The sequence below is a fragment of the Manihot esculenta genome, chromosome 8 (assembly GCF_001659605.2).
Source record: "Manihot esculenta cultivar AM560-2 chromosome 8, M.esculenta_v8, whole genome shotgun sequence".
Lineage (NCBI taxonomy): Eukaryota > Viridiplantae > Streptophyta > Magnoliopsida > Malpighiales > Euphorbiaceae > Manihot > Manihot esculenta.
Window position 1 is genome coordinate 38881453 of NC_035168.2, and position 140853 is coordinate 39022305.

Sequence of the window (140853 nt, forward strand, 5' to 3'; positions counted from 1 at the left end):
ATTTTCTCCATTATTTGTCATAGGTGTCACAGAAGTCCCATCAAATGGTTCCTGGATTCCAATGTATTGCTCAGAGGACTTTGGAATTCCATCAAGATGAATGCCAAATGGGCTTTTATAGCATGATGTAGGAAGGCAATACTGCAAGTTATTGCTACCCATACCCCAGTTATGGCCTTCCTACCTGCTGCATTATTGCGCTGTAACACAGTAAGAAATAGAGCTTTTACTCAAATCAGGGTTGGGGGAAAATATTTGGGAAATAGGGAGTTAGAGAAAAATATTTACGAAAAGAGGGTTAGGAGAATGTCTCTTCAATAGAAGCTTGTTCAACAATTTAACCCGCTAACAAGAAACATAGATTGATTGACTCGTCAATTGATGAATCAGTAAAGGGGTGCAGAAAATCTAAATATCGAACACAGCTAACTCACCACAGAATCTAAGTATCGAACAAAGCTAACTCACCATCACCCATCTACATGGAGCTGGTGTTTACTTAGGACCCACTTTATTTGATAATGATACTTTCCAACAAGCATTTGACTCACCCTGATTTGCAAAATTTTTTTCCTCTATGAATCCCAAATTACTTTACCCCACTACCCTGAATCTAAAATTTTCTCATAGGAAATAGGTAGTTATGTCAACCAACATATTTTTCCAAGATCACTTGATTTGGCATTTGACTCCAAGTTATCTCTTGCTTGGCTTGAAGTGTTCGTGAAGTAGCTTTCCCTTCTGAGTCCCTAATCCTTTGCCCCGCCTGAAACGGTTCTTTTGGCTAAGTCCAACTAGCCCGATGTAGAATTCGAGGGAGCTCAAAGATTGTCTTTGATGCTTCCTTCTACCTCACCCTCCCACTGAAATTGGACCAGTTATAGCTGATGTTCAGTCTCTTAGTTGCAGTTTTGTTCAGGCCCAACTGAGATGGCTCGGCCAGAACTTTTAGGATGCAATTTCTCGCTTCCCTTTAATGAACATGAACCTTATCTCTTGGGGCCAAAAAAAAAAAAAACTATATCATAGACGCTCATTTAATTCTTCACAAACTAATGTAACAACGAAGGTTAATCTGCATGACATGAATATAAACCTCAAACATCATAATAACGCCTCATTTTCACAATATTGAGATCTACATCCAAAGAATAATAATAATAATGACAAGGATATGAATTGTATTTATTAACAGCAAAGCATAGCTTTGCTCCAAGCAAATTGGCACCAGAAAGTCTTGTATTTTCCAGATGCTAAGTAAACATTAGATATAGTTAAGATATCTAAAGTAGATGTAGCATTTAATGTAGATAGACCAAAATCTCAATTAAAAAAGGGGGGAAGAAAAAAAAAAAAGAACCCCCAGGTGGACTTTGTGCAGATGAACAACCTTCAAGTACGAAAATACCAAGAAATACTGCACAAATATCAGTCCACTTAATGCAATCAAGGGATTCAAAGTTGTACAAAATTTGTGCAAACATATCACTGCAGTGACTTAACAAGGATAAAAACTAAATATTTTTTCCAAACTCCAGATGGGAGTAAATGGTAATCTAATTTGGTTGACAACAACACTAATATTTATCATGGTACACAGTTCGAGTATGTTCTAACTTATTGATATTTCTTGCTCGATATTAATGCTATCTTTAACATTTACAAACATCTTTTTAAATTCACACGTTTATCATGTATGTCATGCATACTTAAATGTCTTGGCATTAGAGGATAAAGCTAGTAGAGTGAAAATCTAAAACATGAATGGCCACTGTAGAAGCATATAATTTCAGGTATCTGACTGGTGTGACAAATGCAAGGACTGTTCCATAGTTGACAGGCCAATAATTGGAGAAAAAAACTGCATATTTAATGTCAAATCCAATAAAATTTTAATAAACTGACTGTATTATGAAGATTGACTTCGTCAACAATGAAGAAGTACTACCCATTTGTCTGTTATCCCCAGCACATGTGATAAAGCTAAACCTACCTGGAATTTCGTACCCTGAAGGTTGGCATGTGAGAAGAACACAGTTTTAAACATGCACAGCTGAAGTCAACAAATGAAAGGTCCTGCGTGCAGTAAACCACACATAATATGAAACAATCAATGTCATGTTGTAGGAAATGTAATAAATATGAATAAACTAGCATTATTTGTCATTCTCTTGTTTCCAATAGCAGATCCTGCAGTAGTTCAAAATCACAGAAGATAGCTGTCGGTAGCAATCCTTGGATTAGAGTTCTACTGCAACAGAAATTAAGAGAAGAAGATATATATAGAGAGAGGAAGAATATAGAGAGAAAGAAGAAACAGAGAGATAGAAGAGAATATTAAGAGAGAATATCTGGTTGTATTGGTTCTGGAATGAATCTACAGTACATGTATTTTCCTTTTTGTTCCCACAGTAATTGCTCTTAACTAACATTTACATTTCCCTCCAAAACTAACAACCAGATAACTAATTCTTTATTCCCTCAAAAACTGCTTCTTTCTCGACCTTCCAGAATCTTCTGCCTTTTTCTTCCACTTCCTTCTCTTGTATGTGATAATGGCATGCAGTCACAATTGTCCATTGACACAACTGGAACTTTCTTCATAAACAAAATTCCATCAAGAAAATACAGATATATGCATTCTCAACTGCAAAAAAACTGACATCCTAGAGAATAAATATGAGAGGGCTTCTATAACAAAAGCTTCTGTCTTGATAATATATGTTCATGTAAATTCAGTATCTAGTTCACCTTCCTTCCTCGAATTCAAAACTGAATTAATTCCCTCAATGAACCCCTGATACATACAAACAAACAAACACACAAAGGATACATAGGGTCATCAAAAGATATGACAGTTATTTCATGCACATCAAGAAGTGCCATCTTAGATAATTGTCGCCACAAAAATGAAAGCATGCATCCAAAGCACCGAAAAAGTGGGGTACTTAACCACATAAAAGTAGCCGATAGTGTTCGGCCTCCTCATAAGCTCTTAATATTCAGCTTTGTTAAGTGCCGGAACCACTATGACTAAAATGCTTTTTGTCCCTATCAAGACATATCCCTGCAACAACTCAACATAATAAAAAATTAGAACATAAATCTTCAATTAACATTCTCCCATGAATTATTATCAAAGCAAATGCGTTGCTTCATTTGATGCAATGGATGTGGATGGCATGGAGAGGTATGGAGGAGGGAAGGGGTGTAAGTTGTTTCCCTTATTTTATTAGAAAATCCTGAAAGGTTAACAGATTTGGTAGCATTTCTTTTTATTCCAAATCTACCAATATCTTTCAGTCAAAAAGTGGAAAACAATGGAAATCACACTTTTACTTCCTTATTCTCAACAAAACAAATGGGGGCACTAATTCCATTTTCCTTATAAGTACCTTCTTCGTACAACTCCATGAATGCATCCCAGCTACAAAATTAATTGCTATTCTCCATGACAGAATTGTTGCTTGCGACAAACAAAAAAAGAAAAGAAAAGAAAAGAAAATAGAGGGAGTTGCTGAGAAGGCCATCTCATTAAATTTAATAAGTAGAAGATCAAACATGTCAAGAAGCAAAAAAGAAAAAGAAAATATTTGAAATGCGCTCATCTTCCTCAAATAAATTTGGGCATGAGTTAATACCTTCTCATGGTCCTCGCACAATGTATGCCGACCATTGAACATCACAGCAAGGACTGAATCAGGTTTACGCTGCGTCAAAGTACCAACAGTTGTGCAAAAATTTTTCCCTCCTGAAAAATACACACACCATAAATCAGTTGCAACAACTGAGAGCATTAAGTGAAGTAGAACTAAATATTAAAAGGCAACTAATAACTATTCACTTACTACCCTTCATTACTTAAACGTTCTTGAAATTCAGTGGAGACCACCAAAATTTCAAATTTCAACTCTTTGTATGGCAGCCGAGAAAATGGAGGGAAAATAAATTAAACCGCATCGAGCAAACTGTGAAAACTTATATAATTGAAGAGCAGGATTAATTACTCGCATCACGTCAAAACTAAAACGATAACCAAAATTAGTATTCCTCTTTTTGCTTTTCGACCACATAAATACAATGTAAAATAGGGTTCAACTGCTTACGAAATAAGGATCAAATTACATTGTTTACATATAGGATTCCAAACAAGGAGTTCACTTGAGAGAGAGATGACCGATCGATGAGAAGATAAATTGTTGTTCTCCCTTCCCTCTGGGAGTTAGGATTTTTGTTTTTTTTGTGGGTCTCCAGTGTGGAGTTTTCTCTTAGTCTCCATTTTTCACGAGTCAATTTTTGTATTTTTGTGGGCTTTAAAGAGAGACGTTTATAACAGTCGCCTCATTCGAAGTCGTTTTTTGGAGCCTTATATGATGGTCGGTTGGGTTCTTTGGCCTTTCTTCCACCTATAACTGTAGAAGCTCCGGTGATTCAGTTGGTTCCTTTTGGTTACTGATAAGCGTTATGCAACTTTAAATCTTCGCCGACGATAGAGCTAGTTACGTTTTTGTGGACGTATATAGGCAGCTAGATATTATTCTGTTAAGTAATAATTTTAAAAGTATTATTTAGTATTTTAATCCAATTAAAATATTAATATTTAATGATTAAAAAAATAAAGGGTAAACTGTAATTTAGTCCCTGTGATTTAGTGAAATACAAACTTTCGTCCCTCTGTTTTAAAAAACCTTCAATTTAGTCACTATAATTTTTAAAAACTATACAATTGGTCCCTTCCGTTAGATTTTCAGTTAAATCACTATTAATTTTAGTTAAAAAGACTAAAATACCCGATCTCCTCCTTCCCGATCTTCTTCTTCTTCTTCTTCTTCTTCTTCTTCTTCTTCTTCTTCTTCTTCTTCTTCTTCTTCTTCTTCTTCGACGATGATGTGGTCAGTTTGCTAGGGATCTTTATCCGCATACCAATAGAAAAAAATGAAAATTGCAAAGAAACCTCGAGAAAAATTCCAATTTCCGAGCTTTTACCATCAGGGTAATGCTAAAAAGCGCCTGCAAATAATGAGTATTAGCATTACACAAAAATGAAAAGAAGAAATTAGGGAAGAAATTGAATAATTACTAATTAAAGAACTGAAAAATAAGGGCGATAGAAAATAAGAAGCTTATAATGATAAGCAAAAAGAGGTACCTAGAAATCAGAAAAACAGTACGAGAAAATGAGTTTCTCTGAGGAGGAGAAGCTCACATCATTGCTGTGTGGCGTGCGCCTGTTCGTGCTTTGGATTTGTCAGCAGTAGAAGCAGCGTCCTCGCGAGACAGAGTACTCGCAATCCATTTATTTCAGTATGTAATCAGTAGTTAGCCAAATTTTTAAATTTTTAAGAAGAAGATCGGAAAGAAGATCGGGAAGGAGAAGAAGAAGAAGATCGGGAAGGAGAATAAGAAGAAGAGGAGGAAAAGGAAGGAGAGAGAATGTGTATTTTAGTCTTTTAATTAAAATTAACGGTGATTTAACTGAAAATCTAACGGGAGGGACCAATTGTATAGTTTTTAAAAATCACAGTGACTAAATTGAAGGTTTTTTAAAACAGAGGGACGAAAGTTTGTATTTCACTAAATCAGAGGGACTAAATTACAATTTACCCAAAAATAAATTATAAAAAATTATTTATTTTGATCATCCACTACTTAAATAACAATTAATCATCAAAAACTTATATTGATAGTCCTATAGTTAGGTGTTCATTTTATAATCTCGATGAAAAATATTAGTGGCAGTTATTTTTCAAATGATGAATAATTTTATATGAAAAAATGATTTTTCTTAGTATTTATCAATCTTAATAAAGTGTTTATGTATTTATCAATATTTTAATATATTTTTTATAAAATAGTTCAATAATAATATTTATGTGAAACTTATTTATACTGAATATTTATTAAAATATAATATATTTAATATTATACTATATTCATTTAAAATATGGAATGAGTTATTTTCGTATTCAAATTATATAATAAAATTATAATAAATTGTGATATTAATTTCATCTATAAAAAAATAAATTTAATTATCATAATAATTAATATTAAAACGATACGAGACTTACGCTTTTATAATCGATCAAATCTTTTATAACGTAAAAATTACCATTAAATAATAATATTTGACAGATTTTCATTAGATTTATATTCGTAATTAGCTGATATCAGTTAAATTTTTAAAAATTTTATCAATTAACTATATAAAATATATATTTTTATACATTTTTTTAAATTTAATTAATTTACTTACATTCCTCATCTCTCATAATTTATGGATTTAAGTATCGATATTACTTCAATTTTTTTTTTTACATGACGATTAATTTAGATAATTTTCTAACACATCAAAATTTATTATTATATAAAATAAAAATAAAATTATATTTGCTTTTAATCTAAAATTTAAATTTAAAATAATTAATATAAATGTTTGATTTTTTTTTTCATCGAGGAAATAATAATATGAAGTCTACATTATATTTCGATGCTTCGGTGTTGAGTCATACATTAAAATTCCTCTCAATTTATTAATAAAATATATTATTTAAATACATATATTTATTTTTGTTTTGACCAGAAGGAAACGAATGTCGCGGGTCACGCTTTCCATTCTTCAAATGTACCTGACTCACACGTGCTTCTCATCCTTGTCACGTGACAAATATCCTCAATTGCCCCCTCAACCTATTTATTTTCGCATTTCCTCAGACAAACACACTCCCTCCTCCCTCTGTTAAAACCACAACTGGCGTCTCTAAAACTAAAACTAAAACCCTATCCCTAAACCTAAACCCCTTTGCTCCTTCCTACACACAGACGCCATGAGCGAAGATTCCATGAACATCGATCAAACTTCGAAGAGCCCCGCCGAACCCCAAATTTTACAAACCCTAAACACAGGCCCTTTATCGGCCTCATTATCCAGTCTCTCTGGCTCGTCCCGCACGATCCCTTCAAACAAAGATTTTCATTTTTACTACAACTTCGATGACTTCAAGCTCCCTGTCCAACAAATTGCTGCGAAATCGCAATCCCTGCTTGAATCAATTGGCTCTTCCAATCGCATTTTCAAAGAAAAACTTAATTTTCCTGGAGATGTTGATATTGATGACGCTTACGATTGGCTTGTTAACGTTAATGATGAGATCTTGGAGCGTTTCGACGCGTCAATCGATGAATTTCAGAGTATCAGAAAGAAGGAAGAGGAAACTGGTAAGGTATCGGGGATGGATACAGATAGCGGATTTCAGTTGGTGTATGGGAAGAAAAAGAAGGGGTTAGTGAGCTTGAGGAGTGGCTCGGCGAGTGATTCAGTGTGTGATTCTGGAGTGAAGGTAGCTGATATGAAGGCAAAGGCAGTGAAAGCAAAGGTCCCTTTTCATATACCTACAATAAAGAAGCCTCAAGATGAGTATAATATATTGGTGAATAATTCGAACCAGCCATTTGAGCATGTTTGGCTGCAGAGACGTGAAGATGGGTTGGGGTTCGTTCATCCTCTGGTTAGTTATTTATAACATTTGGGTCCTTTTAAGCTTTGGTACAAGTTAATTGGTCTAATTGAAATGATGGACTTGTGCACTAAGTTTACCAGTTAATGAATCTATGAATTTTGTTTCTTGGTGGTTGATCTTTGGCTTTGCCTTAGAATATCAAGGAGAAGTCTGTGGTAGGTTGGTTGGTTTATTAGTCTCATTGCATCTTTGAGGGTTTATGACATTGAGCTTGTGAATACCTGAAGAATTACTCTTTTGATGAATGGCCAAGGGAGGTGGTTTATTTGAGCTGTAACATAAGAAGCAGTCTTCTTCATACACCTCCTTTTACACACATGCACACAGCGTAATTGCTATTTTACTAACTTTTGTGGCTACCAGCTCTATGCGAAATCAGTGTGGTTACCATATCAAATTGAATTACCTGAGACACTTACATCAGTTATGGTCAGCAGTTGCCGCTAGTCAACTATCAATCAGAATAGATATTCATGTGTTCTAATATATGTGAAGTGTAAACTGCTTCATTGGTATATTATTGTGATTTATTATTTATCAACTCTTGTTTCATATGTTTTAAATGTTATACTTTCTCTTTGGTTATATAGTTGTCAATAGGATTTGTCTTACCTTCACGAAGTGATTTGCGATTAAGTTCTGAATTTATTGTTTGTTCATTCAACTTAAGCAACTTTGTGCTCATCTCTTGCTGTATCAGTTCTGTTTATGCTTCCCTGAAGGGAGGAAAAGATGCATAATTTTTTCTAATTGCTGTTATTTGATGTATGCAGGAAAAGCTCTCTGTTTTGGATTTTGTGGATAGAATTGCTGGGAACCTTGATCCTACGTCACCACCCCCCTTGGAGTGTACCCCATTCAAGCTCGTGGAAGAAGTCAAAGATCTGAAGGAGCTGGCAGCTAAATTGCGTGGTGTAAATGAATTTGCGGTAAAATTCATCAAATTTAATTGACGCGCTTAATTTTATTAATTTCTGTTTCTTTTTGATATGCGACCACTTTCATTAATTATTAGCAGCATTATATTCCTTGAATTGGATATTTCTTTTTCTGTTTATATCTTTGAGGTTATCCATGTTAAATTGTCTAGGTTGATCTGGAACATAATCAGTATCGCTCTTTCCAAGGATTGACATGCTTGATGCAAATTTCTACCAGAACTGAGGATTTTATTATTGATACTTTAAAGCTTCGAATACATGTTGGTCCATACCTGAGGGAAGTTTTCAAGGATCCCACCAAGAAAAAGGTTTGTCTCTCGAGTATTTGCATTTTTTATTTTGTGAAAGGTTTCTTCTTATGTGTAACAGCATTTAATTTGATTAGGTCATGCATGGAGCAGATCGAGATGTTGTATGGCTTCAACGGGACTTTGGCATATACATCTGCAATCTGTTTGACACTGGACAGGTTCTTTTCTTTGAAAATTATTGGTGCTATCAACAATGTGATTCTAATAGAATCTTGTTGGTTATTTTGTAGTTTTTCGGGCATCTTATGCTTGCTATCCAGTCTCTTATGCACTCATCCATATAATGCTTGGTCTGAAAAAGAAGTAGTTATTTGATACTTTGCGTACATGAATTTTGCTATATGATCAAACAATGCAATTTGCCTTCTTTCTTTGTTAGGTTTTTTAAGGTCAGCCATTTCCTATTAGATGCCGATGTTCTAAAATGTCAATTTTTTTTAAATAAATCAAGTGGAGGGATTGGCTATGGGAACCGGTAATTAGTAATTTTTTTCAGCTAAGGAGAATGTGCTGGATCCTTTGGCTTGTATATTTCAGTGGATAAATTATACCGAAGTTCCTTTTTGTTATTACCTGTATAATTATATTGCCTTTTCTTTGGTTTTCATGCAGAAAACTCTTGAGGATATTATTTCTCATTTGTATCAATTTTGGTTCATTTTCCATCTCATCTTCAGGCCTCAAGGGTGTTGAAGCTGGATAGAAACAGTTTGGAGTATCTTTTGCATCACTTTTGTGGAATTACTGCCAACAAAGAGTAGGTCCCCATGTAATCACTTGATCTGCTACTGTGCATTGTTCGGTAAATATGTTTTTGACACACTTATGCACGTTAGCAGCAATTTCCTTTTTTACTTTTTTTTCTTAAAATTCAAAGATATTTTGTGTATGCACAAATTTTCCTATCAAGTTGACTTTTCATTTGCTTGCAGATACCAGAATGCAGATTGGAGATTACGTCCTCTACCTGATGAGATGCTTAGGTAAATATGTAAATAATGATATTGGGTCTCATGCTTTCCTCAACTAATTTCTTCTTTTTTTTTTTTTAGGATTTTATTTAGTGTACTGGTACATGAGCTATTGGGTAAAGGAAAGAATGTCAACAGCTAATCTGAAAAGAAATTATATTCTTTTCCTGTGGAACTTGTGCATTTAGAATCCTTTAGATATTGATAAACAGATGGATGAGTGCTTTTGTCTGTTCTAAATACAGTACAAAATAAAAATTCTAGTTTCATAATGAGAGTGGATATCATGGGAGTTTCACTCCGATAGTTTTCATGTTTCAGAAATATAATAAAACACTGGGTTTTTTTTTATCCCAACATAATTAACTAATGTAGCATTGCCGAAACTGAATAATATTCCATCTCCATCATCTTTATAATAGATCCTCAAAAGGATAAAAGTGAAGGGTAGCAGTGTAACTTCCTTTGAAGAAAAATATCTTACTGTAGTTTGCTCACATTTTTTCTTTTGCTATAACTTTGACATGATCTTCTTTACTCATCAGTATAAGCTACTGTTACCATTGTCTGATGGATCAACTTTTGTCTTGTTTTGTTTTTTTTTTTGCGCAGATATGCCAGAGAAGATACCCACTATCTGTTTTATATCTATGATGTGATGAGAACCATGTTGCTTTCAATGCCTAATGGCACTGAAAATTCTGATAGTCCTTTGGTGGAGGTATGATTTAGATTGATTGTTATCATTTACAATATTGTTGATTCATCTACATGATAGATGATAGGTTGCCAAAGTCTACAAGTACTAGTTGAGATGTGTAGAAGGGACTTTGTAGATTGAAAATTTGGATTGTAGTGCATATGACTCGTTATTCCTCTCTTTTTGTTTTGGAACTAGACCTTAGATTTAAATAGTGGTTGCTGCTGTGTTCATGGTCCCTATTGCAGGTGGCAAAAAAATGCTTGTAATGGTCGTAACTTAACAGCAATGGCCTATTCTTGTGCAATTCTTTTTGTAAATTTGAGAAGTTTGTGAAATGCATAAATATCTAAATATAGAAGTAAAATTAAGATATACAACTGAATAATAAGTGTAAATACATTAAGACTAAAATAAGTATAAAGATGGTAAAGATCTAACCTTATTACCACCAAAATGAGTGTGAACTAGGTTTTTGATTATCTTGACTTTGATTATACTTAGCATATATTATTGAAGCCATGCTCTTTTGAAATGTAGTTGTCGAATAAAAAGGAAATATGTATTAGGGTTTAGCCTTTAAAAGGAAAGAAATAAAAGGCCATGCATGTTATTTTCAAGAGATGACGCCTTGCCTCGCCTCGCTCCTAGATTCGGGTGAAGAAAGATACTCGCCTCTTGCAAGAGGTCTCGTTTTATCCATGCAAAGTGAGGCGCCTCCCCTTGTCCGGCGCCTCTCTCGACGCCTTTAATAATACTAACTTCAACGGTCTCTTATTTCTCTCCACATAATATATGTATCAAATATACCTCTTAAATGATTATGAACTACTAATCTATAACTTAAAAAAATAAAAAATTACAATTTAAATAATTATATTATTAATAATTTAGTTTATTAGTTAAATTAAATTATTACTTTATTCTATTTTATTATTTCTTATAGATAAGAAAGCATAAATTTTTGTGTTTATTGTTTCATATAAACATAGTATTTATTTTCATTTGTTATTATAAGATTGATTTTAAGTTTTCTCTATGACATATAATTGAATATTATTATTTTATGTTTTAAAATGTTTTTTTAAAATGTTTAGATCTCAAAAATTGAGTAAACTCTTTTTAATAATTATTTATAGAAATTTATAAAAACATTAATTATAAAAAAAATATTATTAATTTATAATATTTATTTAATTATATACCGGTTAAACCGTAGTTCTACTACGGTTGAACCTTAAACTCTTAATCTTTGCCTTCACCATTTTATCCACTGGGCCAGGTTTAAAAATATTGGCCCAGAGTTTTCTTTGAAATTATTTTCCAATTACTTGTATATTTCACTAAAGTAATTCTGAAAATCCAAAAAAGAGAGAAGAAAAACAATAATATACAAAATGCTTCATACTATAAATTTTGTGAAGAACCAAGCATAAAGCGAAACTTTCTTCCAGTGTTATCCGGGCTTTGAAGAGGGCTTTGAAGAAGAGAAAAAGCCAATTTTTGTTTGGGGCCTCTCATTTCCATCTTTCTTTGCCTTAAACCTATTCTCATAGAGAGAGCTCACAAAGTGCGTGTGCGCACGCAGACATATATATTTTTACATATGCATATGAACACAATAAACACTCGTATTCACAAGAGGGACATGCATGGTGTCTGATATTAGGAGTTAGAAAGAGTAAGAAATTTGTGTTTTGGCTACTCTAGGAGTATTATTTGCTGTCTGAAAGGGATGGAAAAGGCGAAGTTTTCTCTTTTGCTTTTTAAAAGCGTTTTAAACAAAAAATTAACCTTGCTTCAGTGAGACATCGCCTACTCAGGCGATGCCTTTATGCAAGGCGCCTTGCGTTAGTCAAGCAAGGTGAGGGGGTGGTGCCTCACTGTCACGTATTATAGGAAGAAATATGGGCTGAATAAGAGAGAATAGAAGTGTATATAATGTTGTTATAACTAATTGATGACTCAGCCGTTTCTGTTATGATAGCTGGTACACTTATATAATAGCAGGGATACTCACATGTAAAGACATTCAGAATTATCAATATAGTTACAGCCTATTTCTCTCATTTCTCTTCTCTGTTCTCTTTCCAAACACTCTTTTCTTCTTTTTCTTTCCCTTCTCTAATTCTATTCCATTTCTATAATTTCTCTTACTGTTAGAGTCTTGCTCTAACAATTGGTATCAGAGCACGTGAATCCTCGGAAATACTGGGTTATTGTTGTCTGGGTCTGCAATGATGACTCAATCTGCTGTGGTGAGCCAGGAGATGGTACGAATCACTGAGCTGGAAGAACAAGTGCGAATGTTGCAGGTATTGACTCGGAAAAATGGAGTGGAATTTAAGGAATTCAAGGAGGAGGTGAGAGAGAATTCCTAGCATGCTAATGCAGTTTTGGCTGAATTGCGAGTCTTAATAATCAAACATATGGTTGGGAAGGGCAAGGAAACTTGAAGTTCTAGTGAAGGAGGAAGCAGATCGGAAAATAGAATTATGCAATCAGATTCTATGGACAGTATGGGAATGCTCTTGAATCAAAAAGAGAATCAGCCTGTGCCAGCTAAGGATATAGTCATCTTAGGTACTCTTCCTAATTTCTTTTGCTATAATGAAATGACTCAAATGCTGCCCGAGATTGAGTTAGTTTCTTTTGAAGGAAGGAGCTGAGAGCTTGGCTAAGAAAGTGTGAAATATTTTGAGATATATAGAGTTCCTGCAAAACAGAGAGTCCCATTAGCTAGCCTATATCTAATGGATAAGGATGTGGTTCCATAACTGGAATAGGGGTGGAGAACGCACTTGGGAAGAATTTGAGAGGTATTTGCAATAGATTTGGAGATGAGGGGTTTTTGAAGTTGAGGCAAGAAAATACTGTGGAAGAATATCAAGATGAGTTTGAGGACATGAGAATAAGAATGGAGAGGGTAATGCTTGAACTAGGAGAGTCGTATTTTCTCTCTAGATTTATTGGGGGATAATTTATTGGGGGACTTAAAGATGAAATTAGATTGATGGTAAAGATGATGGAACCTGTTTCTCTTGCTCAAGCAGTGGAAATAGCAAGATTACAGGAGCAATTAGTGGATAAAAATAAACTCAAGGGCAATACCAGTTCCTTTAAACCTTTTAAACCCTCAAATATCAACCAAACAGTCTAAGTAAACCCTGCAAACACTTACTCTAAGCCATACCAAACATATCGATATTCTTCAAGGCCACCAAACATTGACCAGAAGAGTAATTCTAACCCCACTGCTATTAAACAGTCAATTACCAGTAATTCTTCTACCTCACATCCAAACGCTACAAACTCAACCTCTAAGACCTTAAACTTACCTGCCAAACACCAATTCAAACTTTGTTTCTTGTGTGGAGATAAATATTTTTCGGGACACTAATGCAAAACTGAAACACTAAATGCTATTTGCACAGAAGAAAAAGAGGAGGAAGGGATTGAGGAGTGGTATGAGGTGAAGGGTGCTGAAGTAGAGGAGGATGCTGGAGATGCTACATTATCTATGCATGCCTTGGAAGGAAGTCATGGGGTCAATACTATCAGGATGTTGGGAATTCACAAAAAAAGATGGTTATTTTGGTGGACAGTGGGAGCACTACTAGTTTCAGCTTAGGGGTTGAAGTTGGGGTTAGTAGAAATACCTCACACTTCCATTACAGTAGCAAATGGAAGGAAATTGAGATGTAATCATGTATGTCCTGAGTTTAAGTGGAAAATACAAGGGATAGAGTTCCATTTTAATTTGAAAATATTGGAGCTAAGAGGTTTTGACATGATCTTGGGAGTTGATTGGCTTAAGGTTCACAATCTTGTTCTATTCTATTTTGAAACCTCATCCATTACCATTACTAGTTACCAGAAGCCCATGTTGTTGAAATGGATTGGAGACTTAGCATTACAATATGGATTATGGTGCTCTAAAAATCTCTTGCAAAGAAAGAGGGTGGACTTCCATACCTCTATTTTCTGTATATGGCAGACTGAGGAGCAGTTAATGGCTGATGTCCTAGCTACTGATGTCCTAGCTACTGATACCGTTGCAGCTGTAGAAGATAGAGAATTACAACAACTATTGGTACCATAAAGTTTTTGAGGAATCCCAAGGCTTGCTTCTATAAGAAGCCATAACCATGCTATTCCCCTCCATTTTAATGCCCAACCAATAAATATGAGATCTTATCAATGCCCTTAGTACTAGAAAACCAAAATACAAAAACTAGTAACTGACATGCTTGCAGCCTCTATCATATAGCCCAGCAATAGACCATGTTCTTCTCCAGTTTTGTTAGTAAAAAAGGAGGATGGGACATGGAGATTTTGTGTGGATTATCGAAAATTGAATGAATTGACTATTAAGAATAAATTTTCTATGCCTAAGATAGATGATCTATTTGATGAATTGGGAGAATCTAAGGTATTTTCCAAGATCGATTTGAAGGTCTGATATCATCAAATTAGGATGTTGGACCAGGATGTTCCTAAAACTGCCTTTTACGACTCATCATGGTCACTTTGAATTCAAAGAAATGCCCTTTGGGCTGACCAATGCACCTGCCACCTTCTACCTTCCAGTCCTTAATGAATCACTTATTTCAACCTTTTCTTAGGAAGTTTGTTCTAGTATTTTTTGATGATATTTTGGTGTACAGCAGGACTACGGAGGAACACTTACACTGGAACAACGACTCTTTGCTAAGTTCTCTAAATGTTTTTTTGGCCAAAGGGAAATTGAGCATCTGGGGCACATTATTTCAGCACAAGGAGTGGCTACGGCCCTAAAAAATTGTTGTAATGATCAACTGGCCAACTCCTCATTTTGATAAGGATCTTAGGAGTTTTTTGGGGCTTACTGGATGCTATAGAAAGTTTATTAAAGGGTATGGAATCATCTGTAGACCTTACTGATGCTAGTAATTGGGGAATGGGAGCTGAATTACAACATCAAGGGCACCTCATAGCCTTCATCTCCAAGGCTTTTGGCCCTCGAAGTCCAGCTTTCTCTGTGTATGAGAAGGAGCTTTTAGCCATTATATTTGTAGTAAGCAAATGGAAGCATTACTTGGAGCAAGGGCAATTTTATATCAAAGCAGATCATGAAAGTATAAAATACTTGCTTGAGCAAAGATTGCAGACCAATTTGCAACAAAAAGGTATCTCTAAATTGTTAGGTCTAGACTATAAGATCCTATATCGAAAGGGAGTTGAAAACAAAGTTGTAGATGCCTTTTTTTAGGAGGTCTATACAAGGAAGGATGACTTCATTCAGTAGTGGTACCTACTTGGATGCAATATTTGGCCATCAGTTATGAAGGGGATCCCAAGTAAGAGGAATTGATTCAGCAGTTATCAGTTGATCCAGTTGTGTCAAAATTATCTAGTTATCAGTTGATCCAATTGTGTCAAAATTATCTAGTTATCAGTTGATCCAGTTGTGTCAAAGATTATATAGTTATCAGTTGATGTAGCTGCCATTAAAGATTATCAATTCAAGAATGGAATTCTCTTTACAAGGGCAGAATGTTGGTCGGCACTTTCACCACATTAGGGCTGAATCTCTTAGATTCTTACCACACTCTCCAATTGAAAGACACTCTGGTATTCATACTACTTATCTTAAACTGAAGAGATATTTTTATTAATTTGGGATGTTAAAAGATATCATGTTATGGATCGAGAAATGTGAAGTGTGTGCTAGATGCAAAGGAGAAGACTGTGCTTATCCAGGCTTATTACAACCTTTATCCATTCCTTCTCATGCTTGGCAAGAGGTTTTCATGGATTTCATTGAAGAGCTTCCCAAGTCAAAAGGGAAGAATACTATACTAGTAGTGGTTTGCAGACTCATTAAAGTAGCACATTTTCTACCCTTATCTCTTCCTTATTCTGCAATCACAGTGGTTATTCTCCTCATAGACAATATCTACAAACTTCATGGTATTCCTCAAGTAATTATTTTTTATCGAGATAAAATTTTTACCGGCTTGTTTTGGCAGGAATTATTTAAATGCTTGGAAGTTAAATTGGCCTTTAGTTTAGCCTATCATCTTCAATCTGATGGCTAAACTAAGAGACTCGATCAATATTTAGGGAATTATCTCAGATGCATGGTCCACTTGAAACTTGCTAAATACTATGGACCCTATAAGATCACTGCCAGGATCGGGAAGGTAGCATACAGATTGAAACCACCTACATGCTCTTCTATTCACCCTGTTTTTCATGTCCCTACCTTGAAAAAAAGGGGTGGGAGATAAGGTGAGTGTCACTACAGATTTGCCAAAGTGCAGGACAACCAAGTAATTGTTGTCCCTGAATCAGTTTTGCAGACCAGGATCATCATGAGGGTAACAAAATAGCTGGAGCAAGGTCTCATTAAATGGTATAATTTACCTATGGAAGATGCTACTTGGGAAGATAGGACATTTATTACTGCTCAATTTCCTCAAAATCCCTTTCTTGGGTCAAGAAAGTTCTAATGTAGGGGGGTATTGTCACGTATTATAGGAAAAAATATATGCTGAATAAGAGAGAGAATAGAAGTGTCTAGAATGTTGTTATAACTAATCGATGATTCAGCTGTTTCTGTTATGACAACCGGTAGACTTATAAAATAGCAGGGATACTCACATGTAAAGGCATTCAGAATTATCAATACAGTTACAACCTATTTCTCTCATTTGTCTTCTCTGTTCTCTTCCCAAACACTCTTTTCTTCTTCTTCTGCTTCCTCTTCTCTAATTCTATTCCATTTCTGTGATTTCTCTTACTGTTAGAGTCTTGCTCTAACAAGGTGTGGGGGTGGGGCCTCACCTCACTTCGCCTTTCACCTTTAACAACATTGCTTTCTTCTAACAAAAAAAATGCAAAATATGGATGCAAGGATAGTTGATTTTAGATGGAAAGTTAAGAGAGTGACATATTGAAGAGGAAATGGCTAGAAACAAGAGACCGACTGGAACTTATATTTTTGTTAATAAGATTTAGTTTGATCCTCATATTTTGATTTGGCACTTGAGAAAAATGCAATTATGTATCTTTTTCTTTTTTTGAACCTTGTAGTTGACCATTTTCTTTAAATGTTATTCAGTGCTAATTTGGGGACTTTGCAATGTATCTGTCTGTTTTACTGTTATCTTTTATTCATAGTTGTCAAATCGAGATTCGAATTGAGAATCAAAATCTTCATTTTATGAAATAATAATCGAATCGAATCACAAGATTCCATAAAAACTCTAAAAATTAATTAAAAATAATATATGTTCTAAAGTAAGTAAAAAATCTCTTATGATGACATGTTTTCATAAATATATAATTGTTATTTATATAATTAGAAATATTATTTATAATAGAATAATATGTATTTACTATATTTTACAGTTTTACTTTATAAATCATGAACTTTGTAATTGTAGACAATGGTTATCATAATACATATGTTGAAACTTTCAATTAAATTTGATCACATAATTAAATAGTAAAAAAAATAGTAGGTTATGATATTATTAATATAGATTGTCATAACTTGATAATTATAATTAGTCAATTAACTAAAAAGAAAAAGAAAGAAGAGGGAGAGGGAAAGGAATGAGTTGTGGAAGAAAGATAGTTAAGTAAAGGATTATCTATACTTTGCATGGAAAAAATGAATGAGATCTTAAATTTTAAAAATAGGTGGGTTGACAAACCCTTTATAAATAATTGATTGAACTTGGTGGTGGAAACTTGGTAGATTCATATTGATTCACTATTAATTCTTTCGATTTAATCATAATTCTTGTACATCTATAATTTACTCTACACATTTGAATCCTAGTAGGATGTGGAATCGAATCAAGAATTGTAAGATTTGAATGAAAAATTGTAAGATTTGAATGAAAAATTGTAAGATTCAGGAACATTTAAGATTCACACTGCAGATTTGAATCAATTTGTTGGGAAATTGATTCGAATTGTAAGATTGGAATTGAGAATCCTAAGATTCTAACAATGCTTTTATCACTATACTACTTTTAAACAGGCTAAAAATGTATTCTTTCAACGTAACTATAGAGTGCTGATCAAGGTTTGTTTCTAACAGGTCTACAAACGCAGTTATGATGTGTGCATGCAGCTTTATGAGAAGGAGCTTTTGACTGAAAGTTCATATCTTCACATTTATGGGTATATGCTGTTGACATTTTTGCTGTATATTGCTGCATTCCACATTTATTGCTTTAGATTATATAACAATAACAATGCCAGACATGGCATTCTATTTAATTTATGACAAACATGATATTCTATTAAATGTATTTATTTATCAGGATATTCTAAGATGACAAGATAATATGTATTTCACTGCATAGGCTTAGAAAATCTAAATACTAGCTAGGTCACATCTTTTGGTCTTAGATCTTTATAAAAGAGTTAGCTGGCACCTAGATCCTTTTGTAGTTAACATTTAGCACTGAACGTTTATAAAAGTTTAACTAATTTAACTTTCTGAACATAAGAAAAAGTAATTATTTAACTCTTAAATTTTGTAAAGTGTAACTATTAAGCCCCTAAAAGTTAAAGTGTGTATAACATTCACGTATAGGGGTTAAATAGTTACACTTTTATAAAATTTGGGTGTTAAATGTTGGTCACAAGAAGGTTCGAGTGACAAATTACTTTTTGTGTAAAGATCAGGTTTCAAATAATGCCTTCAGCCTATGGTGAATATATTGTTCGCCTAGTATTGTTGTTAATGAATAACTATATGCCCTTGCTACGTTGTTATAGGTTGCAGAATGCTGGTTTCAATGCTCAGCAGCTTGCCATTGTTGCGGTAAGTTTTTTATACATCCTGTTCTAGCCATTTCCTTTCTTTGACTGTTATTATAAGAGGTTGGTAAAACCCATGGAAGTTGCCCAGTCTGCGTGGCTAATATATTTCATGATTTAGGCCTTGCAAAATGCAATCTCCCAATTATAACTCAACTGATTTGTTGGGAGATCCATTTTGTACTTCTTTAACTAATCAAATTGAATGAGTGAATAGGGTGCATTCTTGTCGATGGCTCTGTTGTTTGTTAAAACTTGGTTATTTTGTTAATTTTCTCTCCTTATTTGAAATGCCAAAATGGCCTTCAGGGACTCTTTGAGTGGAGAGATGTTGTTGCTCGTGCAGAGGATGAGAGCACAGGCTATATATTACCGAACAAAACTCTTCTTGAAATTGGTAAAAGCTTCATCAGCTGTATGTCTTGTATGTGTATTGTTTTATGGAAAATTATTTTTAATTATCTTTTATTTGAACATGCTTAAAGCCAAACAGATGCCTGTTACACCTCAAAAGTTGCGACGAGCATTGAAAACAAAGCACCCATATGTTGAGCGGAACCTTGGTACCATTGTTAACATCATTAGGCATGCCATGCAAAATTCTGACGAGTTTCAAGCTGCTGCACAAGGTTTAAAGGATGGACTTGCTCAAACAGTAAGATTTTGGATAATTTATAGCATAGTCCATGAAATTTAGCAAAATCTACAACTTAGTCCCTGATTTTTTAAAAGCAAACAATTTATTCTATCGGTTTTTATTTTATTAACAAAATAGTCATTTTGTTAAGTTTATCGTTAGTCAACTCTTAATTGAATAAGTTAACTTGACCAACTATTAATTGAATAACGTAACTCAAATTAAAAGAACGAAATTGTTACAAATATTAAAATTACAAGGACTAAGCTGTTACAGATTATTAAATTTAAAGGGTCTAAACACTTATAGAAAGTGAAATTTAAAGGATTAAGTTGTTATAGTCAAACAATGAATTTTAACAGAGAGATTATTTTAATAACAGAATGAAAATTTAGGTGCTAAATTGTTTCTCGTTAAAATAGTGAGGACTAAACTGTGGGTTTTGTTAAATCTTAGGGATTATATTATAAATTACTCTTAAGATTTTTATGTATAAATTTAGTAATCTTAGGGATTATCTTAGGCCAGATCAATGAAATATACCTTTGGTTAAAAAAAATTGATAATGTTCAATAGAGTTATGACAGGATTGAGTCAGATCTATATCTTTACAAGCATGCCTCAGTTGTCAACTTCTAATGTGTTAGATGTTATAATAATGTCCTCAAGGGCGACGTGATGGATGGCACTATAGACTGAAAGGCACAACCATGTCTGTTTATTATTTGGCTTTATCTCTTAACTGCTAAATGGTTTGCACTTGCTAAAAAATTTATGTTTTTAATGATAGAAGAGAATCCAATAATTAATATTAATATTTGTCATACATAACTTGCTCTCTTTTTTTTTCCAAAAAAAACTTACTCTTTTTATGTTGTGGCCCCCGCCCCTTTCTCTCTATCCTATCATGAAGGCTTCACAGGAAAATGTAGAACTTAATGATAATGGCGAAGGATTTGCCCCTGATAGGCATGCAAATCTGGAAAATGCTGGAACAGAGACTATTTATGATGGCATTAGGAATGCTCTCCAAGCAACTTCTCCGCAGCTCAGAAAGGGGCATTCAGAGACAAAGGTCTGCAGAGATCGACAAGGAGGATCTTGTATGCATCGTGGTGAAAATGGTGTTGAATCCAGTAGTGTTTCTGAGCTTCACAGAGAAAACTTCCCTGTAATGCAGAATAGAGATACAGTTACGTCTGTGGACCTTCAGCTCTGGTTGTCAGTATTGGTCCCTTGTGGAGCATTTATCCTTGGAAAGTGATCTTTTGAAATGTTTTTGTTATTGAACAGGTTACTAGAGCAACTGTTGAGGTTTTAAAGAAGCCAACTGGTGCTTTTGGAGCAATGCTGGGAAGTGCAGCGGCAAAGAGAAGGTTTGACATTGACAAGAAGGTTTGCATTCTACACTTTTGGAACTGTTGCAGCTCTTTGAACTTTACTGTCTAGCTTGTTGGATGATGCAATATGTAGTGTGATCCTTCAGTTTGGCCATTAGTCCTATGGGTATTTATTTGAAGTGCAACTCAGATGACCACACACTTACCACAAGTAAATACTCTGTGGAAGGGTTTATTGTGTTTTGGGTTTCTGTCCATATCTTTGTCCGAGTTCCATGATATAGGACATGTCCTGTCTTGTGATCCCCGATTTATTCTCATTTTTTTCTGCTGCATGTAACTTGGTCAGAACACATGTTTGAGGAGACTAATCTCAATTATCTCAGCTCCCTTTTCATACTAATTAAAATTCCATGTTGTGTGTTCTGTTGGCTTCGGATAAACTCTATTTTTCCCTCGTCATTTAGGACAAAGAAGAGATCAAGCTGGAAAGTATCAGAACTTCTGTGAGCCTTCCATTTCATTCATTTACGGGCAGAAACGACCCAAAACCCGTAGAGGAGCCCACTCCAGTTTCAGAAATTCAGCGTGATGTAGAATCTGTTGCTGTTCCACCCGCCAGTTCCAGTTTACAAGAAATTATAGTTTTGGATGATGATTCAGATTTGGAGGTACTAGAAAATGATGAATCAAAAACTAAAGATTCTCACGGAGATGACAGAACAGACAAAGAACATGCATCTCTATCTGATCTTTCTACAAGCTTCCAGAAGTGCTTCCAGTCTAATAATCAAAGTAGAGCAATTGAAAACGTCCAGAAATCTCAAGAACCAACTGGCCTTGTGGGGCTGAAGCCATTTGATTATGCTGCTGCGATCAGATTTGGCAAAGGTCCACAGAAAGAATCAGCAGAAGTAGGTGAGAAAGATAAGAGCTCAAATGATTCTGTCGGGAGGAAAAGAAATTCTGTTGTTCGTGGAGTTGAGAAAGATGGGACCAAAGAATTTCCGCAAGGTAGAAGACGTCAGGCTTTTCCAGCCACTGGAAATAGAAGTGCAACTTTCCGATGAATCTCTGGTAATTTTTGGGAAATATGAGAGGGGCAAGGAGGGATGGAAGAAATAGTAATCAATGGAGCACATGATACCTGGGTATTTGGGACCATTTTTTCTTCAATTGATTTTATTCATTCTTCCTTTTTTTGTAGCATTCTCTCTCTCTCTCTCACTGTTTTTTTAGTTGTATTAATTATAAAAATGATCTTTTAAAGATGAGGAAAATTCTAATGGCAACAATAGTGAGTTTTTCTCTTTTTATCTTCTTTGACAATCTCCAATTGGGAACCGTGTTCTTTCTGTTTTCCTTGTATTTTATATATTCTTTTGAAATTTACAATAAAACATATAAATTCTTAAAATTATGAAAGAAAATGAAAAATTTTAACTTATAATTATTTGAATACTTTTCTTCTGGGTAAGAGAGTTTTTAAGTTTATGTGAATACTTCATTGATCATATATTAGTGGACTTCAATATTTTTCTTTTACTATTATCAATTCGGATCTATCAGCTTAGTGGGCAGCCATTACAGAAATATCATCACATTTCTATTAGATTTCTCTTTACCGTACTCGGCACATTTTAATACCTTTTTCCTTTTACTATTGTGAATTCGGATCTATCAGCTTATTGGGCAGCCATTATAGAAATATCCTTTGGTTTCTATTAGATTTCTTTGTACCGTACTCAACACATAGGGCTGTAAATGAGCCAAGCTATTCGTGAGCTACTCGAAACTTGACTTGATAAAAATTCGACTGAGTTCGGCTCGTTTTTTAAATGAGCCAAGCTCGAGCTCAATTTTGAGAGTCGTCACTTAAACGAGCTGAACTTGAACTCTATAGTATTCGGCTCGTTAAGGCTCACGAGCTGGCTCGTTTTTAGGCTCGCGAGCTGGCTCGTTGGGAAGGCTCACGAGCAGACTCGTTAAATAGACTCGTGAGTAATATTGTTTAAATAAATTGGTGAAATAATCCGTTAAATAAATTTATAAACAAGTTCATATATTATTAAAAAAATAAAAATAACTATAAAGTTATAAAATTTAAACTATTATAAATACTTGAAAATTATAGTATTGAAAATTACAAATAATTAAGATTAATTATTATAATTAATATTCTTTAAAATTAAATTATAAAAATCTTTTGTATATAAGTATTATAATAAGATTTCATAAAATTAATGTATAATCACAAATAATTAATATTAATTATTATAATAAGTATTCTTTAAAATTATAGTACTACATGATAAATTGAGTTATAAAAATTATATACATTTTAAAATTAAAGTATAATTATAAAAAAATTTTGTATATAATTAAGCATATAATATAAAAGATAATAATAATTATCAAAGTATATTAATAATAATTAATTAAGGTTATATGGATGTTGAAGTTGAAATTCAAGTTAACTAATTGAATAAGCATGAAGATGATTGTGAAGATAATTAAATTATATTAGCTTGTTTTAACTGTTGGAAGTTGGAATCAACTTTATTTATTTGATATTAAACTTTGTGTGTAATCTAATTTTATTATGTTGTTGAATTTATATTTATTTATGTTATTTTAGTTATAAATTGTGTTACGTAATTGTTTTTATGTACACTCTCTTTTTTTTATATTATTTAAATTAATGATGATTAAAAACTGATTAAAGTGTAATTATTAATTCGAGCTCGAGCCTAAACTTGAGCTCAAACCAAACTTTTTAATTTTGAGCTCGGTCTCGAGCTTTTTTAACGAGTTTCTTAATCGAGTTTTCCGAATTCGAGCTCGAGTTTTATTAACGAGCTTCTTGATCGAACTTTTTGAGTTCGAACTTGAATTAGGCTCGTTATTAAATCGAACGAGTCTTTCACAAGTCGAGTTCGAATCAAGCTCGATTATAATATTTAATTCTCGAGTCGAGCTCGAATCAAATATTAGAGCTCGAGCTCGATCTTTCAAACTTTTTTAATAAACGAGCTTGAACTTTACAAAACTCGGCTCGGTTCGACTCGATTACACCCCTATCAACACATTTTAACACCTTTATAAATACAGTCGCTGAATTTTATTTTTAGCAGTTGTATTAATTAAAAAATTTATAAAATATTATTTTACAGATAAAAAAAAAATTTAAGTTTATCTAAATTATATTATTTTCTTGTTTTTAAAAATTATAATTATTTTCTTTGAATACTTTTTTTCCTCTAAATTTTTGTTTAATAAACAGTTTTTTATTGGACAAAAAAATTAAATAAACAAAAATCTCAGTTTGATCATTTTTCCAATTAAAACTTTTAACTTTGCATTTTAGTTTAAAAGTTACACATAGCAAAATGATTTATTTGATAAACATATTTTAATAATTTTAACAATTAAAATGATTTAGTAATTTTTTTCTTAGTTTCCTCGATTTTATATTTTAAGTGTTGTTTTAATTAAAATAATAAAAAGTTTTTTAATACTTGAAAAATTACAAAAACTAATACAACCTCCTCCCTATAAAAGTAGTCTTTTCTTTTATTTGTTCAAAAATCACTTCCCTTTAATAGTAATTTATTTATTAATTTGTTAATATATTCTAATTAATATTTATTAAAAAAATAATATTTATTAAATTTAGAAATAAATTAATATGAATAGAAGTATATAAAAAAGACAATATAAAATTTATTGCTTTAATTATATTAGTTATATATTTTTTAATATATGTGAAAATAATAGAAAGCTTATATTAATAGAATTTAGTTTATTAATGGTAAAACTAACGAAAGCGTGTGATTATGTAAATATGAGATTTTTTAGCTATGGTTTATAAATGAGATTTTTTTTTTTTTTAAATACAACTGAAAAATTAGTGTTTATATTTAAATTTATATAAAAAAAGCGATTTTCCTTTATACTTAATATTTTTTATTATTTAAAATCCCCATTATTAATATATAAAAATTGGACCAGCTCGGCACCTGCTTCAGAAATACGCAAGAAAAAGAAAGAGCCTTTCTCTTGTGGATCTTTCTTAGATTTCCTCAGATCTCTTCCTCTAGAACTTCGAAACTCAAACATGTCAACCCCAGCGAGGAAGAGGCTGATGAGGGATTTCAAGAGGCTCCAGCAGGATCCTCCGGCGGGCATTAGTGGCGCCCCTCAAGACAACAACATCATGCTCTGGAACGCTGTCATTTTTGGGTATCTCTTTTCTTTCCCAATTTCCCTTCGTTCCTCTTCTTCTTTCCATTCTCCTTCATACTTACATCCTTTATGTTTGCTATCTTTGTGTGGGTTTTCTTTCTGGGTTCGTAGGCCCGATGATACGCCTTGGGACGGAGGTGGGTAATTATGATTCTTCCTAATTTTGTTTTTCTTTATTTGATTATGCTTGAAAGTTAATCAATTCTTGTGGGTATTTCTCATTCTTGCAAATCAAAAGGCTTTTCTTATAGTTATGTTGATATATACTTTTATTATTTTACATAATGTGCTGAGACTATGGATGAATTCTTTTTATTTCTTCAAAGGTGAGGAGCATTTAACATTCAATTACTTCTGGGATTTGCTTGGTCTACAATGGTGTTTTGAATTTGATTATTGTTTTGATACGCTGATATTACCATCGGTTCATCTTTTTCAGGTACGTTTAAGTTGACTCTGCAATTCAGTGAGGATTATCCAAATAAACCTCCAACCGTCCGCTTTGTCTCACGAATGTTTCATCCAAATAGTACGTTGATTTCATACTCAAATATTTGATTGCCTTCAATAAGTGAAGAAGAGCTTTTTTGGTTGTGTATGTGTGTGTGCACTTATTTTTCTGACTTTTACTTTCTACTTTCTTGGAAATCACTGTCATTTGATTTTGTTTTTTTGAATGTATTTTTATCAGTATATGCAGACGGAAGTATTTGCTTAGATATCTTACAGAATCAGTGGAGTCCAATATATGATGTTGCTGCTATACTCACCTCTATCCAGGTTCAAATTTATTTGATGCATTTCTTTCTTATACTAATATGAAGGAATAGTGTTTTTTTGTTTTAAATATTAATGATTTGTTGGGATGTGCTTATACTATGTTGAATTTTGTGGTCAAATTTTGAGATTGAGATCTCACTTGGTTTTTACGTTCATTTCAATTTAGAAATTTTTTATGGTTGCCAGATTATATATCTGGTCCTTCAGAGCACATTTGCACAGACCTAGGTCCTGAGGGGATAATCTGCTTCATGCAGAAGTGCTGAAGGTGGGTCTTTATCCAGATCACCTCTCCAGTAACCTTCACAATTAGGACCAGTTGCTCTTATGTTACTGTCTCAGGTTTTCATATTTCAAAGCTGCTTCTTGTTCAAATTTTAAATTAGATTTGATGGAAATTGATTTACATTTTAGAAGAGTTGCATCCACATGGTTTATGGCGGAGAGAGTATGTCATATATTGTTGAGGATATCTCCAGGGCTGTAAGTTTTTAATTGGCTTAAATCTGCATGTGAAAGACCTAAAATGTGAGCATTATGCTTTTGCTTTAGTTTTGCTATTTTCAGTACATGGGGAGCCAGAGTTTCCCCCTTTGCATTCTGTCGAGTCGTAAATATTCATACAGCATTCAGTTAAGTCATAGGTTGCTTTTGGATCCTTAAATTCAAATGTTTAAGAGGCTAATGATAATGGTGGCAAATTTGACCAAGAGATGGTTGCACCCTTCAGCTTGCCTGTTGAACCATGTGTAAGTAGGTTGACAGTATGCCTGATGTCAACATGGGTGGAAGCAATGAAGCTTGGTGTTGTGCTTCTGGACTCTGGATGTGGAGTTGACCCCCTTGTTGGCTTTGTACTTTAAGGAGCCAGTTACCAGTAACTGATTTTGGATCCTGTATCACACTTAGCTTCAACTCTTATAGGTTTCTATACATAACTTTTGTCAGCATGGAATCTGGTGTGGTAGCATGCTCGTTGTCATTTATGTCATTGCCAGTTTGAAGAAATTGTGTTTGTATGTCTCCCAAGTGTTGTGCAGTTACTAACAAGAGTTTCTTCTGTGTGCTTTTAACCAGTCCCTGCTTTGTGATCCAAACCCAAATTCACCTGCAAACTCTGAAGCAGCTCGCATGTTCAGTGAGAATAAGCGAGAATACAACCGAAGAGTGCGTGAAATAGTGGAGCAGAGCTGGACTGCCGACTAAAAACCCAACAAAAAGCACCAGCCCAGCAGTCTATACTGTGCTGGAACATTGAATGGCATGGTGCTCTTGGAATTTTTTTTTTTTTCTGAGCAATTTGATTTCTGCCTTTTAGACTCTGCTACTTGAATTTCTCGTTGATGTTTATGTTTCCTTATGGTTGTTCTTTGATCACGTCTTGCATGTAAGACATTTATCATGTGTATAGGCAATCTTTCTTTCCTTTTTTTTTTTTTCTTTTATGGTGGTTGTTTGTAGTAATTGAAGTTGTGATTTTCTAAGCAAGTACTTGTTAATGGAGTTGAGCCCTTGCTCCTAGAGAGGGGAATAGAGAAGGGTTTCTATTGTGCAGTTTCTTAATATAACATTCAGTCATTACGAATGATTATTAGTTTCTATTTTGGGGTTGTAGTTTCATGTGGTTGCCTCTGCAGAGTTATTCATTCCTGAAATATTTGTGATTATTGCTCATTATTTTGTAATGATCTTGTAAGGAATTGACAAAAACCAAAGCAAAGTGTTTTGCATATTATTTTTCAACTGGTTGTGACTGTGGTTTTGGGAAATAACACTGAAGCTGTGAATACTGAAGTGACTAGATTGATTATTGTATCAAGGGTTAATGTTAGACCCTTGTTAGTTTGAATTGGAATTATGACATTCTTGTTATTTTCTTTTAGTTTTTATACTGAGTGGTCCATCTCTTAAGAGAGTATTTTAGATTTTTTATAATACTTAATGAATAAAATTAAAAAAAGATTAATTAGTAGATTTATCAAGATATATATGTATTTTCTAAAATTAAAGGATTAAAAAGTTTTTTTTCTTATATTAGTTAACCCGTAATCAAAATGTTCTATACCTTAGTGAAATGATTAAAAGTTATTAATAATCCTATAGATGACATATATAAAGACATTTCTCAACAAAACAGAAATATCAATTGTCTGTCTGGTCTATGTTTATATTTATATCTTAACAGCATATTGCATGACATGTATATAATAAGGGATACCATCTGTGAATACAAGTTAAATGCTGTGGATCTTAAACCTCATCTCCGATGAAATCCTTCACCGTCGAAAATGCCTGGAATCTGGCTCTCTTGTTCTTCATCTTCCTCATCGAGGGATGGTCGGGAAAGCTGGAGAGGGTCCAAGCTATGAGAAGATGGAGCAGTGTCAGTGACGAGATCAAAGTTGGAGGTGAAACTGCTCATGTGGATGAGGTTAGTTGAAGCTGAAGAATTGTTAGAGTAGGCTGGTTGAAGCATTGCCATGTGCTGCTGCTGCTGTGAGTTTTGAAGAACATTTGCCATTATAAATCTGCTGTTTATCAATTGAGTTTGGACCATTGCAAGCTCTGCTTGCAAAGATGCAACCTGCAATTATGCAACTGTTCTAATTAGTATAACAATGGAAGAAGAGCTATGTGTAATTTTCTCTCTCTATATTGATTTCTAAGTGAATATTTTTTTTTCTTGGAATTTATAAAGGTATTTCTTTATATCCGATTTACAGTTCACATAAAATTAAATTATTCAGATTTATGGTTTTTTTTTTTTTTATCAATAATTGAATTTTAATTTTTGTTTGAAAATGTATCAGAACTTCCATTAGAAAGTCAAAATCATTAATAGTTTGTATAATGTAGAAAAATTTATTAGTTAATTTATTGGTTTTGAAATATTAAAATACTTTTGAAATTTTAAAAATCTAATATTTAATAGTTTTGTTATGTGTAGCTGTTCAATGTTGATATAAATTTGAAATATTTTTGTGAGAATTTAATTAGTAGTTATTTTTATAAAATTAATAAAATTTTTTAATATTTATAAAATTAATAAAGGTTAATTAATAAATTTTTTAAAATTTTAGAGATGTATGGACTAATTAATAACTAAATAATAAATTTTTTTTATTAGAAAATGACTTTAAAGTCTCTTCCTAATCAAATGGAATGATGTATACAAATGAGAGTAAGTAATAAAAGATTTTTGTTAAAAAAAAAATTATTTATATATCTTTAACGTTCTATAACTTAGTTAAATTTGTTTCTCTACTCCAAAAAGCAGAGAGGTTGAAATAGAACATCAAAAATCACGTGGTCATCGACCACAAAATGTCCCATTCGCTTAAAATCAAGCTCGCCGACGTAAGTCTCTATAAGATCCAAGCCCATTCTGTTGCCTAATCTTTTAGAAAGTTAGAATAAAGAAGATCAACAAAGAAAAAAAAATGAAGAAGTTGTATCTCCCTCTAGCTTCAACAACATAATTGTGTCTCCAAGAAAATCAAAATATCAAGCATATGAGATCAAGTTAATGAACCTGTTGTTGCAGAGCAAGTATGGTGGACACACAACCGTAAACCGGATCAGATAACCTTGCCTGAGCCTCATAAGATATTGTAACAACAGCTTCATGTCTCCGGTTAACCGGAATGTGAAGCAACAGCTTAGACACATTACTAGCACCAAAGACCTTATGCACAGCTGCAAACCGAGCTGCACCCTGGTCCGAACCAAAGTGTGGTGCAAAAATGCACCCACTAATGCATTTCCTTCTCAAGAACTTGCATGCACCGCATGGAGCCACGGCAACCGACTTGGTCTCGACCTGCATGGCTGAAGCACGCTTGCCGATGGCCTTCCTTCGAGTGTCACATTGAGGATCAGCCATGAGGTATTATATGAAGGATTGGTGTTTGAGAGAAGAAGAAATTAAAGAGAGAGCTGCCAAAAGACAAAGGTGGTGAGGTTGGTGTTATATATGTGAAACAAAATGGGGGAGAGGGCACGTTAGTCTCGTGATGGTGGGGTTGGCAAGGTGATTATTGTAAGCTTTTTAGCTTTCTTTCCTTCTCTTTTTCTTCTTTTTTTTCTTTTTAGTATGTCTACATACTTAAGTACCTAACATTTTTTTTTTCTTTTAATGTATGTATGAAGTATGTGTGATGTATTCCACTAAAATACGTATTCTAAAAATATTATGTGTATATATAAGGTGAGTTTGTATTCGATTTAAACTTAAATAATCAATCAAATTAAATTAATTTAAAATTTTAATTTAATTTAATTTTAATTTTTTTAAAAATTAAATCTAACTGATTGGTTACCAATATTATATCTTTTGAAAATATTGAGAGATCAAACCTAATAAAGGTCGAAATACTTTAATTAAATTATATAATACTTAAAATAAGGTATAAATTTTTTTAAAAACTCATTAAAAGTCCAATCGAATAAACTAAATTGAATCAAATCAGTTCGATTCAAATTGATTTTTCTTCTAGATCAGTTCGGTTCAACTTTCAAAAATATATAAATTTTAACTTCAAGTTTATTCGATTTGATTTAATTTTGAACCGAACAGATCGAATGCCCAGCTAGTTATACTGACATGAATGGTCGAATCATTTGTATAAATTTTTTTTTTTAAAAAAAAAATAGTTAATTTTTTTAAAATTTAATCATCCACTTATAAATTATATTATGTGTTTATCTAATTTTCATTGATTTAGTCTAACATATAGACAATTTTACATGTTACGATGGTTGTACTGCATAATCTCTCTGGTTGGTAGAGGGGCCAGAGGGCAGAAGGGAATGAGGAGAGTGTGAGGATCATGTGCAGTGTAGAGATAGAAATGGGTTAATTATTGTGTTTAAAATTAATTATTTTACATAAATATCGGTTTTGGAGATGTAATATTATAATGGTAAATAATGTTTCTTCGTGGGAAGGCACAAGAATTGTGCTGCCCGTAGCGTGTGGGATATAGAAAACCAAGAGCTAGACGTGCACTGGCATCATACATATGTGCCATGAGAGGAAACAGAGAATGAAAGAAGAATTGAAGTTTAAATTTGTCTGAACAAGAATAAGGTTTCCAAGAATAATGTAGATCATCACAAACTGATGATTTGCGAGCCCAGCAGTTGTTTTTTATAAAGAATCAAAGGGCTGCCACATGACTGATCTGCCAGTCAGACAGCATACTGGAATCTTGCAAATGGATAATGTTAATGGCCACTATGGGCTGGGAACTCAAGATTGCACCAAAAGATTTCCTTCAATTTCAGTCCATTGAATTCCAATTCAACCAACTTAATTAAATTAGAGGGTCAATGCTTTTTTTTCTTTTCCCTTTCCTTTTCAATTTCTTTTAAAAAGTGAACATCCAGTTTTGACTAGAAATGAAATCAAAATGATAAAAATAAATGATCAGTTTCAAAATGGTTTAGATCAGATATGAGTAATAAAACCCGGGCTGGTAATGTAAAATATAGTGGTATAGCAAAAAAATAATAAATTTATTTCCCTTTGAAAGTATCAGAAGTTCAAACATATTGAAAATAAAATAAAAATTGCATGTGCCTATGTGTTTTGTATTTGAGCTTTGTAAACAGCCTTTTTGCTAGGAGCTTTAGCCCACAGCTTCAATGGAAATTAAATAAACAAGGAAACAATAATATCCTCTTCAAAAATCAAAAATCAAGTATCACAAAATCATCTCATTTGCCATTAGGAGCCCTTCTCTGAATCCTTAGGACCTACACTCTGCTCCATTGCCTTCCCAGCCATATTTGACTCAGATTTGTTTGCCTTTTCTTCTTCTGAGCTTTTCCTGGCTGCTTCCTGTTCATCCTTCTCAGCCTGCAAAATCGGCTCATAATAATCAGCATGAGCCTCCATACACTTCTTCAGTGCTCCAGTCACCTCAAAGCACTTCTCCACTATATCCTCATTTTTCTTCTCTGCCTCTTCAATGCAATTCTCCCATGCTACAAAGGCGTCCTTGCACCCGCCCCCTTTCATGAACAAACAAAATCCACATTCTCCCACCTCTTCCTCCTCTTCTTCACTCTCTTTTCCCTGATCTTCATCTCCATTTTCTTTAGTGGGCGTCTTTGATCGATCTAATCCCTCTGGAGTTTCAGGATCTGAAGAGGACATCGCAGAATTCTATGAATTTGCCAGATAGTTGAGTTTATGAGAAAAGGTTTAGGCCAGATTTATTGTTGTTGAAGAGAAGGCACCTTCCTTGGCAATTAAAGTAACAGAATCAGCATATAATTAAAGCTTGTAAAGCTAATAAAATCTTCGATCTCTGAACTGCAAAGAAAAGGGTGGAAAGATGAGCATGAGAAGTAATGGGCGATAAACTGGGAAGTCTTCCAATGGGCATCCAAATACAAAAAATAAGAAAAACATGCTGTAATGATAATAAAAATACTCCACAGTCCAACACAGCAAGTTTCTGGCTTTCTTTGCAAGACCATAGCAAATTGGCTCCCATAGTTGAAAAAGTATAATATGTCCTAACGGATGGAAAGTCAAATTATGTACAATGTTTTCAAATGAATGCAAATATTAGGCAAAAGAAACTAATGTCAGTAAGATGAAAACTGAGGAGAGTTGAAAGCATATCCACTCCGAGTCTCCTCATACATCACATGCTATGCAAAAAGAATAACCAACATTATGAAAACCAGAAATAGCAATAGGCAGCAAAAAATAATATGCAAACCTCTACTTCAACTTACAGTAGACAGTAAATGAGACATGATTTAGACAAGAAGATCATCTCACAACACTGATCTTACGCATAAATTATTGTAGCATGAATGATACAGTGTCAGTAGATCAGATCTGAATCATCAAATCCAAGAAATAGAATTGAGATGAGAAGAGAACGAGAATGGAGATGAGAGAATAGAGAGAGCGAGTGAGAGAGGAGGGAAAGATTTTATTGATTATTCTTGAATGACTAAACCAATGTGCGTCTTCCCTTTTATAACTGCCAAACAGCTAACAACTTTCTCTCCAATTGTTAATTCTGTTATTCCCTCCCATTACTGATTTTTCCTCCAGTTTACAGCTGGCTCTTCTTATTCTTCTTCGGTTTCCTGTAGGATGTTACAATACCCCCCCAAGAGTTTCTTCTTGTCCCCAAGAAGACTGAAATTCCAGAAACTGAGAGAGAATAAAGGACTGGTCTTCCCAAGTTGCATCGACATCAGCCACATTAACCCATTTGATTAGTCCTTGCAATATCCGCTACCCATCTCGGCTGATAACTCTTGTCTTGAGAACCTTCTCGGGAGCAATAACAAATTCTTCAGCTTCGTAGAGAGGTAACTGGGATTGCACAACAGTATAGTCTCCCACTTTCTTTTTAGGTAAAAATAAACATGAAACACAGGGTAAATTTGAGCTTCTGGAGGAAGTTGAAGCCTATATGCAACCTCTCCAACCTGAGCTTCTACCTGATACGGCCCATAAAACTTGGCAGCAAGCTTGATTTGCTTTCTAATATCGAGAGAGGACTGATGATAAGGTTGCAATTTCAAATACATCATATCCCCCACTTCCAATTTTCTGTCGGTCCGCTTCCTGTAAGCATATTGCTTCATTCTATTCCGGCTTGCATGTAGGTTCTCTCTGAGACACATGTTGCTCGGTTTGAAAATTCAGAAACCGCAGGTACTGGACAATCTTGTTCATGTGCAAACATCAAGGAGGGAGGTGAGTACCCATATAATGCCTAGAAAGGGAATATTTTAGTTGCACTATGATGGCTAGTATTGCACCACCATTCCACCAATGATAACCATTCCCCCACGAATGAGGCTTCTGAAAAACAAAACACCTCAGATACCCTTCCAGACTCTAGTTCAACCTCTCCGATTGTCCATCCGATTGGGGGTGATATGCAGTACTGTAAGTCAGCTTCGTGGCCATCAACTTCAACAGCCCTTTCCACATCAAAACTTAATATGTTTATTTTGGGGCTCAAACATTCATTTGATGACCTCAAATAGCCATATACTTTGTCAAATTGCATAATTCAGTTTGTCGCTCAAACAATTCTATAAACCCAATAGAGTACGAAGAAGGACCACATCATTGATAGGCCATAATGAAACCTATTAAAGTTAGAATAATAGAAGAGAGAAGAAATAACATAAGGACATTTTCGTAGATAGGCTATAAGAGCTCACATCTGCGGACAGAAAACCTCAAAGGGCTACATATGATATAATACAATAAATTAAAGGATTATCTAACTATAATAGAAACATATCAAATCCTTCTATTTTAGAAATATATAAATACATATTATTTTATCTATTTAGGAATACAAATCCTATATTAAATAATAATAACTTTTCATAATACTCTCTTTTAATTGTAGTATGAAATCTCATCAATTCTAACACTCTCGCTTGATGTGATACTACGTAGAAGCCAAAAACTTCCTCATAATAGCTTACAACAAGCAACTCATGAGCATATTCAAAAATATTTGCATAAAGATACTCACACAACGTACCGAAATATAAAACCGTCCAAAGCCAAAGACGACGAGGAAACATCAATATAAAATCCTAAAGGCAATACCGGCAAGAAAACATCGATACAAAATCCCTCACTAAAGGCAATACCAGTGAGGAAATATCAACACAAAACAATTCATAGGATTGAACAAACCATACCAATCAAACAAAAACATAAGTGTGAACAGTGCTCATAAAATAATGCCCATGAAAGTAACGATGAGCAATGCTCGTAAATAGTGTCGGTGAACAATGCAAATGAAAAGTGCTCAAGTTCAAATATTTGAAAACTCTAATACCATATTAAAATTAGAATAATAGAAAAGAGAAGAAAATAACACAAGAAGATTTAAGTGGCTCGGCTACAAAAGCCTATGTTCCCGGCCACAAAACCACAAAGAGTTACATCTTTATTGAATTAGATTTTTTTCTCATAAATTAAGGGATTATCCTACTATAAAAGAAATATATCAAATACATTATTTTAGACTTTAAGAATACATAGATATATATTATTCCATCTATTTAGCAATACAAATCTTATAGTAAATAGAAATAACTTTTCATAACATTTCTCCTTAATTGTAGCATGCAATCTCATCAGTTCACCTAAAACTAGAATTGAGGTGAACTAAAAAGGTAGCCTTCTAAATTCTAATGCAAACAAAAATCATTTATAAACACATAGCCCTATGAATATATTTATTATCAGTATTATTTCATTTATATAAGTCCAAAAAAAATCATTTCACTTGCCACTTACGTCTAACACGAACTTTAATCAAATATTTCATTTATTGCAATCCTGCTGGATCAAATCTGTGCTTGATATAATTCAAAATCTTCCAACTTTTAATATGTTGCTCACTCTGCTTAGTTGGCATGTGCCATTGAATTATTAAATCTAATACAAAAGCATGTTTTGAAGCTCATAAGTGTAGGAACTAGGAAGTCATTCTGAATCGAAAAAAGTATACTATTAGCCAAAAAAAAAGGAGAAAATTTCACGCCTATGTTTTTAGGATCTAATCCTATGTACAAAAATTAACATAAATTTAGAAAAGTAAAAAGAAAGAGTTAAAAATTATTATGCACATCAACAGTGTTTGTCTGCAACTGATGTTGCTAATACCAATTCTCTACCTAACATTACCATTCCAGCAAAAACTAGAAAAGAAGTGGGTAAAGATGCACAAGTAAAGGGTAAAAATGCACAAGTAACTGCATAGTGCTTTTTCCACAAACATGCACACCCACAGATACAGAAATGCACAGAAAATGCTGTTTACATATAAGTAAACCCACTAATCTCAACTTAAGATTCACTATTAAACAGGATCTCAATAATAAAAGTTAAGAACTTTAGTTTAGTGTCTATCTCTACAAGAGACTAACCGGTTAACTAGTAACGGAACAAGGCAGTGAACTGACTTTCCATTATATCAGTTACCGACTCGTCCAACTGCCCCAAAATACTGCTTTCCAACTAGTGATCACAGTGACATTGGATGATAAGAGTAGAAGCAGTGAACAAATGAAGCAACACACTATTAAAAAGAAAACATGAGAGAATCAATAAAGAATATAGACAATGATTGCCAGAAGACATTCAAATTTCAGGAAAAATCATATTAACCCACTCAAGAACACAGTAAATATCTTCCTCATATATGCCAATTATTAGAAAAATGTTTTATACCGACACAAGATTCAATGTGGGATATCAAGTTCAAGCACGAAAACAAATACACCACAAAAAGGTTCAAGTGGTGGTTATTCTAGCGATGGATCGAGCATTACTCGCTTCAAAAACTTAAAGTAACAGATAGACTATGGTTCAATGAGAATCAAGCACATGGACATTCCAGAGGTGTTGAATTACTAACGATTGTGCTAATAACTACAGTCCTGAAGCTGTTGTTGCTGCAAAATCCCTTTTTCTGCTCTGATTAAAAAAAAAAAGCTCCATAACCAGCCTTCGCAGTTCGCATGTAAGTGACTTTAAGCACATTTTAATGATAATCTCCAGAAAAATAAACAAAACTTGATCGAACTGAGGATAAGATTACAGAGAGACAGAGAGAGACGTACTTTTGATTGCGTTGCCAAGGGAGACTGGTGAAGGAAGTTGCTTGGGGGGGAGGGGGGCGCGGCGGCGTGCGGAGGAGTTGAAAAGAAAAAGGGAACGGCTATGAGAAGTACGTTATTATTTGGACTTCTTACAATTTACGTTTCCCTTTTTTTAATTTATTTAGTTCAAAATACTTACCAGCATGCGGCTCATGAGATCCGATTTATTATAGATTAAAAAAAAAATTAAAATATAAAAAAATAAATTATACCGTAGAAAAAATTAAATGAAACTCATTAATCCAAAATAAAATCTAATTCGTAGGCTTTCGATCTTAAATGTTCATATTAATTTGAATTTTATAAATTGATTAATTGAATAAATTAATTAATTAAAAAAATAATTCAAATATTTTCCAGCATTCCTTTTTAGCAATTCAAATACTTGTAATTAAATTTATTTTTGCTATATCATTTATTCATATTTTATATTTAAATATTTAAAAATTTTATAATCGAAATAGAATAATAAAAAGATATGCTCATATGAATAAAAATATAAGTAAAAAATTGGAAGAGAAAAAATTTCATTTATTCAGTATTATATTTTTTTATTAATATATGAAGTTTGTTAAATATAATGAAAATATTAAAATTGTGAATTGAAATTAATTGGTTTGTTTTATTATTATTATTTTTTAATTTACTTCAATTTTGATTTGAAAATTTTATTATTTACTCACGTAATTTGAAAAAAAATATTTTTATATTATTTAGTATATGTGATATAATAAAATTAATTAAGTAATTAATTAGTTTTTATGAAAATATATATTTATTAATATTTTTATATTGAAAATATTTTATTTTTTAATAATATTTAATAGTTGAAATTAATAAAATAATTAATTAGTAAAATTATTTAAAATTTTATAAATATTTTAGTAATTTTTTTATTGATAATATATTGACTAAATAGTAATTTTTTATTTTATTTTAAAAAATTATTATTTAATTATTATATTATAAAAAAATTATCAATTAATTTTTTAAAAAATACATAAACATGAATATATTTAAAAAAATTTATTAATTAATTTTAGCTGTTTAAATATTTTGTTATTTAATTTATATTATTTTAAAAAATTTATTAGTTAATTTTAGTTTTATAAAAAATATATTAATTAATTATTTTATTGAGAGTATTTTAAATTTTTTTATAATACTTGATGATTAAAATTAAGATAAAAATTAATTAATATATTTTTTAAAATATTAAAAATATTTTTAATATATTTTTAAAATTAAAAAATTAATTACTAAAATTTCGAGTAATATAAGAATCAAATAATTATTTTACCTTTTATTTATCATTGAGCCGGTTCTAAATTTTAAACTTAAATAACACGAAACGTGAAAAAAGGCGGTTTAATTAGCTTAGGAAAAACGCAAAAAGAAGGCAAAACGCGGCGCATCAAGAAACACATATACCCCAGAGGCAGCGTGAAATAATTTAGTCAGGACTCAGAAGCCAATGCGCGCTAGCTCTCCGGTTCCTTAAGAAAAAACAGAGAGCGAAGGGGGAGCTGTACGAGTTATGGGCTCCTTTTCTTCTCTTCCTCTTCTTTTCTCTCTCTCGCTTTTCTTCCTGATTCTCCCACGCCCCATACACGCTTATACTCTCAAAGGTATCCCTCTTTCCTTTAATCTTCATCTTGCTCTGCTTTCTTTAAAATTATATCTGATTTTGTGCGTTTGTGGGTGTTCGGAGTTGCTGTGTTTGATAGGTCTTTCTTTTCTTTTCATTTCAATTTTGGATTGTTTCCTTGGATATTTGGGACGCAATATATTGCTAAATTGCATGTTTATGAAGTTCGTTCATCAGTTGGGCTGCCCTGAAAATGTTGGAATGGAAAATAAATCAGTATGCGTGTAATTATTGGGTACTCGTTTATCTCTTTGCTTATTCTTGAGCCTTCAGGAAAACAATACATTTGCCTTTTTTCTTTGGGTGGGGAGGAGGCCGGAAGGGTAGAAACATTAGCATTCCAAAGTGGGCGTGTTTGTATATCTTGATTGCAACTGCCCTAGTAGCAGTTGCAATATTGTAACTGAAAAATGGATGCTATATTGTTTTCTTTTCCCCACACTTTTCCATCATTTTGGAGATTAACCCTTCATTATTTGAATGTCTTCATTTGACAATGGCCTTCTTATACTTACAATATAAAGGAATGGAAGAAGATAAGGAAACATAATTCAGGAATGAAATACATAACTACAGCCATAATTGTAGGAATGATTATCCCAATAATAGTAATTATGATTCTATGATTCTCTTGCGCATTCCTGCAAGATGTTGCTCTCATAAGAGTTAAAAGCCTTGGCTTGGAGATGATGGACTTGATTTTGTGAGTAAATCTGCTGACTGATCTTTTGCACATTACAGGAGTTGACCGTGGAAATCCAGTTATAGATGTCATTCCATCCTTTCCTAGTGGACGTTTGCCTTCCCCAAGTTCAAATGATGCCTTATATTGTGAACGAGTTAAAGTGAGTGGCCTCTCGAGATTAGAGGTCAGGAGTTATTCTAGTTCGTTTCTAGTTTCTTTGTCTCCATCTGCTGCAATCCCAGAGAGATTGCATAGCAAAATTCAAGTTTGTTTTCATCGGTAAGTCAAATTTTCTGACTTTTCTTCTCTCTCAAATTGGAAAATTTTTGGATATTGATGTTTTTTTCCCTTTGTTGTTGAATGTCTGCAGGAATGCTTCGCTTGGATTATGTCATTGTCAAAAGGAGGAGTGGAAAACTGTTCAGAAGGGCCTGTGGATATCTATCATGTCTCCTTACGAGGAAAAATACGTTGATGTGAAGTTCATAAGTGAAATTTCTGGTTCTGTCAGTATCACTGTTGAAGAAGGTTCATTTCTCCATCTTCCCTCATATTTTGCTTTCAATTTCTCACGCTGAATCTAAGTTTCCATGTTTAATATGTATAATTTTTTGAAATGTCTTTGCAGATTTCCAGCAATGGCGCCTTTTGTGTCTGGCAGTGGGATTTCTGTTATTATTGCTGGCTCCAATCGTCAGCAGTTGGGTTCCTTTTTATTATAGCACCTCAATGGCTGTTGGTGTTTTCCTTGTCATCATAATCCTTCTTTTCCAGGTATTTAGGTTTAGTTAAGGTTTACATGCTCTCCTTCCCTTTCACTTTATGCAAACACTGGTTTGATAAAAATATTTAAAATTTCCACCTTCTTTTCTGTATGGTTCTGGGTTTCACATGATATTGTCAAACGACAATCATGTTTCTGTGCATCAGTTCTGTTTGCCAAAGTTCTATTACTTTAAGATTTTGTATAGTATATTAGTATGCCACAATGAACTTAGCAGTTATGAATATAGAATTTGTTTGATGTTTGTGCTTTAAAGCCAAGTTTGATTTCTTGGTTCTGAGTTGAAAATTTGAGAACCAATCCCACTCTCCTAGGTTATTTTCAGATAACATGATGAGAAGTCATATCCCTACAGCTTATAGCGAAGTAGATGGCCTCAGCATTTTGTTGCTGATGATTGAATTATAGTTTATGAACTCAGGTTGTTAGCAACTGCTTTTAACTCATACTCTACATAATTGACTTGCTTGTTGCGAGAAAGGACATGTAATTCCTTTCACATAAATAATAAAATCTCAGTTCCTAAAAGTTGGATGTAGTGGAAAATTTTATTATTTTATGCCACTGAATTTTGATAGTTTTGTTACTGAATTATGGTAAAGTAGGATTACTTTTCTTGAGACCTTCCAAACTTTGATTGTTTTTTCATGTGATCCTAGTATATTTATGATGCTTAACTTTATAATCTCAAGAATTTCAGCATGAGAAATAGTATTATTGCTTTAGACTTGGTTTGTGAATTGCCAAATAGTTGAAATTCTGAATAATTGTGTCAAATATGATTAAAGGATATGAAGACCAAAGAACGTCACTAGGTAAAATGATGCTTGTATTTGGTTGACACACATTTTCTTTGTCCATGTGATGGACATAATCGGGAAGCTGTTTTCATTTTTTGGAATTTTCATTTAATTGAATGGATGTTGTAATTATATCTTTCAGTTTTTTATTTTTTTGCTTTGTAGTTTTCCATTGTGTAGATGGACTTATGTCTGTCTTTGGATGCATTGTTGTAGGGAATGAAATTGTTGCCAACTGGAAGGAAAAATTTCTTCTATCTTTCCATATACGGATCAGTGGTGAGTTTGCTTTTCTTTTTTTTTTTCCTAGTTTTATGTTCCATTTAATTGCAATGCTAAAAGCCCACTATTAATTTATGGCTGCAGCTTGGAGCCGGCACTTTTGTTTTACATCAAATTTCAATGCTGGTAAATTCTGTTCTCATCAACTTTGGGCTGAGTGAAGAGATGCACAATCCAGTAAGTGGTCTTGTCATTGATGTTCCTAATTATTCATCAATATGCTAGAATTAGCTTTGTAAACCCTCATTTTACTTGCATGCATTTCCAAATAGACAATTCATCAAACACAAATTACTCCTGCTCTTTCTTCTGTTTCTCTTTGCCTCTTTCTTTTCAGTACCCAAATCCCTCAAGTCTGAATGGTTACATCATCCTTTTTTCCCTTCATTTCAGTAATTTTTTAATTGAAATATTCACTGTTTATATTGGTGAGCTTCTCTACACCCAAATTGGCATTAGTTTGCTAATAGGGTCTTACTGGATTCCTTAGATATGGCGGTAATACCTCTAGTAGCCGAACTAGTCATAGATGATCTACCGAATGTTATGCTCTTCTTTTGGTAGTGGATGATGTGTATGAGAAAAAAAAAGGAATTGTACATGGTGGTCCTTTTATGGTCTTATTCCAAATGTGCAAATGCTGCATGTATATTACATTTTACTTGTTTCTTGAGTGGTATTCGTGCTTTTAGTTGACAGACTGATTTTTCCATGTTTTGCTGACAGGTCTTTGTATTTGTACTAGTGGGGATTGTTCTGGCTGGAGCTGCTTTAGGTTACTGGATTGTTAGGAAATTTGTAATCTCAAAAGATGGAAGTGTGGACGTTGGTGTAGCTCAGTTTGTGAAATGGGCAATGCGCATCGTTGCAACCACCTTTATTTTGCAGGTATTGAATTGCTTTCATTTTGGCTTCTTGGTTATGGACTAAAGATGTGTCTGTGATTGCTTGGATTGCCAAAAAATGAATAACGCAAATGTTATACAACAGCAGCAAGTGCTTTGGCAGTTTAGAGATATGCCCAAAGCTACATGTGCTCTTTTAAATGGGGGAGGTATATCATGTGATTATGCATGACATAAGAGATGGACAGAAGTTAAAGTTTAGTATGAATACTCCTTTTAGTTGCATGAAATTTTGCATCTGAATATATGATGATATTTGTTCAAATTATCTTAGAGCTAGCATGAAAGTCTGCAACTTGGGTGGATTATAACCACCTGAGTCTGGATATTTATTTCCCGAGCCTGTACCAAGTTATCAACTTAAAGTTACTTCTTGTGTGAGTGTCCAGTGATGTGCTGAATAGGAACCTGATCAATCACATAATTGGAGTCAGGAATAGTTTATTCTCTTCCTTTTCTCTTGTCAATACAGAATTAGAAATTTAAAAGTCTGGTTTAGGTTGCATAGCCAGGTGTTAAATGGTAGAAGCTTTCCTAGCATTCCCTATCTTCTACATAATTGCTATCTTCTGCATAAGTTGTAGCTGCAACTAGATATAAAACTATGATAGTAATGCCCCTTCTCTTTTCCTTGAAATTGGCATTAGATGTGTTTGCACACTTCAGAATCCATTTGGTATAGGTTTTGGTCATATGCAAAAGTGTGATATGTCATCTTGTTGCATCAAATAGAGACCACGCTTACTTTCTCATTTCACTTAGCAACCTGCTATTTTATCTGCTAACAATTGAGATTTATCGGCTTGTTTTCTTTTTCTTTTTCTTTTGGTTTTATCATTTAATTTTCGTCACTATCCGTTTAATTTTCTTGTTTTCCTTTTCTTTTACAGAGCAGTCTTGATACTCCTTTAGCAATGGTCAGCTTGGTTTCTTTGTATACCATCTGCTTTCTTATCAATGCATTGAAGTGGCGGCATCCATTGTAAGTTCCCATGAATTCTCTTTCCTGCAATTTTTTTTTTTTTGGTGTGTGTTGTAATGAATAGGAAAAGGGAAAAAGTTAAGGGGATTGGTGGTTAATCTCGGTGGAGATATAGCAGTTCCATTCGAGGTAGCTTATAACATATCATTAATAGGATATAAAATCGAAAGCATATAACTGTCATATCTAACAAAATTAATTATTTAGCTAGACTCTGCACTGGTATGTCTTAAGAATGATTTACATTTTATTTTTTACATAGCATTTGATTAGCATCCTTCTTTAGCAGAGAATTGGAATGGATATAGTCTGGTAGCATCCTTCTTTAGTAGCATTTTATGTAGTTCAGACTTCAGATGATATTGGGAAGGGGATAATAGGCTCAGTTGTAAATCAGTCATGACAAGCCTCTGTGGGTTTTGAAATTTGTTTAATCTAATTTCATTTTTTTAAAATCTTCTACTTCTGTATACAACCTGGTTTCATGAAGGCATCAGTCGTATTCTCGGGGTGGACAAGTAATAGCCAAGCACAATCGTGCTGAATTCCTTAGCAGGTCAGCAAAAATGAGCCCTGGAGGGAAGATGTGGAGTAGTCCAAAGAGCTCAGCTGCTTGGTCCAACTCTCCTGTCAAAGGTATTATTCTATATTCTGATTTTTCTTTTTCTGGTATTGGCAGCTCTTCCTTCTTCCCTGAAAAATTCTGGTTCTTCTTTGATTGTGCTGCCATGTGAACGTATTTATCTTATAGTCGCACACTTTTCATATGGCACATGAACCAAGATCTTGGGTGCTGTAATTTCATATCAACCTTCCAGTTTGTGTAATTTGCATTTCTTGGCTTAACAGGTTTATTATCATCATCTACTGGTTCAGGGACAAGAGATGAACAGGTTTACTTTTCAACCTTCCACAAGACGCCCCAAAGAAAGAAGTTTACGAAAAAAGAGTGGGAGGATTTTACGAGGGAATCAACCCAGAAAGCTGTTGCAGAATGGGCATCATCACCAGAAGTTGCTTCATGGATCATTGAGAATGCTGACCGAATACAACTCCTTCCGAGTGATTGCAGTTCTGAAGGGACGGTGGGAAGCGAGTCAGACTCAACAAATGAGACTGATGGTGGGAGCAGCAAACGATTTAACTTGTTTAATTGGTAGCAACAGATAAAAAGTAGCAATCAGGGAGCTAACTCTTACCTAGATGTGCTGCACCATCAAGCAACAGCAATGAGCAGTGCGGCAATTTTTTCAAAATGAGCTAACCTTTTCTATCTCATTTTTGAAATTGTTTCCAGAACTGGCCAATGTAATTTGATTCTGCGGAATGTGAGCAATTATGTATTGTGGGGTTACAAGTTTCTCGTCGTCATGTTAGTCTTTCATGTTATGTTGGCAATTGGGTGCAACTTGAGGACAGTAATGGTTTCAATTTTGTCTGAATTGGTTAGAGAGCGGTTCATTGTTGGTCTTTTCTAGTTGAAGGGAGCAAGGTGCAGAGATGGCAGTGTACAAGATCTGTTTTACGCATTAATTGCATTTGTGAAATACTTTGAATATAAAAAAAATAGATGGAAGTGACGGTTTCCTAATTAATTTGATTTGTATTCTCCATACGTCTATTTCTGTTTCATTTAGTACATATAATAAATTTTTATTTATAACATTTCATTAAAATTAATTAAATTGATTACTTTTAAAAAAATATTAAATTTTATTTTAATGCATGTTTTAAAGCACATAATTGATGAATGAATAAATAAATTACTCTTTTAAGTTAAAAAGCTCCAATTTCGGGAATGGAAAGGAAATAAAATAACTATTTTATAGAAAAAGAATTTGAATAGTAAAAGGAGTTAAATAAATAAAAATAATTAATTCATAATAAATTTGCCATATTTTATTGGATTGTTAATTAATTGGGAAAACTTAAAAATATATTTTAAAGTTTTCTAATTATCAAATGTAATTTCGTAAATTCCTAAAATAGAAAAAAATTATAATCACTTTAATTTATAAATTTTTAATATGTAATTGATAGTATTTATTATGACAAATAAATATTAAAGAACGGGTAGAGCGTAGACCCATGATGACCCTGAAAAGATAGGTCCCACCACTTTCTGAGTCTTCTCCAATCCAAAATCCACCTTCTTTTCTTCCCTCAATTCCGCCCCCTTAAATCCAAACCCCTGAACTTTCCTCTCCCTTCCTCCTCCAACCCCCCAAAAATTCCCTCCGTCCAAACACTCATTCCCCTTTCCATGCCCCCAACCACCTCCCCACCATGCAACCCCACTACCTCTCTCTCCATCACCGAAACCATAAACGGTTCTCACCGATTCACCATCCAGGGCTACTCCTTAGCCAAAGGCATCGGCATTGGGAAACACATCGCCAGCGAGAATTTCACCGTCGGCGGTTACCAGTGGGCCATTTACTTCTATCCAGATGGTAAGAATCCTGAAGACAACTCTTCCTATGTCTCCGTCTTCATCGCTCTCGCCAGCGAGGGCACCGACGTCCGCGCCTTGTTCGAGCTTACCCTCATCGATCAGAGCGGCGAAGGCAAGCACAAAGTCCATAGCCACTTCGATCGCTCCCTGGAGAGTGGGCCTTACACGCTCAAATATCGCGGCAGCATGTGGTACTGTTCAATTTTTTTTCCTCCTTTTATGTTGATTTTGTGGTCGTTTAACGAGTACCAGTGAATTTTAGATGTTTCTTTTTCTACTGGTTTTTAGGGGTTATAAGCGTTTCTTTAGAAGGGCAATGCTTGAAACGTCGAATTTCCTAAAGGATGATTGCTTGAAAATTCACTGCACTGTTGGGGTGGTGGTTTCTGCAATAGACTGCTCGAGGCTGCACTCTATAAAGGTCCCTGAGTCGGATATTGGAGCGCATTTTGGTATGTTGCTGGAGAATGAGGAATGTTCTGATATTACCTTTACTGTGCATGGAGAAAAGATTCATGCCCACAAATTGGTATTGGCTGCTCGTTCCCCTGTATTTGAGAGTGAATTCTTTGATTCCTTGGAGGAAGACAATCGTGAGATAGTTGTTACAGATATGGAACCTAAGGTTTTCAAGGTATCAAAAGATTTCCCCTCTAGTTGTTTTTATTTATTTTTGGGAAATGAAGCATTTTTCCTCCTAATGATTCATATCCATGATGAGTATGTATTCACGTATACAGAATTTTTGGCAGTTTTAACAGGCATAATTGTGCGTTTATATACGTCTCCTTGCTTGAAACACTCTGATTTCAAAAGTACAATTTTTTTGAAGGTTGGATAATATTCTTTTTTATCTTTTGACATTTATAGTAAAATTGGTCAATAATAACTAAATTAAATGAAATAACACACTGAATAATCAGAATAGGCATGTTTGGTATGAATGAAACTATTGATTACTCTATAATTTGGAGAGTCCAATAAACTTTACTCCGTACAGATGCAACTCAATGCTGTAGAAGCAAATTTTCATTCTGTCATGCAGATAGGAAAGTTTTACTTTAATTGATGATTTAAACAAAAACTAATGTTATAAATTTACTAACACCAAAGGATATGAAATATGAGCTATGAAAGGAAGTTTATGGCATATAAATATTGTGAAGGCATGGGATTGAACTTAGTTAATTACTTGACAGTGTTAATAAATTTACTAACAGCAGTGGACATGAAATTATGATCTATGAAAGGAAGTTTATGGCATATAAATATTGCAAAGGCATGGGATTGAACTTAGTTAATTACTTGACAGTGTTAGTGTTGCTAATATGGATGTAAGAAGCCAGCTGCACCAAATGTCTCTTTATCTTTGTTTCTTTTTGTTCTCGTGCATGTGTATTACGAAGGCTTTGCTTCATTTCATATACAAAGATACTTTGGTTGAAGATGAGGAGCTCTCTGTATCAAGTTCATCTTGCATGTCAACTATATCAGATACTTTGGTTGCAAAGTTATTGGCGGCAGCTGACAAGTATAACTTACCTAGACTCAGACTAATGTGCGAGTCTGTACTCTGCAAGGATATATCTGTAAATTCTGTTGCCAAGATTCTTGCCTTGGCTGATCATTATCATGCTATGGACTTGAAATCTGTTTGCCTAAAATTTGCTGCAGAAAATCTCGTAGGTATGTACTTGTTTGATTTTCCTTCTTCAAGATCTCTATTTCATATAGCACAATTTGGACGATGTTGTCTGCTTCTATGCAGAGTACAAAATCAATCTCTTGTGGATTAGTCATTAGTATTTTTTTATTTCTGTAAATTTATGTGGACTAATATGTAGCCTCTTGCCTTTGAGATAGCTGTTTTAAAATTTTCAGGTAGTCTGTGTTATTTTCAACAATTGAATTGATCAGAGCCACATTTGTGTGTTTGTGGCTCTGGATTTCCACTTTTCTAAGCAAGGAGTGGTAAACAATGAAATTTTTGGTTTGCAGTTATTTATCTTGTCTTTCTATCCTCTGCTGTGGCCATCTTTTTTATTTCTTTGGTGGTCTTCTGATTAAAATTTTCTGTTGGAGACCTTGGCTCCCTCCTTTAGTAGTCCTTCCTTTTGGTTTGCCATTTAAATAACTCATGTACCATTATTTCTCAGCTGTATACAAACAAGTTCCCAAATGTACCAGTTTCCAAATCCATATGCTTGTAAAAAATATATATATGTAGAAATGTGAAGAGACTGGAAAGGGAAAGAGAAGTCATAAAGATGTAGCGTTGTGAAAGCATTAGCTACATATCAATCGAGTCTTTTGATTTATTGTTGTGCTAATGAATTGTCATAATTACTGTAGAGAGCCTCATGATAATAAGATGATAATTGACACTAAAGAAAGCAACATCAATGCTTAAGCAGTTAAGCTAGTATCAAGATGTCCAGAGGATGAGTTTTATATGTAATGGTAATTTCTGACAAACTGCTTGCTTATTAAAGAAATTAACAAAAAAAATTATCAAAGTGTATTTATGCTTCAAAGTTGTATCTTTCTGAAGAATTTCACAGGTTTTGCAGTAGGACAAGTGGTGTTTGTGCTAGAAACATGTCTTTTAGTTTCAAATCACAGTTAATTGTATTTTGTATAACTCACACTCAATCTCCTGATTTGGAATTAGCGGAATAAGAGTAGAAAGGAAAGAGTTCATTGGCTCTTTATTACTTAACATGATCCCTCTTTTTGATGAGTTCTTTAATTAGTTTCTATCCTTTTCCTCCCTAGTTAGCAAATCAATGGGAAAAAGAAAGGAAAGGTTGTACATTTCTTTCTTTCTATCTATCTTATCTCGAGGTTTAAGACCTATCCTCTCCGATCTTTCAAATCAAACCAACGTTGCAAATGTTTTAAGTCATCAGTTGGTGGTGGAATGATTGGATTGTGAATTGTTGGTTCATGTATTAAATATTGATAATATGAAGTGCTATTTTCAACATTTAACATGGAATTAATATGTACAAGTCATACAAGCGTGACTATAATGTGAAGGTGTTGTCAGTTGAGGACAAACTAAGCGCGAATCAACTAAAATGGCTTGAGGCTATAAGCAAATCCAAGTCATAGGAGACAGAAGCAATATTATTAAGGCAATAGGCCATACTAAGGCAACAGGCCTATGGCCTTAGGCAAGAGGCGTGGTGAGGGCTTTCTTGAGATGAGGCCCCATAGCCTATAAGTGCTTACACACACACACAAAAATATGTTATAGGAAATCAATTATATAGATGTTCATGTAGATATTGTATTACTTCTTAATTAGTCAACTTAATCATAGGTATTCATGTAGAAATTGTATTACTTCCTAATTAGTCAGCTTAATTATATGCATACTTGTATATAAATATGTAATCCTTTTCACTAATGGAATATGCGTGAAATTTATTATAGATATATGTTGTAGGAAGTCAATTATATAGAATTATAGATATTTTTGTTGATATTTTAGTATTTTCTTCTTAATTAGTTAGCTTAGTTATAGTGATATATATTACTAAATACTAATTAGTGCCGAAAATTTAGTTATCAAACCAGCTGCTTGAAAAGAAACTATGGATTAGGGCTTGGTGTTTAAAATAAAAAAAAAATAAAAAAAGGGCCCGGCCCATTAGTTTCACGAGGCAGCTCCTCATGTTGTCTTGCACCTTGAGTAGGTGAGCCAAAGCACTTGCCTCTTGCAAGTGCCTCTCCCTTTAATAACACTGGAGGGGAGGAAAGGTGTGGACCTAAATTGATGCAAACTTAAGTGGTGCATAGTGATTTGATGTTGCAACAACAGAATTACTAGGAAGTGGGGACGTAATAGAGTTAAAAGTAAAAATGATTTCTGTTGATGTCCCAAGGAAAGTTAAATTGAGCTTTAGCCCTGGGGCTGAGTAGAGTTTAGTTCTCAACTTAACGTGCATAGCTGTGCAAGTAAGTTAAGTTTATTGGCATTTAAATTTCTAATTTCAAATAATTGAATGTTTATAAATTCAGTCATTGGAATAGTTTTTTTTTTTTCAAAATTAATTTTGAGTCCAGTTTTCATCAGTTAAAGCTGATTAGCTGTTTCATCTTCCACCATTCCATATAACTGGTTTTGAAAATGATTATTTTGATTCAAAACCGAAAAACCAATGTGAAAGAAGAAGGATAACCAGTTTGGTCATCGGATCAAATTAGAATGCAAGTATTTAAAAGTTTTGGGTTTTAGGATCTAGAGTGGATCTTATTTAAGTATCCATTGGATATTCAACTGATCCAAATGCACTCTCGCACGCGCAAGGGCGCGCATATTCTAAAACTTCAGATTTGAAACTTGTATTTAAACCTTGCACTCAAAACTTATTGAAGTTGTGCTTGGTTAATTTTACTTAAAAATATTGATTGATCAATTTTTTTCACTTTAAAAAGTTAAATTCTCATCATAATTTATTACCAAAATAAATTATGGTTTTTATTATTGTTGTTGTGCCGATTTTGGTCCTTGTCATTTTTTTATGGATGATATTCGTATTAAATTAGTTATAGAAGTGTAATGTGAAGGTATTAGGATAATCAAACCGGAAAAGGTGGTTATCCGATTAAGCAAATAACCGATGTTTTAAGATCACATTCAGATTATTAAAGTATTAATCCAATGTGTCAGATCAATTAAAGAAAAAAGCAACGGTTTGGATATCCAATTCATGCACACCCGTAAATTTGATTGTTTTGTAGTTTATAGTCATTGTAGAGAGCACTGAACAAGAAAAAAATGTGGGTGACATTGTGACTGGGTTGACAGTCTGGTGTCTGTTGACTTGGATCATGGGAATATGAAAATTTAAGACATGTAATGATGTATAGATGCTGTTCAATATGTCTAACTAATATGCGTTTTGTGTCGTGTTCTCTTTGATGATTGATTACTTCATATGTCTGTCTAAATACAAGCAAAAACATTTAACTTATTTCCAAGGATAGTTTTAAATCTGAAATGCATTAAATCTGTCAAAGCATCTGTAGTGATAATTTCAAAAATCTTTCTTGCTATACCAGATTGAATGTCTTTTTGAAGTAAGGCATGCATGTCTCCTGCCATGCTGTCTACTTGTCAACCAGTTGCATTTACTGAGTGATAGGAATTGGACATAATATAGTTGCCAGCAATACAAGACAATTGACATTTTGTTGTTCATCTGCAGAAATATGTCCTTTACCGTAAATGGATTTATGTCAATATTAAATAATTCCAGAACATTCTGTTTCTCTTTCTAGACTTCTTTTACTCCCAAGAAGTTTTCATAGTTGGCTGATTCCCTGGAATCAAGAACCAGGCTTAGGTTTTAATTGTTCTGACCATACCTTCCCCTTTTTTGTTTTCTGTTCTTGTGTGGTAACTGATTTTTATCTGTTGTCTGATGGTCTTGCTTCACTAGCTGTCATGCGCTCTGATGGTTTTGAGTATCTTAAAGAGCACTGTCCATTGCTGCAGTCAGAACTTCTAAAAACAGTGGCAGGATGTGAGGAGGATTTCAGTGGAGGGGGGAAGAGCCGAAGTGTATGGGCACAGTTTTCAGATGGAGATGAAACAAATGATAGGAGTGTAAGGCAACAACCATGGGAAGACGGAGTGGAAAGAAGCCGGAGCTTATGGGTCCAGCTTGATGATGGTGATGCTGACAGGAGCCCTGGTCAAGCAGACTGAGAATATGTATAATGCAAGTCTGGTTTCACAACATTGATGGGAAGGAGGAGAGGGGAGCAAAAATTAATGGTATGGAGTTATCATATCGTCCAGTCGGTTTTACTTGTCATTTTCACTGATGTGTTAAATTTGATGCCTCTGAAAGCAAAGATGTAGCTAGAAGGCAAATGTGTTTTCTCAAGTAACTTGTAATTTTTCCTTGTTAAGGGGAAAACATAAAACAACTTCTAATTTGTCCAGAGAAATTGATTAAAAGAGGAGGAAATGTATAAACAGATTGGGGGCAAGTTCAAGTTATTTTCAGTTTCTTGGGCAGAGGAGGTGACAATTAATGGTTTCTTGGTAAGCCCACTATCTACACAATGGCTGCACCGTCACGAGCACATAATATTCTTTCCCCTTTTCTGGATTCAAAATATTCAATCTTTTTTGTGATTATGATGATATTTTAGGGACCTACCTATGGATAAGTTCATGACAGATTTTCCCTTAAGATTATGGTTTAGTCAATGTTCATGTCATTGTCATGGGTATCGTTGGATTGCTTTTGAAATCACATTACTCTCGAAACAGGCTCCATAAACTTGTAAATTCTTGCAAAGAGTTTGCATTATTCTACTTTTAGATTTCATAATTTCAATACTCAAAATTGATCAAATTTATCAAAAAAAATTTTTTTGAAAATGTTTAATTGAAATGTTCAGTTTATTTTGAATCTAATTCTAAAAAGGGAAAGTACATGTTCAATAAACAATTACTACTTTTTAAAGAATATATATATCTTTTGCATATAAATCATTTTCCCCGAAACTTTGTATATTTATTTGAGATACTCAATTCAATTATTAGTTTTAAAGTTTATTGAAGGTAGTTAAAAATTAAAATTTACAAGGTAATTTATTGATTTAACTCAATAAATCAAGGAACTTAAATTAAACTTCAATTGAAATTTTAGATAAGTTTACAGAAACGAATTAAGTATTAAGCCGAATTTGAGAATTTTAAGGTGCATAAGATAATTAGTGGGATAATGGTAGGGAAAAAACATGCGAAGGAGATGTTCTTTTGAAGAATATTTTAATTTGGGGTAGAATTATATGGAAATAAATTCAACAATTATTGAAATATGTATTTATATTAATGTGTATTTATGATAAAACATAATTGTATATAAATTTTAATAAACAATTAGAAATTCATAATTTAACTCATCTGAATTACCAATTACACAATGTCAATGAAGTGATGGAATCTTGCTCATATTTGTAGATTTTTTATTTAGTGTAATTGCTGTTAAGTATAAATTGTTGATTATAAACGTAGAAGAACCACCTCAGTTTGCATGAAGAATCCATTAAAATTCTATGCATCTATGTGAGAGTTGCCAGTTTTCTATGCTTTGTTCCTCAAATTAGAATGATTGATCATGTGGGTTTTACAGCAAATTGAGTGCAAAAAGAGCCAGAACAAGGCGTGCTGCCCTTTTTTTAAAGAAAGAAAAAAAAAAAAAAGGTCTGGTTATATATTGGGAAGTAACAGCTGCTTTCACTTCTCATAAGGAGACTGCCTAATTGTCTGCTATTGGTAATTTAAGTAAATATTTCAAACCTTTGATTGCTAATATGCATCTGAGTTGTTGTATTTCTATTATTTTTCTTAATAGTTATTATTGAAAATTTTGAATTATCAATTAGTGTCATTTGTATTTCCTTTGCTTGTATTTCTTATGTTGAGCATTTTTCTCAGATTCTGGTGCTTAAATTGTAGGCAGTTATGTTGAGAGTTAGAATAAGCTTGTTTTAGTTAGAAAACTTCTAAACCCTATTTTAAAATACCATTACTAGTTCACTACTTCAAATCAAGATTTCTCCTGGCAAGATCACTTTTCGGCTTGTTTCTTGTCATGGGCCCTATTTTACACAGTGGCCATTTGGCTGATATGCAACTTGCATCACTTTTATGGTTGGCTGGTTGCTCTCAACATTACCATTGATGGGCATTTTGTTGTTGTTTTCCTCCTTGGCTGACTCTAGCAAATTCCCATCTCAACTTCACATCATTTAACTAATAATTTTTATTTTTTAATACATATTAAATAGAGATATATTAGATGCATGCTCTGTGTTCGCCATAACCATGTTCTTATTTAGCTTGCATTTAACTTTAAATCTATTTTATGGGACTGACTAATATAATTGATCTTGACTTTCCACAAAGTTATTTCTGAATCCATGTCCTCATTTTAAGTGGATAAAATCATGTAAAATTTAGAACATAGAATTGAAAAGTTCTAACTAAGCCTAGAAAAATTCAATTGAGAGAGTTTGAAATGTCAAAATCTTGATGGCTCAAGCAATTATTCAAAGGCCAAAATTTCTTCCAAAGGAACCCAAGTTTTAACTTGTTTTTTTTAATCCATTGGAGGCCACCATCATCATACTGGCAATGAAGAAGAATAAATAATAACAAATTCAATGCGGCTGCAAAGAAGTCAAGGGCTAATTAATAGCCACATGCCGTGCTTCCACATCATCAAAGGTCTTTCTTCAAAGAAAGGAAAAGACAGAATTTTCTCTTAAACAGATTAGAAAGACCCAAGTGATGATTTTATTTAGTTTTTTAATTAAATTTTAGGTTTTTAAAGTTTAGTGTACAAATAATTTACCAGCAGATTTGATTGTCTACATGTCTATGGGTAGTGGATTCATTCCATTATTGATTGGAATATAATATTCTTTATTTTACTGGGTTGTTTTAGAAATTTTGAATTGGATGAGATGAGGGTTGATGTAATTTCTGGGGGCTGGGTAGCTGCCCAAGTCATTGCCTAATTTTATACTTGCAAGCAATCATCTCCTTATTATGGAATAATTCCACTTTTTTTTTTTATTGTGTTATTTTCTTGATGAAGATTCCATGGGCTTTTTATCAAATGGGTGAATGCAAGAAAATAAATAAATAAAGTCAATTGGGAAAATTTATTTACGCAAGGGGGTATTTTTTTTAAGTATCTTATTTAACTGAGAGCTAATAAAACAGATTTAATGATAAATAATTAATTTGATATTGAACAACTTTTTCTTATTTAATGTGTTTAGTTCACTGACAAAGATTTCCCTTTATAAACTTTTAAGTGGGTCTGAGTTTAAATGAAACATTGCTATAAAAATATAAGCCATTAGATTTGCTACAAATAAAAAAAAATATTTAAAGGGACATTACAAATATTCTCTTTCATTATATTTAAAGGGCAATTAAAAATTGAAAAATAATTACATTTCTAGAGATTAATTAAAAATTTCATGTTTTTTTGTGCAAATTCAAGCTATGCACGCACTTTTAGAAAAATGCTTTAAAAAAATATCATAGGTATCGGTGGTAAGTAATCACGTGGTTCACATGGCTGGCAATGGCAATAATTGTTAAATATTTTTTTGAAAGAAAAAAAAAAAAAAAGAAAATTCTGAAAACAGCAACTTGCAGCACCGTCCATGAGAAATGGAGAGTGTCTCAACTCCGGATGCCACTCCATCTTCTACACTCCTCCACCTTTCCCTTTGTCTCCTATATATGAAATACTCTGTCCATCTTATAAAGTTTCAAAACTTATTCTTTTAATATATATCTTAATTTTACAATTATTAAAATAATTTATTATTTAATATTTTAATTATTATAATAAAAAATTAATTTTATAATTTTATAAAATGTAAATTAATTAATTCTTCTGATTAAAATTATTTTAAATTTTTCTCAATAGTTAATAATTAAAATAATAAAAAAATTAATGAGTGAATTTTTCTGTATTAATAATTTTCAATATTATTTATCGACAAAATCCAGAGGTGGAGGGTCACGGAATCCAATCTAAGGTTGCCACACTTCCGGGCAGGAGGGGCAACGGGCAGTTTCCATACATAACGCAACAGTGCATTGCTTTTGGACTTTTAAAAGGAGGCAACTTTGATTGTTTCCCTTCCATTATATTCTCTTTTCAATAACACAGGACTTCTCTCTGTCTTAACCTCTCGAATCTGCCCGCTTCCCTTTTGAAAATAACGAACTCTACCCAGAAGGAATCCGGCTGCTGTCTATTGGGAATGCGGGCAGATTTGGCCAAGCTCTTTTTCTGTACATAATCTAGGAGGACTTTTTTTTTTTTTTTTTTTTTGCTTGTAAATTGGAAATACCCTGTTCCACAATTTGTTAGATTTTTCTTCTGGTTTATCATTTCTGGTTTTAAAGCAAAGAAAAAGTTGGGAATTTGATGGGTTTTCTCGTTGATTCACAAAAAGATGGTGGATTAGGTGTATTGGGAGGTTGTGTTAGGAGTTTGGTAAGGAGAAAACAGGTTGATTCTGCACATGTCAAAGCAAAGTCTCATCATCAGTTAGCCAAGGAGCTGTCCGTTCCTCACCTTATCGCAATCGGTATATCTTCTTCTTCGCTAAGAAAATTGATGATAATTTTCCTTCTTGTGTCCTTTTTGTTTTGTGGGCTTGCTATCGACTGTGCCTCGTTCATTCGATTTCCCTTTTTTGGATTCTTCATGAAATGATGGTGGCTGAACTTCACTTGATATGATTTTGTTGTTTGGGGACAAACATGATATTAACCTCATATTTTTGGATGTCGCTTCATTTTCTGGGTGCCTCTGGTCTCGGAGCTTGAGATTTTCTGGATTAAATTAATACTTATACTATTCGATTTTGTTCTTCTTGTGTATGTTATTCTCTCTTGTTCACGTCGAATTTCAACTTTTTCGACGGTGATCTATGTGCCATGCTATGAATTAACATGAGACTACTGCATCCTTTTATCAGGTGTTGGCTCCACAATTGGAGCTGGAGTTTATATTCTTGTTGGAACGGTTGCTAGAGAGCATTCTGGTCCAGCCCTCACGATTTCCTTTCTGATAGCTGGAATCGCTGCTGCTCTTTCTGCCTTTTGCTATGCAGAACTTTCAAGTCGTTGTCCATCTGCTGGCAGTGCCTATCACTATTCTTATATATGTGTGGGAGAGGGGTAACTACTTGCTCTTTCCTGCAGAATATTATTGAAGCTTCACAACATGTTCTATCTGAATTAGTATTACTTTTTGTTAAAAAAAAAATTCTTGCATCATGGTATGAGGAGACTTAACTGATTTGATAAACTGTAGGCACTTTGTCGCTGTTATGGTTCTTGACATATTATATAATGGTTAATTCATATTTGGTATTTAGGTTCAGCATTTGGACTTGAGGTTGATCTTATAATAACTTGTAATATGCCACTGTTTAGTTATTTTAGCAATAATGATGTGCAGAGTTGCATGGTTGATTGGCTGGGCACTGATATTGGAATACACAATTGGTGGATCAGCAGTTGCTCGTGGAATATCCCCAAATCTAGTTCAGTGAATTTCTCTACTCTAAACTTCTCTCCCCTTTCCGTTATTTTTTTTATTGCGTTTAGCTTTCATGGAAATGGTTATTCTAGTTTGGATTCTTGAATTTGCAAGAGATAATATGGGAGTCCTTTTCTTGGGTTTAGCTTTCATGTAAATGGATATTCTAGTTTGGCTTCTTGAATTTGCGAGAGTTTCTGATATGTTAATGGTGTTCCATTTTTTGTTTCACCACAAAATTCATTTTGATATGTGTTGGGATATTTCTTGAGTTAAAACACTTAGTTGGATTGGGCATATCCTCTTCTTGCTGAGCAATATAAGTAAGGACAAAATTTAAACCACTGAACACTGATAGTCTTTTCAAAGTATGGTTACTTGATAAAAAATAGTTGGTCAATGCACAAGGGCCTTTCCTCCCTTCCTTTCTTTTGTTCTGCTATCTATTATCTGTCATTTGTTTTCTATTATGGTATCATTGTTCTGAGGATGGTGTTGATGTGCATGCCAGTTGTCTTGCTTTCCTTTGATTGTATTTCAACTTGTGCTTTTAGTTCTTCTTATATCTGCTATTATATGCATCTAGGCATTCTTTTTCGGAGGTCAGGATAGTCTGCCTGGTTTTCTAGCTCGTCATTACATTCCTGGGCTGGATATTGTGGTTGACCCTGTTGCTGCAATTTTAGTATTTATCGTGACTGGACTCTTGTGTGTGGGAATCAAGGAGGTATCTTTGCTTCATCTTTTATTACCATCCATTTCTCATGCAAATACTTTGTGTTGTCTTGTGTGTGCATATATGCATAATGCATAACTCATTGAATAAAATCTCTTGTGCAGAGTACCCTGGTACAAGGTATAGTCACCACTGTGAATGTCTGTGCAATGGTATTTGTCATAATCGCTGGCAGTTATCTGGGCTTCAGGACCGGATGGACAGGATATGGACTTCCTACTGGGTAATAGGCATCTCAATTGTAAATTCACTCAAATTATGATTTATTGAAGTGTATACCTAAGCAATACTTGTTCAATTGACAGGTATTTTGCCTTTGGAGTAGATGGGATGCTTGCAGGGTCTGCAACTGTCTTTTTTGCTTACATTGGCTTTGATTCAGTTGCTAGCACTGCTGAGGAGGTATGCTTTTCCTTCCCCCTTTATTTTCTTCTCTTTTTTTTTTAATTATTTTTAAGGTCTTTCCCCTTAACTGTGGCATAACTATCTGGTACGTAAATTTTTCTTGTTTTCTTGTACACATTCACTTTTGGGCATTTGAAATTCATTTGTATTGTAAATTCTCTGACAGGTGAAGAATCCTCAAAGAGATTTGCCTCTGGGCATAGGCCTTGCACTGTCTATTTGTTGTACCTTATACATGTTAGTTTCGGTTGTCATTGTGGGGCTGGTACCTTATTATCAATTGAATGCTGATACTCCCATCACCTCTGCATTTGCTGAGCATGGCATGCAATGGGCCGCGTAAGTTCGTAGTTTTGCTTAAAGTACATGATGCATCAATTCTTTTTGCTCAATGTTATGGATGTAAATCGAACCTTTCTGCTCATAAGTTATTTTGTTGCATTTGATTCCAGATATGTAATAACTGCTGGAGCTGTTATGGCACTCTGCTCAACATTGATGGGCTCACTTCTCCCTCAGGTAATGAAGTTGAATTGTTGATGTCACAATTCAAAATTGCACAATTAACTGACTGGCAAGTACTTGGTACTCTTTCTTAGGTGTTGAATGCTGCTGTTGTGATAAACACCGTTGTTTTTGGGGGCTCTTCTTTTTCTTTTGTAAATTGGTTGATTCATTAAGTTGCAAGTTGTCTGCTTAAGTTGAATCGTAGTACACATCTTGTGCAGTAGATTCAATATTCACTTTTGGATAATATTCTCCATAATTTTCAAATTGGCACATCTCCATCTCATTGATATATCTTATTTATTGAAGGATCATTCAGTTTATATGAGAGCTATATGTCTTTTCCTTTCCCATATGAATCTTCTTAGCTGTCTAAAATTTTTGAAAGACAGATCTAGCTTGTTTCTCTGATTTATTGTGCTGAGGGTATTGAGTATCTGTTGTAGCTTCTCTTAGGAAAACTGACATAATAGGGATGCTTGTGTTAACTGGCTATAAACTTAAGGAAATTTAACTTATTTTAGGCAGATGCTTGAATGTGGTTATTCAGTTTGATAACCACTCAGTGTAAACAATCTTCTTGTTGGATAATATTGAAACCCGTATTAGGGTAGGAAATTCCATTCTCCTGTTATCTCTCCTTACTTCACAATGTAAATCAAATATGAACTGACTAACATTATGTGGTTTATGAAGCCTTTTGTTTTTCTGGATGAGTAGCGTTTACCATTTGTTGGGAACCTTTATTTCTGAGTACTGATTTATGGATGTCTTCCACCTTTTTGTCCTTTGCAGCCACGGATTTTGATGGCAATGGCTAGAGATGGATTACTGCCATCATTCTTTTCAGATGTTAATAAAAGTACACAAGTACCTGTGAAGAGCACGTTGGCAACAGGCTTTGGTGCTGCAACTTTGGCATTTTTTATGGATGTTGACCAGTTGGCAGGAATGGTAAGGGGAGAGAGAGTTTTTATCTTTATGACCAGTATCTCTTTTTGTTTTTCCTACTCATTTTCTTTCCCTTTACGTGGACTACCTCTCTGTTATTTTACTTTGAACTTTGGAAAGCATAGTTCACCTGCCCTGCATGCGATCAATTGGGGGTTAGTTTTGAAGCATGACTGGCAGCAGAGTGGGGAATGGGAAGGGGAACGTACTCCATCCTCCTCACCTGGAAATAATTCCCTGTTGTTCCCAGTCCCCACCATGTTCTCCAGTCAGGGAAAGGGTGGGGCCTAGTTCCCATGCATGAACAGGTTCAACCTTTGCACTATCCACTGTGAGATTCTTGTCCATTCTTTTGAACCCATCTCACAGCAGTTTTCCAAAATCTCCAAAAGAGGAAAGAAGAGCTTGAATAGAAAAACAAAAATGAGCATCTTATTACCACTGTTTCCAGTAAGTTGATGAACCTCAAAATTCAGTAGGCTTGCTTTCTCGAGTACATAACATTAATCTTCATCTATCCCACCAAGTATCACATATCTGTATGCAAACTAACCTCAGTAGAATGGGGATCCCATTTTGCCTTGTTTCTGCCCCATCCCGGCGCTATCAGGGAGTTTTACTTACCGGTCCCTCTCATTTGTATAACTCAATGGATGATGCTAGGATCCAGATTGCCTGTTGTGAGCATTTTGTCACCTTGTTTTTTCTTAGCATTTCAGCATGCTGTGACACCTGTCTTTTGAGAAACCTGAACCTAATTTAGGGGCTTGTATAATGATACAATAAAAAAAATGGTCCCTGTAGATTGAATTTTCTGGGGTTTCAAACTGACTCCTATATTATGTGAAAATGAGTGTGGAAACCTTATCTGTTCCTTGCACGGATTTTTTGAGGTTGAGTAGCATACAATTTTTCAGAAGTAGGAACTGTAGTCTTTTAACTTTCTCAAATAACTCCTTTTTACATTTCAATGTGACCACTTGTATCCCATTTTCAGTCTATTTTGGACTAAAATGTTGAGTTTCTGAAAAGGCTGGGACTTGAGTCCTTTCTGAGAAAAAAGAAGATGCAAGTGTATTATATGCTAAACATCAAGTTTTTATTTTTTAATTTTTTATGCTTCCCTAATAATTGCACTGCTTTTCAACATAATATTTAATTCGGGCATTTGTGGCATTCTGGCAGGTTAGTGTGGGCACACTTCTTGCTTTCACAATGGTTGCAATTTCTGTGTTGATACTGAGATATGTCCCACCAGATGAAGTGCCATTTCCATCTTCACTTCAGGACACAATTGATTTTGTGTCATTGCGGTACAGTGTGAATAGTAAGGATAGTTACAGTGAAGCTGAAAAGTCTGAGGTGGGCGGTGGTAGTCCGAGTACTTTGCACAGCGTTACTTTGCCTTTGCTGGGCAAAAAGAAAGCAGTAGTCGATTATCCTGTCATTGTAAAACAAGAAGCTCAAGGCAATTGTAAGTTTCTTGCAGGCCTGCTCTCTCATACATTGAGAAGAAAAATAATATAAGCACCCTATCTTATCCAATCTGCTCAACATCCAAGAGATGGGGGCACGTTTTGGTCATTCTCAATTATGCTTTCCAAATGCTAGTGTGCTTTTCTCAACCCTTTTGGTTAAGCAAACTTCATCTTCTTGTAAACTGCAATAACTTCATCTTCTTGTAAACTGCAATCTGCATTTACGTTGCATCTATCTAAAACAATGTTGAAGTATCCTAATTTTGGAAATCATCAATTGGAGGGATCTTATTATATTGAATTTGCTGGCTGAATTGAAACATGGTTCTCTTTGCCTTGCTCTAAATTTAAGTGATGGAAGTTATTGGAACCTGATAACTTAAAGCATTCTCACTAGTTTCCATGTAAACTTTGTTGTGTTTCCTTGTCTTTGATAATTTATATTCTACAATATCTGAATCTCTTCTTTTTGTTAATGATTTTCAGATGTCCTAAAAGAAGAGAAGAGAAGAAAAATAGCTGGCTGGACTATAGCATTTACATGTATTGGGGCATTTCTTCTTACATATGCAGCTTCAAATTTGAATCTTCCTGGGTGAGTTAACCAAGAGTACAGAATTTTGCTTGCATTAAGGATAATTTGAAGTACACTACCCTATGACAAGTATCTGAAAAAATGACTAGATTTTTCTTTTCTACAAACTGTTTGGGGGTTAATATTTCAGAGCTACTTCATAAACTAGTTCTGAGGTCTTACAAGAGGAGGGAGAGAGACTGTTGAGTGTAATGGCCAAAGTAGTTAATTATGTTTTTCTTTCAAAATTGCTTAATTCTTTGTTTGGATATTCCATCAGGCTTGTTCGCTTTACAATATGTGGCATTGGTGGTGCTCTCCTTCTATTTGGTCTGATTGTGCTGACTCTTATTGAACAAGATGATGCAAGACACAGCTTCGGCCATTCTGGTGGTATGTGCTATTTTATCTTGTGTTGCTGTCCTTTTTTTTTTAAAAAAAAAAAAAAGATTTGTCTAGTTTGGAAAAGAGTAGTTGTCTAAATATCAAAATATGTGTACATTGGACATGGCATATGTAACAATTCAAGCCAGTTCATGTCAGGACTCAGGAGTTTGTCCACATTGGCCCATTGGGCTACATGGTTTTTCCCCAAAAGGCATTTATGCACCTGTCCCAAGTGTTATCATAAATATCTTGGACCTCCTAAGAGATGCCTAATTGTGGTGCCCAACATGCCAACATAACCATGAGAGGCTCTCTCAACCCATGCTTTTCTGTGGGGCTTGTGCTGCAGAGTCCTTGATTCGTTAGCTACTACAGTTCCATATCAGTCTAAAAGTTTAGTTAATTGATGTGAAATATTGGATTTTTTTTTTCTTTCAGGATTTATTTGTCCATTTGTTCCTCTCCTTCCTATCATCTGCATTCTCATCAACATATACCTGCTGATTAATCTGGGGTGAGTATTCAATACTTCATACGGAACTTCTGGAAAACTTTTATCCATCTTTTGCTATTTTCTGTCCTATGCTGTATTTGTGCATCACTTTCATTTTTGTTCTCAATTGCTGACCTCTCTCTTAACTTCCAGGGCTGCCACCTGGACCCGTGTTTCAATCTGGCTCATAATTGGAGTGCTTGTTTATGTATTCTATGGGCGGACTCACAGCTCACTATTAGATGCAGTCTATGTCCCTGCATCTCATGCTGATGAGATATATCGCAGCTCTGGAGATAGTTTAGCTTAGGATCCAACTGGTTTCAGTAGGCAGGATCCCTTTCCCTTTGATTCTTACAACAGAATCTGTTTGTTGTATGATGACATTCCCCCCAAACATGCCCTCCCCGTTTCTTTTGGCTTTTCAGATCATTGTCCTCCTTTGCCCCATGTGTTTTATGTATTCTTAATAGGGGCTGAAATCAGCTCTATGTGCATAGTGTATTATATTATATTATACTAGGTAAACTGCCCGCGTTTTGTGCGGATCATTTAAGAGTGTCGCTTTGTAATGTGTATAAAAGTAAAAGAAATTAAAAACTCAGAAAAAAAAAAAAAGACAAAATTTCTTCTTTTGTTCTGCTTACTATCTTATCTTTTTTAGAAAATGGAATGTGCAATGGCTAAAAGATGGAAGAGAAATTAATTAAAAGCAGAGAATTTGTTTAGTTAAAAAACTTGAGGATGAAGGAAGGAGAAAGTATTGCACCAGAAAGTAGAGAACTAAGTTTTACATATCCGTCAAACAGTTGAAATTACGGGTCTGTAATATAACAAATTTTAGTATAGCAAGCATGTCAGCATAAAGAACTATGAATACACCTATCATTTTTTGCATATCACTTGTATCTCTCTTATTGACTGGATGCATAGCAGACTATGACATGTCAAATGAAATAACACAACTATATTAGACTCCCTGACATTAACAATATACCAAAACTTTATTAATTTTGAACAAAATTAATGCAATAACAGTATAGAATTTTAGAACTGCAGAGATTCTATATTTGAGAGTGCATCAAAGATATCTGACCAAAAGTGCGGCTCAGGTATTCCATTTCTAGAAGTCTCAATTCTGACACAGAATTTTATTATTTATACACTGCACAGTAAAGATAGCAGAAATGGCTATATTATGCAGTGAATTTGACTGAAAAAGGTATTCTCCAAATATTAATAAATTTCAAAGTTGTTGCACCAAAATTCAAGCCCCCAGCACGGCAGCGCCCCCTTCCAATCACAAAAGAAAATCACATACATCTTATCATATATAAGAATTAAGAAAAATGAGCAAACAAATGGGACCACAAAAGAAAATATGTTATTACTTTACTAATTAAAAAATTCACGATGCAGGGTAAAAAGTGCTAAACTTAATGACTTAAATTTAAATTATAAGAAGGATTCTTCCCCTTCTCTTTTTGTCTCCTTATTTAATAATTTAAGATTTATTGAGCTAGAGTAACATCACTAATTATACTTATCAATAATAATACTTATCAATAATAGAACATAATAAAAAAAATCAAAGCATATCAAATCCAATGATTCTAAAGATTTGACAAACAATTCAAATACATTGAACTAAAAAATAAGTAAACAAATAATGGGTTTTACCAACATGTTTATTTTTCAGTTCCTCCTCTATCGATGCTGTCGCCTCCACTTTTCTCGATGAACTCCGTTACTTTCTTATTATTAACTCTTCCTCCCTTTGAGAATGGCATGAGCTCCTGAATAGTTGCCATGGCCTGATCACCAACTTACATTTGTTGAATCCTATCATTATCCTACTTGGTAAAATCTGAAATCTTTTGGAAGTCATCTTTCTTCTTCAGATTCACTCTTTGACTCGCATCATCGCTCTTGTGGAACTTGATGCTGATTGTGCCACATTCCTGACACTCTTTTTGTGGGCTGTTGAAATTCAGAGGTCCCATTGTGACGATCGATAATGTTATTCGACATGTCCATGTGTGAGTTCCTATCATTCTAATCCTCAATTTTCAGCTTGTATGATCTTGGCTCTGGATTTATTGGCAAATAGCAATATGAGTAGTTAAACCTTGAGGGGAGGATGAAAAGGAGATAACAAAGTAACGGAAAGCAGAGAACTGAAATACAAAAAGCCTTGATGAAAGTGGGGCTAAAATTAAAAACAAGCAATAATCTATTTTAGGAACCAGCTTTTTATATAGATATAGATATAGATATAGATATAGATATAGATATAGATATAGATATAGATGTAGATAAGAAAAGATCCAAGTAGTTATTTTAGAATATAGTTTTTAAAACAAATTATGGCATTAATATACCAGCATTTCATGTGCTGCATAAAGCACATTTGCAAAACTAATAGCGAAGTACGCTAATTAAATCAAAAGCACATTTATATCACCTTAGTATTGTCTAAACCACTATAAAACAACAACTTTCAGCATTGCAAGCATATTTCACGTGTATAGAATAGAAGCATTGTGAATACACCCATCACTTTCTACATATCATCAATTTATCTTGCAGATTGGATGTAAAACCACAGCAATAGTCTTCTCATCACAAGCTACAACGTTCTTCCACATGTCCAGTGAGTCCCTGTCTGTAGTTTTGCATTAGCAAATGAGATGGTAGAGGAGTTAAAAAACTGTGAGGGAAAGACGAAAAGAAAGGCATGGTAACGGAAAGCTCATAATTAGAGATAAAACGTTGATGAAAATGGGGATAAATCATGATAAAGGAGATAGAGATGATCATAAAGGCAAATAGGGGAACATATGGCAGTCTAATAGAGCTCCACATGGCAGCATTTTGTGAGCATATTTAATATTTATATAGATATAGATAAAGATTAGAGGGTTGCTTGGGGACCTGCTCAAACAATGTAAATAGTTTGAAAGATGAAGATATTCTTCTTTGTTTACTTATCTCTTTACTCAATTTGAAAAATCATGTCAATAATGCTGCATCATCATATCAATATAGCATCTGTGGTCGCATGCAGGTGGAGAAGTTCATATAGTCAATAATCACTTTTGAGAATCAACCCATAAAAGGGTGGATGTGGAACTTTTGTAAAATTATGTTGGCTCACAGTTTTATTTGATGCTGGCCTGATCTATTGAAATATGATCTCAGCAAGAGAAACAATAATGTTAAAGACACTTGTGCTAGGAGTTCACAAAAACAATAATTTTCATCTTGTATGATCTTGGCTCTAAATTGTCTAGTTTTTCTTAATTTTTATTGTAGAGGGCCTTCGCCTGAAATTACAAAAGTGGATCAGTTCAAAACCTCAGTGACTGCAAACATAGCATTGAAATTCTACGGAATCAAATAAAACACAGAAAGATACTAAGCATCATCTCACAAATATTTGTACATGAAATTTTTCTATGATTGGAAATGCCTAATCCTGCTCTGAACCATGATTACGAAGAGAGGTACACTACTAACAAAGGAGCATACATGAACCGATAAGATAATTGCCAAAAATCTAGAGATTTCAATAATTACATAATTCAAATAAATCCCTTTTAATATCTCGAGTTAAAGACAGAACAGCTTGAATTACTTCCATTTGAGGTGATGATACTTCACATTTTCTCACACATCCCATTCCTTCAACTTCCTGCTTCCTCTGGGTCTAGCTATAGGTGCATTCATTCTTGCCATTTTTCCATTGTACTTTGCACGAAGAGAATCGTTGTGTGTCCATGTTACGGGTGCTAGTGATCCGAAGGGGCCTAAACTATTTAGAGTGTATTCTAGAAGGCTCAAAAGCAATACCAGAAAATGATGACTCCGGAGGAATCTTGGAGAAAGGACAGCTAATGATAGGAAGAGAGGATCGTCTATAAATAAAGAATGTGAGAATGAGAAGGGCATGTCATTGATAGTTGTTTCTTGTATACTCTAGTAAGAGTGGCCGGTTATTTGTAATCAGTGTCTTCTTGTTTGATTATAGCCATTAATATCAGAAATCGTTCTCTTTCCCTCATTTACATTCCTATATCTTTGTGTGACTGTTCGTTACTCTACCAATCCACCTGCAAAACATACATATGATGAGGCATTGTTTGAACAACTCAAGATATATTGGAGCCAAGTATCGGGATCAGTGTCTTCTGTCCTTGATTGTGCAAATATTCTACAAGAGACAGAACTTGTGATGCAGCAAAAATTAGGAGTGTAAATGACCTGAGCTAAACTTTGAAGAGCTCAAATTTGGTTTGTTAAAATTTTTTCGAGATCGAGTCAAACTCAAATTTTACTTATTTCGAGCTCAAACCGAGTATTAATAAGCTCAAACTTAGTCTGTTTAGCAAATGAGTTAAGACGAGTCGAACTTTTATTGAGTTTAATCTCGAATAATTCAATTTATTTATAGGTATAATGAGTTTTAGTTTACAATTAATAAATCTAAAACTATAATAATTTCGGTTAAATAAATATATATACAAGTTAGCTTGCAAATTTAACAATATGATATTTGCAAACTCTAAAAGTGTCATTAAATTATAACTTTAGAAAATTTAGGTTTGACTCATGAAAATTAATACAGGTTTTGAGTTTAATTCTCTTATGATATTAATCTCAAACTACTTAAGGAGACTATTCGCGAGTTTGCTCATGAACTTGAAAACGAATCGAGATCACGAGTCCTAACGAGCCGAATAATGTGGAGTTTAAGTTTGACTAGTTTACTAAATGACTCTAAAACTAAGTTCGAGTTTTACTTGTTTAGAAATCAAGTCAAGCCTAATCGAACTTTCATCGAATAGAATTTCAAATAACTCACAAACAGCTTGACTCATTTACACCCCTAACCCATATGGTCAGAAAAACAAAAACCATATATTTTTGTCCAATTGGAAGGACAAAGGAATACACAAGGATGAATTTCACATGTTCTAAAAGGCAAAAAACCATATCTTTTTCTTCAATTTAGAAGACACGAATACACCAAAAGCACAAGGATTGATTTCACATGTTCTTAAAGGCTGTCTTCTGAAATTGCTGAAATATCATTGTTACTGTTGACAATTTAAAAACAAGAAGCTCCAAGCATAAAATTTAAATTTCACTTCTAAAAACAATTGCCTGATCCTACATTCTCAATATATACAATACAGGTCAAGGAACTTGAGAAAAAGTTCTCTCTCTATAGATATACCAAATCTTATCTTAAGCAATACATAATCCATCAAAGCTACAACATGAAACATAGAAAAGAAAAGGGGATAAGTTATTGTCACTGTTAATAGCTAATCAACTACACTAATGCCACAGATTTTAATTTTGATTTGCACTATTTTAAATATCATAATGTTAAAAATAGTATCTTCAGATCTGGAAACAGGACTAGCATTGCTCAAAATCAGATTGCACACTTGATACACTCTGGTTAAACATAACTTATACAATCATCAGATCAGGAAAGTCCAAAATACCAAATTTATTTCTTGTTAATATGCTACCATGTTCTCTAGGTAACATAGATTATTTGGATGTTTCACTATTCAGTAGTACGGAAAAGAACAACAATAAAAAATTGCAGGGAGAAGCAAACTTACGGGTTGTTCCAATCAGTTGTATCCTCATTGACAAGATGGTTCCATTTGGTTCTTCCACTGCGGCCAAAGTGTTTGACTTGCATAACCTTAGGTAATATGGATTTGTTCATTTTATCTTCTCCAGTTGGAGCAGAGACTCGCTTGTAAATTTCATCTGTCCCAGCAGTGGCAGCACGGTCATCAGACTCATCCTGAAAGCAAGAACCCTTGTGGTAGTATTTCTGCATAAACCTCCACTTCTGCTTTGATGGTAGGGCAGGTTTTGGATTTTTCCTCTCCCATTCACTTCTTTCCTCCTCAGTAATGTTTCTCACCTTTTCAATCTCTTCCTTCTCCTTCAACATTGCCTCACGGTCATATTTATCCCTCTCGATCCTTGCAATCTCTCTCAACTTCCAGGCCTCATATTCCTCTGCCTAATTGATTTCATCATCAGTGTCCACATCAGCAATATTTGCCTCCATTACCAAATTTTTCTGGACCTGCTCCTACTGAATCTCCTCAATCAATATTTGCTTTGTCTCCACCTTCCTCTCGTCTAATTTCCTTCTTTCCTTTACCTCAAGAGCTCGTTCTTCAGCCTCAAGCCGCTCACGCTCAGCTATGGTTTCTCTCTCAAACTTTGGCATAAAGATGGGCTTGATCATGGCATACCATCTTTCTGCTTCAGAGTCGGTCTCATGGGCTTTTTGGGTTTTGGTGTTAAAAAAAAAAAAAGTTAACTTTTTGAGTTTGATTCAGAATTAGTTACCTATTAGCGGTCAAATCCTAAATTATTTATGTATTAGTGGTTAATCTTATAAGTGGCGCCTGTCAAGAGATTGGTGCCTGTCTAACAGGTGCTAATATCTGGCGCTGTTTCACAAGTGCCAACAGTTTCTTTTGTTTTTTTTTTTCTTATAAACAAACAAAGCCAACATGGTGCTGATTTTCTTCATGCAACTTACGTCTGCTTCGCATGCTTTAATTTTAAAAAAAATAATTATTTTATTTATTATATTATAATAATATATATTACATTAATTTAATAATATTATTTATAATATAATTGTTTATAATAATAAATTTAATGTATTTTATTATTTTTAATATATTAATATAATAATATTATAATTAAATAATATCAGTAATTTATATACAATTAATCACAAAATAATATTATTTTATAATTCTAAATATTTTCAAAACAGTTTAGTATCTTTATATATTAAAAATAATAAAATATATTAAATATAATAATTATATATCAATATATATACAATTGATATTATTTTTAATTATAATATTATTATATTAATATATTAAAATAATATTAAAATATCAATTATCATAAATAATATTAAAATATTTTAAACTTTTACAATTTTAAATATTTTTATTTATTTATTTATTTATTCATAAATTATAAACAATTCTGTAATATCGTTCAGATGTAATCGAGGGTAATATATTTTATAAAAACAATTTAAATTTGATTATTATTATTTTTTTTTTTTTTTAAAGTTGATTCTAGAAAAAAATTTCTGCGAGACCACCTACAACTCTCTCCCTACCATTCACGCCTCCACCGAAGTAAAGTCCGTTTGCCTGAAGGAAAGACAAACCATGCAAGAGACGAAGAAAAAGATCTAAATCTCATTACAATGCTATAATTTAGAAATGCTGCAAAACAATAAATAAAAATTTTGCACAACTGATTACAAACCAAAAACACTGGGAGTTCTTCATAGAACTTCAACGAGATATTTAAACATCGCGACTAACATGCTGCTCGTTTCCTCAACCAAATGTTTCAATGAGGAAAGCCTTGTAAATGCTCATGAACTTGGCCACAAAAGCTGCAAAATTAATCAAGCCATCCATGAGCCACTCAGAGTAAAGTTCATCCAAGTAAACAGTTAAACATGGTTGAGCAGCAACATTACAATGTCGGGGAGTAAATTATAGCTGATAGAATGGGGTGCATATTACATGCCTTCAACATGTTTGAGAAAAATTATGATGCTTGAAAGATTATTTTAGTTAAAAATCAACTGGCTGGTGGCAAAAGAAGGCCATATTTGTATGTATGTGATTTGTCAGTACTGAAATCTAACACTTGGAGAGAACTGAAGCAAAGTATGAACTAGATTTATACTCGTAGCAGCTGATTCTCTTGCAACAATTTCCAGCAAGAATTGTGTACCTTCAAGATGAAAAATGGCTTTCTGTCCAAGACGCATCCTATGCTCCTGAGGGGGAAATAAAAAATTACACAATAAGAAAAAAGTAAAAATACCCGTCCTTGACTGCTGAGACAGCACCAAGGGACAAAAATGATGATAATAATTGCTAGATTCATTTGGCTGTAAATGTAATTATCTACAAAAACTACATGGAATCCCTTGAAATTTCCAACCAACTTGCTTCTACAAGATTCTTAGAGGCTTATCATCAAATATTCAGTCTTATCAGTCCCCTTGCACTGAATTCTATATCTCTACCAGAAGAACACATAACTTGCAATACTAGTAGAACATGAGTAATCAAAATCTGGCAACCAAACACACACAAAAAAAAAAAGAACTTACATAATATGCAGCCCAATGGGAGACCTCATGCTTTAATTCCTCATCCAATTTCTTTAACAATTCATAAAGCAGCCTCTGAGGTAAAAACGAAAATGAAGTTCAACACTGGAAATGAAAATATAAGGTTCAAAAAACTACACCAAGTCTTTACCTTCAAAATAATCTCTGGAGGAATACAGTTAATAAGCAGTTCATACAACTTCCCTCGAATCTGAAAAAGCCTGAAGTATACAAAGGACTTGATTGATCAGAAGTTTAGATAGAGAAGTAGGTAGTACAGAAGGTCAAAAAGTATCATATTTTTTATTTTCCAATCAGAAGATATCAGATATCTAAGGACCAGACTTTTTAGGACTCTGCTCCCTCATTATATCAGATGCTATTTCAGAAACATATTCCTCCCAGTCCATTGGGGGTATTGCTTGATTACTCGTAAAAGGATACCTACAGTCAAATGAAGAACACAGAAGACAAGCATAAGAAGCTAAGTGAATACATTTTCTATAAATGTCAGTAAGACATGCTTTGGTACTCAACTGTTGGACTCGACAAGTCTCAAATGAAAGTATAGCTCTCCTTAAACTTCTATTTGATTTTTCTGCTATACGAGCAGCAAATCCAGGTGGAAGTTGCAGCCCTTCTTTCTTCCCAATGAACTCCAACACCTTAACAATCTGGAGAAAGAATATGAAAACCATAATATAAGACAAACTGTACTAACATTTAAAATCTCAATAAGCTCTTTTTTCTTAATAACGTTTTATACAACCATTCCACTAAATATAGAACAACAGAGTAAAGGGGAAAGAGTAGTTCAGATTTTTTGTCCACGACGGTACACTAAATAAAACTTGCACATTAAACCCAAGGTTTCCTGGCACACAAGCAATGTATTTTTGCAGTTGTGTACATAATTCCAGCCCATCCCCCTTCCCTGTGGCCAAAAGAAATGAAGAACTTTTTTATTTTATAAAAATATATTAATTTTTTTGGTTGCTAGATGCTCCATTCAACTGCAATCAATTGAAAAAGAATAATCATAAATATTAAACAGAACAATAGAACTTTTCCAACCTGTTCCTCTGAAGGTGAATTTATTCGCACGTTCAGACAGCGAGACCGAATTGCTTCAGTAACCTTCGAAGAACTGTTGCAGCACAGAATCAGCCGGCAGGAGGCACTGTACTTCTCCATAGTTCTACGGAGAGAATATTGTGCTTCTCTTGAAAGCTTATCAACCTCATTGAGCACTAGAACTGGCATTGCACAAGTAGAATATTATCAGGGCATTACTGCACCAAGTAACAAATTGCAGTTTATAACACATTCCAGAAGATGTCAAATTATACAGATTCTGAGTTATACAAGAAATGTAAGATAATCAGTGCAAGTGAGAGAAAAGAAAATAAATAAGAGGCAGACAATAAAGTTACCTTTATAACCTTTTCTTCCTTTTATGTCAATTGGACGAGATTTAGCCATGTCTTTGATTATCTCTTGTACAACATATCTGTCCTGGAAGCCTACATCACTAGGACTCAGCTCTATGTGATTTGTGCTTGATAATGTAGTAAGCTCCAGTTCAATAGTTCTACTTCCGGCCTAAAATGAAATTATAAAGAATCAGTTTAGCTTTGTATACGTATTTATCAAAAAAGAAAACACTGGATATCAGACTTACAAACCCAAATATACCACAAATTTCTGCTGAATCCAGAGTCAAAATATGGCTTAACATAAAGAAGGGGCAAAATATGTAGTGTATTTGTGCATAGCTACTTCACAAATAAAAAAAATATGCACCAGTGTCCTATGCTGAATGCATATTAGAAAGCGTGATCTCTCAGAAAGATAACATGTAAGAGAAAAGCACATCTAAAAGAAATTAACAAACTTAGGTACATTCAAAAACAGATGACAACAACTTAAAAATAATGGTAACATTCAGTTAATTTAGAATCATTAATCAAGCAGTTGCAGCAGAAAAGAAAAGAAAAAAGACAATAAACTTACATAAATTTTCCATGTCCGATTTTCCACCTTCACCTGCAATCAAACAATATCCCACAACCAGTTTATTGGAACACAAAAACAAAATAAAAGAATGCCAGTAATTTCCTAATTATAATTAGCAATTAATTAGCAACAAATCATGATAATAAATAAAAATAAAACCCTTGCAAATTAATCCATTTACTATTTTCATAGGCACAAAAACTTTTTTTATTTTAAGAAACCATACTCCGTTATTTTCCTTTGATTTCTCCGTAAGAAGATAAAAAGCGAAAGATAAGTAAGTGAGACCTTTTCAGCGCTGGAACCGAAAATCTGACGAAGAAGGGCCATGATTAGGGTTTTCTTGCCAGAACCGGAGGGGCCATAGAAGAGCAAATGGGGGCAGTCTTGTTCAGTGACCTAAAATTAAAATAAAGTGAACCAGTTGAATAAGAACATTAGGAACCCTAAGAATTTAGACGAATACATTATTTGGAAGCAGAAGAAAGAAAGAAAGAATCGAAGGAGCCGTATAACTACGGATCGAGAAAAGGAGTACCAGCTTCTTGAGGTTTTGGGCAATGTCTTCGTGGACCATAACCTGGTCTAGGGTTTTGGGTCTGTACTTGTCCACCCACAACATCTTTTACTTCTGCCTCTGATCGATCCCTCAATTCAGATACTAACTCTTGACTCTGTCACTGTGAGAGAGAAGTGGCGGGAAATAGAGGAGAAGCCTTATATACTCCGAAGGCGGAAGGAAAATATGGAAAATATGCGTATGTGGGGCCCACTGTACATATTAATTTTTTTATTTTTATATTTTCTTATTATTAGTTCGGCGAATTATGAAAAGGTCACTGGAGAATGCTATTATTAAAAACTTATTAAAATAACCTTACATTTTTCCTAATTAAAAACTCCATATCTTCATTAATTCATCTATTAATACTTTTAAGAGAATATCAAAATATTCTTATAAAAAATGTTTTAATATATTTTTTAAAAATTAATAGAAAAGATTAATAATAATAATTGAATTATTTATTAGAATTTAGAAATACTTTATTTCAGAATATTAAAATTAACCCTTTATTAGTCAACATTATAATTTTTTTTTTATTTTACTAAACACATTCTTAAATTTAACACCCAATTAATTTCAAAATAAAAAAGGAACCGAATTAAATTTTCTCAATGCTTTAATTTTTTTTTTTTTAAAATACATTAGAAAATTTCTGAATATATAAATTAATGAAAAATAATTTAATTTAATTTAATTCTCATAAAATTCTAATTTCCAAACATTAAGATTTATTAATTGGACAAAATTAGCCATAATCATACGTCCCGTGACGACTTGATTCAAATTTGAACCTGAACATACTTTAATCGGATAATTCTCCATCTCCTTTTAAATTGTGCAGGAAAAATGAATAAAACCAAAATCGAATTTTTTTATCCTTTTGAAAAAAAAAAAATTCAATCACTGGATTAAATCAAAACTAGAATCAAGAAGACCCCATTGTCGGATCCGGAGTCTCTCAAACCATGGAACCAGAAGCGGCGGCCCGAATCTTGAAGATTGATGCACAGGTCCTTCAGGATATCCAAACCATAACCTCTACAGTTTGAAGGTGCATGTCCAAATTGCTTAAGATTAGCTAGCTGTAGATCCAATAAGAATGATGCTTTTCAAATCATTAAGCTGCGCTATGGTTGACAGCGGATTTAATATCAATTCGGGTAGCTTTACACAGTATTGCCGACCATAAAAACAGAAAAGGCGAAAAGAAAATGAACTATAAAATTATGACCTTCTCAACCAATGTTGGGAGAGAATGAAGACGATACAGAAGGAAAAACTATGAGACCTTCAATCAAGGAACAGAGCGAAGGCACTCCAGTAAGATGTTTTCCCCCGCAGCAAAAGAAGTGGAGTTTCTTTTGTTTCAATCAAGAATAATCAATTGTTTCAGAAGATTCCCTTCCCTTCTTTCTCAGGAAACAAACGAGCTCTTTTGCATCATAGTCCTTCAGATTTATGCAGGCTTGTGGATGCAGTTCGTTGAAGTTAACTACTACCTGACAAAGACAAGGGCAATCAACCAATTTCTATCTATATGTAAACTATGCAGCCATGTCCATGCTCATGAATCATGATGAATGGCAAAACACAACACGTGTTCCTGAGCATTTATTTAGCGACATCCCATTTTTAAGCATATTGAGTCCATAAACAATCATTTTCAATAGATTTAATAAAAAAAAAATTATTAGATGACCAATGGCGTAAAAAAGAAATCACTCTCATTCCCTCTGCAAAACAACTCTCTCCCTCTCTCTCTCTCTCTCTCTCTCTCCCCCCCCTGTCTTTACAAACAAAATTCCCATCTTTTCTTTCTCCCAACCATTTTTTCCATTTCCCAAAATCAAGAAACCCAAATGGGCTGCCTTCTATTTAATTATTATTATTATTATTGTTGTTTAGTAGCTAATAAATGATGCGATTTTAATGTGTGATTTAGTAAAATGTAACTTATGTGCACATTTGCCATGATGAATCCAAGCCTCAAATAAAAGTTCCTAGTATTCCAATGCTAATCCATCTACAATCCGTTGTTTATATACTCAACAATTTTTCCAGATTTTGAATCAAGTTAATATCTAATGTGAATAGAGCATCAAGAAATAAAAATAAAACCACGAAAAAGAATGGAATCAAATTGATAATCAATTTACAAGCAGTCATTGAATCATAATGATCATGGTTTTACAATCAACCCTAGTGTGATTTCAGTTGAAAACATGTTCCTAATGCCTTCTAAAGAGCATCCAAAGTTACATAAAGCAACAGAAAACTTGATCACAAAGTGATTAATCATCATCAACACAATGATCCCGAAGTGGAAACTTGCAACCAAAATCTAGTTAAAAATGCATTGTTAATTAAATAATTTCAAAGATATGAAACATTATGAATCTTTCTAAGTTGCAAAGATCACAATAAATACAAAAGCTGCATGTGTAAAACAGTTATTCAAAGAATAAAAGCACGGTGTGTAGTGCGGATGCACATCAAGTATCAATCCTATGGATTGTGGCAGCTAAACTGAATGAGAGATTCCCACAAGCGGAAGTACCTAATTTGAGTTGTATCATAATTATATTCATCACACTCCACCGTCATAGCAATTAATGAGGTAGAATTGTACAAAATGAGTAAATCAGTGATTTGCAGATTTTGACAATTATGATACAGTTCTCCATGTGTGACACCAATAATATACGCGACTGTTGATACATACATATACTTCTATGTATGCACGCATACATAAACTCCAGCTTTCCATCATTTGCACCACCCCAGATATTCTTTTTCTCCTCTCTTAGTAATTTATATTCTTTTCCTCAGTTGATAATCAAGTAGTTAACTGTTCATCAATTTTCTCCTTTCCATAGTTGCTCCTAAATCTACCTATTTTGCTCTTCCTGACAGCATATGTTTTCCACCTCACCTGCTTTACTCCTAAAGCAAGATACTATAACACGACACTTCTATTCTTACCTGAATATATATTTTCCCATATGTACATGCTTTTTCATGATTATAATTCTCTGGCAAAATAGGAAAGTGAACCTGCCTATGATAGGATATGCATACATCTATATGTATGTCAGTATACATGGAGAGAGAGAGAGAGAAGGTAAGTGTGCCATTGCCATACCTTCAGTTTTAGTTAAAGTTGCAGCTCATCCATCACCTTTACCATAATACAAGGACCAACGAGTTCCTTGTCAAAAATAAGAAGAGAGTATACTTATCATCCAATTTTGGCTTCACCATTCACTAAAGTACTTCCATCTTCGCTAGCAACACCTGTGACAACTTTATTGCTGCTTTTTTTTGGCTTGTCTTTGTTAACATTAGGCCCATCTCTGGCTGAGCTGGCTAACCTCTTGTAAACCTTCTTTTGTAAAACGGCAGCATCCTCTACTGCGTCACTGGTTTTATCCTTAAGTTTCTCAGTCGCCTCTTCATTTACACCATCCTTTGGTGAATTTACAGTTCTTCTAGGATTACTCTTATCAGTTGCCTTCTGTGAGGCCAGAGTCTTTTGGTCATTTGCGTCTTGTTTTGCACTGGGCATCTCTACAGTTGGTTCTGGAAGTAGCGCCTTGCGGCTAAGACGAAGTTGTCCCTTTTCATTAACCTGTAAAAGCCCATGATCACTATAGAATAATTTTGCTAGGTGGTGTGGTTCCAGCACAAAAATCTTTATGCCCAGACACTAAATGCATCAACTATCCATACAGTACAAACAAATACTAGCACAGAACTAAGAATTCAAATTCTTTTAAAATGATAATAACAACAATAGTTAACAGAAAAAGAAAAATCAAGAATAACAGGAAGCTTCAAATTCATCACATAGACAACATTTACATAAGTCGGCTGGGAATCAAATGATGATCTTAAAAGCACAAGTGAAAGAGCAAACATGCCTTTCCAATTCTGAACATGCTAAGTTCGTGTAACAAAGAATTTGAATCATGAACATCCAAGAGCTATAGGTCAATGGCTGTAACTTGAATTGCAATCTAAACTTGCTTTTAACCTCAAAATGTCCTTCAAAGACCAACATAAGCCTAACAATAGAAAATCATCCGTGATGTAGTAGCTTTATGTGAGAAACATGGGAACAAGGATAACTGGGTCTCCATTGCTAACTGATATAACAGTTACTTAAATTAACATATTTGGGAGCTCCTACCAATGGGTAAAGCCATCCACAAGGATGCTAATAATTCATGTCTGAAATTTCACGGACTCAACATGTTTATGAGCTCTTAAAACAGTGGTCAGCCAAATGGATGCAAATGCATATGCATAAAAAATGATGATCAACGCAGAACATATTGTTGACATCAAAGTAATCTTTAATTGGATATTCAAGCATTTGGGAAGTCAATGAAATGTGAAAATAATCATGAAAAGAGAAAACAACCAAGGTAATCATTTTATTGGAACATGATAAACTAGGCAACCTATCATGGTAGTAACACAAAAATAATGAACCACATAAAAAAGAAATGGAAAATATGAAGCAAGCTATTTCCCTATGTTTTTCCAAGAAAAGGTCTGTCAATGAAGAAAAATGTGTTTCTGAGTTTCTAGAGATGGTGAATTGAAATGAAAGTGCAACAAAATAGGAAGTTCCCAACCTCAATAAGTTTAACATCAACACGGTCTCCAACTTTAAAAGCCTGTCACATAAACAGTGTTAGAAGAACTGCTCTTATGTATTATAAGAAAAAAAGCAATTATTGTGGCTGCAAAACAAATGCGAAAAAGGGAACTGTATACTTACATCTTCTGCCTTTGGCAGAAAACTTGAAGTCAGTTCACTTATATGGCAAAGTCCCTGCAAGAAATTCAGAAGTTCAGGAATCTCTGATTTTTCTCTTTTTTCTCAAAATGCATAACGTATGAGGTTAGAACTTCAATGACTTTTAAAGTTTTAAAAACATTTAACAGAAAAAGGAAGAATCCTTGATTTGATAGTCTGATGAAAAGTTCTAGAAATTACAATGTAAAAACAAAAATGATATGTTGACAAAATTCTGAAAATGTTTAAATATTTGACAGTTGGGAAACACAAAAGGAGGACACATCAAAACTATAGAAGCTAAAAATTAAAGAAAAGAACTTGTTAAAGCAAGAATAAGTATGGAATTGAAAGGTCAAGCATTTTTTCATAAGCAATTTGGAGATATTGAGATGATACTGTACCTCACGACCTGGGGCTATCTCCACAAAAACTCCATATGGAGCTATTGATTTGATCTCACAGTTCCTGATAAGAACAAGAAATTCATGGAGTTCATAATTCTATAATCAATTAAGCAACAATTTTAATGGAAAAGAGATGTTTCTCAAAAGATGCTAATGGCTAAATGACGATGATATATGCATATAATTAAAGTATAAGAGTTAGAACCTATACTAATCAGCCAACCCCTTTACCATGTGAGAATCATTGTATTCACCTTTAGTGCAATCTGCTAGTGTCTTCAGAAACATAGCCATTTCAACTTTTATTCCCCTTGATCTAAACCAATATCAGGATGGATAAACCGTAAAAAAAAAGAAAGAAAGACCATCTCACAGAAAAGAAATACCTATAAATATCACCAACAGTTGGAACCATTACAAGGTTACTGATAATAGATTTGGATTTCTCTAGACTTGACAAATCCTTAGCAGTAATTTTTACCTGGCAAAGGCAAAATAAAACATTTTGATTAGCGATATGTGAAAAAGGACCAATCAACGACAAGGTCTTTCACTGTCTTACAATTCCATCATCATCTGTGTCAATAGCCTCTACTCCTGTTTCTTCTATAATACTCCTCACCTTCTTCCCGCCAGAACCAATTATCATATTAACCTTCTCAGGACGGACCTGCAAAACAATACTGTGGTTAATGTAAACTACATCACACTAATCAGATAAACCATTAAATGTACAAATATTGGAAAGGGAAAGAAAGATAACAGACCTTCATGACATGAATCAATGGGGCATACTTAGAGAGCCTTTTAGAAGGGGGAGGTGAGCACTTCAACATTTCAGCTTGATCATTAAACAACCCAAAAAAATAAAAGAACAATTTAGTTCAAGTCAACTGGTCAAATATGATCTTAGATGCATTGGCAAGTCATTCCAACAATTGTTGACACAACATTGTCAATGAAGAGCACATAGCAGTCCAGTTACAATAAGAAACTGACAAGTTCTCTACAAATATGCTTTATTAAAATAATCCCACTATTAGTGTTCTGGTTAAAAACATAGGAACGTCTCTGAACCATTTGTAATACAATAACAGAAATTTTAAAACATTTTTTATGTACCATACCAAGGATATGCTTCCGGCCATCTCTTGCCTGCAGCAGTGCCTTTCTCATAACAGGTAAAGTGATTCCTCCAACCTATCATATAAAAGAAGGAATTGATTATGGTTTATAGTTACAGATTATAAGAACTGAACCAGCTTCAGAATACAAATCGGTAAGCCTCTTTTTCTTTAACTATTTGGGTTCCTAACAGGGGGTTCTTTTGAGGCACAGGCATATCCTGACATGAAATGTGATTGTTATCTGTAAAAGAAAATTTATACACATAGATGTTAACAACCTTTATATCCATCTGAAATGCAGTTACTCCATCTTCATTTCCAGCAACCTGCAATCATCATTTTCTGTAAGGTGAGATTGAACCAGACTGTGTATCATGCACCTGTTTCTGAACTTGATAAGCATTTTAAAATCTTCCAAATGAGAACAATTAAGATAATATAACAAATAAATAAATAGCAGGAACTATTACCTTAAAATCCATATCGCCAGATGCATCTTCAGATCCTGTTATGTCAGATAGAATAAGTGGTGTTCCATCACCCCCAAATTCTTCAGTATCCAAAACCAAACCCATAGCTACCCCAGCAATTGAGCACTTTAGTGGGACCCCAGCATCTTGTAATGCCAAGCAACCTCCACAAACTGAGGCCATGCTGTTTTACAATAAAAGATAAGATCTAATCACATGATGAATAGCTTAACATGCAATTCATAGAACCTGAAAGATCAAGGTTTTGAGCACAGCAAGGTTTAATGCAAACATCTGAAGGAGCTATTGGTACACCATCTAATTTCAAAATCAATAGAAATCCTTTAGTTTGGTTTCTGACCTTGAGGAGCCATTGCTTTCAGTGATGGTACTCTCAACTCGAATAGTATATGGGAAATCATCTTCAGAAGGCAATATAGGTTCAAGAGCTCTCTCCGCAAGCATTCCATGTCCAATTTCTCTTCTACTAGGTGCTCCTATTCGCCCTACTTCCCCAACACAAGATGGAGGAAATGAGTACTGGACCATTAGAACAAAGAATAGAACAGTTAGTATCTTTGTCAGAAAGGAAAAGTATACCATATAAAAAATACAAGCACATTTTTCATAAGCAAATTGAAAAACACAATGGTCAAAGGAAATTGATTTAGATCGAGAAATAAAAATAAGTAATTATCACATTCAACTATTTGCAATTTCTTTGCTTCATTTACTAATTCATTCCTCCAAAATGAATAAATTACAAAAGATTCCATTAATTTTTTGCCCTATAGTTCATTTGTAATAATAAAAGAAAAGGGGGTGGGGGGTGGGGCAGGCAGATACAGCTAATGCCAACAACTATTACACCTGTCTCTTGTGCAACCCCTATTCCTAAAGAACTAGGAAAGAGAGAAAGATCATGAAATATAACTTAAATTTGAAGAACAGCTACTTCAGAAATCATGTCAAGGGAAATAATAAAGCACATAAGTGATTAGATGATAAAAATAGTTTGATATAAAAGATAGAAGATGATGAATTTATAAAATATATATATTAATAGTCTTGTCTTGCATACAAACTCAAAACCAGGAACAACAAGAACCATTCACATTATTCTGTGGTTAACTGCGAGCTGTAACTAAACTAACTTGTAATGAAAGAAATGAACTAAAGAGACCTGAAGATAGAACCTCTTGAATTCATCCACATCCACAAGATTGTCGACCCTTTGTGCCATCTGTTTATCACCAAGTGTGACCACTGCTAATGACTGTAAAAGGATTTGTAACAAAAATGTCACAAAAAACCTCACAACAGTATGGTATGCTAATATATGCATTATTTAATGTAGTCCCAAAATACTGATGTTGACTTCATGAATATAAAACAAACTGTAATGAGTTTATAATATGCTAACCTAACCAAAGGCATCAAAATGTGCCACCATTGGGAAATCACCAACCACATCAATCCATTAATTGAATGTATTGGATGGAGAATAATGAGAAAAGCTTTAAACATTTGGTTGACAATCAGATTCGTCTTTGTTGACATTGTAAAGAAACAAAGGAGTGGCATGTAACCGAAGTAGATGACAAGTGGCATTTATGAATGACATTTTCTAAAGTTGTATAGGCAAAAGAAGAGGGAGAGGGGGAGAAGATTAACACAACAACAACTAGGAAACAAAACATATGAAACGAACAGGTAATGAGGAAATGAAACTCATGGCCTGAGTGAGACATAAAAAAGAGTCACCTCAGATGTTCCCACCCAGATATGTTGTACGATCTATATAACAGTGAGAAAATTGCTAGGCAGGTAGCAAGTTGACAGATACAGGACAGATGCAGAAAACATAAATGTACATTTATTAAAGTTTTTGAAACACTTGGATTCATTACTGAACAATGATAGAGCTAAGCAAACACTTATACTCACTTGCCCCTTCATGGAGACAACATGCAACTATCACCCAACCTAAAAACAATACACAGTCAAGTACATCCATCAATGTTTTCAACATCAAAATAACACCTATTTAAACCTGTGTTTCTCCACGGGTGAAAAGAGCACTTCCATGGGCCCTAGGGAGTAATCCACACATTGAGTTAATTGGGCGTATGCCCTCTGGGTTTCGCCCATCGCTTCTCTTTCCTCCCTGCAACAATTGCAATGTGAATTGTGAAATGAACACAAGACATAAACATGCTCAGCATCAGTTACATTTGGCTGAAACAAGACAAATTCTTCAAACGTGAAAAAGAACATTGTTTTCACTGATAAGTGTCTCCCTATTAGGTTCATACAGTTGGAATCATATTTGTATCCATGTGTGTCATAAAATATAAGGTACAACACGCTTCAGAAGATCAAAATGCTGCGTACAGTATTCAAAATGGCTGTGCAGGTTATCAACTACAATTGAAAACTCATTAGAAAAACTCAAGTTATTACACATTATCTTTGCTAATAGCATGGATAACAATGATGCAACCCTCAGACAAGTGACTCAAGAATCATTTTTATGTGTTCATTAATTTAGTCTTTTCTAGTAAATTTCCTTCAAGCATATCTTTCCATCTCTCCTTAAACAAAGGATAGGGAATAAAAAAAATTTCCTTCACTCCTTTTCTCTTTTATTTTTCATGCTGCCCTCTTAAGAAAAAAAAACCTGAGATATAATAGATATAAAAACAACTGCAAGTGACAACAGTACCTCATACCTCTACAATTCGTCTCCGCAGGAATTTGGATGTAACTTCTTTGAATACCAGCTTCACATCTACCTCAGAAAACAACTAGGGGATGAAATGCAAATAATGTGTTAGAAGTCTTGGTAAAAAGAAGATAAATAAACCAAATCATACAAAAAATCACTGTCAAAGATGCAAACAAGAGAAAGTACTAAAATTGAGTTGAGACTAACCAAGGGAGAGGGTTTACGTGATACTGGCTTTATGTGGACATCACCTTCATCTACTTCACCATCCACAACAACTTCCTCATCCTCCTCTTCATCCTCAAGCAAATCTGCAACTGTTTCAGTGGTTCCAAAACTAGCATCCTTACTTACATATCCCTTTTCTGTAAGTATACAAATAACCTTCTCTTCCAATGATGCAAGTGCCTTTCTTCTTGGTACTTTGTTCCTTATTTGTAGCACGTTCACTAACTCGTCACCAGCAATTTCCTGACCAAGACAAATAAGAAATATCACTATTCATTATTGCTTAGATCTCAACAAATAGTTGTACCCATGAGACATGTTTGGTAGTAGAAAGAAAAAGAAACAATTTTCAAAGGAGACAAAAGGAAAACAACAATCTGTTAACCAGAATCACGGATAAGGCATGAATATCTGCACACACCAGAAGCTCCCTTTTATTTGCTCAACATCTTGCATATCCTAGACAATTTTAATAAGTCAAGATAATGCATTTTCCACCACATGAATATTTCAATGTTACTAGTACTGCTACAGATTACAGAGAGGTCAAAAAGGGTCCTTGCAATATGGCATTGTGTACTCTAGAAGTAATCTTAAACCTTATAACCATTCTATAGCCGATGGAGGAAGCATAATCTTAATTTGGAAGATGATTATAACTATTTACAGTGCAAGGTAAAACTTCCAAAAGGAAGCAATAAGATAAATTCAATAAACAGGGATGACATAAACCATACCTCCACATGCTTATATAACTCAGGAGGGGGTAATTTGATTGCATCAAGCATCTTTGGTTTCCCACACTTCTTCACCAATGCCTCTATCTCATTACAGATAGCCCGTACTGCATCCTGACTTTAGTGAACAGGCAAATTTAAGTCTCTAAATGGATTTATTTGCAGTTTACGAATATTTTCAAGGAACATCAGAAGAACAGAGGACAAAATAAACTTCCATCAACTGAAAGACTAACATGTTCCCAGAAAATGCAATATAAATATATTAAAAGTTAACACTCTACCAGACACAAAAATAAAAAAAGGTTTCTAATACAAAAAAAGGAAAATAAAATTTCTTTTTGAAAAAGGGGGAAGCCAATACACATGGATCATGTTTTTCACTTCCACATTATTATATATTATACCTTAGGATGTATTCCCAGCAAAATAAAAAGTTACTAAAAAGATCACCAACAACATAAATATTACAGTAACAACATCCAGAATGAACATTACTCACTGCACATTTCCATACCAAGCATCTCTAATTGCACCCAAACAATTGATATATTCTTTGTAAAAAAGCTCCTCCCTAATGTTAATTTTATTTTTTTCCCACAAGAAAAGAAAATGTGTAGAAGGCGAAGCTATGCTTGCACCATAGTGAATGAAGAAACAACCATGAACTTATAGGTCATACAGAATTCATCTTTGCACAAGATGCAATTAGGATAGTTTCTGGCATGCAATCATGAAATGGCAGATAAGATACTTAAAGTAAACAAACAACCTGCCCAACTTGAACTGCTTCAAGCAACTTTTCTTCTGGGAGGAAATCGCAATAACCCTGCAAGACAAAGGTAGTTGACAAACCACTTGTTGTTGACATTGCTTTAGTGAAGTCGTATTCCTTCTATATACAATCAATGTCCAAAAGGTATTCTCATCAAAGTTCTAATGTAAAACAATGACATTGTTTATAAAATTTCTTCTTGTCCAAATGAAAGAAAATGACAATAATCTATGAAAGGACTTACGTTCAACCATTATAAAAGAGCTAACCTCTATCATTAAAATTGCGCTGTCTGTGCCTGCCAGCACTAAATCAAGCTCCGACTCTTCCATCTCCTTCGTTGTTGGATTCACAATAAATCTATCGCCAACAAGGCCAACTCGAACTCCAGCAATAGCTTTTGTAGTTGGCACTTCTGAAAGGGCTCTGTGGCATTTGAGCATAAGAATAAAAAAGTATACTCGTAATGAAGTGTAGAGGAAAAAAAAAAGGACTGAATTGTTTTGTAAAACTTACACTGCTATTCCAGCTGCTGTAACTGCTAAGCAATCAGGGGAATGCAAACCATCGTAGCTCAAAACCTGTGAGGATAACAAATAGAAATAAAATTCCATCAGAGGAATGAAAACTTTTGACCCCTCCCCCCTGAGGCACGTCATAATAATTCCAAAGTAGTAGCCTATTAAGTTTCTAAATTCTGGTAATCAAGCATTGATTAAATGACATCAAAACGTAATAGGTCATGAACTCAGATTATAACCGCAGGTCCAGCCCTTCTTTAGCTTATGACATTCAAATTCTATCTACATTTTCAGAAGCATAACTGTGATGTTTCCTTCCAATAAGCAAGTCAAATTGGTTAGGACTTCCAGCACAGCAATGACACTTAAAAGAGATGTAGAGTGAGGGCTGTTATCCAACGAATCATATTGTCAATTTAAAAATCCAGGCCATGAATCTGTTTAGTTTGTAGCATTTTCAAAACCATACACATTTATGGGGACTATTGAATAATTATTTATTTATTCTAGGGTAGTTAATGAGTATATTTCCCATCTAGTTGGGTCTCTTAGAGGGTAATCTCTCACATCATGCCTGAGAATCACATATAAACACTCTAGATTTTTCAAATTTAACAATGAATCATTTTTTTAAGCACAATTGCTCTCAAGGATATTGTTTAAAGGCCCAATCTTCTAGAACAGATCTGTCCCAATATCTCTTTCATACCTCACAGCACATTTATGCTGTTGAAAATTACCGGCTTTTGTTTCTCTTTCGAACATTTTCATTTTCAAAAGTTTCTTTTGTATTTAAGAGGCTACCTTTGATACTTAAAGGACCAACATTGGTTCTAATAGTAAAGGTGTTAAATTTGCATCAAGTTTCAAACTTGACAACTGCCACCCAGGCAAACTTACTCAATAATGAACTGTTTCCAGATTTCCTAGGACCTTGCTTCAATGGGTCCATACTCCATACTGAGTGATGCCCTCATATCTCACTCGTAAATATGACTTTATCCAAAAATGGTCTGATGACTAAATAAGATTTCGTTATGTGAATTTTGAAATATCTTTCAGCAAAAAGATTAGCAAACATGTTTAAAAACTTAAAATGGCATCTTCCTTTTCTATTTCCAGTATGTCCTTAAAGTGAAATTTGATATTTTCATAAGGATAAGAAAACTTGCGTCAAAGCAAATCAGATTCTTTGAGGAATTAAAGACTTCAAGTAAACTTACCCAAGATAGTATCTGAGTCTCATGGTAGAAACCCTTGAGCATAGTTGGGCGCAAAGGCCTATCAATCAATCTACAAATGAGAACCTAGATACAGCAAAGAAAAAATATACATATGTAAATAGATAAACAAGAATTTCAAAGGCACCAAGAGGAAGATTACTGTCATAGACTCCAGCAAATTATCAAAACTAGTTGACTTCTTCTATCTCTATTTGTTCCCCTGTTGTCAAAGGAACAACTCTTTCCACTGCACTAACAAATTGAGTTTGTTGAACTGCAAATTTCTAGTTAATCAATTCATGTGTTTGTCAGAAATTAGAACAAAACAGATGAAGCAAAAGCAATCACTACTCAGGAGAGAAAGAAAGGAAGATGATGCTAAGAATACAAAGGAATGGATAAATGAAAATATGAGAAAGGAATTCATTCCGAGAATGCAGGTATTTATAAAGGGGATAAGAAAATGGGCTGTGGAAGCAGTAAGCAGAAGAAAATAAAGCATGGCAAAAAGTAGCCAATGATAGCACTAACTGATAACAACTAGGCATGGAGATCATCAAGGAAAAACATATGAGTATGTCTGCAGGTAATTAGGTGGTGAGTATGCCATAGCATCCTAGAAAGACCACACCATTTCATCAAACTTCAGAAGCAAAACAAACCTCAGATATTGGGTTAAGAAATATGCTAAGATTCCTTAGGTCTCTATTCTCAAACTGAGGCATACGAGAACCATAAACTCCCAGATGATAGATTCCTTAATTTCAACCGTTAAGTGCAGTATAACTCTGTTCATATCATCAAAATAACAAATTGTTTATTTATAAAACACAACAGTTATTGTCAACAGTTGGCATGCCTGATATGTCAACAGTTGCATGCCTGATATGCCAAATGGAACTCACAATATGATATATTTACCAGCACAACATAGTCAAGCTTAAGGTTGCATCTCTTTACACAAAAGAGATAAATCATAGGCTGATTGAACAATATTATGTTGTGAATTCCTTGTGCAGCATCATCTATCAAAAAATTTAGAAAATTTGCTAAGAAATAGAATTCTGAACATTATGCTTGAACAACTTATTTATTTGAATTATGTTCTTCCATTCATAAATGATTATATGTTATAGGATAGCATGAGAACATAGCCTTCAATACCTTCCAACATTGTTGGAACAACTGAGAACTGCACATATACAAACAAAATCAACATGGGAATGGCTGGGCAGAAATTCTTATTAAGTCAATATTTGAAAGGTAATTGCTTGAGCTATCAGCTTGGTTAAACATTCCTATACTTGAAGGGGTGGCTAGTACCTCATGATCTTTTGCCCTCCCTTCTCGTTTGAAAAATCCTCCACTGGAGCAATTCAGATATAGAACATAATATATTAGCCATCTTCATTCTTCAAGCAATTTACAAGATAAATGAAAAGTTAGAAAAAATAGCAAGACATACCTAGTTCGACCTGCTGCTGAAAAGCGCTCTTGATAATTTACAGAAAGAGGGAAAAAATCGGAAGGCTCACTGGGAATATCATCCATGCAAGCAGATGTGTAGACAATCTGTATAAAAAAATATATAAAAAAATCAAATCAATGAATTGCACAAAATGAGCAATAAACAGTCATTCAAGAAAACCAGTCTAAAATTAACCTTGCAACTATTTGCCCTTTGGACACAGAAGAATTACAACAATAAAGTATAATTTTAAGTAAATTAGAGTGCTAGAAATGACAGAACAATGTTTGAAATCTTGAACGTTCATCCTAAAAATTCACCTTCACTTTCCTATAATTTTTATCCCACACAGTTTACTTTATTTTTGTGATGCAAGCAATACTGAAATATGTTTATCAGTGTATTCATTTTAGCTAAAATAAACATTTTGCGCTTTTTGACAGTTCAAATACACAAAATGCAGTAGCCCTCAGCCCTAACCTCTAAACACCACCAACCCAGTCAGAATGCAATTAAAAAACCAATTATCTTAGGACAAAGCAGAGTATTTTTCCGAGCTCAAGCAGACAAGAGCCACTTGAAATAAAATTAAAAGAATAAGTTCAAATACTATTGGCTGAACCCTTTGAACATGTAACATGTTTATATCTTTATGTCACTCCACAGAAAGAGTATGCACGCAGTGTCCTTTCAATTCTTCCTACAATCATTGTAAAAATATCAACTGAAGTTTAAGAATGTCCACTTAAATCAAAATTCTTGTCAAAAATCGAAGGACAGTCAAGTTCACATTTTTTTTTTTTTTTTTGGGGGGGGGGGAGGTGGGGGGTTGGGGGATGGAACTAGTAATCTCTTTTGTTTTCACATTACAAAACAGATATAAACAGATGTGCATATCTAACTTACAGTTTCTCCATCTGTTACCATCACAGAACCACTAGCTTGTCTCCCAATATGACCTGTCTCGACCAAAATCTGGAAAAAAAAAATTACAAATAATTAAACATTCATCCAGGGGCCATTTTACCACTTATATATGCATCAGTTTTCAATTTCTCATACAACTGATTTGAGACTCTGAAACGATAACTCTGAACTAAATCAAAGAATACCATTATCACATCTGAAGCAAATTCAATTCCAGCATTTAAGAAAACAGGCAGCAGAAAAAAAAAAAAGAACTCAAAAATCATAGTAAATTTTCATAAACAAATAAACAAAAGCATAACCAAACTTACATGTCTATCTCCGAATGGGATTTTGACAGAGACAGCTTGAGAGAAAGCTTGGAGCCCATCGATTATCACTGACTCAGAAACTTCCGAGTCTTCTAAAGCTCTTGCAATAAACCTATTGCTTCTTTGGTTAGGGAAAAGCAGAGACAGTGAAGGGAACTTGGATTTTCGTGAACTGGTAAAGCGAGGGCAATTTGAGGAGAGAGAAAGCTTGAAGCGAGTATTGGAGAGCGAAAATGCAGAGCTGTGTAAGCAATGAGGTCTCCTATGGAGGCTGCTAGGGTTTGCTAGCATTTTTTTTTTTTTTTGTTTTTTTGCACTCAATTCAGCAGTTTTTGCAGAGAGAGTGACAGAGAAAGAAGAGAGTAGAGAGAGACTTTATCCGTTTCGAGGGCGCGCACGCAGTGATGGTAATCAACGAGGTTTTTTCAGTTCATTAGATACGAGCAAACGACGTCGTGGCAGTGTAACACACTTGTTTGCGCAACGACCTGTCGTCCTAGGCTGGCCAAATTATAGCAAAGTTAAGGGTTGCTTTTTCAATTTTCTTTTTTCAATTAATCTATAAAATTTTAACAGAATTTATTCACTTTTTATTTTTTATTATTTACTTTATATTTATTTATGCATTATAAAATTTATCAATTTTTATTTTTATGAATGCATTTTCTATATTCATATTCATTTCCATTTATGTAATTATAACAACACTCGGTGTTTGTAATCATCTCAAAATTTAAACCCAATACCATTGTTAACTATCCTAACCAAGACACAGTCCACATTTTCTTTATTACTCGATGAATAATTGAGGTTTGGGTCTACTAATGATGGGCCAAAGCCCAAGTTCATGATACTCTAAAGAAGCTATTTGAACTAGATTTTGAATTTTCCTAACAGCAAGGAAATAAATATGGAATTGTCATAAATTGAATCAAATACTAATGATGCAAGAAATAATTTTAAGGTTTTTAACATATATCTTAAAGATGCCTATAGGAGATGTATCTTGGTCCTATTGATTTGCTAGTTAAAATTATATTCTTATTATTGCAGCTGCTACCTGACTGATATTCGGTTCAAATCGAAAAAATTGATTCAACTGAATTAATTTAAAATTTTAATTTAATTTTTTGTTTATTTTAGTTCGATTTGATTTTTAATTTTAAAATTTTTAGTTATTTCGATTTAATTTGATTTTAATCAGAAAAAACCGAATCGAATTGATCAGAGATAATAATATATTATTTTCAATAATATAAAGAGATTAGATTATATTAAAGTTAAAATATCTTAATTAAATTTTAAAATAATAAAAGTAAAATTTAAAAAATAAAAAATTTATTAAAAATTCAAACCAATCAAATTGAATTAAATCAAATCGGTTCGGTTCGGTTTAATTTCTGATCAAAATTAGTTCGGTTTGATTTTTATAAATACAAAAATTTCAGTTTTCGATTTATTCAGTTTAGTTTGATTTTAAATCAAATCAACTCAATGCTAACCCCCGGCTTCTTATGCCATCTTCTCCTAAAGATGCCTATTGGAAGATTCTCCATAAGTTTTCTTTCCGTAGGAAATTGCTAGCATGATATTTACACCATTTTTTTTTGTTGGTTATTAATTTTATTTTGTAACAGTGACAAATGAATGCAAAACTAGGAATATTATGGGACGTATTTAGTCTTGAAATCAACTTAAAGTACTTTAATTTGAGTGAGCTGTTAAACTGCAGAGCATTGAACAAGAATTCTTGAAGATGCCAAGTCCGTTCTTTATGTTGTTGCTTGACTGCTTCACCAGAAAGAAGAAGGAAGAAAGTTGAGTATTGGGAAAGCTTTTTCACTATATATGATTGGAGCAATACATTGAAAATGCGACATTTGATGCTTGAAAGTTGGGTGTTAAGACACTCAGAAAGCCTAACTCTCCACCAAGATGCGGGTTTCGTTTTACATGTTCTCCAGCTTCAGAGGGAATACTTCTGCAGATCAAACTGATTTTTAAATTTAGTGGTCTAGAGAGGTTAGATCGAACCCTAATAGGATGGATTTTAATAGTTATAATCGGGTTTGGGATGGGTTCGGGTTTTAAAAATAATACTCATTGCGGATTCGGGTTTTATGTATAGGTACCCACTACCCGAACCCGTTTATATAAATAATTAATTTAATATAAAAAATATATTTTACAATAATATTTATAAATTTTTTTTATATATTTTTATTTAAAAATTTAAATTTAAATATTCTTTAAAAATATTATATTTTTTAAATGAAAATTATTAATGAGAAATATTTTTTATATAAATTATTAATTAAAATATATAAGATTAAACGGATTCGGATTTTATTCGGATAATAATAATCGGGTTTGAGACGGATTCGGATAGTTTAAATTAATTTTTAATCGGATTTGGAAGGGGTTCGGATATTACTAATATAAATCGGGTTCGAATTCAGGGTAGTTTAATTTTCGCGGGTACCCTACCCGATTATAGAGAACATTAATATCAAATTTATAAGTGAAAATAATTTTTTTTTAAAATATGATTATGTAGATATTATTATAGTCTGTGCTATATAAGCTAAGTTTAACGTCATGGTTGCGTTATAATCAAGATTCAATAACCTAGCTAGGATAGAGATAAAGAACAAGAACTTTTCAAGGGTTGGTAATATCCTCCCAAAAAACTGTGGTTCTTATAGCAGAACATCATAACTATCTTTCATCTTTTTTACTGATTGATCCTCTGAAGTTACATGTAAGAAAAGAAAGCTTCAAATTGACTTATGGGCCTTCAAACTAAACATTTTTTCTCAAAGTATGATAAGGAAGATTTGTTAGTGCCTTCTATTCTTCTCCTATATCTGCTAGGAAGTTTCCTTGAGTGTCGTTATTACAGGTACACTTGAGTGGGTGGAAATTTGAAATCACTACCCAAAAGAGACTAGAGGCATACAACTATTTAGTACATAGAAGTTCATGGGATTTGCTTTGGTTAGAGGAAATTTAACCTAAATAGTAAATACATATCATTCCCTTCAATATCTTACAGACAATGATCATGCAGGCACTTTAGAAAGTAGTTAGTCAAATGATGTGTAGCTAAAAATCTACACAAGAGCATACCAACCACATATATCTAATATATCAATTTAACCAGGAGAAAATCCATTAGTGAATTCATTAAAATATTTCTAACGTTTTTAAAAATTTATTAATTAGTTATTTTTAAATATTTTATTATTTGATCTCGATAGGAGAAAATTTATTAAAAATATATATTTATTAATCCTTTTATATTAAACATATTTTAAACTTTTTAAACGATATTTAACAAATAAACTAATTAATAAATTTTTTAATATATTAATGATATCTTAACAAAAACTCAGGATCAATATAATATCAATTCTCCATTATTTAGTAACTTATTAAGGTTTAACCTTATGGCATTCTAATATGAATCTCCTCCATACTTAATTAATTTATCAAGAATTTATTGTGGCGTTCTCAAAACTGGAATCGCTTGATTATCTGTATTTCTAATCACAATAATTGGTTAGGGGTGTAGTAGAGCAACCTTCGCTCCATTATCTATATTTATAATCACATTCGTTAGTTAGGGGTGTGGTAGAGCAACCTTCTAGAAAATATTTTTGTCTTGTTCTTTGTCAAGTTGTGTGACGAGATTTTTGATCACATGTTGATCATGAGTTCCGTATCAGTTGGTATTATATCAATTGGATTATATTAGTCTGGTGGTAAGTATATGTTACGTATCAAAGGAAAAGGTATAAGAATAGGGCTGGGTTAGCAGTGTAATTGGAGGGAAAAGGTATAACTATCTCTAACAACTTTTCCCTCCAATTACACTGCTAACCCGGCCCTATTCTTATACCTTTTCCTTTGATACGTAACAGTATATCTGATAAAATTTGAGATGTTTTTAATTTTATTATTCTAATCCTCATTTCAAAGGAAAAATAAAATAAAATAGACTAACTAATAAATTTTTCTAGAATATAGAGATTAAATAATAATTTTTTCTTATTTAAGCTATTTGCAAGGAAAAATAAAATAAAATAGACTAACTAATAAATTTTTCTAGAATATAGAGATTAAATAATAATTTTTTCTTATTTAAGCTATTTGCACTATGCAAAATATATATAATACCCATCATTTCATTTTTTTGCCCTAAGCATAGGCATCCTTTAACCTAATTTACCCGTGTCTTCCATGTGTGATTCTCTCTTAGAACTAGTGAAGACATTATGTGCTATCTTGCAGTCGTAGAATAGTTGATTAGATGTCGTATTTCTTACATCTCTTTCTATTTCTGTACACTAACTGTCCAAAACAGAAGAAATATTTTTGTTGTACTCTATTTGTACCCTCTTTCTTAAAACTCCTATTCAATAGATATCATCCGTTAAAACCCAAACCAAAACATTATCAACTGCTGGCCAGAAGTCCCTCAAATATATGAACTTCACTTCTCAATCTACGCACTCCTAACTCTCCTTCTCTACAAGCTTCGTTTTGAATGGCAAGCTACACCACCAAATCTCAGCCCAAGAAACTCACTCTTTTCCTTAACACCTCCTTCATTTTCCTCTTCATTTTCTACGTCACAATCTCATATTTTCTTGTGCAATCTAACCATGAAGCAGACACAAGCCGTTCCTTAACAGTTCAAGAATTGATAAAGAGCAACAGCTGCACTGAACTTCATGAGCACACAGATTCCAAATCCAAGTGTATGTTTCTCAAGTCTCATAGTGGGTGCAGGCCCAAGGGATACATAAACTATCTCCAAATCTTTTATTGCACTTGCGGTCAACTTCCTGTGCTTGGTCATGCTATTTTATTACTATGGCTTGCTGTTTTATTCTATCTGTTAGGTAATACAGCTGCAGAATATTTCTGCTCCTCCTTAGAGAACTTGTCCAAAATCTTGAAGCTTTCTCCAACAATTGCTGGTGTCACCCTTCTTTCTCTTGGGAATGGTGCTCCTGATGTTTTTGCTAGTATTGTTTCCTTCACTAAGTCTAGCAATGCTGGTGTTGGCCTAAATAGTGTTTTGGGTGGGGCATTTTTTGTGTCCAGTGCTGTGGTTGGTGTTATAAGTACACTAGTAAATTCTCAAGATATTTCAGTTGATAAATCTAGCTTCATTAGAGATGTCTCCTTCTTTCTTTTGTCTGTTTTTTCTCTTCTTTTTATCCTTGTTGTAGGAAAAATCACCTTATGGGCTGCCATTTCTTTCCTATCTATTTACTTCTTCTATGTTTGTGTGGTTTGCTGTATGCACTTTCTCTTTAGAAAACAAGAGAAAGTGAACCCATTAACCAATTCTTCGTCTTCAAAAAAATTCATCAGTAATAGCCATGGGGAAGTTGTGGAGATGGGGGTTCCATTACTTGGTTATGTTGACGATGAAAAGCCCATTTTGGTAGAAAAAACCAGCCTTCAAGGTGAGAAAGAAACAATGTGCTTCGGTCTTGATTCATCTTTTTCTTGGATTTTATATGTTGTGGAGCTTCCTTTGTACTTGCCAAGAAGATTGACCATACCTGTTGCTAATGAGGAGAGATGGTCAAAGCCCTATGCAGTTCTATCTGTGACATTGGCACCAATTCTATTGGCAGAACTATGTGACACACAAAGGGAAAAAAAATTGGTTTCCAGAAGCAGCCTTGTGATCTTCATGACTGCTGGTTTCACAGGTCTGCTGCTTGGGAGTCTAGCATTTGTCACCACTAAGAAATCTAGTCCACCAAACAAGTGCCTCTTCCTTTGGCTGGTTGCTGGGTTTGTGATGAGCATAGCATGGACTTATATTATAGCTGAGGAGCTGGTCTCTCTGTTGGTTTCTTTAGGATATATATTTGGGATTAACCCTTCAGTTCTTGGACTCACTGTCCTGGCCTGGGGCAACTCACTTGGAGATTTGATAGCCAATGTGGCTATGGCAGTAAATGGTGGGGCAGATGGTGCTCAAGTTGCTATTTCAGGCTGCTATGCTGGTCCAATGTTTAATACATTGATGGGATTGGGCTTGTCATTTGTTATTTCATCATGGTCCAAATACCCATCTTATTTTGTGATCCCTAAGGATCCAACTCTCTATGAGACTTTAGGTTTTTTGATGGCAGGCTTGCTCTGGGCCCTTGTGATTTTGCCCAGAAAAAACATGAGGCTAGATAAATCTCTTGGTGTTGGCCTCTTAGCTATTTATTTCTGCTTTCTGTCACTAAGGCTGGCCAGGGCTCTTGGTGTTTTGAAACTTCATGGGATTTCTTTATTCAATATCTAGGACATGGGTTCTTTTGGAAACACATTCAGCCTTGTATTTTATTTATGATACATGGTATTGTAAGAGTCTAATGATATCAAGTTGTCCATTTTCTACCAGAATTTTAATTTTTAAATTAATTTTGCATGATGAATAAATAATAACTGATGTTCTGAAATCTAGAAAATAAGGTTTACAGTGGTTGTTAAAGTTTGGTTAGAGAATAAGACATTTCTCCCCTTTTGTTCTTTTTTATTTTTCGCTAGTGACGTCTAACTGCTTTTCTACTATGATGTCACCTGTCTCTGTCATTTAAATTCGTATGTACGGATATATCAGAATCTCTCTTCATGTCAGGCGGCCATTTAATTTCCTCCAGCGCGCATGCGGATAAGACTACGAGGTAGCTCGGCTTGCTCTCAGATCTCTTATCACGTCACTGCACTAGATTTTCTTCATATGGACCCACATGTGAAGTCTATTCGATTTGATTCTTATAACCAGACTAAAACGCGTAACATTGAACTGTCTCACCTTGAGAAAAATTTGATAGGTCTTGAATTTCTATTTATCTTTAAGTCTGATCTTACTTTAAATATAGAAAGTTCGGCGGTCATTAGTGATCATCCGTATAATTCCATCCAATTAAGGAATAGAGTAGTCCCCTCCTCTTCTTATAGATCCTCTATTAAAAAAATTTAAAAAATCTTAAATGCATGATAAAAAAAAAAAATAAAGTTGATGGAACATACCAGAAATTGACAGAAGATAATACAAACATTGTAATACCTACTCAATCCAATGAACTTAGTTATATGGATAGTGATGGATAGAGAACTTTTTAATTAATAGGTATTTTATTTTATTGAATTTTTTCTTTGGAAAATTATATTATGTCTTATATTTCAATAATTTTTCAAAATTTTGTATATTTAATATCAGTTAGTGGACCCTTTTTATATAAATAAATAACTAAAAAATTGTATATTATATCTAATAAAATTAAATATTTAAATAGAACAATAAATTGTTAGTAAAAATATTTTTTATAAATTATTAATTAAAATAGATAAAACTAAACAAATATAAAATATTATTCAAATAACAACCATCAATAATTTTGAGATAATAAAATAAATTTAATTAAATTTAAAAGAAATTGAAATATTGAAAATAATTAAATATAAATATAAATAATCAATTTTTTAAAGTATTTTTAATTATATTCAAAAGCATACAAATATTTAATAAAATTTAGCCGTAAACAAAATCAATATTATTCAATTTAAATCAAAAAAATTGATCGAATTGAATTAATTTAAAATTTTAGTTTAATTTTTTATTTCTTTCAATTTGATTTAATTTTTAATTTTAAAAATTTTAATTATTTCAGTTCGATTCGATTTTAATAAAAAAATATTTAAAAAATAAATCAAATCGATTAATAATAATAATATATTATTTTTAATAATATAAAAATTATATCATATTAAAATTAAAATATTTTAATTAAATTTTAAAATAATAAAAATAAAATATAAAAAATAAAAAATTTATTAAAAATTTAAATTAAATTAAATTAATTTAATTTAATTTTTATAAATGTTAAAATTTTAAATTTTAATTTATTTAATTTAATTTTAAATCAAACCCCTAATAAAAATTACACACATTTTGTAAATGTCATGCAAGTTAACTAATGCAATAAATTTGGCTGTAAAAAGTACTGGTCCCTGCCTACAGAGAGGCCAATGTGGTCCAGTAAAAGTGTTTCTTGTTTATATTCCTTGTGCAATCACGTCACCCTCAGAAAAATACAATATAACGTATTTAACATTTTTTTAAAAAAAATTAAATTAATTTTAGTTATTAAATATTTATTATTTAATTCATATAATTTTAAAAAATTATTAATTAATTTTTTTATATATAAATTTCTAATAAATCTTTTGTTTTTTTTATTACAAAATGTTTTTTATTCATTAATGATGCATATTTTTTATAAAAAAAAGCATCTTGTTAATATAATTTATGTATTCTATGTTTGTAATTACAATATTAAATTTTGTCTATCAATATTTCTCAATTTCAGATAAAAATAATTATTTTAAATTTAATTTAAGTAAGACTAAAAGAGTGTGTTTCCTTTTTCCAAAAATAAAAAGATTTTTTTGGATATAAATAAATAGCTTTTTTTTTTACCAAATAAAAACAAAATGATTGGTGGAGGGTAACAATCAAAGCAGACAAATCGTGTTTGGAGTTGTCAGGCTCACTCCCCGTTCCATAATTATAAAATAGAATTATTTTCTCGTCCCCCATTTTTTTTTTTTTTATAAATCGAAATAAGCATTTGTAAATTTTATCAAAATCTAAAATTAAATTTGGAAAAAGTGCAGCTTAAAGTAGATGGATAAATAGATTTCATGTTATTAGAATAAAAAAATAAATTATCAAAATACATAACTTTTAATTTAATTAACTTATGAATAGACCTGAATTAGTCAGAGACTACATTGAATTGACTTCTTTAATCACTTCATTCATTACTTACTAAAATTATAATATTTTATTTGGGATTTGTTTATTTATAAAAAAATAATTTTTATTTAGAAAATATTTTATAATAAAATAATTTATTTTAATGAAAAAAAAAATGAGAGAGCAAATTATGACCGTAGCATATCTAATTCCCGTTTCAATATGCATAAGCTTACAGCAAAAGCCAAAACCTATACGTCTCTGACACTATGACAAAGGTCTAGATCAAGTGGGCTTGGCCATGAGATGATGAGATGCCGCTACTGAAATTGCCAGAAAACTATTGTGACCATTCTGCCGATCTGGGACCTATCTTTGTTGTTTGCTAATACAGCATTCTGCCAAAGAGAAATACATCCAGAATTTGACATCTTCACAAAAACCCACCTTCCAATTAATCAAGAACCGAATCTTTTCCAATTTCATATTCTTCACATTTCTGGGATTTCATAATCATAAACCAATCTCAAATTATATTCATTATTTTTGCCAATACAGTTAAAAAAAAAAGAAAGAAAGAAAGAAAGATAGATTACGCCTTAACTCTATTTCTAGAACGAAACATACCAAATTGGTGAGTTTGAAAAGTTTTGATATCGTAAATTTCACTACCTTACTTTAAAAACAACATCGTGTGAGGTTCTCACCAAAACACTTTTCTCAGATCTTTGATAGCTACATACACAGTTCAAGCTGGGACCATGATTGCATCAGTAGATCAACGAGCTGGATCTCTGGTTTTGTCAATTATTGTTGTTTGGTGAGTTTATAGCTGCTTTATCCAACATTTATTAGTTCATTGTAAAAGGAATATAATCTGTATTTCTTGAAGAAAACATATGTTTATTGCCTCAAATCATATGAAAAATATACCCACACATATATTTTATACTACAGTTGCTGATCACTTGCTGTACAAAGAAGCTGGTTAGTAAGCAGAAGTAAAATTACATGTTTTCCAGGCCAAGTTGCTAGGGCTAGCTATCTATAACTTGAAATTGGAAAGACCCAAGTGTTTGAATCAGCCTCATAGACATGGAAATTATGTATATAGCCAGAAGCCCTGCTCCCAAGACCCTATCAAGCCTCATTTTTCTACACGGCAAGATAACAAGTGCCCAGAGCAAGCCAGCTACCAAAAAGCATAATGTTTCCAACAGATACAGATCTCTTGGGATCACAACAGAAGATGGGTATTGATGCCAAGATGAGCCAACAAGAGACAAACCCAAACCAAAAAGGATGTTGAAAATGGGACCTGCATAGCACCCTGATATAGCCACTTGAGCACCTTCAGGGCTGCCATTGAAGGCCATGGTCAGATTGGTTATCAGATCTCCCACTGAGTTCCCCCAGGCTAGAACTGTTAGCCCCAGAATTGAAGGACTTACTTCAAATATATATCCAAGGGAAACTAACAGGGCTACCAATTCCTGAGCTATGATATAACTCCAGATCACACTCATTAAGAATCCTCCAGCAAGCCAGGGAAACAGGCATTTCTTTGGAGGGCTTGCATTCTCAGTTCTAACATATGCAATCACCCCAAAAATCATCCCAAATAAGAGCCCAATTCCATATACCACTAGGCTGTTCAAGAAACCAGCATCATCACCCTGAGGATTCCAAAGAACTGATAACAGAACTGGAGCCAGTGTCACTGAAGCAACTGCAATTGGCTTAGACCATTTCTTTTCACAAACAACAGGAATTGTCAATCTCCTTGGCAAGTAAAGTGGCATCTCAAGTATGTTAATAAGCATAAGACAAGGAGCAGGCAATGTTATGCAAAAACAACAATTCTTCATTTCTACCTCAGCAACATCTTCTAATGAACCTTCCTCTATAACATTTACCTCCAATTTTCCCATGCTGCTTAAAATGGGTATGCTCAAATCACTGCAGTAACCTGAACTCCAATGGATGTCTGAGACGTAGACAAAGACTACATAGAAAATGTACATGGACAAGAATCCTATTGCACCCCAAATATTGATTTCTCCGTGAATTAAAATGAAACTTAAGGATGCAAGAACTAAAAGCAAGAAGCAAACATCTCTAAGAAAGGCAGCTTTGTTGACTGTAATCTGTTTTTGCTTCAAGAGAATGCTCATGAATCCAACAACAACACAGGTAACAAAGGAAGCACCACCAAGCACTGTATTGAAGCCAATGTCACCTGTCCCACTACCCATAAAGGAGACCAAACTGGAAAAGACATCTGGGGCACCATTGCCGAGAGAAAGGAGAGTAACCCCAGCAATTGTTGGGGATAGTTTCAATAGACTGGATAAATTTTCAAGGGAAGAACAGAAGTATTCAGAAGCTGTGTTCCCCAACAAATAGAACAACAATAGAAGCCAGAGAAATAGAAGACAATGACCCAAAAGAGGAATTCTTCCAAAATTGCAATAGAAAAGGTGAAGGTAGTCAATATAACCTTCAGAGACACACGGATTAATACGTGATGTAAGGTAATGGCACTTGGCTAGGTTGTCTTCTAGACTTTCAAACCCTTTGCAGTCTTGTTGGCTATCGTCATTGGATGGTTGTGAGCTGGTAAGAACAAGAAATCGAGCAGAATTGAACTGTATAATCAAGAAAACGCATGCAACTAATAGAAATGAGATGTTCAAGAAAATTATGCATCTTCTGTTCTCAGATAGAGAAACCAAGATACCCATTGAAGGAAATTAATCACAATCTCTCTGAACGCAAGAATATGAATTCTAAATCATGATTCAGGAACTGGGTCAACGGAGTATCAAGCTACTAGATGATCAAGGGAAACTTTGGACTAAACCCAGATCAGGAAGAGACAGAGAAGAAACAACCCATTATGTAAGAAGTCGATTCAAGCAAACTCCTTTGTCCTGCAAAGCAAGAGTAAAAAATAAATCAAGTATAAGAAAACTGGGATTCTTCCAAAAAGACCGAATCTTTTTTGGGCTAAAATATTGGGAAGAATAGAAACTATCTAACCTCTTCCGAATATGTGGATAGTTGAGCAGGCTAGGCAAGAATGTGTACAGAATATAAAGAAATTGGGCGACATTGTACAGTGTCTGAACTATAAAATGTTGACTCGGCTAAGGAAGCTGTCTTAGAACACAAGCCTGATGTTTGAAGCATAGACCAACTTGAAAAGAAAGTGGAGAAATGGGATTTTTAAATTTAAGAAAATTAGTCATTAAATTAAAGGAGCCAAGAAAAGTATATGTGGCAGTAGGGTAGATGTTCCCCATGCATGAATATCAACTCTGTCACTTTTAGTAGCACGTGTAAAATTCTCTTTGGTCGTGGCGCAAGAGAAGAATCACCTAAAGTCACCCAAGAAGAAGACTTGTTCTTTGCGTCTTATCTTTCTTGTTTTTATTTTGGTCCAAGCCATGAAATTGGACGATTCCTAGCCGCTTGGCTACGTTCCAGCCTGGTGTATTCTTGTACTCGCCAATGGCTTACACATAATCCTCACAAAAAATGTTGTATTATTGCCTTTAGCCATGCAAATTCATGAACCCAAATATGTCTCCCCATCCAGTAGGCAGTAACCGAGGCAGGCAAGGGTCGTTGTTATCTTCAATTTTTTAATTTTTAAATGCATAGATTAAATATAATTTTATTTTTAATATGTTGTTACTTTTAAATTTATTATTTTAAAAAAATCGTTAATTTTATTTTTATTAATTTAGTTAAATAAAAATTTAATAAATTTAAATTATAATTATATTTTTACTAAATCTTACTTCGAATTAAATTATAATTATTTTAATATAATTATATTAAATTTATACAATATCGATAACTATCCAATTTTCTACTACCGAAAGTGAGGTCAGATTATTTTCAAATTTTAAAAAATAATACAGATTAAAAATGTATCAATTCATTCTCAAACAGACTTATTTAATACTGTAAATCTTAATTCGGATATATGGTACCGGCCGAATTAATTGTGATCACGAATCTAATAGAAAATAACATAATTCGGTGATATAACGTTAGAGAAAATAGTCGGCTTAATCACTTCACAATATGTGTACTAAAAAAATTAAATGATTGTCTGACCTGCAAAAATTTTAACACATTCATACATATAAATTTAAGTAATAAAAATACATAACACCGTAATAAAGAGAAACGGTTAAATGTTATTAACAAATAAAATAAAAAAAATAAAAAGGAAGTCACGTGATTTTACCAATCAAGCTTATAGACATACTGTAAAATTTTATTTTTTTATATTTCAAAATATTAAATATATATTACTTATTTTTTTGGATTTTAAAATCTCAAATATATATTTTATTTTTTATTAAGAGTAAATACTACGTTAGTAAATATTTTAATTTTATAAATATAAATATTATATTAATAAATTTAGCCAATTTTCACTAATAAACGTGCTTATTAAGGAGAGAAAATACATAGAAAGAATCCATTATTTTTATTATTTAATTACAGTTTTAAAAAATAAAACATATATTAATAAAATTCTTATATAGAAATTAGAAAGTATGACGGTGTGAATAAGTATAAGCAGAAACAACATGCGAGAGTTGAGACTATATTCAAGGGAAGAAAATTAAAAGCCTATTTAATTACAGAAAAATATATTTATTTTTTAAAAAAAGATTTTCTTAATTTTTAAAAAATTTAAAAAATATATTTATTTTAACTTTTTTACTATAATAATATAAAAAAAATTTATTTTTTAAATTTTATAAAGGAAATAGAAAATACTGATTGTTTTCTATATTTTTAATTTATTGAAAAATTAAAAAACACCATTCTTCAAATGAAAAACAGTTTCATGTATGAATATACTCTACATAAACAGATTTTTAATAATTATATTTATATATTTAGATATATATATATAGAAAAAATTTTATTTTAAATTAATATAAAATACATAAATTTTACTCTTATTTTAAATTAATATATTAATGTGATGAGTATTATAAAAAATATATTTTCTATAAAAATAATGATAATTTAAATATATTTTTTAATTTTTTAAATTAAAAATAATTTTTAATATTACATAAAATTAACAATTTTTTAAAATTTTTTATAAAAATAAAAAAAAAATTAAATTATTTTCTATAACTAAACGCAACCTAAACTTTTTCAAAAGAAATATTCATAATGCTTTAAGTATCATTTAATTCCAATGCATAAATCTTATTAATATTTAATTATTATTATCATAGTTATATTACGATTAAATAATAAAAATAAGTTATTTTTTAAAAAATAATATATTTAAAAAATATTTTTTATTTGCAATTTATTTTTCATGAATCATGATTCATTTATTTTGTAAAAAATATTTTATATATTTAAAAAGTATTTTATCAAGAATTTATTTTTCATTATATAATTGTACTTTTAAAAAATATTAATTTTCATATACATAAAATATAATGATACTAATAATATTATCAAAATTAAGAAAATGACTTTATATTTTAAAAAAATCATTATAAATAACTTAATTAGATTGAAGTAAATAAAAAAATAAAAAAATAATTAAATAAATATAATTTTTATATTTTTTTAAAATTTTAATTTTTTAATTAAATTATTCTAAAGAATTATCCACGAGTACAATATTATTGATAAGCATGAGCTATGATATGAAAATTGCAACTCAAGCATTGAGTGATTGAAACCGAACACACGCGTGCATATTCAAAACATTGTCTTGTCCGGCTCACGTTCTCTTTTATTTCTTTTTTTTTTTATCATGCAATTGCAATTACATTAACAAAGGCGTAATTGATTTTTTTTTTTAAAAAAAAAAAACACTAAGGTGGAGCTGGCTAAGTACAATGTAGAAACTAAAAATAGAAAAGGCCCACCCACAAAACGCTCCAGCAGCTCAGCAAAGGCTGCCCCACCCTAGAAACGACAGGAATATATCGCACTGCATCCAACGCCATTGTCAATCGTCAGCAGCAACCACATAAAAGAAAATATTGAACCAGTAAACACCTGTGCAGAGCCTATAAAAGCGGTAGCATTCCTTTTATTTAAAATTATATTGAATTAAATAAATTAAAAATTAAAATATAAATTAAAAATTAAAATTTTAATATTTATAAAAATTAAATTAAATTAATGGAATTTATTTTAATTTGATTTGATAATCAATTTAAATTTTTAATAAATTTTTTATTTTTTAAATTTTATTTTTAATATTTTAAAATTTAATTAAAATATTTTAATTTTAATATAATTTAATCTTTTTATATTATTAAAAATAATATATTATTATCAAATCAAATTGAAATAATTAATAATTTTTAAATTAAAAATAAAATAAAATTAAAATAAATAAAAAATTAAATTAAAATTTTAAATTAACGATTCCATTAATTTTTCTAGTTTTAAACAAATATTATTATTTTTACCTATAATTAATAATTAGTATTTTAAAATAATTAAATAAATTTAAATTTTATAATTTTAATATATATATTTTGAATAAAAATAAATTTAAATAAATTTTGTTTTATTTTGTTAAATTCAGTTTAATTAGTATAATTTTTTATTTTTTATATTTTATTTTTAATATTTTAGAATTAAATTAAAATATTTTAATTTTAATTATAATATGGTTTTGCTGAATTATAAAAAATAATGTAATGATACTTGCTAATCTATTTGATTCAGTTTTAACATTTTTTCTATTAAAATTAAATGAAATTAAAATAATTAAAATTTTTAAAAAATAAAATAAATTTTTAATTTTTTAATTAAATATTATTTATCCCTGTCTATAATAACAACTAAAACACCAGAAACATAATAACAAATCCTACCTAGCACAGCTAATTAGGGCAAGATAGACCAAAAAAAGACAACAAAATCAAAATTAAGTCTAGAATGCCAATAGATACCAGAGATTGTTAACTATTTTTAATTCAACTGAATTAAAATTAATTTTAAAATTATAAAACATTGAATTAGAGTGAAGAGGAAGAAAAAGAAATGAAGAAGCAATCGATTACTTTGATATTAATGGAGTGGCAATAAAAAAGTTTTTTTTTTTCTCTAAAAAAGGAAAAATATTCTAATTGAAGTTTAAATCTTAAACGTTGCAATTTTAAAGCTTATTATAATATTATTAAAAATTAAAATTTATTGATAAAAATTATTTTTCTAACTACTAAAAAATGTCGTTTCATTTACTTAAAAATCATTTTCTAACTACTAAAAAATGTCGTTTCATTTTTGACTAATCATTCTATCTTACTGTACTCTGTTTGGTTTGAGCGAAACAAGAGAGAAGAGAAAGAAAAAAAAAAAAAAAAAAAGAAATTTCTTATATTTTTCTTATTTTGACATGAGTTAAAAAGAGAACTGAAATTTTAACAGTTCAAATCCACACACATTTAAATAATTTTTTTAGATTTTATTATTGACTCGATAGAAAATAATTAAATTAAATTATTTAATTAATTTTGAGCTAGCTGATGGGATGTATATTTTTTGCAAAATATTTTTCTCTAAATTAATGAAAAATATAGGAAAATAAATATAAAATATTTAAATTGATTTATTTATTTTAAGAGATAAATTTAATTTTCTCCTCTAAATTACTAATTAATCCAAATAATATAAAATAAATCAAATTTCTTTTATTTTTTATTATTTTTTCTTTTTAATTTCATCCAAACATGAGTTACTTTTTAAAAAGTAGAATAAAATAAAATAATGTTAAAAGGGTTTTCATATTTTCTGGATGTTTCCATATGCCATTATCCCCTCTAACTTATCTCCTCATTTTTGTTAGGCTTTGTGGAAGAGTATTGTACTTTTGTAGCCAACATAAAAATTTAATTAATATTGAAGTAAGTATGTTAAATCTTTACTTTATTTTAAATTCTACTCTCTCAATTTCTAATTTTTATTTAAAAAAATACATATAAATAAATTAATAATTTTTTAAATTATATAAATTAAATAATAAAATTTTTAAAATTTTCAAATTAAATATAAACAAATGTGCTTATAAAATAATGAGACTTATTAATCAAGTAAGTGTGATGAATGAGACAATGTGTCAAATCTATGAAAACTATGAATAGAAGGATTAGACACACTTCTTGATGGGCCTCTTTACTTGCTATTTTGTGGAAAGGGAAATGTTTGACATTTGAGGATTGAAATGAAAGGAAGTTCCAAAAGTCGTGGCCTCCTCAACCAGAAATGGAAATTGATAACGTATGTATGAAAATTACTCTATTTGAAATTAAATAATATAATTAAAATATATGAATTTACTTTAAAATTTATCATAAATTATTTAAATTTATTATTTAATTACACTTTTAAAAAATTAAAAAAATATATATTAACAAAATTATTGTATAAATTGTTAAATAAGTATAAGTAGAACAGAAAATCAAGCTGCAGATTTATTTACAAAAGATTTTAGTGGCAACAAGTTCGAAAGTTTCTATCATCAGCTTGGCGGGGCAAACAAAGAAGAAGCTGATGTTGAGGGGGAGTATTGAAGATATCAACACCGACCACCAACACGTGGTCATTTGTTGACCAAGCTTATTACCATCTTCTTTTATTTATTTATTTATTTGTTAGCTGGCTTAGTGGTCTACCGAATTATTAGCTAGTTTTAATTACCTAATCGTTTTGCTGTTACCGATTCTTTAGTTGATAGTGAATCTGTTTTGCCACGTTCCTATGACTCAGTAAAATGTTGGTAAAACAGATTCACTATCAACTAAAGAATCGGTAACAGCAAAATGACTTAGTAACTAAAACTAACTAATAATTCGGTAGACCACTAAACCATTAGCTAACAAATAAATAAATAAATAAAAGAAGATGGTAATAAGCTTGGTCAACAAATGACCACGTATTTGCGGCTGGTGTTGATATCTTTAATAACATTTTCATTTATGCTTCCAATAAAATCAAAAGAACCCATATTTAAAGGTTAAAAATCATTTTACATTCAATTGAAAAATATTTTTAACATTTTTCGATGTTTAATGCATTTAAATAATTAATCAGTGAAAAATATTCTACTAATAAAAAATAAAAAGAAATTTATAATATTAAATTCTGTTTGTTTAAAAATATTTTTCATAAAAAATATTGAGTAGATTTTTTTTTTGTCAAAATTAAAATAATTTTAGCATCTTGATCATGAACTTAATTATCTAAGTATAATGTTGATAAGCATGAGCTATGAAATATTCCTCTATAATGTCAAAATTGCAACTCAAGCATTGATTATTGATTGAAACCAACCACAAGTATGCATATTGAAAACGTTGTCTTGTCCGGCTCACGTTTTCTTTTCTTTTATTTATTTATATTTTTTTTTATCATGCAATTGCAATTACATTAAACCATGGTGTTGCTGGCTAAGTTGTAATATAGGAACTAAAAATAAAAGGCTCACCCACAAAACACTACAGCAGCTCAGCAAAGTCCAGCCCGATTGAAACACACCGCATCCGTTGGCATCATCAACGGTCAACAACAACTACATCAAAAAACTCTAAGTAGTAAAGAACTACTATGTAGAGGTTAAAACAACTAGAATACTAAGGATAGAACGACTCAAAGCCCACCTAGCACAGCCAATTAGGGCAAGGTAGATCATAAAGAGCCGACAAAATCAAAATTAAGCCTAGAAAACCTTCCTTCATGAGGCAACTCAGGCGCAATGCTGAGTGATACCAGAGATTAGTTTCTTCCAATCACTTGATCAATTTCTTTTTTTCATTTTCAATTCCGATTGAAATTAAATTTTAAATTAATCAAATTCAAATTTTAATTAAAATATAATTAAATTTTTTAAAAAAAAGTTGTAATACTTGTTACCATTTATTGTCATTTAAATGTGAGTAGTCAGTTATTAATAAACTTTAATTCAAGTGCATTAAAATTATTTTTAAAATTAAAAGGCTTTGAATTCGAGTGAAGAAGAAGAAAAAGAAAAGGAAGAAGCAATCGATTCCTTTGACATTCGGTCTTCTAGTAGGTCAACCTCAACAAAAGGGGTTCACACTCATCTCAATGGGATGGCAATGATAATTTATTTATTTTTTCTAAAAAAAGAGAAATATTATAATTGAAGTTTAAATCTTAAAATTTGCATTTTTTAAAAAAATTATTTTAATATTATTAAATTATTGATGAAAATCATTCTTTAACTAAAAAGATTTTATTTTTCATTTTGTCTACTGAATCCATCTTGCTTTACTTTTTAAAAATTAGAATAAATAAAATAATGTCAAAGGTTTTCATATTTTCTGGATGTTTCCATGTGTCGTCATGCCCTTTTTAAAGCTACTTCCACAATTTAGGTGAGGTATTATATTATATAATCAACCGTTTGGAACAAAAAGGTTTTAAAAAAGTATTTTTTTAATAAATTATTTTATTTAAAAAGGAAAAAATCCATTATTTTTAATTTTAAAAAAATCATTTAAGAAAGTATAAATTGCATCTAATTTTAAAAATAACTTATTTAATTTATATGATAAATTATATATAATAAAAAAATAACAAATTAATTTTACACTAAATAAAATTTAAATCATTAGTATAATTAGATAATTATTATTTATGATGACTATGCGATCTCTGATCAAATTTTAAAAAAATAAATTAGTGTGTCATCCAACCTACTGCTAAAACAGATTGAATTAATTAAAATTTTGAATTTACTAGAGAAAAGTCTAGTTTATATTATGTGATAAAAATAGAAAAATATGTCCGACTATGCCACTGCTCTATTAACACATGTTGAAGGAAAATTAAATAGTGACCTTATAAAAATAATCAAATAAATAAATCTGTATATATGAATCTGCATAATAAAAATAAATCTTACTATACAGTTATATATTATTAAATAATAATAAAAAAAAAAATACATTACTCTCACACTAAATTTATATACACTCTAAAATTTTATTTCTTTTAAATTTCAGAACATCAGTCTGAATTTAACTTTTTCTACTCTTGTATTATATTTTTGTAGATAATATAAAAATTGAATTATTTAATTTTTAATAAAAATTTTATTATAAAGACGTTGAATTGTACACTTATTTATTTTTAATTACTTAACATTAAAGTATTAATAAATTAACAAGTGCCGACATAACATTCAAAGTGTAGAGTGCAACTAAAGTGTTAAATATTTACTTTAATTTTTTTTTAAAAAAAAAACAAAGATGGAAAAATATAGAAATATATAATAATAGTGGATAAGATAATTATTGTTTGTATCCGATTATTTAATTTTTTATGTAAGATTCATTATATCACTGTATGTTGAATTTATATAGATTAAATTTATATAATTTTTTTAATTATGATATTACTAATTTAAAAGAAAATTAAGAAATAATTATTTTAAGTTGAAAATGAAATTATTTTTATGTGAATGTAATTTTCCTATTCAAATAGTCAGACATGAAAGTGGTAGAAAATATGTACCAATTTTGAGATTTAATGTAATGATATTAGAATTGTAAAATTTTAAATTTAAATTAATTATATAAATTGATCTTATTTTTAAAATTAAATATAAACAAGTGTGCTTATAAAATAATGAAACTTATTAATCAAGTAAGCGTCGTGAATGAGACAATGTGTCGAATCTATCAAAACTATGACACCATGGATTGATCCATTTTAGACACAATTCTTGATGGGCTTCTTTACTTGCTATTTTGTGGAAAAGGGAAATGTTTGACTTTTGATGATGGGTAGAGTTGGTTTAAATAAAAAAAATAATTAAATTAAATTAATTTAAAATTTTAATTTAATTTTTATATATTTTAATTTGATTTGATTCGATTTAATTTTTAATTTTAAAATATTTATTAATTTAATTTAATTTAATTTAATTTTAATAAAAAAAATTAAAAAAATTAAACTAAATCAATTAATAATAATAATATATTATTTTTAATAATAAAAAGAGATTAGATTTAAAGTAAATTATTCTAATTAAAATTTAAAATATTTTTATAAAAAATAAAAAATTATTAAAAATTTAAAATTTTCAAATTGAATTGAATTAAATCGAATCAAATCAATTTAATTCGATTAATCAAAATCAATTTGATTTAATTTATATAAATATTAAAATTTTAATTTTTAATTTATTAATCAAATCAAACTGTACTGCTGTAATAAGAGGAAATGGGTGTGCTATACGTGAAAATAATTTTATTTAAATTTAAATAATATTATAAATTATTTAAATTTATTTTAAAATTAATTATTATTATTTAAATATATTTAATTTTATATATTTTAATTAATAATTTATATAAATAAATTTATATATATATATATTATATATATAAAATTTAAATTTATTATAGATATTAATTTTTAAATAAAAATCTAATTCAAATCTGATTATACATTATTTAACTATATTTTATTAATATTTAATTAATTTAAATATTTAAAAATATCTAATCCATTCTAAAAAACTCAACTTCAAATAACTCGAAATATTTAAAATCTAAAAAATAAATAGTAAAGCATTCAATATCTTAATTATTAAACTGTTAGTTGTCTAAATAATTATCAAAATAATTTTTTCAAAAAAAACATTATAGTACACTTAATAACTAAATAAAATAAATCAAACTGGTCCAATCCAGGATAAAAATATTATAATTAAATTAATATAGATATAATAGCAATACAAATTGGATTTTATTTAATTTGAGATTAATTAGGGAGATTTAGTAAGTATTTCTCTATCCCGTAAATAAAATTATGTATTTTAGTAATTTAGATTAATATATTTGTTAAAAGAAATTCAATTTTTAAATTGATTAAAACCAAATCAAATAAAAAATTAAATAAATCAAACCCCACAATTTGATTTGAAGAACTTAATTCTGTGAATCAGATTTGGCTTAAAATCGAACCAAGTCCCTCCATGACAGGGAACCATCATACAATTTTGTGGTTAGCGAGCCCTACGGTCCATATCCAATTGAGCATGAACAATTATTTCAAGAGTTGGGCCTAAACGATTGGGCTTCACTTCGTATGAAAAAATGAATTGGGTTGAATTCAACTCGACCCATATTTGAATAACGGAAAATGGAGCCACCAACCGTTATAGCGCTCTGCGTCGTTAGTAACAATGAAGGGTGCAAAAACAAAGCTAAAAGATCCCAAATATTAATCGATTTCTCCGAAATTCATGCTCTCTCACAAGTACCCAATTATTTAATTCCCTTGAATCTCGATTGCTTTTCGCGGGTTTTGAAGAATTTGAGAAACTGTTGCGTGCTGAATTGTGTTTGTGCATTTCTTCGGCATCTATGGAGTCTTCATTGAAAATTGGGTCGTCGATTGGTTTGCCCATTTCTTCATCTACAGTAAAACTTAATCAATGCCACAAAAATAAGGTCGGTTATGGGTTTCGATTCGATGGAAGCCGGTCCATAGGGAAAATTTGTGCCATCACTCCCAATGGCTCTGTTTCTCCCTCTTCTTCTCATGAGGTCAGTCTTTCAGTTCCTTTTTTTTTTTAAAAATAAATTTTTATAGCTGTTTCCATTGTAGCTTGTGCTCTGTTGAAGAGAATTGGCATCTGGGTAATCATCCGTTGGATATTCAATTACTGGTTTCGAGTGCTATCTCATTTCACTTTCATTTATTAGTTTTACTTTATAGTGGTTTTAGCCTGAGCTTTTGGTTATTAATGGGTCAAAACTTGAGCCTATGTGTTGCTTGTTTTAACTATATGTTCCTTTTTTCGGGAAATGATCGTTGTATATAGTAATTGATTTAGTTATCACATTTGCTTTTAATCATGCTTCTCGAGTTGTGCTTCTTTCAATTGAAAGGAAATCACTTTCACTGAACGTTTTGACCCATGAAAAAGGCTATCTTAAATGTCCATATTACTTAAAATTGAAGTATGTGTATGACCAGTATGTTAGCCTAGGTGCTTACAGGAGTGAAAGGGTAACCTTGAAGCGAATAAATAAGAGAATCCAACATAATCAAATCGATTTTTGATAGTAGCTACTTATTTTCTATGGATGAGCTATGTGGTGCTAGTGTTATTATTTAATGAATCATGAGCGCAAATTCTTTAATAAGGTATTGTTTTAATTGTACAGGCAGAATCAAGGGCAGTGGGAAATGCACATAGACAAAGAAGCAGCCTTGAATCACTTTTTTGTTATGATAAGCCAATACCAGAGGAGAGAATTGAGAAGCCTGTTGGTACATCTTTAGCTGAAAAAGCAATTGGAAATAATCCTCGATGCATTGATTGTGAGGCCAAAGGTGCTGTTCTTTGCACCACTTGCTCGGGTTCAGGGTTATATGTTGACTCCATATTGGAGAGCCAGGGAATCATTGTGAAAGTGCGCTGTTTAGGTAAATTTGCTTTCTCTTGGAATGGCATATGATAGCAAATGAACATACTCATCTATTGACTATTTCATCTCCTCTATGCTCTTATATCCCCAGCACGACTGCTTGTTTATATTATTACCATTCAGGTTTTGCATCAAATTATCTACCTTATGATGCTGCAAAAGGAAGTAACCTTGACAAAGGATTGGACAGTTTTAACTAGAATCACTGCTCTGAGCAATTCTTGACTTATATCTCCTGAAAATTGCCATTTTTTTTTGCTTTTCTAATTTTCAAAGGAAAGCCTTGATTGTGGAATAATGTCTCCGTACCTACTTCAGCAAATTCCTAATCCCAAAATTTTAGGGCATTTCTCTCTCTCTCTCTCTCTCTCTTCTTCTTCTTTTTTTTTTTTTTTTTTTTTTTTTCCATTAAAGGAGATCTCTTTGACCTTCTTTTGTATGGACTCTTTAGGTTGTTCTCACGGTCCACAGACGGGAAAAAATAATTTCTGGTTCTTTTTCCCGTCTTGTCTTTTTTAATTAAAAAAAAAAGATACCTTTCCTTTTTTCTTTCTTTATTGTAAGAAGGAATTTATTGGTTTTCTTAGGCTTTGTATAGAATGTTTAGGTTTTTCTCATGATTCACTGACTTCCCCCTGTACTTTTCTACCCATATTTTAACAAGATGATTATTACATTGAGCTTAGGGTCTCTGCTTCTCTTTCTGTTCTGATCAACACAGTCCCCACAGGAATTCTGTGTTTAAGAAGTTTTCCTTTCATATTCTAATGCAAGTAGAACATAAATTCTCAGAAGCAATTCTCTGATTAGACTACTCTGCGATATTGGAATTTGTATTGCTAGTTCTCCTTTATGGTTTATTAAAATAGACATGTATTTTGTTTGTGTTCTTGTCCGTCCATTTCAATTTGTTGTATTTTCTAGATATTTTTGGTTTATTCATATCCAGCCACTTCAACCTTGACTTAGTTTTGTATGAGGGCCTTATAACCATTGCAAGACTTACTTTTCTTTGTATAACTAGGATCCTTTATGCTACCTTGAATTAGTTTTGTTTAAAGTAAATGTTGCCATATTTTAACCTTAAAGCCGTGGGGCTTTAGTAGGTTCACAATTTCTTAAGATTTGTTGAAATTTTGGACTTACAACTGGATGATTTGGCTAGTTTGGTTTAATCAGGAGATCCAGATTTTTTGTGATCTTTTCCGTGGGGGGGGGGGGGGGAATCTATATTTTGTATTATCTTTATTTAGGGGATATTATGATGGTTTTAGGAGTAAATAATTGGTTTGGTGGAATAAATATTAAATAACTTCACTGAGACTAAGAATGTGGTTGTTTTATTGGAATTTTTTATTGAAATATAATGTTCAGAATCATGACTAACTTTTCTACTATGGAACTTCAGTCATGATTGTGGCTTAGGAAGAAAAATAACATGGTTACCTGATTGTTAGTTATCTTGATTTACTGCCTTGTATTTGGGAAAGAAAATTATTTGTAATGTGATATTTGTTATTTTGCAGGTTGTGGAGGAACGGGTAACATTATGTGCTCTGAATGTGGTGGACGAGGTCATCTTGGACCCAGATGACCTGCCCCTTTCTTCTGAGGATTTTGTTGTGGCCTGGTTTGCTCAAACATTTGCGTGTTAAAGATTATCATTGTTATAGTTATGTAGTCTTGAGATATTGTATGGTTCCATCTTTGGTGATTTCGGATTAATTTTGTGCAAAACTTTCATGTATTTGGCTTTATTTATTTTTTAATGGAATTCTTCCACTATGATTCGTGCCTCATTAATTCGTTTAAAGTATCAATTTAATTGCAAAGGTTAATCCTTTACGACTTGATGATACCAGGTGGGATTCTGGTGTATGACCATAGTCCATGTTTGTTTGAGTGAAGCTTAATATTTTTGAAGATCTTCGTACTAAAACAGAAAAATTGGAGATGACATTCGATCTAAAAGAAGATTATGATTTACATTAGGTATATGTCATTCCTAAACCAAAAGGTTAAACTCTTGAGGTATTTGCACGTTTCTAAGTGTCGATCAATCATCTTCGGTCGTATATCCAGTACAAGTTTTTTGACTCAAATGTAACCATAAGTCCAATTTCAGTAACCATGTCAAAGTTGGCTTCCAGGGTTGTTAGGTACCATATCTTTGAAGCTGTTGAATGCGAACTGGAATGGTTGGGTCAAGCCACAGGCTGTGTGGATTGTCTGCATAAGCAACGTAGTAAGCAGAAACACATGCTTGTGGCCATGCCATTGCTATCCGACACTGAGGAACAAAGAAATTGACAACAAGCCTGGTCAGTTACAAATTTTTTTGGAAAGAAATTGTTTAAGAAGCTTATTTAATGTTCAACTGCTAGCGAGTTCTTACTTTAAGATAGCCTATCAAGAAGGCATAAATTGACACTTCAGTTACATAATTCTTATGAACTACAAGTGTCCATGTTCCTCCCACCAGGGTGCATACTGCACCTCCTGCTATCCCAGATAAGAAACAGAATGATCCTGTAAGGTCTGAATCAATTAGCGGTTCCAACCCCACTCTCATGAAAGTCTCCCATGTATCCATGGATGCTTGCACAAACCCCTTATTGTAAACCCCTACCTGCACAAAACCCCACTTATTCCCATAGGTCACTAGTTTTGAAGCTATAGCAGAATAACAGTTAGCACAGGAGCACAAAAACTCATCTGTACCCCCCGCAACCAGCCTAATCGCACGGGCAGAGCCTCGGATTACAGTAATAATCGGGACAAGGGTAGAGCCTATCAATATATTACCCATCAGGTGTTTGATTGTGTCTCTCAAAGCAACTCTTGTGCCCATGTCTCCCCTACATGCAAAGTGCAAGTACTTGATGCGTGCAACTGTAACCTGCAGTGTGTTTTTCATCACTTGCATACTCCATATCAGGCTTAGGAGGATCACCTATATGAATAAGATATATATTCCAGTTCCAATAATGGTGGCGCCACCTATCCCACACACCAAGAAGCTGCAATACATGAGGCTTGTGAGGATGGAAACAACGACCAGAGCAGTAGTTTTAGCAGGCAGGAAAGCTGTGGAAACTGACAGAACTTTGATGGCATAATTGAATCTGGGATTCACCCAACAAGCATAAAGCGATTGCACGAAGGCAAAAACAAGTACAATTAAAGCTATACCTAGGCTTGCAGCGGAGCCAATTAGCACCAGCAGTATCCCAACTGCGCATGTTAGTAAGGGGCTAAGCCAAAATGCTGCTCTTATGGCTCTTGAAGGGTAGCAGAGGGTGATCCATTGCCTAGTGAAAGCCACAATTCCGGAGCATGCTGTTGCAGTCAGAAGTGGGGGATACCCTTCTTGGGGTGGAAATTACGGCTGCGAACAGAGAGGAGTCCACGAATGGTGAGGAAGATTACTGGGATGGTGGTTAAGACTATGTGTATAAAGAAAGAAAAGGACTCGGAAGAGCCTCTGGACGAATTGCCTCGCCATTTGCAGTCTTGATTCTTGAACCTGCAAGAAAACAAAGCAAATAAGTTGATAATTTAGAAAGTCAAAATGTACGTGTGTGACACATTAAATAACAATTTTTTTCTATATATTGAAATATTTTAATTTTTTTACTAATATTTAATAATTAAATTTAATAGAAAAATTAATTAAAAATATATAATTTCTTAAATCTATTTTATCATTTTTCTTTATTTTTTCTCAATTATCTTGGTTGTATATTAACAAATTTATGGAGCGATGATTATTGAAAAAAATAGATGAAATAAAGAATAATTTGATCAAAATAAGACATATTTTATCGTCATTTAGATAAAAGGGAACGGAACGGAACGGAGTAATATAAGTAGTTTGGGCCATGCTTGAGGCCCTATCTATCATCAACCAACCAAAAGCAAAAGCCATAGGGCTTGTTTGGTAACTTTCTAATTGAAACACGTGCAATCCCCTCTTAAAGAGGCCGTCTATTTTCTTTCCATTCAAGTCCCACTCCAATCTGATCCCTTCGCTCACACAACCCAACTAATATAGTAATTTTGCACCTACCATGACTAATTAAAAACTCTTCATACCAACTAATACAGTGACAAATGGAGGCCTTCCCTTCAAAGTAAGGAACCCAAACAACATCTACTCCACACACTTCCATGCCTTTTTATGTTCATTATTCCCATCTCCCACCTTCCACCATTAACCATTTAAACTACCTTTCATTTCCTCTCCTCTCCAAGAACTTCCCTTTTCAGTTTCTTCTTGCTCACCAATGAAATGGGTATTAAAATTTTTGCCATTCTCTTCATGGCAACTTCAATCTTCCTCTCCCTCTTGTACATCCCGGCAAAATTAACCATACCCATGTCCAGATTCACCCCAGTCATCAACATTAACATGCTTAAAGACCACAAGCCTTACCCAGTAAACTTTGCTTACTTAATTTCTGCTTCTAGAGGTGATTCCAAGAAGCTAATGAGGGTGATTAGGGCACTCTACCATCCAGGGAATTATTATCTGATTCATGTGGATGCTGATGCACCAGAGGTAGAGCACAGAGCAATAAGAGAGTTTGTGTCCAGTGACCCAGTTTTTAACCTTGTAGGCAATGTTTGGATTGTTGGGAAATCAAATTTGGTGACTTATAGAGGCCCTACAATGCTTGCTACAACTCTCCATGCTATGGCTATTTTGTTGAGGACTTGCAAATGGGACTGGTTTATTAATCTTAGTGCTTCTGATTATCCCTTGGTGACCCAAGATGGTATGGTGAGTGGCCTTGTTGATATTAGCATAAGCATATACTCCATTACTGCCTGCAAAATTTTCCATATAGATTTCTCTTTTTATCATGAATTTATTTATGTATTTATTACTAATTAATTTCCTTTCCTTCTACTCTTTTATCCTGTTAATAATGTGATTTCTGTGTCCCAATTTTGTTTCCAGATCTAATTGATGCCTTTTCTGCCTTACCAAGAGATCTCAACTTCATACAGCACAGCAGTCACTTGGGGTGGAAGCTGTGAGATTTTTTTTTTCTTTAATGAAATTTCTGAACTTTTTATATTCTTTGTTCTTAAATATCTTGTTATTTTAACTTATAAAAAGTGAAATCTTAACCACTGAAAAATGCATATATTATTAATCAGGAATAAGAGAGCCAAGCCAATCATAATAGATCCAGGGCTTTACAAACTCAACAAATCAGAGATTTGGTGGGTTATCAAGCAGAGGAGTCTCCCAACTGCCTTCAAGCTCTACACAGGTTTTTCCCCAATCTTTTTTCTTTTTAATATATGAAAAAACTACATTGCATCCATGCTCCACAAATTAATGGCTTATATATTCATTTTTGTGTTTATCAGTAGCATGTGAAGTGTGGAGTTTTTGCAGTGGAGGGACATGGATCTCATAATAGTTTAATTTTGTTTTAGATTGGGCCCCTGTGTTTTGGATATATTAAAAAGTGTTCCCCTCTGTTTCCCATTTTTTATACTTCAACCTATATTGTCCCAGATTGTCATCATATCAGACCCCTGCCGACAAGGATTCTTAAATCCCTCACATCCCAAAGGATTGATTTGAAATTTCCTAATGGCAACATTAACATTAATTAATAAACTAGGAAAAAATATATAATAAAAAAAAAACCTCAACCTCCTTTTTGTTTTATACAAGTCAGTTTAGCTTGCATCATCTGGCTACCAAAATCTCATTTTCTACCATTTTTCTTCTAATTTGTGAATCATGGTTGCTTGCTTCAAATGATGATTAAGACTTTAGGCCTAATCTTGGAAACAAAGTAACATAATTGGCTAAGATGTCTATTTACATATTCTGTACTTAGAAGAAATTAATGTGACAAATGTGTGCTAAGTTACACCAATTCAAGGAAGCTAATAGAATGAACTTTCACTTTGCAATTGTAGAATCATCCAACTAAATGTTATAGAATTACTATTTAGTCCTTGAGTATTGGAAAATCACTAATTAGTTCTTCAACTTTTAAAAATACATTAAAATATCTTAAAATTTTAAAAATCTATTATTTAGTTATTCCATTAATTTTAACTATTAAATGTTAAAAGAAAAATTTTAAATGCCTTTACACGAACAAATTAATTAATAGATAATTTTACAGAACTAAACACCAACTAATGAATTTTTTCATAGCACAAAAATTAAATAATTAAAATTGAAATATCAAATAATAAATTTTAGTAAATTTTCGTTAAAACAAGAGTTAAATTTTTTTTTGTTCTCACGGAGTGCTATGTGCATTTGGGCTAATTACGTAGGTGATGTCACAAATATTCAATTCATGTTAAAAAAGGAAAATGGGTGTTAGTGCAGGACAGTGTAAAAGGGGTGGAGATTAGATTTGAGTAAGAGCATAAGTAGCAGTCACTTCCTGTAATGAAAGGTTGATATGTTCACTTTCATGAATCTGTAGTCTATGTGATTGTCTTGTCCCTTTCTTTCTTTTTCATTATCTATTGTCATTGGTCCCTCTAGATAAGTGGTTCTTGTTGCTACTTAGCTGGCATTCATGTCATAATCTGCATTAACAATTCCTCTTAATTTTGATTATATATAAATATATGTTGACATTTTATCAACCCACTTAACTATGTGGGTCCACCATTGAAATGAACCAACAAATTCCTTAAGCTTAACTTTAAATTTTAATTTAATCACTATCAAGAATGATCATATAGAGATTGGATTTCTAGAGAAGCCCTTCAAGGGATCAAGGACAGACAGCAGCATGTGCTAATTGATGTTGGGGTCCTTGGGAAACTCTCACTGTCACTCTTACGGAGATTAATGTATTAATATTCTTGTCAGAAAGAGAACCACATGGATTTATTTAATGTTCATGTCAGTTGCCCTTCATGTGCATGTATTTTATCAAGTACGGACAAGAAAATCAGTTGAATTGCAAAGAAATTATGGTTTCATCTCAGTAATATGTTTATAGTGGAATTCACAAGAACATTTTAATGCTGGAACTGAGTTTTGTTAGTACAGTCAAGAGTGAATATGGGCATATCTACTTTTGATTTTGCTTTTTGGAAGTGATATTGTGTGAATGTGAATTTAGTGAAGTCTGATCTTTTCCTCGTGCTATTTTTGCAAGAAAAGAATATATTATGAGAATATAATTTATGTAATATCAGTCACCCATGTGTTCTGTGGGCCGACAGGCTCTTTATTCTCAAGAAACCTATAAAAATATTATTTAATTTATAAAATTTTTTTTTATTTATTCTCTTAATTTAAAAAATATATTAAAATATCTATGATGTTTTAAAAGCCTATTAATTAATTATTTCGTTAATATTAATGGTTTAATATTTTATTATTTAATCTCTATAATTTAAAAAAAAAATTTAATTAATCTCTCATATTTGTAAAAATTTATTAATTAATTTTTTATTATAATATTTAATAGTTAAAATTAACGGAGAAATTAATTAATAGACGTTTTAAAACGTTAATAACATTTTAATATATTTTTTAAAACTGCATTTAATGAATTTTCTATAATATATAGACGAATAGTAAATTTTCAAAAAAAATTAATAAGAAAATTTTATATAAGCGGCACTTTTGATTTGTTAGATTTGTTAGATGCTGATTATATTTAATGTTTATACAGGTTCAGCTTGGACAATATTGTCAAGATCTTTTGCAGAGTATTGCATTCTGGGTTGGGACAACTTGCCAAGAACTCTCCTCCTTTACTATACCAACTTCGTATCCTCACCAGAAGGCTACTTCCAAACCCTCATATGCAACTCTGAAGACTACAGAAACACTACAGCAAACCATGATCTTCACTATATCACTTGGGATACACCTCCTAAGCAGCACCCAAGGAACCTGGGGCTTAAAGATTATAGAAGAATGATCCTGAGCAGCCGTCCATTTGCCAGAAAGTTCAAGAAAAATGACCCAGTTCTCGACAAGATTGATCGTGACCTTCTTAAGAGATACAATGGACAGTTTACTTATGGGGGTTGGTGTTTGTGGAGTGGGAAGAGGCAGAAAGCATGTTCAGGCTTACAAAATGAGAAATATGGTGTTTTGAAGCCTGGACCAGGGTCAAGAAGGTTGAAGAGTCTGCTCACAAAACTTGTATCAGAAAATAATTTCACTAAGAGACGATGTAGATGAATACATTTCTCCATTAATGAGGGGAATCCTTATTTTCCAGTATGTTGGATGCATATAAAAGCTACAATGAGATTTATAATGAAATAGTTTATTCCAGAATGAGCATTTCAAAACTCAAAATCCATTACTTTCTGGCATGAGCTAAAGGGGCCCATGGCTTTATGTCATTGAGCCTTGGACTTTTTAAGTAGTTCTTTTTATAAGGCCTAGGTTATGATCTTCCTACATGTTTGGGAAGTCCCACTTTTCATCTAACGGTCACCTTACTTAAATATCTACAACAAAATCATTTCACTTTTTTTCATTTAATTCTCCACCGCCCCACAAACAATATAACGGTCAGTTTTTTCGCTTTATGCATATCCCAACACTCAGCTTTTTTACAAACTTAAGCTCAAATCCAAATAAACAATAAAATAATGATTTATAACCTTAGTACAGCAATCAAAACGGCTACCTCAAAATGCGGCCATTACAAGTCTACAGAATTTGGTCTGACAGCGACGGTAGTCGCCGGAAAAAGTTAAGAGGGACAGACGGCATGTCGTCACGGAACCTTGGGTGGCGGAGATAATAGACCCCTGACCCTAGCACAAACACCTTAAACGGCACCACGTAAAATACCAATGAAGCTAGCAAGCAAAACACAACAAAAATCCCAGTCGCTCTTGGATCCCTCCAATTACACAGTGCCTCTAAACGCTCCCCTTGAGCTGCAAAATCACCTAAAAGTGTCTGGGCCCGCCCCGATAAAGCTCGCAACCTATCGTATCGAATACGAACCACGTCAGCTGATCGTGTGGTAGGAAATCCATCAAACTCTTCGTCAAGTTCATCCTGCCCCACAGCATCCACGTAAGAGAGCCTTGGGTCCATGTTGTGTGGAATCCTTTGGCGATATCGAAACCTCAATGCTAAAATCAAGAAGGCATACATGAATACGGTGGGCAGCAGTAGATGTGGACATAACACAACAGCCACAAGCAACACATGGACTAGAATAGTAGTTGGTGGGTGTACCCACGTGCGAATCCCATCCAACCAACGTGCCAATGCAGCGGCACGTGTGAGACATCCAACAACTCTGAACCAGTTTGCCTTGCTTCTCCTCATGCTCCACATGTGTGTATCACTATCTAACATGAACTGAACCACTTCTTGACCCAATGGCGGCTCGGATCGGACTAGCCGAGATGTGACTATACGCATGGCTGTATGGCGTAATATGTCTTGTTGGGCTGGACCTAAAGGGCGTACGTAGTGCATTCTGGGAAGCATTGGAGTCGTGTACGCTTGGATTAAACTCAGCCATGATGTGCATGAAAATCTAACGGCTATCTCAATGTCTCCCATTTTCTTGGCCCCACCAGGTAACAATACGGTAAGCGAATAAGAATTTAGGTACACTCGATTTGTATCAAGTGTTGATAAGCGTATCCGTATTTTTCCGATTCTGATATCTTTTCCTGGTTCATCCCGCTTGTACCTTCCATTGTCAAACACTCCAATGGTGAGTACGGTGCATGGATCATATACATCCCACGTGTACTGCTCATTCCACCGTGGATTAAATCGGTCAAGGATTGTGCGAGTGCGAACCCACTTGGGTCCATACTTGGCCACAACGTAAGCATCAGTAGTCCCACGTGTACCATCCTTTGTTTTCACCGGAAGCAGATTCGTGGCCCCTCGGATCCCCACCTCTAATAGCCCAATGGGAGCTTTGGCTAATTGCTTAGCCGCAGCTCTAACATCGCTAGTCACGTGTGCTGCCTCATCTAGCACGTGATAGCCGCCCTCCAAACATACTCTCACGTGTATCCTCCCTGTGTACGGCCTATTTTCATCGCCAATCAAATTGAACCACCTCGACTTCAGCTCCGTATGATCATCTGTACGGCGCTCTACGCTTGCCATATGTATTTTAGCATGGCCCACAGACTGCCCATTGGTCACATCTTCCACTGTCACAACCAAGAACGGCTCAAATGGCTCAGCCGCCACAAATACTAAATCTTCATTCCACGTGGGATTAGCGGAGTTAGAGGAGGAAGACCCAGCTGAAGTCCTTCCCGTTTTGAAAACCTGTGCGCCAAGCTGAGCCTTAACATATAGCTCCGGATTCCTAGCCTTAGGTTCGGTTACCGAAGCTAGCTGCAAATCCTGGGTTTGGATAACCGTTAATCTCAAATACCAAAGCTTTGGCGACAAGTACACCTTGGCTCGGGTCTCGGGTATCAGGCCGCCTGAATCCGACTGCCAAGCCTCCTGAAACGCCTCATCTGCTTGAGTTCCAATCCAAACTGCCAGCATGACGTCATTTCCCGGCGACTTCTCTGATTCCAAACTGTACCATTGAGGAGCCAGAGGACTGTCAGGTGGTACTCTCTTTGGTACCTCCTGCAAATCAAATGATACTGTACCCAAACAACTCTCTGTTCTCTCCTCGTTCTCTTTCTTCTCCTCTGCCCACACAGAAACCTCCAGAGAAGTTGAGTTCAGTCCCTCTTTGTCAAACGCAAAAACTTGGTCCCAGTCTTTGTCATTCTGGGTCGTTGTTTTGATGCTGTGTGTACCGATCGCAAGCTTTGCATACATGGCGGGATTAGATTCAGAGCTTGCTCGTTTGGCCTTCACAACGCGGACATATAGGAATGCCATGCGATCTACTAGATCGTAAGCACCGCGGCTGCGATCGCTTGCCAATGACCGGAGTTCAAGGTCATTGATTGTGAAATCGGAACTTTTTCCGGTTGCTGACGGTTTATCCATCTGCTGCTGCTTTGAGGCCTTTTCCTCAGTGTGAGCCAATGGTGGATTATCCACCTCAGCAGGTGCTGCTGGAGGTGCTGGAGGAGGTTCCTCAGGTTTTTTCGATTCTTTTTCCTCCTGTGGTGGATTTGGCTTCTCCTCTTCCTTTTTAGCTTCAGTAGACGGCTCTGCCTTTGGCTCTTCTTTTTTCTCCTCCTCTTTCTTCTCTTCAGCTTTCTCTTCCTTCTTCTCACCTTCTGGTTTTGCCCCATCCTCAGGTGGCTTCTCCTCCACCGCAGCAGGAGCCGGCGCTTCTGGCTTTTGATCCTCTGGGGCGGCCGGTGGATCCTCATCAATATAATAAACTTTCAACGCAATCTCTCCTTTAATCTGTGAAAACACGCTTCTTTTCTCCAACGGATAGTAAATCAGAGTCTCCGATCCAGATTTAACAAACGCACTCCCGGCGATCTTTACTTTACCAAGAAAAGTACTTCGTTTTCCAGTCTTCTTATCATTATAAAGATTGATCTCCAAGATCTCAGCAGGCATGGAGTCGTTGTCATGGACTAAAAATTCAAGCTTTTCGTCCCACTCTGGATTGAGATCTCTGAACTTAGTCTTGGTCCTCCGCCGCTGGCCGTCAAAGTCTACAATAGCATAAGCACTCGCAGTCCCTTGGCCGTCTTTTGGCATCAGATTCTTCGCGTTGCAGACTTCAACGATTAGCTTTCTACTGCAAGTTCCCGACATTTTAGGATGATCGATCAGTGAACTCGATTAGCTAAAGACAAACTTTACAACGATGTTTAGAGAAGAAATAAACAACAGAGCGAAAAGCAGAGTAATTGAACAAAAGTGGTGTAGTGTAATGAAATGAAACGAAGTGGGACGAGGGGCTTTTAAAAGTCTGGAGGAGGAGCGTGGACACGTCAGTAAAGACACATAGGACAAGAATGGCCACGTGGATAGATCTTGGAGAAGGAAGAGCGTGCCTGGTGCTGAGTTTTTAGATTAATGGGCAGGTAAATAGCAAATGGTAATTACAAGACAGTGATTAGTTTAATGGAAATGGAATAAAAAGATGAAGATTCCCATTGAATTCAGTTAATTTGGCTGGCAGCCTTCCTAAACTAACAAATAATAATAAAGGCACACAAGTTGGTGAACAGTGATCAGTAGTCTCTGCAAAAATGAACGTTGCTTTGTTGGTGTGTTGTCAGATAGAGAAAGAAGAGAGTAAATAAATAAAGTTGGCGTAACGCGTTAGAGCAAAAAAAAAAATTCAGTGATCCATCTTCCCCTTGCTCTCCGTCACTGACACAAAGATGTTTTTTCCATTTATCTAATAACAGTGGATGATATGATCCGATTTAGCCTTAATGACATGTGATTAAGTTATATATAAAAAAACTAAATAATAATATTACAAAAAACATGCAGCAGAATTCAAGTAAGCAAAGCTCTATGCTCCCTTAGCTGAAATCTCTTTTCGAGAAATCGTTCTAGAGATTCTCTCAGCACTAACCCTACAATCATTATATATATACATATATATATATTGCTATTATTTCTCATGAATGATGTTTACTTTTTAATCTAAGATCGCTCACAGAGATTTTGCAAAAATAAATTAAATTTTAAATATAATATTAATAAAAATAATACATAATCGTATATATAAAAATCAATTTTTTTTTTTTAAAAAATAGGGGTGAGCCCTTATTTTATTAATCTAGGCTATAAAAGTCCCAATTTATCAGCGTCTAGTCAAATTTTGATAATTGAGATTATATTATTCTACACATTTTATTTATACTCGAAATAAATTGCTTGTAAAATATAATGTAATTGGATCTAATAATTATGGCTATATTTTTTAAAGGGAGATTTATAATTTAGTCTATGAATATTGTCATTATTAATAAATCAGTTCCTACATTTTCATAAACCTATTAAAACGTCTTTATCTTTTATCTCTGTCAACATAATAGTCATTTAACCTATTTTTACCATTAAAAATATAGCAAAAGACCAAATTTACTCTCCTCCTCCTCCTCCTCCTCCTCCTCCTCCTCCTCCTCCTCCTCCTCCTCCTCCTCCTCCTCCTCCTCCTCCTCCTCCTCCATTGATTCTTCCTTTTCCTCTTCTTTTTTTTTGTTATTCTTTGTCTTATTCTCCTTTTCTTCTTATTCTTTAAAGAATAAGTAGAGGAGGAGATTCTTCTTATTATTCTTTTTTTTTTCTTCGTCATCTTCTTCTTATTTTTCTTCTCCTTTATCATCATTATCATCTTTTATTTTTTTTTTTTAAAGAAGGAGGAGGAACTATTTCGTTGACAGAAAGAGGAGTGATTATTTTATTAACAGAAAAAAACAATAAAAACATTTTAACAGGTATAAGAAAAAATAAAAATATTTTAATAAATATAAAAAAATATAAAGACATTTTAATAGATTTCTGAAAATATAGGAACTGATTTATTAATATTAGTAACATGTAATGACTAAATAAAAAGTTTTATTTGAGGGTAAAATTAGATTTTAAAAATTTTCTCTATCATTTTTCATCTATTTTTAATGGAAAAAATGACAGAAAAACTATTTCGTGTACAGAAAAAAAAATATAAGAACGTTTTAATATATTTTTAAAAATGCAGAGACTAACTTATTAATAATGACAATATTCAGAGGCTAAATTATAAATATTTATTTTTTAAATAAAAAATAAATAATTTCATGAGAATTAACACAAAATAATAAATTTATTGATTTTAATATAGAGAATAATAAATAAAATATTTTTTTATTGATATTCAATTCGTTCAAATTTTACTGGGACAAATTTGAATTGAAAAATAATACTTATTAATTTTTAATAGGATACAATTTTTGTGTATAGAGTTTCCGCTATTTGAATTGGTTTGACTAATAAATTTCAAATTTAGAGTACTCCCAATCAAACCCGTTTACTTGTAGCGGGTTTATCTAATTTGTGTTGTTATGATGAATTTGTATAGACACTAATAATTTATAAAAATAAATAATAATAATAATAATAATAATAAAAAAGTAATTGAAAAATTAAGAATTGAGACTTGTGATTGTGAAATTTCAGTTCAAAATAATTTTTAGTTAATCAATTTTCTTGGAAAACATTAATTTTTATTTCAATTAAATTTCAAATGTATTCCTTTCTAATTTTAATAATTTATTTTGTTTTAGTCAAAAAAGTATTTTAATTCAAAGGGTTAATTTATTTTTTAACATTTACTTAGACAGATTTTAATTACATTTATTTTCAAGAATTTTTGTTTCAATTAAACTTCAATTTATTTTTTAATTTACCTTGTAAGAGCTTCTTTTATCTTAATTTAGTATTATTTTAACCTTAATTGCTAATAAAAAAGACAAAAGAAAAAGGAAAAAATGAAGAGGATAAATTAATTTTAATTTCAATTTTCAAATTTTATTTTAATACTTTTAATTTTGGCCTTTAATTCTTAATACTTTTATATTTTTTTTTAACTATAAAATCAAAGTTACTTAAAGTAAAATATACCTCTAAAATCCTCAGGTTCTTTTCTCTCTTTGATTTATAGCCATTCGATCTACTCCCTAAATTTTTCGTTCCCCGTCGTTCCATCAGCGACCTCCTGAACACTTAGCTCCCTCAACATCTGCTCCATCAATCACTAGACCAACGCCCCCACAGAACCGTTCAATTCTCTCCGCCTTAGCCGACGGCGTTTCACTCCCTCGCGTTGCCCGGCACCAGGTCCCCACTCTCCACTACCTTGCGCCACCGATTCCCCTTTTTCCCTCTCTGTCGACAGACCCATTCTAATACCCAAAACCCATCTCCCGAACCAGAAGCTCACAGCCCTACGCCATCTCCATCGACACAGCAGCCCCAATTTTGCTCGAAAACGCTGCTCTCAACACAGGCTGCTTCCGCTCCTCTACGCTAAATCGGAACAACACCACTACTGTTCCAGTTTTCATTCGTATTGGGGCAGAGATTCAACTCCATAATTCGAGCAACTCTGGAAATTGGTCTTCAAAGGTTGTATTTCATCTTTAGTTTACATTTTATTTATCTTCTTTTTTGAATAAATGTAAATTACCTCTTATTATGATTGTGTATTCTTGATTTTGAGAAATATTGATGACAAATCAATGGGTTATGGTAGAACTTTTCATCTCTGTTACTGGTTAGTTGATTTTATGCAACATTGTAAAGTCCATGTCGGGCAGAATCTGGTTGCCGTTCGTGTTTGTGATTATATTGATTCGTTTAGTCCTGATAAGAGTTGCTGCTCGATATTTGTGTGGGTAATGTGTACAGTTTTTATAACTGAATTCATTATCTGATCAATTTCAAGTGATTTATTTGTGCCTTCCTGCTGTTTAGATATTGAGTTAGCATTTTTATGCAGTATAATGGGAAATGTTTCCTTAAAACAGTTTTAAAGAGTTAATTATTTGATCACTGAGGTTGTTTTGGTGCATATACCATGTGTTATCTGGTTTTCTTGTATGAATATACAGTTGGGATCTTGAGTTTGAGTATGCATGTTCTAACTGGTTGGGTGATTGAACAATGGGGTGTGACTGGGAGTTGCATTTATATCCTGTGTTTTAGTGGGTGGTTGGGACCGTTCAGATTGAGCCTGGTTGTTAGAAAGGTAGGAAATTCAAGAGGGGAAACCAATGTAGCTTGCTGTTCTTTGTCTTTATCCCGTCTGTTCAGTGAATAGACCTTGGTTTATTGGTTAGGGTGTCCTTCTGATAAATCAAATTCTCTAGATCGTGGTTAATATGTATCCTTCAATTAGGGCCCAATTGGTGATATTAAATTGAAACCCATAATAAGTTTTTTTCCTTCTTAAACATTTGCTTGTTTAATTGGTTGTCTATTATTTTAGTTTATGTCAACCATAATAATAATAATAATAATAATAAAATAAGTAAACAAATAAATGAATAAAAGAAATTAAATTAATATGGGTTGTGATTAAATGTTAATTGGGTTAATGATGGGACCTTGGTTTGGCTAGGGCGCCTTTCTGGTAAATCAAGTTATCTAGATCACAGTTAACATATATCCTCCGGTTGGGGCCCAATCGAATGATATTAAATTGGAACCTATAATAATTTAGTTTCTCTTCATAATTGTGTGTTTATTGAATCTGCCTGCTTATTACTTTGGTTGTTTAGTTTCTTTAGGTAATAATAAAAATAATAAAATATGAATAATAAAAGATAAATTAAATTAATATGGTTTGTGATTAAATATTATTCGAGTTAATGACAAGATTTTGGTTTAACTCTCTAGGCTGTGATTAACAAATATATCTCGACAGGGAGTTCAATTGGATGTTATTAAGGTATGATCCAATATCCATAATAATTTAATTTCTCTCCATAATTAGACGTCTTGCGTTTTTGCCTGCTCTTTGTTTTTCTTATTAAGTAATAAATGAATAATGATAAAAATTAAATTAATATGGGTAGTAGATTAAACATAAATTTAGCTGATGACGAGACTCTGGTTTGTTGGCTAGGGGTTCCTTCTGATAAATCAGACTCTCTAGGTGAAGTTTAATGAATATTTCTTAACTAGGCGCCTAATCGGGATGTACGCATTTAATCCTTCAAATTTTAATTTTCAGTAACTTTAAAGTTCAAAGACTCAAGGTCAAATTTTAAATTCAAGAAAAATTTTAATTTCTTCTACAAATTCCCTTTTAAAATCTCCACTTCTAATTTTAAGTTACTGTTATCTTTTCTTAAAATTTGTCCATCTGTCAAACTTGGAAGCCTGTTTTTAAATAATAATTTACACCCTTTTCAATTTTTTTTTAAAATAAAATAAAATAATAAATGGGGTCAAAATTCACTCAAGGGTTGAATTATTTCCAGTTGTATTTAATTAATCTCTAATAAGTGAGACATTTGTGTGTTCCAATAAGTGTTTTAATTTATTTTCTAGTCAAATACAAGGAACTAATATCATAATTTAAACTCCATTATATATTATTGATAATTAATTTATGTGAGCACAATCTTAAATCCACCTACCTTGTTTAGGGACGATGTAGGGTGCTAACACCTTCCTTATATGTATATGGATCTCGAACTTAGAATCTGTAAAACAGAAGTGGTCTTTTTAATCTTTTTTCAAAATAAAATTGTTTTCTCTAATTTCTCCCAAAATTAGGATGGTGACTCCTCACTTCTCACTTCATTCAGTTTTCTGCCTCGCAACCGCAAAAACTCTTGCGACAATTTGTATAATTTTTATTTGGTTTATTTATTTTTAAATTTGCAAGTCTTATTTGCACACTTTTGGGTTTGGTAGTCAAATACTTGAATTTTAAAACTTTTTGCTATTGAATTGAAATAGAAAATTGGGTTCGGTAGTATATGGGTATTATTAAACGGGCTTGGGATGGGTATGGGTATTGAAATTAAAATGCTAAATGAGCTGGGGAATTATATTTATAAATGGGTTTGGGTATCCTCAATTTCACGGATATCCTACTCATTTACATCCCTGCTCTGAAATTTTCATTTTTGAACTTTGTAGCTAAGGGCAATTTGCTGCTTGGTTGTCAAGAAAACGGATGAAAATAAACAAAAAATAACTGCAAGGGAAAGAAATTGGAAGCTTTGAATTTTGCAATGACAGTACTTGCATAAATAATGTAATTAATTACACACTTATTTTATCGTACGTCTGTTGAGTATTATTTCTTTACTTTGTTGATTCGGATTGGAATTGTGTTATTTATTTGGTTTGAATGTAGGTTTTGTGGTACTTGCTTTCTATGAGATGGTGTTTTGTAAAGCCTGTGCAAGAGATGTTCCTGGAATTCGTGATGGTGATGGGCTTTTGTAAGTGCTTTCTGCATTCATACCTTGAATTACCTGAATTGATTTTTGCAATTTTTTTTTGATGAATAGAAGAGTGCATCCCGCTTTTTCTCTCCCATCTCTAGTTTGTAACTGTGATTATGCTGAAGATTGACGTGGGAGACTTTTTTTTGTTTTTGGGGGTTACGGTGTTCAGGTCCTGTAGCAGGTGTGGTAAGGTTCTGAAATTTGATAATTATTCAACTGAAGCCACATTTGTAAAAAATGCATCGGGACAGGTATGTTATTATTTTTCTTGTATCGTTGTTTCACCATCTTTATGATTTTTTTGGTTAGTTAATGGAGCATATTTAACAGTCATTAGGAAAGAATTACAAAGTGACAGGGTTTGCAGCTATCCTGCATGTGTTTGCCTTTAAAACCTGGAGAATTTGTTTTCCTTTTGGTAACATCATCTTTTGTAGACTAGATTAGAGCTAGTTGGTTCCTTCTCTTAATTACTTGCGTGGTATGAATAGGGTATCATCTAAAAAGTAGAGAAAATACACAATATGAATTGCTTTCTTTTTCATAGGGGTTAAGGAGATTGATCAACATTTTAGCCAGAGAAGTAGAAAATTGACCACATTTCCAGTTTCCACAAACCATACTCAACAAGTGGAACTAACTAAATTCAGAAAAGAAAAAAGAATTGAAGGTTTGTTGGTTTAGTGTTAGGCAGCATGATGCCTCAAGTGAATATCCTTTCTGATTCCTAAAAATAGTGCAATTACAAGCAGGCCAGTTTGTTTTTTTTTATGACTATGGTTCTTGTTCATGTTGATCAACTTGTTTTGTTTGATTTATGGACTCTGAACTCTCAGATGTTCTATTCGTAACATTACTACATGACTACTTATTTACTCTTCCTAAGACATTTAATTGCATTTGATCTTTAATTGCTTTAGGCTTTGTTCTTAATTTTATGTTTATTGTTTGTATACCCATGTCCTTTTTTTTCTATCTTTTTGTAGAGCCAATTGGCAGGAAAGTTAGTAAGGAGTATTGAAAATGAAAATTTTTCAAGGCAAAGGTTATATGATAAAGGTATGCTTTATTTTCTTCCATTTTTGGCTTCTATTATAAATATTTATGGATATTGTTATTTACTTGTTCATGGATACTAATAATGTTTCTGAAAGCTGTGGGATTGTGGAAATGTTATCATTTATGGAAGTTTGTGGAACTTTGTGAGCTTCTCCTCCCATATATGATATCGAAATATATGTATGTAGCTGTTAATTTTTTCCCTTGATGCAGCTTATGATGATTTGATAAGTATAAAAAATGGCTTGGGCATGGGTGAAAATCTTGCCATAGTTGACCAAGCTATGGTGTATTATCGAGTATGTTATCTTGTACTTAAACTTTGCTGCTAGATACATATGTTTTGATCAACATATTAATTTTCTTTTATCTGCCATATGAAGATAGCAGTTGAACGAAATTTCACTAAAGGACGTAGAACAGAGCAAGTCCAAGCCGTTTGTCTTTACATTGCATGTCGGTAAGGAGTAATTATATCCATTCTTTTTTTCTTGTACGTTTGGTTAACCAACCATCAGGAATGTCTTACAATGTGGTTGAGGAAAGGCCATAATTTCGATGTTTTGGCTTCCCTCTCCTCTTTCTCCCCTTTTTATAACTGCCAATTGGTTAATTGTTTGATGTGTTGATAAATGTAAGGTGTGTGAGGTAAAGTGTTGAGGATCATATTCTTTTCTGGGACTCTTTCAGCTACATTTTTTAGTACCTTTGATATGCTGGACGTTTTCTGATTCTGTATTTTCTTCTTCTTCATCTGCGTCCCCTTTTTTACAATGTGGGATTGCTTTGTGCATTTAGTCATCCTTTTTTTCCTCATCGATCTAAGTTTGGCTAGTGAATATATTGGTCTGCCCTTGAACTGAAGAAGTTTGTCTCAAAAATAGTAGTTGATGTTTATGTTTATACTTCCTTAGAATTGCCATTTTGAGGGTTAAAGTAGGGAGGGATGTTGTGCCTGTAATTCACATTGGTGAAATACTGGGTTATATAATGATCCCAGTTGAAATTCTCACCAGTTTTTGAATATGGAAATTTATAACCCTAAAGTTTCTTGCATTAGACAAATTATGTTCTTGTTTTTATGTGAAAGAAGTAGGAGTTATTTTGCTCCTATTTTTATTTGTTAATATGTTTAGTAATATAATTATACTTCAGTAGTTCAGTTAAGTGAACATGTCATAACATAGCTCTTGAATTTCATTTGCAGGGAGAACAGAAAGCCATATCTTCTTATTGATTTTTCGAATTACTTGAGAATCAATATGTAAGGAGCCTTTCTTTCTTAAGAGCAAAGTTCAGCTCATTTCATCTTGATTGCCCCTCTTGCTTTGGCATAATCTTCTTTTACAATTTTTTGCAGTTATGTGCTAGGTGCTGTTTTTTTGCAGCTCTGCAAAGTTTTGAATCTTACAGAACATCCCATTTGCCAGAAACTTCTTGATCCATCCATTTTTATTCATAAATATACAGCTAGTAAGTATGTATAATCACTTGGATGCTGATTGCTTATTGTACCACAGTAATGAAACATAGATGGCATTTGATACTCCATCTTGTCATTTTAATTATCATGGTTGCCTTGTTGGATTGGTGCAGGAGCAGTGATGTTGGGTTTTCTTTCCCTTTACCTTGTGTTAGGATAGGTGAATTTGAAATATGAGATCTGAATTTGATAAAATTTATATTTTATTCAATTCATTAGGGTGATGAATTTATATTAAGCTTTATAAACAAGAAACTATCATACTTAAATGTAGATTTGAAATGATCTATATAATAGTGTTATTAAAGAATCTACACTAAAATTAAATCCAAATTCTTAATCTCAAATCTAAGTATCCAAACATAGCATTAGTGATTTTCCCTTTCTTTTAGATGAGATATGAATCTTTTAAAAACGGAATGAAGCAAAGGATTTAATCGAGGATAACAGTGCATCCCCCTCTAGGGGGAACAAGAAATGAAAGGGATATTAAGAATGTAAAGGCCTTAAATCACGCTGGATATCCGCTAGAGAATTCTATGAGATTCTACAAACAGAATGTGCTGAACCTGAAAAGAGAATTTCATCCTATTCTAATTCATAAGGTGAAACCTAAACCATCAATTTTTGACATCTTTATCTAGTTGATGACACCCAAATAACTGCAATTGTATAATTGCACACCTGCAATAATGTCAATTTTGTGTTCTGCCTCACTCTCCCTGCTAGATCGTAGGTAAACAATTCTTCCAAACTGGCCAGGTGGACACGTATCTTCAAAGCCTATAAGAAGCTAATTAGTTTGTTTATGGAGGAACCCTAGTTAGCTTTCATCTTTGATCAAATTAGTGTTCTCGTCACTCTCTTCCCCTGAAAACTCCTACTTCAACTATCCCCTTCTTTCTTTTGATGTGTTTATATGTTTAGGATGGTATTGGGGTTATGGTATACCATTTGATGTTATGAGATATTATGCCCTAATGATAAGATCTTTATTGTTTTCTACCTGACATTCTGAATTATCTGAAAAATTTAAATCTTTCAACAATAATTTATATTGAGGGGAGTATAATGAATAATGCTAATTGTAGGTTTAGCAGGAGGAAAGAATAAGGATATTTCTGATTCTGCACTGACCATTATAGCTAGCATGAATCGTGATTGGATGCAGGTGCCATATTTTTTTTAATATTTATGAAAGATTAAACTTTCTTGATGCTGCTTTAGTGTAATGTATAGTTTCAATTAGATATGCTTTCCGATTAAAGATTGCTTACAGACAGGGAGGAGGCCTAGTGGGTTGTGGGGCGCAGCATTATATATATCTGCACTGTCACATGGTCTCAACTGTTCTAAATCAGACATTGTAAGTCTTTTTTTTTTTTTACTTGCACTGCTTAAGTTGACTGATAAAAAAAAGGAAGTGCATGTTTGATTCCCTGTCCTAATAAAGCAACACTTATTTATCTTGCTGGTGTAGCATTAAACATATTATATTGCTGCTGCACTTAAAGCATCTATTAATGAAAGTGCTACATGTTCTATTTTCTTCCAAACAGTTGTAGTTTGCAGGTATCTTGAGGTTTTAATCAGCTGGAGGTTGAGTTTTACCTGTTGTGCATTGGTGGTCCTTTATGAGGCTTTTCATAAGTGATTATATTATGCATCAATTTATTTTGTTGGCAAACTTGTCTTTATTGTTGAAAAGTGAAATGTTGTCATCTTAAAAATCTTAACCTAGTACTTGGGATTTATCATAGAATGATGTGAGATCAACAGTTCAAGATTTTAGGATGAAGTTTATGGGTGATATGGCATCTTGAGTTCATATATCGTTGCCTTTTTCTTTTAAGATATGAAACAATATGATCTTTGATTCATGAGTTAGTTGTATTATTCTTGCTGGATTATTTAAGCCTACTTGAGGTCTTCCACTCTGAGATTTTTCACGTTATACAATGTTAAAATGTTATACAGTTAAAGCTGGTGCATGTTTGTGAAGCAACACTCTCAAAACGATTGGTAGAATTTGAGAGTACGGAGTCTGGCAGCTTAACGGTATGTTCCTTTAAGCAAATCTGAAAGATTGTAATGTTTATTTTTATTTAGTTGGCCAGAAACAATTGGTTCTTATACTGAAATAGATGAAAACTGTGAATCTACCCCCTTTATCCTCAGCCCACTCTCTACATGCATGCTATACATATTAACCAAGTTTAATGGCATATTTCTTGTATGGTTGATCTGTAAGCAGTTCAGTGCAGCTGCATTGTTGGAGACTTGGTGATGCAGTATTCAAAGAGAACTAAATAGGAATCTTATTCATTGTAAAGTTAGGAAGTTTAGAATTATGTTATTTAGATTTCCATTATTATTAGGTTTATTCTTGTTTTGGAATTTTATACACTCTATAGGACTAGGTTTACTATATTAGTTTTGATTGGGATTTTTATTGCCTAGATCTGTTGGACTTTTAGAAGAATGTAATTATGGACAGCCCGCTGTCCTATATGGAATCTTTAACACATCTTCTGAAAATGAATTCTGTTCACAGTTGCAATCTGACCCTTAACAAAAAAGGGAAAAGTCACTGGAGTACCTAACCACGTACCAAACTCATTCAATTACTCTTTCTGTCCCCTTTCATCTGTTACTTTTTGGATGTTGTCTTGTCCAAAATTATTGTCTCCTTTGAGAAGATTAAGGGGTATTAATTAATTTTTTCTAATTTATCCTTATCTTAACTAAACATAACTACTTCTATAATTTCTTAAGACCTATCTTAATATCTTATCATTTCTTTCTTTCTTAGTTATCCAAGTTTTTTAGTGGTAGATTAATAGAGAGAATTATTGAAATTGGAGTAATTAGCATTAGATGAGATAAAGAGTTATTCAGTTAAATTAAAGAGTATTTTGTTACAATATAGGTGATTTAATTGCTTTCTCAATCACTATGCAAAAACCTTGAACGAAAAATTAAAGTATATGGAGTGAGTATATTATTATGACAAAGGATCTTCTGAAGTGGGTTCTATAGATTGTTGATTACCACATTGGACTGGCCATTAGTTTTCAATTCAATGGATTAAATGTTACAAACACTAAAATATATACGTAGTGGAACTTGGGAAGTAAACTTAATTATTTTGGTTCTATTAGGTTCTTATTTTAAATGCCAACAAAATGAATTAACTAACATTTTCACTCATCCAGAGTTATCTTTCACCCTTCCTTTTTCTTTCTGATATTAAATTCCTTTTTACAGTACCATGTGTTGTAAAACAAGTTCGTTATCTTCCTGTGCAATTAGATTGAGGAACTGAATGCAAAAGCAGAAGAGCTTAAAGAAAGTTCAACAGATCAATCAGATGTTATGTTGAAGACGTCAAGCTCAAAAGAGTTGCTTTGTCATCACAAGGGTACTAGTAGACTTCCTCATGCCTATGGTCTTTGTAACGAGTGTTACGCATATGTGAGTCCTCGCATTCTAAGGTGTCCTTTATTTTCTCTCTAATATGTATATGACTTTGAACATTTCAATTCATGTTTCTGCCTTGATGTAGTTCATAGGATTTGAGGGTGGAATGGATCCTCCAGCTTTCCAGCGTGCTGAGCGGCAAAGAAAGGAAAATCCATCTGCTATGGACAAGACTGTAGACCCAAATGCGGTTAGTATAGCCTAAAAGTCTACAACATTGGAACTTTTGGATTTGCCTTTTCCCCCCTCCCCCCTTTGTGGGGTTTGTCACTTTGACTTAGTTAAGGTAACTTGCACTATGAGGTATTGTGTTTCCATTGCTTGTCGGAAAGGTGGTCTTCATTTATTTTTTAAAAATCTTTAATTTTATTTCCTAGCTTCTAACAATGCATGTGTCAGACACAAACAGTGATTTGCCAATGAAAAGATTCATTTTCAACATCTGAGTGCGTACTTTTCATGTATGTTCCTAATACATCATGTGTTCTTAAACTCATACAGACTTTCATTTCTGTTTTACATGGATATGTTAGGATTTTCTGAATTTGTTATGGTAGTTAACTCTTGAAATCATGTAGTTTGTGAGGACTGTAGAATCATCTGATGTAGTTAGTTATATTAAGTTTAGTTCTACTGCACTATCTTCACAAATTGCAATATTAGCAACTTTGTTGTGTAGCAAATAGTATCAGTTGACTAATTGGCAGAGAATTTCTGATTTTCTGCTTCCTTCTAACTTCTAGATAACATAGATCTAACTTCAAAATAATTCTGCTTCTTGTTTTTCTGTTAGTTTGAGGAGTTGAACAGCCAACATGTGGGCAGAGATGAAAGACTGCAGTCTACTGAGCCACAAAGCCTTGGTAAGCCTATCTGTTGTTTCCTTGGGAAGGAATTCAATGACTGGACTCCGTTGGCTGAACTCTTCACTCTTCTTATTTGAAACTCTTAACATTTCAGGGGGAACTGCTCAGGACATGCCTGCTAATGATGGTGGTTATGGTAAATTTAATGGAGAGGACGATACATGTTCTAAAGCTCATGATGAATCAGACAACTTTTCTGATATTGATGATGCTGAGGTGAACAGTTAATATTGCTGTAATGCCTTTTGTTTCTTTATGCACATTATTAATAAAAATTCATTTTTGCACTTTCATGCATCCAGTTAAAATGAACTGGAAGTTACTGTAGTGATGAAAAATAATTTGAATGCGTTAAGGTTACATTATTTGTTCTTTTGAACTGAATGCCGGAAAAATCATGCAAAATACGTTTATTTTAAAGTGGCATTATGCATATTTATAACTTGCATTTACCAAATTATACACGCCATCTTGCTCTTGTATGATGGGAAATATTTTCATGTGCCAAGTGCAAAACTTTAGTAGTGTTCATAAACTCAGCTTCAGATTCAAGAGTTTTTATTATTACATTTTGTCATGTGGAGGATTTTGTCAAATTTGTTTCTCTACCTACTTCATCCCTGCCCAGTTGACTATCAGTGGTTTTATAACTGCCAAGTAATATTGTGAATCAGAAATTTAGAATGCTTCTTCAGCTTTCAGATTTTCATCTAATATTCTTTAAACAGAATCTATGCCATTTGGTGGTGAAAAATGTTAAGGTTTCTTTAATATTTCAATGGGTAGCTTTGTAATTGATTCTCTCTTTATTAACATGAAGCAGAAAAAAGGTTTTATTACTTCTTTCTCCAACCAACAAAGTGGAAGGGGAATAAAAAAGAAAAATCTTTCTCTATTTGATTCTGGATCTCAAGGCATTTATAATATCCATTTGGACCACTGTTACTCTGTTCTTCTCCTTGATAGTTACTGTGATCTAATTATTGATTTTCATAACAGTTTTGCTCTTACTAATTTTATATTTTTGTGAGCTTGGCTATTCCAATAGCAGCTACCTAGTCAATTGTTTTCTGCATAGTTTACCCGTATCAAGTCCTTAGAATGTTGAAATATTTTACAGGTTGATGGCTACCTTCACAATGAGGAGGAGGCTAAGTACAAAAAAATCATTTGGGAAGAAATGAATCGTGAGTATCTTGAGGTAATTCATCTTTCAATCTCAGTATCTTATCTATTTTTGAGGCTCTAGTTTCCCATCCTGTACTTGTACCAGTCATTTCACAAATATATGAATTTTTATTCCTTTGTTTGGTAAGCAATGAGATGACTCAGGAGTTATCATGGTTTGTTGAGGTTAACAAGCTGAACTTGGAATTCCAGATGTGAATTGAATAGTATGGGGACTAGGGAAACATATTAGCTCAATAGACACTTGTCCATCATCATTTCTATTTCTTAAATTGTCTGTGAAATTGTGGGATGAGTTTTTCTCATTGTATTATACCTTCATATTTCTTATTTATTTATGTGCTTAATTTAGAACTTTGGAGAATTGCCTGGTAATTGTGACAGTACTGTACTGATTTTGTTCAGACATTTTTGTTTGCTAATGTGATATTGTTGTTTCCCGTTTCTACAAATTTAGCTGGTAGTTAATCTGCAATGCTGCAACACTGTAACTGTTTACAGGAACAGGCAGCTAAGGAGGCAGCTGCAGCAGCTGCTAAGGAAGCTTGGGAGGCAACTTTTAAGAACTGTCCAGAGGACGTGCAAGCTGCAAAGAAGCTTGAAGCAGCCGTTGCAGCAGCTGTAGCAAAATCGAAAAAGGTAACTTTGCAATCTATTGGTTTGAATAATTTGGTTGTTTATTCAGTTTACTTAAAGAAAGTAAAGAGTGGCATCTAAGAAACTTGATTACTCCATTAATGGATATACGTATATACAAAATATAAAGAAAAAAAATACCAAATTAATATAGCATACTAATATCTTTAATATTATTGGTTCGTTTGGTTCTCTAAATTAGTTTTAGCTAGCAACCATAAACCAAACAAAGCCAATCTTTTTGGTTTATTAATTATCAAACTGAAATAATCAACCACTAGAAGCATTATTAATATTATTGGTTTGGGTTGATTTGGTTCCGATCAAGTCAGTTTCAGATTGGCAGTTGTGCGTGTTGATGTACCACCCTAGACAAAAGTATAACTTTGATCTCTATGATCTTTTTGTTCATTGTGTCCTAGTGTCTACTTTTGATTGTTCATTTTATAAATTTCTCTCGAGCCTATATTTTCATAAATTCTTTGTTTTCTTAATTTACAGGAAAGGCAACAAAAACGAGCTGCAGAAGCAAGGAACTCAGCTCCTCCACAATCTGCTTCAGAAGCTGCCCGCCAAATGCTGACAAAGAAGGTAGTTGCATGGGACACTACATGGGAATTTATTGCTATATGTTGCATAACCTAGTTTGCAATGTAGATTGGAACTGTTGTAGCGTTTAAGATGTTTTATAGTCACGTCTGGAAAGATATTTTGGAGCAGAAAATGTGGGTGATAAGAGAATCTGATTTTAGGGTTGCAAACATTTCAGTCTTGGACTGTATATATCAGTATTTACCCTCACTACCTACTTTCTATTTGTGGATGAATTACTTTTCTTTTATAAGGGGAGAAGGAACCAGTTAAAAAACAGCAGTGAATACCTTCATATAAAAGTTGAATTTCAAAATAACGGACAATTGTTTGGGATGGTTCAATGTATATTGCGGTTTTCAAAATAACGGATAATTACTTTTCTTTTCTATGTGGTCCAATGTGTATTGCATGCACAGACAAGTACTACTTGTGTAAATATAACATTTTTGTGTTCATTCCAATAGCATATTGCAGTTTCTGAGAAAGTCCATGGTTTCTTTTGCAGAGAATCAGTTCAAAAATCAATTATGATGCCTTGGAGAAACTCTTTGATGAACCTGTACGATGTCTTTTTATTGTTTTTATCTATTTTTGTTGTTTACCCTAAAATAAGCAAAATCAAATTCCTGAGATTTCATTTTTTCCTTACAGGGCTCTAAGGATCCCAAGAAACCAAGGACAGAATCACATTCTGATGATGATGACAAGTTCCCGCATACAGATAACGAAAAGGATGACCTGGGGCAAGAAAATAAAAATGTGGACGAGGAGGATGCCGAAGCATATAACTACACAAATGATCCTTATTATGAAAATGGCGAAGAAGCATATGGCTATGATTACAACGAGAACGATGATTATAGTGTTTATTAGCCATGGCAGGCGGTTGTACTTAATTCTTTCAAACCTTCTTGATAAATAGCTGGAGAGGAGAGGAGCAATTCATCTTGCTGGAAAATATCAGAATATGGACACATTCTTCTGCAGCATTCTTCGGACAGTACATTAGCTAATTTAGACTCTAGAATAGACTCCACTCTTTTCTGTAGAAGTTCGCGTCATCAATTTTTTTTCTCTTTTTTAGTTCTTTATTTGTTTGATATACTTTTAGGAGCCTTGGGTTTGATTTTCTTTCTTTTTTTTTTTTGAGATAAAAAAAGAGGGAGAAAATAAAAGGTGTAATTATTAGGATACATTGACGTACCAACTGAGTTCTTATTAACATAATTATTAGAAAGATACAAATTTTATAATGAAATCAATGAGCAACTGAACATGAACTCCCAACTGTAGAATTTAGTTAACAATTGCTATGTTTTCTTGCCATTTTCTATTTCCTCTGGAAATTGGAGATCATTTCATTACTTCTGTCTAAGGTGATCAAATATGTAGAACTATTCGAATGAACTTATCCTTCTATTGGAAAGATTTAGTAGCTTCTCAATTTGTAATAAATATAGCCATTAGTCTGAAACTTTAATTTTTATAGTGTAAATTTTAATTTTTAGAGTGTAGGTTGATTATGAATGTGATTTTAGTTCTCCACGTACCTCATCTGAGATATCATTGATGTTTTGATAAATTTGTGGTATTGAAGCAGCAAAGATGAGGTGTTTACATTCTAATGATTTTCATACCCAAGTGTCTTAACTTTTGTTGGTACTAGACTTTTAAAGAAAACGTAGGTTACAGGGGATAGTTATTATATAGAAAGTAATCTGAACATAGGCAATCAATCAAAACAAACACACAAAAAAAAGTGCATAAGGGTACGTAAATCTTAGATGCCAA

The 140853-nt window shown here is 32.9% G+C and overlaps 17 protein-coding genes and 1 pseudogene across 32 annotated transcripts; 9 read left to right on the plus strand and 9 right to left on the minus strand.

Annotated features, from left to right (window-relative positions):
* Window positions 1-2325: 2325 nt before the first annotated feature.
* Window positions 2326-4469, minus strand: LOC110621708. Of its 5 annotated transcripts, none has more exons than XR_002489013.1 (3): window positions 3852-4469; window positions 3642-3751; window positions 2326-3067 (listed from the first exon to the last, which is right to left on the minus strand). XR_002489013.1 is itself a non-coding variant. In XM_043958923.1 (3 exons), exons 1-3 carry the CDS (start codon window positions 3856-3858, stop codon window positions 2996-2998), a joined length of 435 nt encoding a protein of 144 aa, XP_043814858.1. In that variant the 5' UTR covers window positions 3859-4469; the 3' UTR covers window positions 2326-2995. The 5 variants fall into 5 exon arrangements, 3 of the variants coding, with proteins under 3 accessions (XP_043814858.1, XP_043814857.1, XP_043814856.1); XM_043958923.1 differs by having other exon boundaries at window positions 3396-3751; XM_043958922.1 differs by having other exon boundaries at window positions 3396-3751; window positions 3849-4469.
* A 2246-nt stretch (window positions 4470-6715) lies between these two features.
* Window positions 6716-22579, plus strand: LOC110620753 (protein RRP6-like 2). The gene is made up of 14 exons (XM_021764600.2): window positions 6716-7508; window positions 8294-8449; window positions 8611-8769; window positions 8847-8930; window positions 9450-9529; window positions 9705-9755; window positions 10356-10464; window positions 18539-18621; window positions 19225-19270; window positions 19576-19663; window positions 19752-19921; window positions 20817-21095; window positions 21197-21298; window positions 21711-22579. Exons 1-14 carry the CDS (start codon window positions 6828-6830, stop codon window positions 22311-22313), a joined length of 2691 nt encoding a protein of 896 aa, XP_021620292.1. The 5' UTR covers window positions 6716-6827; the 3' UTR covers window positions 22314-22579.
* A 2671-nt stretch (window positions 22580-25250) lies between these two features.
* On the plus strand, window positions 25251-27869 carry LOC110621296 (ubiquitin-conjugating enzyme E2 2). Its single transcript, XM_021765528.2, has 5 exons — window positions 25251-25485; window positions 25600-25625; window positions 25928-26017; window positions 26180-26268; window positions 27346-27869. The coding sequence occupies exons 1-5, from the start codon at window positions 25361-25363 to the stop codon at window positions 27472-27474; spliced, it is 459 nt and encodes a 152-aa protein (XP_021621220.1). The 5' UTR covers window positions 25251-25360; the 3' UTR covers window positions 27475-27869.
* A 537-nt stretch (window positions 27870-28406) lies between these two features.
* On the minus strand, window positions 28407-30223 carry LOC110621297 (LOB domain-containing protein 20). Its single transcript, XM_021765529.2, has 2 exons — window positions 29801-30223; window positions 28407-28852 (listed from the first exon to the last, which is right to left on the minus strand). The coding sequence occupies exons 1-2, from the start codon at window positions 30149-30151 to the stop codon at window positions 28526-28528; spliced, it is 678 nt and encodes a 225-aa protein (XP_021621221.1). The 5' UTR covers window positions 30152-30223; the 3' UTR covers window positions 28407-28525.
* Window positions 30224-31766: 1543 nt separating this feature from the next.
* Window positions 31767-37057, minus strand: LOC110621427. 2 transcript variants are annotated; one of them, XM_021765709.2, is made up of 2 exons: window positions 36904-37057; window positions 31767-32587 (listed from the first exon to the last, which is right to left on the minus strand). In XM_021765709.2, exon 2 carries the CDS (start codon window positions 32426-32428, stop codon window positions 31997-31999), a length of 432 nt encoding a protein of 143 aa, XP_021621401.1. In that variant the 5' UTR covers window positions 32429-32587; window positions 36904-37057; the 3' UTR covers window positions 31767-31996. The 2 variants fall into 2 exon arrangements, with proteins under 2 accessions (XP_021621401.1, XP_021621402.1); XM_021765710.2 differs by having other exon boundaries at window positions 31767-34401; window positions 36904-37038.
* Window positions 37058-38389: 1332 nt separating this feature from the next.
* Window positions 38390-44637, plus strand: LOC110621667. 4 transcript variants are annotated; one of them, XM_021765944.2, is made up of 10 exons: window positions 38390-38570; window positions 39332-39554; window positions 39646-39803; window positions 39904-40049; window positions 41076-41138; window positions 41226-41318; window positions 41868-42029; window positions 42937-43028; window positions 43582-43664; window positions 43878-44637. In XM_021765944.2, exons 1-10 carry the CDS (start codon window positions 38480-38482, stop codon window positions 44186-44188), a joined length of 1422 nt encoding a protein of 473 aa, XP_021621636.1. In that variant the 5' UTR covers window positions 38390-38479; the 3' UTR covers window positions 44189-44637. The 4 variants fall into 4 exon arrangements, with proteins under 4 accessions (XP_021621636.1, XP_043814734.1, XP_021621634.1 ...); XM_043958799.1 differs by having other exon boundaries at window positions 43905-44637; XM_021765942.2 differs by having other exon boundaries at window positions 38391-38570; window positions 43519-43664.
* Window positions 44638-45180: 543 nt separating this feature from the next.
* LOC110621668 (BTB/POZ and MATH domain-containing protein 4) lies at window positions 45181-51514 on the plus strand. Its single transcript, XM_021765945.2, has 4 exons — window positions 45181-45674; window positions 45772-46117; window positions 46890-47169; window positions 50934-51514. The coding sequence occupies exons 1-4, from the start codon at window positions 45292-45294 to the stop codon at window positions 51200-51202; spliced, it is 1278 nt and encodes a 425-aa protein (XP_021621637.1). The 5' UTR covers window positions 45181-45291; the 3' UTR covers window positions 51203-51514.
* Window positions 51515-55173: 3659 nt separating this feature from the next.
* On the plus strand, window positions 55174-62768 carry LOC110621729 (cationic amino acid transporter 2, vacuolar). The gene is made up of 14 exons (XM_021766016.2): window positions 55174-55632; window positions 56026-56227; window positions 56511-56595; window positions 57178-57318; window positions 57432-57550; window positions 57633-57729; window positions 57899-58071; window positions 58185-58251; window positions 59035-59193; window positions 60376-60664; window positions 61155-61263; window positions 61523-61635; window positions 62068-62143; window positions 62276-62768. The coding sequence occupies exons 1-14, from the start codon at window positions 55470-55472 to the stop codon at window positions 62430-62432; spliced, it is 1950 nt and encodes a 649-aa protein (XP_021621708.1). The 5' UTR covers window positions 55174-55469; the 3' UTR covers window positions 62433-62768.
* A 1862-nt stretch (window positions 62769-64630) lies between these two features.
* LOC110621730 (microfibrillar-associated protein 1) lies at window positions 64631-68513 on the minus strand. Its single transcript, XM_043958754.1, is given in 2 exon segments — window positions 64631-65320; window positions 67762-68513. Coding segments are annotated over 2 exon segments (684 nt in total). The 5' UTR covers window positions 68409-68513; the 3' UTR covers window positions 64631-65283.
* An 860-nt stretch (window positions 68514-69373) lies between these two features.
* Window positions 69374-73051, minus strand: LOC110620319 (replication factor C subunit 3). The gene is made up of 11 exons (XM_021764008.2): window positions 72886-73051; window positions 72636-72746; window positions 72345-72377; window positions 71765-71933; window positions 71406-71587; window positions 70869-71005; window positions 70677-70775; window positions 70483-70552; window positions 70332-70406; window positions 69947-69992; window positions 69374-69599 (listed from the first exon to the last, which is right to left on the minus strand). Exons 1-11 carry the CDS (start codon window positions 72967-72969, stop codon window positions 69541-69543), a joined length of 1065 nt encoding a protein of 354 aa, XP_021619700.1. The 5' UTR covers window positions 72970-73051; the 3' UTR covers window positions 69374-69540.
* A 948-nt stretch (window positions 73052-73999) lies between these two features.
* On the minus strand, window positions 74000-89044 carry LOC110620742 (probable polyribonucleotide nucleotidyltransferase 1, chloroplastic). 3 transcript variants are annotated; one of them, XR_006351664.1, is made up of 25 exons: window positions 88639-89043; window positions 88307-88375; window positions 87398-87504; window positions 87256-87298; window positions 85933-86016; window positions 84705-84769; window positions 84458-84614; window positions 84186-84242; window positions 83414-83527; window positions 82656-82919; window positions 82453-82527; window positions 81774-81887; window positions 80904-80996; window positions 80082-80260; window positions 79721-79904; window positions 79529-79576; window positions 79251-79323; window positions 78891-78964; window positions 78686-78793; window positions 78510-78604; window positions 78121-78184; window positions 77699-77752; window positions 77553-77594; window positions 76055-76540; window positions 74000-74411 (listed from the first exon to the last, which is right to left on the minus strand). XR_006351664.1 is itself a non-coding variant. In XM_043958931.1 (24 exons), the coding sequence occupies exons 1-24, from the start codon at window positions 88927-88929 to the stop codon at window positions 76151-76153; spliced, it is 2844 nt and encodes a 947-aa protein (XP_043814866.1). In that variant the 5' UTR covers window positions 88930-89043; the 3' UTR covers window positions 75025-76150. The 3 variants fall into 3 exon arrangements, 1 of the variants encoding a protein (XP_043814866.1); XR_006351665.1 differs by lacking the exon at window positions 74000-74411 and adding an exon at window positions 78378-78439 and having other exon boundaries at window positions 76269-76540; window positions 88639-89044; XM_043958931.1 differs by lacking the exon at window positions 74000-74411 and having other exon boundaries at window positions 75025-76540.
* A 3984-nt stretch (window positions 89045-93028) lies between these two features.
* LOC110620594 (cation/calcium exchanger 1) lies at window positions 93029-95163 on the plus strand. The gene has a single exon (XM_021764394.2). It carries the CDS (start codon window positions 93188-93190, stop codon window positions 94958-94960), a length of 1773 nt encoding a protein of 590 aa, XP_021620086.1. The 5' UTR covers window positions 93029-93187; the 3' UTR covers window positions 94961-95163.
* A 3142-nt stretch (window positions 95164-98305) lies between these two features.
* LOC110620084 (cation/calcium exchanger 2) lies at window positions 98306-100636 on the minus strand. The gene is made up of 2 exons (XM_021763661.2): window positions 100463-100636; window positions 98306-100353 (listed from the first exon to the last, which is right to left on the minus strand). The coding sequence occupies exon 2, from the start codon at window positions 100162-100164 to the stop codon at window positions 98458-98460; it is 1707 nt and encodes a 568-aa protein (XP_021619353.1). The 5' UTR covers window positions 100165-100353; window positions 100463-100636; the 3' UTR covers window positions 98306-98457.
* Window positions 100637-110631: 9995 nt separating this feature from the next.
* LOC110620252 lies at window positions 110632-113688 on the plus strand. The gene is made up of 3 exons (XM_021763904.2): window positions 110632-111015; window positions 111640-111901; window positions 113430-113688. The coding sequence occupies exons 1-3, from the start codon at window positions 110833-110835 to the stop codon at window positions 113495-113497; spliced, it is 513 nt and encodes a 170-aa protein (XP_021619596.1). The 5' UTR covers window positions 110632-110832; the 3' UTR covers window positions 113498-113688.
* A 370-nt stretch (window positions 113689-114058) lies between these two features.
* LOC110620251 lies at window positions 114059-115408 on the minus strand (annotated as a pseudogene).
* A 554-nt stretch (window positions 115409-115962) lies between these two features.
* Window positions 115963-120213, plus strand: LOC110621367 (beta-glucuronosyltransferase GlcAT14A). The gene is made up of 4 exons (XM_021765627.2): window positions 115963-116681; window positions 116867-116942; window positions 117070-117185; window positions 119583-120213. The coding sequence occupies exons 1-4, from the start codon at window positions 116195-116197 to the stop codon at window positions 120098-120100; spliced, it is 1197 nt and encodes a 398-aa protein (XP_021621319.1). The 5' UTR covers window positions 115963-116194; the 3' UTR covers window positions 120101-120213.
* A 161-nt stretch (window positions 120214-120374) lies between these two features.
* Window positions 120375-123777, minus strand: LOC110621366 (FT-interacting protein 7). Its single transcript, XM_021765626.2, has one exon. The coding sequence runs from the start codon at window positions 123602-123604 to the stop codon at window positions 120581-120583; it is 3024 nt and encodes a 1007-aa protein (XP_021621318.1). The 5' UTR covers window positions 123605-123777; the 3' UTR covers window positions 120375-120580.
* A 2651-nt stretch (window positions 123778-126428) lies between these two features.
* On the plus strand, window positions 126429-140320 carry LOC110621036 (transcription factor IIIB 60 kDa subunit). Of its 6 annotated transcripts, XM_043958945.1 has the most exons (22): window positions 126429-126916; window positions 128189-128240; window positions 129443-129560; window positions 129663-129750; window positions 129926-130007; window positions 130743-130815; window positions 131029-131114; window positions 131199-131275; window positions 132023-132079; window positions 132176-132288; window positions 133390-133469; window positions 133578-133664; window positions 134276-134356; window positions 135611-135772; window positions 135864-135968; window positions 136572-136641; window positions 136739-136860; window positions 137765-137845; window positions 138334-138471; window positions 138970-139059; window positions 139527-139621; window positions 139714-140320. In XM_043958945.1, the coding sequence occupies exons 4-22, from the start codon at window positions 129689-129691 to the stop codon at window positions 139982-139984; spliced, it is 1932 nt and encodes a 643-aa protein (XP_043814880.1). In that variant the 5' UTR covers window positions 126429-126916; window positions 128189-128240; window positions 129443-129560; window positions 129663-129688; the 3' UTR covers window positions 139985-140320. The 6 variants fall into 6 exon arrangements, 4 of the variants coding, with proteins under 4 accessions (XP_043814880.1, XP_043814879.1, XP_021620749.1 ...); XR_006351675.1 differs by lacking the exon at window positions 129443-129560 and having other exon boundaries at window positions 138290-138471; window positions 139568-139621; window positions 139714-139902; XM_043958944.1 differs by lacking the exon at window positions 129443-129560.
* Window positions 140321-140853: the final 533 nt, after the last annotated feature.

Bases quoted from the DNA above. Each gene is read 5' to 3' on its own strand.
- LOC110621708 (XM_043958921.1), bottom strand. From the start codon at position 3,797: ATGCTCTCAGTTGTTGCAACTGATTTATGGTGTGTGTATTTTTCAGGA. The intron at 3,068-3,395 runs GTACTTATAAGG...GAGTTGTTGCAG, and splicing joins CATGGAGTTGTACGAAGAAG to GGATATGTCTTGATAGGGAC.
- LOC110621367 (XM_021765627.2), top strand. From the start codon at position 116,195: ATGGGTATTAAAATTTTTGCCATTCTCTTCATGGCAACTTCAATCTTC. The intron at 116,682-116,866 runs GTATGGTGAGTG...TTTTGTTTCCAG, and splicing joins TCCCTTGGTGACCCAAGATG to ATCTAATTGATGCCTTTTCT. The intron at 116,943-117,069 runs GTGAGATTTTTT...ATTATTAATCAG, and splicing joins AGTCACTTGGGGTGGAAGCT to GAATAAGAGAGCCAAGCCAA.
- LOC110621296 (XM_021765528.2), top strand. From the start codon at position 25,361: ATGTCAACCCCAGCGAGGAAGAGGCTGATGAGGGATTTCAAGAGGCTC. The intron at 25,626-25,927 runs GTGGGTAATTAT...CATCTTTTTCAG, and splicing joins TGATACGCCTTGGGACGGAG to GTACGTTTAAGTTGACTCTG. The intron at 26,018-26,179 runs GTACGTTGATTT...TATTTTTATCAG, and splicing joins ACGAATGTTTCATCCAAATA to TATATGCAGACGGAAGTATT.
- LOC110620594 (XM_021764394.2), top strand. From the start codon at position 93,188: ATGGCAAGCTACACCACCAAATCTCAGCCCAAGAAACTCACTCTTTTC.
- LOC110620753 (XM_021764600.2), top strand. From the start codon at position 6,828: ATGAGCGAAGATTCCATGAACATCGATCAAACTTCGAAGAGCCCCGCC. The intron at 18,622-19,224 runs GTATATGCTGTT...ACGTTGTTATAG, and splicing joins TCATATCTTCACATTTATGG to GTTGCAGAATGCTGGTTTCA. The intron at 21,299-21,710 runs GTTTGCATTCTA...CTCGTCATTTAG, and splicing joins GGTTTGACATTGACAAGAAG to GACAAAGAAGAGATCAAGCT.
- LOC110621729 (XM_021766016.2), top strand. From the start codon at position 55,470: ATGGGTTTTCTCGTTGATTCACAAAAAGATGGTGGATTAGGTGTATTG. The intron at 56,228-56,510 runs GTAACTACTTGC...AATGATGTGCAG, and splicing joins TATATATGTGTGGGAGAGGG to AGTTGCATGGTTGATTGGCT. The intron at 57,551-57,632 runs GTAATAGGCATC...TTCAATTGACAG, and splicing joins GGATATGGACTTCCTACTGG to GTATTTTGCCTTTGGAGTAG.
- LOC110621297 (XM_021765529.2), bottom strand. From the start codon at position 30,151: ATGGCTGATCCTCAATGTGACACTCGAAGGAAGGCCATCGGCAAGCGT. The intron at 28,853-29,800 runs GTTCATTAACTT...GCATAATTGCAG, and splicing joins TACTTGCTCTGCAACAACAG to GTTGCATCTTTGCAAGCAGA.
- LOC110620252 (XM_021763904.2), top strand. From the start codon at position 110,833: ATGGAGTCTTCATTGAAAATTGGGTCGTCGATTGGTTTGCCCATTTCT. The intron at 111,016-111,639 runs GTCAGTCTTTCA...TTAATTGTACAG, and splicing joins CTCCCTCTTCTTCTCATGAG to GCAGAATCAAGGGCAGTGGG. The intron at 111,902-113,429 runs GTAAATTTGCTT...GTTATTTTGCAG, and splicing joins TGTGAAAGTGCGCTGTTTAG to GTTGTGGAGGAACGGGTAAC.
- LOC110621427 (XM_021765709.2), bottom strand. From the start codon at position 32,428: ATGTCCTCTTCAGATCCTGAAACTCCAGAGGGATTAGATCGATCAAAG.
- LOC110620084 (XM_021763661.2), bottom strand. From the start codon at position 100,164: ATGGGTATCTTGGTTTCTCTATCTGAGAACAGAAGATGCATAATTTTC.
- LOC110621366 (XM_021765626.2), bottom strand. From the start codon at position 123,604: ATGTCGGGAACTTGCAGTAGAAAGCTAATCGTTGAAGTCTGCAACGCG.
- LOC110620742 (XM_043958931.1), bottom strand. From the start codon at position 88,929: ATGCTAGCAAACCCTAGCAGCCTCCATAGGAGACCTCATTGCTTACAC. The intron at 79,905-80,081 runs GTCAGAAACCAA...ATTGTAAAACAG, and splicing joins GAAAGCAATGGCTCCTCAAG to CATGGCCTCAGTTTGTGGAG. The intron at 76,541-77,552 runs GTTGGGAACTTC...GGGCTTTTACAG, and splicing joins TTGATGTTAAACTTATTGAG to GTTAATGAAAAGGGACAACT.
- LOC110620319 (XM_021764008.2), bottom strand. From the start codon at position 72,969: ATGTTGTGGGTGGACAAGTACAGACCCAAAACCCTAGACCAGGTTATG. The intron at 71,934-72,344 runs GTAAGTTTATTG...ATTTCATTTTAG, and splicing joins ATCGGACATGGAAAATTTAT to GCCGGAAGTAGAACTATTGA. The intron at 71,006-71,405 runs GTTGGAAAAGTT...TTCTTTCTCCAG, and splicing joins ATTCACCTTCAGAGGAACAG to ATTGTTAAGGTGTTGGAGTT.
- LOC110621668 (XM_021765945.2), top strand. From the start codon at position 45,292: ATGCCCCCAACCACCTCCCCACCATGCAACCCCACTACCTCTCTCTCC. The intron at 46,118-46,889 runs GTATCAAAAGAT...TGTATTACGAAG, and splicing joins TGGAACCTAAGGTTTTCAAG to GCTTTGCTTCATTTCATATA. The intron at 47,170-50,933 runs GTATGTACTTGT...TTGCTTCACTAG, and splicing joins TGCTGCAGAAAATCTCGTAG to CTGTCATGCGCTCTGATGGT.
- LOC110621667 (XM_021765942.2), top strand. From the start codon at position 38,480: ATGGGCTCCTTTTCTTCTCTTCCTCTTCTTTTCTCTCTCTCGCTTTTC. The intron at 41,319-41,867 runs GTAAGTGGTCTT...TTTTGCTGACAG, and splicing joins GTGAAGAGATGCACAATCCA to GTCTTTGTATTTGTACTAGT. The intron at 42,030-42,936 runs GTATTGAATTGC...TTTCTTTTACAG, and splicing joins CAACCACCTTTATTTTGCAG to AGCAGTCTTGATACTCCTTT.
- LOC110621036 (XM_043958945.1), top strand. From the start codon at position 129,689: ATGGTGTTTTGTAAAGCCTGTGCAAGAGATGTTCCTGGAATTCGTGAT. The intron at 130,008-130,742 runs GTATGTTATTAT...ATCTTTTTGTAG, and splicing joins TAAAAAATGCATCGGGACAG to AGCCAATTGGCAGGAAAGTT. The intron at 131,115-131,198 runs GTATGTTATCTT...TGCCATATGAAG, and splicing joins AAGCTATGGTGTATTATCGA to ATAGCAGTTGAACGAAATTT.